The sequence below is a fragment of the Strigops habroptila genome, chromosome 3, assembly GCF_004027225.2.
Source record: "Strigops habroptila isolate Jane chromosome 3, bStrHab1.2.pri, whole genome shotgun sequence".
Classification (NCBI taxonomy): domain Eukaryota; kingdom Metazoa; phylum Chordata; class Aves; order Psittaciformes; family Psittacidae; genus Strigops; species Strigops habroptila.
The window spans coordinates 38,469,492-38,603,316 of record NC_044279.2 but is presented as its reverse complement, the minus strand read 5'-3'; the positions used below and the strand labels follow the sequence as shown (position 1 = coordinate 38,603,316).

General features: G+C 39.5%; 1 protein-coding gene across 3 annotated transcripts; it reads right to left on the bottom strand.

Annotated features, from left to right (window-relative positions):
• Positions 1-18,439: 18,439 nt before the first annotated feature.
• On the bottom strand, positions 18,440-112,554 carry LGR5 (leucine rich repeat containing G protein-coupled receptor 5). 3 transcript variants are annotated; one of them, XR_003990735.1, is made up of 19 exons: positions 112,278-112,554; positions 74,971-75,042; positions 59,113-59,184; positions 57,421-57,492; positions 45,089-45,304; positions 42,304-42,375; positions 39,700-39,768; positions 36,858-36,929; positions 35,981-36,052; positions 35,805-35,873; positions 35,587-35,658; positions 33,197-33,262; positions 32,905-32,976; positions 31,939-32,010; positions 29,972-30,097; positions 25,302-25,447; positions 24,240-24,323; positions 20,842-22,442; positions 18,440-20,168 (listed from the first exon to the last, which is right to left on the bottom strand). XR_003990735.1 is itself a non-coding variant. In XM_030480819.1 (18 exons), the coding sequence occupies exons 1-18, from the start codon at positions 112,478-112,480 to the stop codon at positions 21,352-21,354; spliced, it is 2,718 nt and encodes a 905-aa protein (XP_030336679.1). In that variant the 5' UTR covers positions 112,481-112,554; the 3' UTR covers positions 18,440-21,351. The 3 variants fall into 3 exon arrangements, 2 of the variants coding, with proteins under 2 accessions (XP_030336679.1, XP_030336680.1); XM_030480819.1 differs by having other exon boundaries at positions 18,440-22,442; XM_030480820.1 differs by lacking the exon at positions 45,089-45,304 and having other exon boundaries at positions 18,440-22,442.
• Positions 112,555-133,825: the final 21,271 nt, after the last annotated feature.

Here is a 133,825-nt window from a genome sequence, read left to right as displayed (position 1 = left end):
GTCCATCTTGCCATTTTATTCCCAAAAATTGAATCTCCTGTGCAGGTCCCTTGACCTTATTCCGTTTTATGGCAAAACCGGCCTTCAGCAGGATTTGGTTTATTTTCCTCCCTTTCTCAAAAACTTCTTCCGCTGTATCACCCCACACGATGATGTCATCAATGTATTGCAGGTGTTCTGGAGCTTGCCCCTGTTCCAGTGCAGTCTGGATCAATCCATGGCAGATGGTAGGGCTGTGTTTCCACCCCTGGGGCAGTCGGTTCCAAGTGTACTGGACGCCCCTCCAAGTGAAAGCAAACTGTGGCCTGCATTCTGCTGCCAAAGGGATTGAGAAAAATGCATTGGCAATGTCAATTGTGGCATACCACTTGGCTGCCTTTGACTCCAGTTCATATTGAAGTTCTAACATGTCCGGTACGGCAGCACTCAATGGTGGTGTGACTTCGTTCAGGCCACGATAGTCTACTGTTAATCTCCACTCTCCATTAGACTTTTGCACTGGCCATATGGGGCTATTAAAGGGTGAGCGGGTCCTGCTGATCACTCCTTGGCTCTCCAGTCTGCGGATCAGCTTATGGATGGGAATCAAGGAGTCTCGGTTGGTGCGATATTGCCGCCGGTGCACTGTTGTGGTCGCAATTGGCACTTGTTGTTCTTCGACCTTCAGCAACCCCACAACAGAAGGATCCTCTGAGAGACCGGGTAAGGTGGACAGCTGCTTAATTTCCTCTGTCTCCAAGGCAGCGATACCAAAAGCCCATCTATACCCTTTTGGGTCTTTGAAGTACCCTCTCCTGAGATAGTCTATGCCAAGGATGCATGGAGCCCCTGGACCAGTTACAATGGGGTGCTTTTGCCACTTCCTCCCAGTCAGGCTGATTTCAGCTTCCAGCATAGTTAACGCTTGGGATCCTCCTGTCACTCCAGAAATAGAAATGGGTTTCACCCCTTGATACCTTGATGGCATCAGAGTACACTGTGCACCGGTATCTACTAGAGCCTTATACTTCTGTGGGACTGATGTGCCAGGCCATCTGATCCACACAGTCCAGTAAACCCGATTATCCCTCTCCTCCACCTGGCTGGAGGCAGGGCCCCTCTAATAGTGATCACAAAATTCTCCACTTCTGTCTTGTAGAAAGGGATTAGTATTCCTTATCACAAGAGCTGGAGTAAAATCAGCTCTTTCGCTCCATCTGGGAAACTGCTCGCCAGAGACTGGAGCAGCAGCTTTCCTGGGAGGATCATCCTTGACCACTGTTCTCCTCTTCAGTTCACGCACCCGTTGCTCCAGAGCTGAAGTAGGTTTTCCATCCCACTTTCTCATGTCTTCTCCATGATCCCGCAGGTAAAACCATAGGGTGGCCCGTGGCGTGTACCTCGTATATTTTCTTTCTCGAGCAGTAGGGCGCCTTCTGTTGATAGCTGAGACATGGGTTGGTACGCGTGGAGAGCTGGATAGATCGGATAAATCGTCTCTCAATTGTTTGAACTCCTGGGACAGTTTTTCCACAGCTGAAATGATGGAAGGGGTGAGATTGTCTTCGAACTCTCGGAGTTGACGAATCAGGAAATCCACTGTTGGTGATACTCCGTCATTCCAGGTCATTGATGCCAATGTGTGGGCATATGATGATGGCGCACTCCGTGTAAGTTTCCGCCACATGGGTCGTGTACATTCGACTTCATCTGGGTCTACGGATGTGTTCCTGGCATCCGGCCTACGATAGATCATCTCTATAATGGCTGATTCCCTCAGGGACTGGATGCCTTTCTCTATCGTGGTCCAGTTGGCTGAGCGATTCGTAATATCGTCTTTGTAGGGAAACCTTTCCTTCACAGCTGCCAGGAGCTGCCTCCAAAGACTGAGGGCTCGCTTCTCTCTTGCAATCGCTTTGTCAATTCCTCCTTCCTTAGCAAGTGATCCCAGCTGCTTGGCTTCCCTACCTTCTAGTTCATGACCGTCGGCCCCTTTGTCCCAGCACCGGAGCAACCAGGTGACAATGTGCTCCCCTGGAAGACGGGTGAAATCTTTTCGCATATTCGTAGTTCGGTTGAGGTCCGGGGTCGAGAAGTGACCTCTTCTTCTTCTTCCTCTTCCTCTGACCCACGTAGTAGTAACTCTTGTTCAGGTGCTGTTGCATATAGTAATGGCACTGGGTCTTCATCTTTCTTCGCTTCGCGGGTTGCTCTTTGTGCCTTTCGTCTGCTTTTGCTTACAGGGGCAACAGACATTGTCACAAACTGGACATTTGGTTTAGCTGCAGTGTTTGTCACTGTGGTTGGAGTGGCTGCAGTGTCTGCCACTAGGATTGGAGTGGTTGCAATGTCTATTGCTGGGGTTGGTGCAGCTGTTGTGCTTGGGAGTTGAGTAACACCAACAGCTGCATTATCTGTTGCTGTCGGGGTTTGAGTAGCTACTGTGCTTGTCACTGGGGTTGGTGTAGCTGCAGTGCTTGGAGTAGCTATATTGTCTGTTGCTGTCGGGGTTTGAATAGCTACTGTGCATGTCACTGGGGTTGGTGTAGCTGTGGTGCTTGGAGTAGCTATATTGTCTGTTGCTGTCGGGGTTTGAGTAGCTACTGTGCTTGTCACTGGGGTTGGTGTGGCTGCGGTGCTTGGAGTAGCCACATTGTTGCTGTCGGGGTTTGAGTAGCTGTTGTGCTTGTCACTGGGGTTGGTGTAACTGCTGTATTTGAAGTTGGAGTAGTTGCGTTGTCTGTTGTGGTCAGGGTTTGAGTAGCTGTTGTGCTTGTCACTGGGGTTGATGTAGCTGCTGTACTTGGAGTAGCTGTGTTGACTGTTGTGGTCAGGGTCTGAGTAGCTGCTGTGCTTGTAGTTGGCATAGCTGCGTTGTCTGTTGCTTTGCCATCAGATCCAGAGACATTTTTTTTCCCTTTGAAGGTGCTGGATAGTGTTGAGCAGGGCTCTGTAGGCATAGGCCAAGCCCCAGCACGTTGCCAAAATTTGTCCCTCTCTGGTATAACCAGGACGACAGCACACCTCGTTTAAGTGTTTTACTAGTTTTTCCGGATGTTGCACTTGTTCAGTGGTGAAGTTCCAAAGCACTGGAGGGGCCCACTGGCCTAGGTACTTGCCCATACTATCCCACACACCCTGCCACTCATAACTGTCCAGCCTCAGTGAAAATCTCCTGGTGGTCCTCCTATATCGTCGTCTAACCCTAGACCAGATTCGAACCTGATACTGCTGAATTTTTTACATTAAATGAAATAGGATGTTCCTACGACGGGATGGCCGTGGGTAAAACACACTCCGTATGTTTGCCAACATGCTGATCCCCAGCACAATCAGCAGGCAGGTTTCAAGGGTACTCAAAGGCCATCTAAAACCTTCAGAACTCTCAATTGCTGTTGCAAATAGGCTGGTGGGGGAACGGGGGGGTGAAAGAGAATGCTTCCTTCGTAAGTTTACCCCCTGAGGAGAAAAAAAAAGATATGCAATTGCTAAAATATTTCATTATATACCTCCCAATGTATAGTGGTGATGGCCACGCTGGAAGCACAGACCAGACCAGTTTCATGATCAATGAGTCTATTGTATTACAAGTCATTACCATGAAGTACAGTGAAACAAGAACCTTAGCCCAGGCCCCCCAGCCGATAAACACTAAAACAGCAAATAGTGGCTGTAAGTAAGGTACAACATGCTGAAACTCTGAGATCAAGCGCAACACGTCTGAGAGCCAAATAATCACCATTGTGACGAGTAGTAACAATGAATGCTTATCACAAATATGATTAAACACACTCTGGTCAGATCTGTCGTTATCTCAACCTTTCGAGCCCCACGTTGGGCGCCAAAAAGAACTGTCGTGGTTTGAGCCCAGCCGGTAACTCAGAACCACACAGCCGCTCGCTCACTCCCCCCCCCCCCCTTCTTCCTCCCCCCGCTCCCGGAGGGATGGGGAGGAGAATGGGAAGAATGTAACTCCCACGGGTTGAGATAAGAGCAGTCCCGCAACTAAGGTATAATACAAAACCACTACTGCTACCACCAATGATAATAACGATTAGTGAAATAACAAGGGGAGAGGATACAATTGCTCACCACCCGCCGACCGATACCCAGCCCGACCCGAGCAGTGATCTGGGCCTTCCGGGTAACTCCCCCCGGTTTATATACTGGGCATGACGTGCTGTGGTATGGAATACCCCTTTGGCTAGTTTGGGTCAGGTGTCCTGTCTCTGCTTCCTCCCGGCTTCCCCTCCTCCCTGGCAAAGCATGAGACTGAGAAAGTCCTTGGTTGGAATAAACATTACTTAGCAACAACTAAAAACATCGGTGTTATCAGCGTTGTTCCCAGGCTGAAAGTTAAAAAACACAGCACTGCACCAGCTACTAAGCAGGAGAAAAATGACTGCTATAGCTGAACCCAGGACATGCAGCAACACCTGCAGTATTTATTTTAGTGAGATACCACTTATTCTGCTATTAAAGATAGAAAAGCTTACCACTGTCAAGGGTTACAGCACTTTTCATGCTGTCTTACATGTTACCTAGTTTAGGCTTTTCTTACATTTAGGACTGTTACTTGTTACCTTTTTATAACAAAAGGCCTAGTGTCTTTCTAAGGAGACCTTAAGCTTTAAATTCTCATCAAGGATTAATCACAGGTACTCTGCCTTAATGGCTTCTCACATACTTAGAGATAAGGGGAGGGGGGACCAAAACCCCACAATGCTCTGTCTTCCATTGACCTCAATCCATATTGTTTTAATTAAAATGCTCCTGCTCTATATGTGGCCTTTTGACCCAGTTTTGCTTGGGTTGGTGGTATGTGAAAATGGCTCATCATAATGGGAATTGTTCATCCAGGGGTTGGAATTAAGAAGTATGAGGACGCTCTCAAGTCTTTGAGCAGCACAAGCACTTTACTTCATGAAGCAAGAGACAAAATGTACTGCTGGGTAAGGTAGAACAGCCAGGAAGGATCTAGTGCTTCCCTAGGTCTGCAGTTCCTGCTGAGTCCTCTCTGTGCTCTGGTAGTCCAGTAGTTACAAAGAGGGGGTTATGTTTCAGAAACAAACAAGAACTAAAGAGGTGCGGTGCAAGTACACAGGAAGCTGAGAACACCAGGGCACAAAATAGCTGCTTCACCTGGACAAGAACAGCCGGTAAACTTCAACCCTACTCTGTCAACAGTACATGATCAGCATGCTGTAAACACTACCTGGGCACCTCTTCTGCTGTTGAGCTCTTGGGAGCTCTTCAGAAGAGCTTGTAGGTTTACAAGAAGCTTGATGCACTGTCCAACCTGCTGTTATCTTTAGTTCTCGCCAGCTGCCCTGCTGCCGCCCGTAAGTGTTCTCCTGGATACATTGCTCTTATATTCTTACAATTAGAGGTCACTGCCTGGGGGTCTACGTGGTCATATGCAAATGAGACAAACCAGAGTTCTCACACTGTGACTCACACAATGTCTTTCTCTGTGCTGCTAGAAATAACTTGTTTCCATTGAATTATATTAATTTCGTTTCTGTCATGCTGCTTCTGTTTGGGGCCTTTGTGCCTCCTGTTGTCCAAAGCATAAAAATGAGAAAAGCCCCAAACTGATCTTACTGCCTGAAATTATGAGGCAGAACCCTGTGATGCCCCTTTCCCTTCACTTCAGTGATTGATCCGTGCTGACTATGAATACCCTGCTACCTGCTTTTTTTGGAGTACTGATTTGGACACTACAAGAGATGTTAGAGCTGTCCATCAGAACCTGACCAGTCTTAGATGCATAAGTGGATGCTGGTATTTGATACTACAGATTTCATAGCCAATTCTATATCTGAGAACCCACTTAATGGCCACTGTTGTACAATTTTTTATCTGACAAGCCACTTAATGGCCACAGTGATGTTTTCATGCTCATACAAAATTCTGAACATGAGTCAACAATGTTCTCCTGTGGCAAAGGCCACCAGGAGCCTCCTGTACTCCATTGGGACAAGCATTGCCAGTAGTTTGAGGGAGGTGATCCTTCTCCTCAGCACTGCTGAGGCCACACTTGGAGTGATGTGTCTGGGTCTGGTTCCCCAGCACAAGAGAAAAGTGGAGCTACTGGAGAGAGCCCACTGAGTGGCCAAAAAGCCAAGGTACTGGAGCACCTCAGGTCTAAGGAAAGGCTGCAAGAGCTGGGACTCTTCAGCCTGAAGAAGGCTTGGGGGAAGATCTTATCAATGTGCACAAAGGAGGGTGTAAATAGTATGGAGCCAAGCTCTTCTTAGTGGTGCCCAGAGGCAGGGCTAGAAGCAATGGGCACAGACTGAAATCGGACATTTCAGCTGAAGATCAGGAAACACTTTTTTACTGTGAAAGTGATCAAGCATTGGCACAACTCTTTCAGAGGGACTGTGGAGTCTCCATCTTTGGAGACATTCAAAGAATGACATTCTCTCATCCTTTGAGACACCCAAAGCCATCTGGATGCAGTCCTGAGCAACCAGCTCTGGGTGGCCCTGCTTGAGCAGGGGAGTGGGACAAGGTGACCTCCAGAGATCCCTTCCAACCTTAGCCATTCTGTGGCTGTCATGTGCCTGGTGTACATTAAATCTGTGTGATTTCACCACCTTTGTCTAATCCGCTGCACCTGGCCTCTAATTGCCTTCATGCTCCTTTAGTCAAGGGCAAAAAGCATGGCACCAGGCCAGCAATCCAGGTTCTTTCCTGCCATCCCAGGCTGAGAGTGCTATGAGCATGTGATCTTCTGCACTCGACTAACTTTGTTTGTAAATACTTCTTATGTATACAGGACTTAGAGTTTCCTTAGTGCTTGTACTGACCTTCACAGTCATGACCTTCAGTGAAAGATGTGTTTTTAGTTTTTGTTTAGGTGATTGGCAGAAACAAAACATGAAAGGTTTAAATTGAGAAGACTAAGGACACTTGTTGATCTTATAAAGCAGGTGGCTGAGACCCTGCCTCAGTTCTGTGAGGGTCAGGTGTACATGCTGTGTAATCATCACCTAAGGCCTGGGATTAAAATCCTTTGAAGGATTAATTATTGTTTTCCAGTCCTAAGGGTCTGAACAACAACTACATGGTGAGAAATAAATCCAACGAGAAATAGCAGAGATCGTCCTTGCTGCCGTTTCTTCCTCCTTCTGCCAGTTCTTCATCTGCTGCTGCTAACTTTTTACTCTAGCATTTGATAAATACAATGGCCAAATCTCTGCGAGATGTCAGAATAGTCTGTAACTTCTGCCTCTTCTTCAGTCCTTACTGCTGGAGACACTATCCATGCCAGACAAAATTGCTGGAATTTACATTTCACATGTTGCTGATGGCATAATCCTTGTTTATCAGAGGAAACTGATGAGCTACCCAACATCCTTACTTACTGTGGCAAATTGAACCGGCTCCTTTCACCCTCCACCCCAAACTCAGTGGAAGCCTTCCTGAGACAAGCAGAGGTGATGAGGCTCAGAGCACTGTTTGAAAACTGCAAACCATGATGACTGTTACAGAGATGCAGTTATCCCAGTAGAGTTAATGATCATGAGTATGTTTCTCCTAGGTATCTTTGATAGCAATGTACGGATGAGCTGAAATGTCCTTGATCAAGAAAAACTGACTTATAACACGTTTGAGGAAGCAATAGATGGTCCTGATGTGGCCTTAGGATATATGAACTCTTCATTGTCAGCTGCTGTCATGGGTGTACTCTTCAAAATCTGGAAGTTGCAAATCTCTAGAGAAAATGTCCCCTCTGAGATAGTCACAGGATGATTAAAATGGAGGAGTCCTTCATGCAGAGAGGACTATCGGAGACTCTGGCCTCTAGTGAGGAGGAGTGATAGGAAACACGCAGCATAATCAAGCACAAATAACAGAAAGCTGCCCCTTGGAAGCAGGTTAATCATCAGTGAAGGAATAAAACTATCACAAAATAAAAAGATCTTCCTTGCAGAAGCTTGTTTCTCTGCATTCCTGAGAACCACTTGGCCTGGCCCTCTGTTAGTTCTGCTCTCTTCTAGCAATTTGGGATGTTGCCTGGTTTTGTTCTTCCTTTGATCCATAAAGACAACCTCAAGATTTGGAAATCATAAAAACAGATTATATTTATTGATTTAATCATTGAATGGGATCGGCTTGAATGATTTTTCTAATAGGCGAAAAAGAATAATTCTTGCCTTGCCGAGCACTAGGTCTGTGGATGGATTCCCCTTTCTCCTCACAGGTAATTTGAGTTTGTGTCCCATAAAATGTCATTCAGAATCACAGGGCAACAAAGTTTCTGATTTATGTGAATAAATGAGAAGTATGATCACCCAAATCTATGTCAGGGAACAATTCAGCTGAGAGATCACTGCACCAGTTTTCCGATCAGCTTTTTAGCTTATGAGCAGATGTCTGCCATATGAACATGGAAGCACAATCTGATTAATGGTGTCATTTCTCCCCACTAGTGATATTTCTTCAGGTTTCAAATATAAAGTTCCCAAGAGATGGGCAGATAGTCACAGCAATTGCAAACCCTTTTCTCTTTGCAGTTTTATGTTGACTGACTCTGGTCACATCTCTGCTAGATATCTTTCTGTGCTTTGGTTTTTTCTTCCTTTTTTTCCTATGATAGCCATCAGCTTCCTGAACTGTTGTGGAACAAGCTAAGCTCCATCTTTGTGGTTTGAAGGACACCATTTGTATATCCACAAAAAATCACAGGCTGTTTTGCTGACACTGATTTTGGTGGAGTAGGGAGAATGCATGGTTTAGGAATGCAGAATTTTCACCAAACTGCATGTAATCAAGCCCATTTATATTTCCGGAATTTCCTTGCCAGTTGTTTCTTAAAATCAGTTTTCAACATCTGGCTAATAAAGAAATTTATTTCCTCCATGCTGGGAATCATAGAATCACAGAATGGTTTGGGTTGGAAAGGACCTTCAGATTACCTAGTTCCAACCCCCCTGCCATGGGCAGGGACACCTTGCACTAAACCATGTGGCCCAAGGCTCTGTCCAACCTGGCCTTGGGCACCACCAGGGATGGAGCATCCACAACTTCCTTGGTCAACCCATTCCAGTGCCTCACCAGCCTCACTGTAAAGAACTTCTTCCTTATATCTAACCTGAACTTCCCAATCTCAAAAGGAAATAATTTGAATAGTTTTACTAGATACCATGTCACATCTTTGCAGCTGAAAGATTTCAAAGATAGTTTCTAAGTGAGTTGAACGTAAGCATTTATGTCTTGGTGGTATTTACTTACAAGATAATAAATTTGTGGGTTATGTATCCAATTAAAAGACTCCTAGTTGAATATCTCTACCTATTTATCTCACATATAAGATCTACTAGTTATATCTCTATCCTATAACAGGAGTGTAATTGTGGATGCAGTGATACTCCTAACGAGCTTGGAGAGTACAGAGAGGTAGCAGCATTGACCTCGGCATTTTTCAGCATCTTCCAAATCCTTTAGGAATTTGAAGTAGGTTACTAAGGTAGTTCAAGTGCACAGAAATGCACTGTATCTTACCTATCATCAGGTAAGGATGTCCTTGCATGTCCTGCCATTTCACCTGAGCCCGGGGGTCATCCTACCATTGGTTTTAGGGAGCGGCCAGGAATGAGATGAGAGTAGAAAAGGTCTGTTTTACACAGTCGGCCAGTATTTCATGCAGAGGATATCTGTTGCTCTAAGAACAGAGCAGGGGTGTTAGCTTATCCTTATCTGTAAGGTGACTTAATGTTTGCAAACAACTCGAGATCAAAATTTGGCTTGAGAGAGGATATAGACGTTAACTGCTGCTTTTCTTTTTTGTTGCAAACACTATTTGTTGTTGTCCTGCCTGAGTAGCAGATAATAAATCAGAGCATGGCTTGTAACCGAAATTTCTCCTTGTAAAATTATCTACGTATTGGCAATGCATTATCTGTGTGTCTGTTTGCTCTCTGTTAGCGGGAGCATAAAATCCAATCATAAAGCTTGCGGTGCTGCACCTGGGGTACTGGCAGGAGTGACCGTATCGTGGCTCAGTAAAGCATTGTCAAAGAGTAAACGGGGAGAAGCCTTTCGGTGCAGACAGCAGGGCCTCACTGAGCAGAAGATAGCATAGAAAATAGTGATGCTGTCGTGTAAGTGACTTGCTTCAAAGAGCCTGAGCTGGGAAAAACTCTGCATCTTTGAAAAAGGGAATGATTTTAAACTGATTTCTCACTGCTCCCACAGCATGTGATGGCCGCAGGTGATCTGTGGGGAACGTTTGCTCTTTGAAATGACAATCCTCATTGATTTCTGTATCTGCTGTCTATTTTTGTGACAACTGTTGATCTGGTTTTCATTTGTGACCCTTGTAGTTAGGTCAGTCCCTTTTCGTGTCAGTTTGAGGAAACTGCATGGTTGGGGAAAAGTGGTTGTGGGACGTCTAACTACGAGTCTTAAAGGCAACAATGTTTTCTCTTGTATTGACCAGAATTAATACAGCATGCATAGGAAGGCATAAGAATGGCTCAGACAAGCTTGCATGAGCAAATTTTAGTTATGATGATGTGATGCGGGAATAGCCCATATTTTTCATCCCCTACCCCTTGTAATCACATCTGCCTTTCTCATTTGCCTTCCCCTTTCCCCTGAGGCTTCCTTCTCCCTCTGAAACCTTCTGTGAACTTCCTTTCTCTTCTAGAAGAGATGTTAAGGCACTTTTTTCTGCCAGGAGTGGTTGGATAGATTTTGGTAGGAAGGTCATGAAAAGCCCAACTTTGTCTAACGTCTCTTGTTGGGACAGCAGGAAGGAGTGGCAACGCATTCCTTACATGGCCCTAGGTAGACAAACAAGTCTGAAGCATGCTATCAAAAGGGCAGTGGCTCTAAGCTGTGTGATTGCAGGTACGAAACCATTGTTCCTGTGAAGTGATTGAGGGAGGATCACCTGAAAATCTGCCTACGCAGAGAACAAACTCAGTGGTTTAAAAAATTGTATTCACAAAAGTCTTCAGATAGCTGAGGCTTTGCTTAAAGACACCAGTGCAGGGTATGCTGAAGGTTTGGTGATGGATACAGGAGATGGTGTATAGCAAGACCAGATTCTGTGGCAGAGGCATACTCCTGCACTGTGTGGACAGCACAGACACCTCTTCACCTCCTAAGCCAAAGTGTCCAATAGAAGGTAGTGGGCAGAGAACTCTGATGTGCCTGGGTACTCTGAGGCACTCATTAAAGAATTCCCTATGTCTCTCTGTTACTACAGAAGGAGCCTGGAGAGGCCAGTATCCATGCCTTAGCTGTCACCAGTCAATAGCAGAGTCTGTGCTGTCTTTGGGAGAAGCACCCAGTATGGACTCAGAAACCTACAACAAACTTCAGAGTATACAGACTAGGCCTTTGAGATACATGTGCTACACTGGGAACAGTCATTCCCAACAGTGTTCAGCGTTCCCTGTCCACCGACAAGGGTTCAGCTTATTTGCAGAAGATAATGTGCTTTTTATTATCCAGAGGATTTTGGGGGAGTTTGTGGTGCGTTCATTCCCTGTTGGTCTGAAACCAAAGGTCTTCATGGTGTGTTACTGTGCTCCCTCCAGCACAAATATATGATAAAAGCATTGTTGAGTATACAAGGCACTAAGTGGAAGAATATTGTGTAGATGCATAGCTTCTTTAAGCAGAAGGTGGACAACATCAAGCATAGGTTGGTGACAATAATTCTCTCCAAGAAAGGGGTTAGGCTTTTGGGTTTTTTTTCCCTTTCTTTCCCTTACCTTCCCTGGATATATTAAAAAGAGTCAGGACTCTCTTGTCTGTGAAACAATTTTCAGCCAGCAACTCAGGGCATATTTTCTGCTACATTGTCAGAAGCCAAATGTGGGAGGCTTGGATAAAGCCAAAGTCTGAATTGCGGGCAGCAATCTTGTTTAGGCTGCAAAGAACTTCTGCTCCTTGCTTTTATAGAGTGTCTGTTTGCTCCAGCTGAGCAATGGGACTGGCATGTGGCGCTTCTGTACCAGCTCTGAATCGAGTAGTTTAACTCGATAATTAGGATAATTAGTAATTAGGAAATCCTGCTTCCACATGTACTCTGTGTAAAGCCCCAGTATAATCCGATGGATTGTCTGGAGAACAATGTAGAGAGAGAACATAATTGCACCGTAAATAATATAAGTGGATTGATAATTGTATGATGGGAGATAGGAAAATGACCAGCGGAATTCATCTGGGAGGGGAAAAGTCAAAGTTTGTGTCTGAAATCAGCAGGTGAGTGGGTCAGTGTCTGTGAAGTGCCAATGAACACAAACCCTCTGCTTTATCAGTTGTTCAGCATAATCCTTTTAGAGTGCTATGTTGAGTTGTTTTTGAAGGCCCCGTGCCAGGGCCTTATCAGATCAACCTACATCAAACGTTAGGCTTGATATTATATTTGTGTATCTTTCTGCCTTTTTTTCTGTCCCATTCTACTTGGCAGTCCAGAGGCTTTAAGTTACAACAAACGCTTGTTGAAATGGAACAGTGAAAATTGTTTCAGCCTGGCTTTTTCTCACCCAACGCGTGGATGGGTGGACATGTTGATACACCACCGGGACCTGAGCTCACTCCCTGTATGGTGCACACTCCGATTTCTGATGTAGTGGAGGTCCAAAATCATAACTGGGACAAACGGCTGCAAAGACAATTGTCCGTAGAAACTTGGAGTCAAGAAGCCTTGACAAAGCCACAGAGCACCCACTGATGGGCTACGGGGGCTTATCCAGAATTGGTTTTTGCATTTGCTAGATCACAGGCAATTTGACAACAGAGCAGTTTGGGAAGGCTTTAAGCAAAGCCAGAAGTCAACCCAGTTGCCTGGGGTATGATACTTCCAGGTTTGCTGGACACACTGATAGGATGCTAAGCCTAAACCCTGGACTCTGTCCCTCTGAATCATCTGATTTGTGCCAGAAACTCCAGAAACATTGATTGTATTAATGGGATTGGGCAAGATATGGACTCAAGCACAGGCTAACATTTCAACCTGCTGTTGGCAAGCTCTCTGGCATCATTTTGGCCCATACAGGTCTTGTTTGGGGAATTAATGTAGGCCAGATACTGCTCTCCGTATGTTTTATGGACAAGACCACTCTGATCTGAGGGAAAGAGGGATTGGAGGGAGTGTAAGACTGTAGACCTTTTGGGGTCAAAGCATTTAGGTTCCTCATGCGGGTTGTCAAAGTGGTCTGCAGTACTGACCGTTTTCTTGGCTTCTCCAGCACAATTTCTAGTGTCCCACCTGCCTTAAGAGTTTGGAATCAGGAACTGTAACACTTCCACAGGTTCATGACATCCCTGTCCCAACTCCAGCCTTCCAAATACTCTGGGTTTAAAGCTTACTTTTTCAGATAGCTGAAGCAAACAGGAACATGTGCTTTTTACAGAATAATAAATGTATAGATATGAACAAAAGTAAATCCCAATACACTGTTTCCTTGATTTCCTGACCATTCTTCTGTATGGACATGAGAGTCCTCTGTGATTTCCTAGTCCCTGTGTTCCCAGGTCTGCTTGGTTGGGGTCTGTTTTCTGTGCCTTTAGCTCTCCTGCTGTAATTCTCCTCAGTGTGGCTGATGAGATCCTTTTCTCTTACAATGCTGGAGCCCTTTGATCACTTTTATCAGTTGATCTCTTCCTTGATTATTTCCTTTCTGCATTTAGAAGTGTTTTGCCATGTCTGGCAACCGTCTTACTGATCAAGGATGCTGTGTTTCAGGTGGAAAACCATTGAAACCTAAGGGTTCCTGCCTTGCTCTTGCCTCCACCACCACTAGCAAGGGAGAGCCTGGGAGGGTTTCTTTCACCAGAATTCCCCAAATCTGCAGAGGGAGTTTCCTCAAATTGCCTTTCTGAGCTTTGCGGAAGAGGGATGACTCACGGAACCAGAAACTGGAAAGGGAAGGAAGTGTTTCACAGCGGCAGTGAGGCTCACTTGGGCACATGGTGGCACTAGGTGCCTGGCAAAACGAGCCACCTCAGATGTACATCTCTAATGGAAAAGGCAAAAGCCTGAGCACCGCACGGCAAGGCAAAGTAAGGAACACAGGTTTGCAGTAGGATGTCTGGGAATACTCTCTTAGCAAGTGTCTTCCTCCGTCTGTCATCTGTTGTATGAATTCTGCTTCTGGTCATATTAAACCCGCACATCCCTTGGGACAAGCGTTTCCTGTAATGCTTTCTCATGGCTCCCTTGCAAACAAACCCAGGGCACATTCCTGCTGACTTATTTAAAGATCTGTGGCACAGTTATTGAAAATCTTGCTCACATTAAAAGAAAAACATTGGTTGTTTAAAAGGTGATGGCTTAATTTGCAGCCTGGGTCCTCCTGCAGAATCTTTTAATGGCTGCTCAACATCACATTGGCAGCTGAAACTTCGGAGCCATAAAATGTGAAACTTTAAAATTTTTTCCTTATGACAGAGGTATTTGGGGTAGAAAATTGGAATGACACAAAGGGAGAAATTTGCCAGGGAGCTCTAAGGGGGAAACAGAGCTGGACAATCTTTTTCTAATTATCGTAATAGAGTGCCATTATCAGAAATGCTCTGTGCTCTGTTGGGAAAGAAAGTTATGTTAATAGGAAACAAAGATATTTGATCCTTTGTAGATCAAAGCACTTTTATGATGCTGCTGTCATTTTGAAAGGCTCTTGGTGTAAGAATGGTGCTCAGTGGACAACGGCTCTATTGTGTGTCACTTATTTACCTTCTAAAAAAACCCATCAGACCTGGTGTATCACTTATGAGGTCCGGTTTGATGAGAAATGCTTCACTCTACCATAAAGTAACAGTTTTTAGGACTATGCTGTAGTTCACTGCCTATAAACGTGACAAGTTCCACTGTGCAAAAAGGAGTATTTGGTATGGAAATAAAAACTTGCTGAAATCCACTGAAGTGCAAAAGGCTCCTTGCAAAGCCTCTAAATTCCACACTGGAAAGGCCTGTGGGCTTTCTTACCCATTTTTTTCCTGTTTCTTTATACAGATTCAGAGTTAGCTCTGAGAGCTTTCAAGAAGCCTTTTTCCTTCTGTATTTATACAGCTCTTAGAGCAGTGGGACGCTGGTCCACAACCAAAGCTCTAAAGTGCTCTCTCAACACAGATAATAAAAGTAGGGAGAGATCGATACTGAGAACAGTTCACCTACGGCTCTCAAAATGGATTTCTTACTGCTGTAAAACTCTCCAGGGGCAGAAAAAGTGTTTTAAGACCTGGAAACGCCTGAGTACACCAGCAATGTTGTGTGAAGAATAACGTCAAGAGGATAGGAAAAGGAGAGAGGATTTATTTCAAGGGAAAGCCTATCAATTCTTGTAGATAGAAAGGCAGTACTCAGGGGCAGAACTAAATAATTAATACTGGTAGTTTTCTTTGACCTTTATTTCAGTTCTGTACAAGTGAGGATCCCTGATTCCTATTTAAGTGGATTGAATAGAAGAAAAGAAGTATTTGACTTTTGAATAGCTTGTCAGCTCACCAAACTTAACACTTGCTGAACCCAATAAAACACAATCATTTATTGTTTGTTGGTTTGCTACTGACCCTTGTATAAAGGTGTTTTTTAAAATTATTTTTTCCATGGAAATGCTTTGTTTCTGCAGCTGTTGTATATTAGTGTAATGTGTGATTGGGTTATTCTTGTCACTGCCTCTGCATCAGCCTATTCTGACTTGATGGTACCATTTCCATGAGTGCAGGACACCAAGACTTGGTAGTACAGACCTGGCTATATGGTATATAGCCTGTAACATCAGCAGCTCTAGTAATTCATATTGTTATTCTGTAGTTTGAGAAGAAAGTTGAAACTAGGAGGTAATAGAGAGTTCCCTTCATCAGACAAATGCAAGCAAAAGCATATGTCCCCAAAACTGCAAAGCTTTCTGGAATCCCAGAGGCACATCTTGGGTATTACTTAGCCAGAAGCATGGGGAGAGTGGGATGGAGGAGCATGTAGGGATGGCAGTGAAGAAGTACCGGCATCACTCAGAGAAGCAGCTTTTGTATAAACAGGAAGGTAACAGCATTTGGGTAAATCTGCGGCTGAACAGCTGCCCAAACCCACAAAAACCCACACACAACAAAACCAACCAACCAACTCATTGGAAAATCCAACAATATGAAGGATTGTCTGTATACTGGGACAAGGGTGTATCAAAGCAAACCTCCTCATACTTTGCATTCGCAGCAGGGCATTCAGTCAGGGAACTGTTTTCCCAGTTCCTGAATTAAGATGCCAATGGCTGGCTTTTCCACTAGGTTAGTTTGCCATGGTTTAGACACATTCTCATCAATCATCTCTTCTATGTACTTTCCTGTAACAATGATCTTGGATCCTCTTTCGTTTGCTGACTGATGACAATGTTCAGGCAGAGAAATACTGAGGCATTTGTTAACATTGCAGATTTAAGACTGATTTCATATCCTAGAATTCACTCTCTGGCCACACAAAACTTTCTGGATTCATTTTTACAGTTAACCAGAAAAGAGGCCTAGGAGGATTTCACAGGCAGCTGTGGTACTTCCTGCAGGAGACAAAACCTCTGTTTCTAGTAGAACAATCTCCCCAATTACTTTTTTCTTAGAAGGCTGGGAGAGCTCTTCAGGAAACTTCATGAACTGGAAATGCTGATAACAACTGCAGTGACATCTGTAGATAGTCCTGAGAAGCTGTTGTTATGCATGGAACCAAATTAATAACTGCAGACACCTGTCAAAACAGTGATTATATATCAAGAATGACACCAGATGAAAAAGGAGATGTTTGAAATTTCCTTCGAGTATTAAAGAGTCCTGAGACTTTCAGGGCCAGTTGGAGAAGACTCTTGGTACATGTATGCATAATACTTAGTGGAAATCTTTAGATTCACAGATGGACAGTTTTTTCCCTTGTTAATGAAGCATATTTTTTGCTTGACAAGTGGAAAACATTGCCACGTGTGAAGAGATTAAATAGGGATTTTGAGTGGACTCTTTGTCTGTGACTGAGACTTTTAGAAATCCTGGCTGTGGGCCAGCTCTCAAGAGGAATATTCTCAATGTTTGTTTTTGCCTATGACTGAGATCGGATCCTTAGATAATTCTGACAATGCCACAACAAATTGTTTTATGAAGAGAGCATACTCATATTTCCTATGTCTCCAGAGTCACTGGAGCACAAGCCTGTGATTCTCATTATGTGTACAAGATATTCGTAATGTTGATACTGCCTTTACTCTCCAGTATGCTTGCAAGTGTTAGGTATAACATGTGGCGTTCCTTCTACTTTATTTATTAGCATGGGTAAAATTTGTATTTTTCTTTAAAATTTCTAGTCTCATGTAGCTTGGACTCTTCAAGCAAAGACAGATGAAGACCTGATTGAACCAATTTCCTAGGCTTAGTTTAGATAATATACAATAATACCCACATTATTTTTACAATAACACTGTTGCAGAATGACAGATTTGTCCCTTGGTTGGCACATGTTACTGAAAGAGAACATGAGGTGTTTAATGTGGTTGGTGGAGATGCTGGTCCATCCTTTGCTGGTGGAAGCAGTGCAGCTCTGCTGGACTTTTGAGCTGTGTTCTCCTGCAGCACCCGAGCATCTGCACAATCACTGCGCTCCACGGATCTGTAAATGGTTTTCTAACACTGTTGTTGCTGCTGTGATCCTAGTTCTGGTCTTTTATAGTTAGCTTTCCTAACTTTCCTATTCATGTTCTTACTCTTTTGTCTCCACTTTCTTGTCTTCCTAAATGAAGAACATTTATTTTGCTACAAACATTTTTAATCATTTGAGCCTCTCTTAAGTGGTTGTGTCATGAGGTTTTCAGCAAGACCTTAACTTTCATACAGCACCCTAAACTGATGACAGAGAAATGGCTGATTATGAGGTGATCATAATCAGTGTTTCATACAACAGTCAGAGGAAATAAGTGATGCCCACTACTGTAAAGCTGAAAAAGTGATGGTGCTACTGCCTCTCTGTATGTATCAGATGAATTTCCAGCTGTTTGGTAATGCCCTGGCCTGTTTTGTCTGCCACATAAGGGACTGGAGAGAAAATTGCGACACGTGGGAGAATTTGCAGTCTCACCAGAAGCAACAGCTTAGTGCAGCAGAACCTCCTCCCTCATGTGGTCCAATATGGTCTGCTGGTAACATTCACCCCCTGATCTGACGCATGCCCTTGTCACACAATCGGAGGAGCCAGTCTTGCACGTGGCAGTTGTGAGAGGTCATCACTGAGATGCAGAGTGTGCACAGGGAGCAGGATCTGTTCATAAGGGTCTGTGAGGGAAGTTTCGGTCAAAGACTTTGTGTTGAAATGAAACATTCTTCTCTCTCTCTTTTTTTCCCCTCTCTGGGCACCTAATGAGAGCACACAACTAGTCATTTATACTTTGCCAAGAATTTCGGACATTCGGGAGGTTAGTGTAAGTATTACAACTTGGGAAGGATTAATTGAGAATGCACACCATTTTGTGAGGTGTTAGATCCTGATTAAATGCTCTTTACTGTGTAGTCACATTTTATTACAACTTACATATGTTTGGAACACTGATAGAAAAGAAACCACGTCACCTATTTACAATCACTACACATTTACATTATATTATTTACAGATAATGAATTTAGTAATATATATGAGCAGAAAATATAGCAAATATCAATATGAAACTGTACAGGGCTTAATCTCACGTCCTTTACTGTAGTTGCATTTCACTGTAATAATAAATACAGTTCTATATTTACACATTTTACTTTAAAAATCTATTAAATGAATTTTAACAATTTCAAGTTTAAAATATCTGATCAAAATATTTCAAACATGCTTATAAAAATAAGACACGAAGCCTTTAGGACTTTCTGCAAGCTAAAAAAGTTCTGATAAAAGAAGCTTTCTTTAACGAGTCTTTAGAATTATAACATTATTTTGCTTCTCAATCACTTTACAAACTTCTTAAATATAGCGAGCTGAAAGGAATTTCACTGACATTAAGCAGAGCAGCACAGATGGACCCCAGTTAAATTAAAGCTAAGTAAACATGGTAATAGGTATTGTGCAATGGTTGACTGATCCTCTGTTTAATCCAAAATGGTTTCAGGCATCCTTCTACAGCTGTGTGCTGCACTGCTTCAAAACCCACAAGAGATAAAGGATTAAGATAAGTTCTCAGCTGACTTTATCGTACATAATTTTAGCATTGGTTCATTTTTTTTCCTGAAGGATGAACATGTCAGCCAAAGTCAACTGATGCCATCTGTAACTGCAGAACTGAAAATATGCCAGTGTGAATGGACAAGAAAATCGAGGCATATCCATTGTTGGCAACAAATTCTTCATTGTGAAAAATCTGTCGTTTGAGTCCCAGCAAGTTTTATATACAGTAACAGATGAACAACAGAGATCATCTGTAACTGATTACCATAATTACTGGGCTAGCCTAACCTTGGTAATGTTAAAAATTAGTCTAATTCACCTGGAGGTTGAGTGGCCATTAACTGAGCAGTGAGCACTGGGCTATTATATGTTACTCCTCAGGGAGCTATTTTTAACAACAAAAAAAGATTAGATTTGTGCACCTGTATGTCTTAAATGATCAGCTCACTCAAGCAAAAGGTGCCAGCTCTGAGAAAAGAATACTGGAATATCCCCTGATGGCTTGGCCAAGGTCAAAGACTGATACCCTAGGGACGTGAAGGTGGCTTTGTGGTCTGAGATATTTTCACAGTAGACTTGGCAAAGGCCTGAAGTCTTTCATCTCTAACTGGGATGCTTCTAATGTGTAAACATACATGCCTTGATTCAGCAAAGTGTTAACAGATTTAGAGCCATAGAGGAACTCTGTATTAATCTAATATCTAATCTAATCTAATCTAATCTAATCTTTTCCTGAACTAAAGCCATCAGAAGTCCCTGAATTCCAATAGCTGCTCTGATTTTTTTGGCAATATAGACAACTTGAATTTAGAGATTTTAGTGATAAGTAGTACCATTATCTAATGACCATCACTGTCAACAATTCGCACCTTTATTTCTATGCTGCATATCCCTAGCGTCAACTTCCAGTCAATCCTACCAGATTCTTCTCTCTTGAATGAGTAGTCCTCTGCTCTCAAACTTCTGTTTCCCAGAAGTAGCTACTTATAAAATGTGATCAAATCATTTCTTTCTTGAGCTGCTTTAAATTTATGATATTAATATCCTTTTCAATTTCACAGTGCTCTCCACAGCATGCGAATGCAAAGAACTCTTTGAAATATCCTAGTAGTGCTTGCATCAGTGATAAGAATACAGATCATACAACCTTTTCACTCCTACTTGGTACTGCTTTGGCTAAGGACACTGGCTATTCTGTCCTTAGCCAAAAGGACTCAGTGGCCTCTAAATCTTCAACTGACTAGTGACCATGAACCAGAAGTTTTCTAGAATCATTGTTTCACAGGACAGAGATCATGCCATGCACAAGACTACAGTTCTTGTTCCTAGACAAATTACCTTAAATTAATGTTTCTGGTTTGTATTGATGACTTTCTATATAGTATTTTCCACTCTCAAATTCTGAGTCATCTGCCAATTTTATCAGCAGTAATTCTGGGAGTAATTCTACTGGCATGGTAGCAACTGAAGACCAAAGTGTGCAGAACCTCACTAGAAAAATATCCATCTGACAAAAGCTTGCTGTTTACAATTATATTTTAAGCACTTAACAGGATCCTGATTAACTTCTTTCACACCACGTTAATTTTGCAGGTTTAGCTGACAATTAAAAATGCTTTCAAGTCAGATGACTTCTAAAACCAAAATCCAATGCCAGTTAAACTATTAAATCGCCTTTATCAAACACGGAACTTCATCAAAGTCTATTCTGTAGAAACCTTTAGGAGCTTAATAGGACTACTCTTCCATTTAGATACCTTGCTTGAATGAGGGCCATACACAGATGCTTATAAAAACTATCGTGGCACTGAAAAACTATTATTAAACCCAAATTACAATAATGGGGAGTGTGTGTGTGGGAAACCCAAGGTCATAAAACTGTATCATCAGGTGATGCTCTGAAAAAACAGCTTACCAATTTAACGTACTATTTTCGCTCTTGACCAACTGATGCCTTTCTGAGTAGTGCTACTTTAAAAGAGAGCAGCTGATACAACTGAACACACTGCAGCAACTTTCAGTTTCTCTCTTCATCCCAGCATTTCGGAAGCAGGCTGAGAAGGCTCAAGTATTCGATTTTCAGCCTGCTGCAAGTTTTGTCACTGTCTGTTTTCTGATGTGCGTAACAATAATTCAGAGGCACTCTCTAGCTTGTATACACACATCCATACTCACTTTTGGGATTAAAAATTTTGTAAACATAGATATTTTCTGGAATGCCACTGAAACTAGTGACATGGAACAAATGCGACTGATGAAAGATTGCAGCTTTCTGTCATTTGATAAGATGATGGCATTAGTGAATTGCTGGTCGGCATATCGTATGATATGCTGGCACTTGTGAAGGTTACCAATGCTTGTGTTGAGTCACAAGATTGTTTTTCTATGTCTTCTGAATTCACAGAGATCAGACTAGCATGTTTTGATCTCCTCCATAACAAAGTTTGCTTTCGCAGGCTTCCCAAGTCCTCTTTAAAGTGTGGATTGAAAAGTATATAAAGGAGTGGGTTTAGACATGCAGGCAGTGGGACAATCACCAGCAGTATTGACTTAATCACTTCTGGGCTGATAAAAGTAAGGTTTAGTAAGGAGGAAAAAGATAAGAAGGCCACAGGGCAATAAAGAATGCAATTAGTAAAAAGTAACAAGGCTACATGTTTGACCATAGAGCAATCCCAAATGTTGTCTAGTTCTCCCTTTTCTAAACTACAGTAGAGCTTTGTATAAGCAATAGTCATTACCAGAAAACAAAGGGAGTTCAGCAATACCAGTGCTACCATGTAGCCCATAGCAGTGGGTTCTCCAAATGGTAGTGGTAAACATAGCGGAGAAACTCCATACTCACTCCCAGTGAGGAGGGGTATCATTGCAATGATTAGTGCCAACATAAAGCAAAAGAAAATGGCAATTTTTATGCTAGCAATGGAGGATTTTGTTTCAAACTTTGTAGCGTGTTTTACAGAGAATGCACGTTCAAGTGCAGCTAGGGTAAGGAGGAAAATGGAAGCTTCTGAAGCAAAAATGGAGAGAAGACCAGTTATTTGGCAACCAATTCCACCTTCCCACCGTGCTCCATACTGAGCAAAGCTACCAAAAGTTGACGCATCCACACTAGCCAGTACACCGCTGGCCAGACCCATCAAGGCATTTACGATAGCTATTAAACTGATCAACAGTTTTATGGAGGACATATACAATGGAGATCTGAAAACCGTAGCAGACACCAGTGCGTTGCAAATAAAGGTCAAACCCACTATGGTCCACACTCCAATTCGGATCAGCCAGCTACCAAACAGGTGGTCACATGGTTTGAAGGGACCTGAAATGACAAAAATATAAAGGTCATGGAACAACCATGTGAACTAAAACATAATTTTGCACTTCCTAAAGTGCAGAGATTTCATTGCTTCATGCAGGTTCTCAGCGCAGCCAAGCAGTGAGTTTCAGTTCAAAAGAACTGTGAATTTGCTCTTCCTTTGCAGTAATCTGAGACCTTGATAACATGCTGCTAAATGCATGTTGCATGTTGTGTTACTGGAGCACATGAGTCTTTGTCCCTCAAGCCAAAGTCTGGGGGTTTCCTTTTGTGCACAGCAGTACTAATGCAATGTGAATGCCCAGTTGGTAGTTTCAAGAAATGCTGTAAAGTTTGTCAGTGTGTGAAAAAAGCTGAAAACGATGCCTCTCACTAAACTAGGGCAGGTTGCTAATGAATCCTGGTGAAGTGTGGTGTAATGGATATCAACAGATGCAATTTGGTTATCTTAAAACACGTCATTATACGGACCAAGAAAATTGAGGCTGTCTTTGCATTTCAAAATGCTGCCTTTTTGGATGGGCTTCTGATGACCTGTGGCTGAAGTCAGGTCGTTATGATCGAAGCCTGGTGTATATTCTTATAAACTGAGGTGCATATGCTGAGCAGTTGAAGCTGAACGTTCTGCAGTCTAAGAAAAATTATTTATCTTGGTACAGGCCAGCTATATTCTCTCGAAGCAAGTCCTTTACAGTGGTCTGTGCTTCTCCATGAAGACACAAACCCTGCAGCTCAGATGCGCTCCCTACGACTACAGCTGTTGTCATCAAGTAGGCATAAGTATCTCTTGTGTCAAGTTTTTCTAAGATACAATTTGAAAGATCAGCATGGAAGCTAAATTTTCTCCTGGGTCTGGTGATACCTTACCTTGAAGACAGCAACATTTTCGTGCAGTAGTTACATTTAGGCCATAAGAATATATGTGATGGTCAAATGGTTCTAAATTCTTTGGCTTCCTGCCTTTTCTACTATAAAACTTTAAAAAAATCTATTATTATTTTCTGTTACAAAAAGGAATCTTGGCTTGGAATATATGCTGAAGTACTAGTTGTCACTTGGGTATTTTTGTTTATGTTTCACAATGAAAGAATGGTTAGGGAAAATGCCGAATCAAGCAAGCAAAACTTACAAGCACAGCTCTTACAGCTAGAAGCAACCTTCCAAAGACACATGTTTCTTTCCTTGCCCTAAGGGAAACTTTCAGTGGAACTGGTGGCCTGTACCCTTGCAATTCAATCAATGTATTTTTCCTTTCTGCCACACTGCGAAGCCAAGGATGCACTATTCTATAAAGAAAATGACAGTGCTGGGGGTCCTTTGTGATGGACTGCATGCAGCAGTACAGTAGTGTTTGGTATTTCCTAGGCATTGAACTAAACTGTGTGTTGTTTGAGAAGCTCATGTGTAGAATAACTCTGGGAAGTTCAGAAGAATTACCGTAGCTTTGAAAACGACTGAGTGAGCAAAGATTCTGCTCCCCTTTATCAGCTGTGTCTTGGTAGAACAGTGTCTTTGCTCTCTCATTCCCTTGATAAGGGGATCGATTCTGGTGAAAAGGGACCTGGAGTGAGGATCTGATTCAGGACTGGATAAAACACTCATAAATGAATTTAATATCTGAATATTTTTCTGCACTTCAATGCAAAATTTTGTATTATTGTGCAATGTATTTGTATTAATCTCACCACTTTATTGCAAAATATCATGTTACTGTACTAGTATCAGATTCAGAGTTTGTTCTGCATCTAGAATATCTGGTAATACTATTCTTGGATTCCTGTCTGTCTGGCAGTTTCATACCTGGAGAAGGTGAGCATTGCACTGAATGATGAGCTTTCAAATCTTCTTCAAAGTCAAGAAAAAAGTCTTCAAAATCACGCTCATCTGTGGGGGAGAAAACAACCAGATTTTCAGGCAAACTTCTTTTAGTACAAATTGCAAAAATGTCTGTGGTATTTATGGCCTGGTCTTGTCCTTTTCCCTGCCAAACTGTGAGCAGAAGCAGACTTATGCCTACTTGGTTTTGAATTACTGTACTCAGGATTATTTAAAAAGTTGGCACAATCGCTTCTCTGAAAATAATCACGTTCTCTATTACCTAATTTGCAGTGTGACGAGTGCCTAGGGAGGAGTTCAAAATATGAATTCTGCTGCTATGCCAGTCTACTAAGAATTAACTCAAGTTTTTCTGTTTCTTAAGTCATCACTGTGTATTTTGGGGTGTATTCTTACTGGGGCTAGCCCTGAAATCTGAGACTTACTGGTTTGCAGGAGTGGAGATAGCACAGAAAGCAGCAGAATGGTGTAACATGTATATGTGCACCTATGTAACAGGTAAAAGGTCAAGTAACAGACCTTGTGCTGAAGGGGAAGAAAAATATAGTAGTCTTCTGTCCTGGAGAGCAGATGCACTCTCTGGTACCCAGGAAGTGCTGGAAAATATATCAGCAGGTATGCCAAAGCAGCCACATAAGCCCTGTGAGTCATCCTGAAGCATGTGCACAGCAGGAGAGCCAAGGATGTGTTGCTACTTCCAAGGCTGGCGAGAAACCTGATCTTTGGTGGCCTGCTCTTGTATGAAGTTACATACCAGCATCACTTCCCTATCTCACACATAAAGGGAAGTTTTCACTTCCCACGTTATTATATTATTATTTGGACACAAAGATGAGCGAGTGAGATTTCTGACAGACAGACCTGAAAAAATGAGTTTGCTAAGCATAGGAATGCTTGAATAGCATAACACTGGGCAAAAGACAGGGAGAGGCTGCATCTGTGACTGTAAAAGAGTACTAGATTTGTCTGACATCAGAGACTGCTCACGGCTTTCAGGTAGATTTAAAAGCCAAAGACAACAATTACCTTGAATTTGTAACAATCCCACATCCTTCCTGTGGAAATCATCAATGCTGCTATTCTCATCTTTGTTCCATTGGCTGGAGATTTTGTAGTGGCTCTCACAAGCTCCGAAGGCACAGCACTGGTAAGCATAAGGCATTTCCATGACCCTGTAGAAGAATAACAAAGCAAGCCACGATACTGATTTAGCAGCAGGGTTACTGGATTGTACTGCTCCTCTACTATTAGCACAAAGGAACTTATTTAAATAGCCATGACTGAAAGCAAAAATATCTATGGGTAAAAATCAGTCATGATAATACAAAATGAAGACTCACAAATAAAATTCCACAACAGAAATGCAAATGATTTCTAGGCTAATTTTACTAAGGGCACAATGAAGCTTTCTTGTGCATTTCCATGGGAGATATGAAACTGGAAGATATCTGCCTTGCCACTGAGTGAATGTTACTCTTAGAGCTGTATTACTATTTTATGTTTTTGAATGATTTTACAGTGTAACTAACTCATCAGTTTCTCCATGTTACTTTCTCAATGTTTTTTTTAAAAAAAGTGGATCCAAAGATTACAGCTGCATCTATCTGCCTAACAGACAAAACTAAAACATCACTTCTCAAATGGAATTTCTCCAGTTTGGGGAGAATGAGATCTTTTGGAATTCAAACTTTGTCCACCTCTTCCCATATCCAACTCTTTTCACAGTAAAATGGCAAAAAGGAGATTGTCTTTTGTGTAAAAATCAAGAAGGCACTGTTCTAAACCAAAAGGTGAATGAATCAGAAAGGCACTGTGTGTGAAAACATGTCACCGAGGAACAGGTTTTACTTTATTAATTGTCTCAGAAATAAGCATGGTCATTGCAGGACACTGGATGTTTATTCCTAACTCTCTGCAGGTCATTGGTATGCCTAACGCATCACTGATGTTAGGTCTGAGTTTCAATGATTCTGAGGGCTTCTTTTGTCAGAAAATTGCTTATTTCTGGTATGTTTTGAATCTAATTAATTCCTTTAGGGATGTGCAAAATCTGGAGTAGCATGGAAGAACTGAATATATTCAGGTTCTATGGACTACTTCTATTCCCTAGATAATTCTATGCTTTGGAAGCAGAGATATTTAATTTGCACAGTTTGCCAATAGTACAAAGTAAAACCTTACAAGTCACCTTAATTCCAAAAGCCCAATAAATGAAAAAATTCAAAGATAAAGAGGCAAAGTTATTCTGACTTAACTTAAAAGGAATAAAATAGAACTAGATCCTCCTATCAGATTACTTTCAACAAGTTAATCATGTAAATTAACATAATGAGCATTCCAAGCAACCTCTAACCCCCTGGGAAATCTGCAAAGAAATCAGTCTGATTCAGGCCCAGTGCCAACAGGACTTAAACTTGTGCACTAGCCAAAAGCCTGGTACAAAGGGAGCAATCAGAACCCTAAGCTCTAAAGTGATTTTAAATTAGTGCATTTTGGGGCATTCAGATTCTATATACTTACATTTCTGTTGGGAATTAGCAACAAAAATGTGTACCCTTGTACCCAAATACAATAAGCTTCGTAAGATATTTTTAAGGTACTCCAAGAAAAGTTCAAGATAACCAAGATCCAACTATTAAGCAACCTCATGCCAGCAGATTTAAATACTTAATTTCTAACTCATTTCTGTGCATGTCATCTTTTAAAATAAGAAGATGATCTCAACTGAACATTTTTGAACACACTTCCCAGATGCCTTTCTTAAATAAACTATTATTAAACTCATAGATTACTAGACTAACCCATAGCCCCATAGCTAGTCACCTGGGCTAAACCCAATCTCAATCCCCAACTAGAAATGCCCCTTTTCTGGAAATAAAAAAAAATATTCTCCACAAACAAACAAACAAAAACTTCTCAGAAGAAACACTGACAGTTCTGCAAGGTGATCACTGCAGCTTCTGACCTTTTGGAAGACATTGGTACAGCTGGGGAAATGAACAGCTAGTAGGTATTTTAGGCTCAAGGGACTAACAAATGTATTTTCTCGTTATTCAAACAGATCTATGATGTGCTTAATAATGGCAGATTTCCAGAAGCTGTTGTGCTTCTACCAGCCTGCTGGCCTGCCATACATTGGAAATGCAGACCTCTTACATTGTACTGGTCCACTACTTTGATGAAATAGCCAAAAAACCCCAACTGCTTGTAAATTATCTTTAAAGAGCAAGACTTTTCTCATCCTCTCTGTAAGTCTTTCTAGTATCCTTTCTTAAACCTGAACAGTTTTTGGTTTCTCCCCCCCGCACCCCCCACCCCCCAAGTTACTAGGATATACATATAGGCCTCAATTGGAGAGTGCTTCTGATGTGTGTGCAAGGTGTAACTGCACAGAAAGACTCGCACTCAGAACACAGAGGACAAAACATACTTTGCCATGCAGAGAAATGAGTGTCAGCTTTTCTTGGTGACAGAGAAATTTCTTTTTTACAAAAGATATATTTAACAAAGAAAAAAAAAAAATCCCCAACCGAAAAACAAACAAGAAGAAAGAAGCAACTCTCAGCCATACAGTGCTGGAAGTGACCCTTTTAATGGCTGGTGCTTATTTGCTGCGGGTGATTAGATTTGGACTCTGTCAAATTAAACTCTTTTAGAAACATTGGCTGAATTTATTTCTCTCTACTGCTTATCTTACTGATGATATCTGTATCCTTGATAATTTTTCCGCAGCAAGGAATGCCTTTTTTTTCTCATTTTAGATAAAGCAGCAGAGAACACAAGGTTATTTTCCACATCACAAAGGTGTGGGGTTGATGGTGAATGGGAAGTTACAGTTATGATGAATGAAACAAACACTGAGTTCTTTACAGCGCTGAATCAAAGCATCAGATCAAGAAGGAGGGAGTGGATGGCAGCCTGACTTTACTTCCTCAAAGCTTGCCATAACAGGCTGGGCTCAGCTCTGTAGAACATTCTCGTGCCATTGCTGAAAGTGGGGCAGAGGATATTCAGCTCTTCGATGAGCCTGTGTATTTAACAGCAAAGACCCATTTAGATGAGCAGGAAGCTTTTACATAGGAATTTGTCTTTACTGTTCTAACCACTGTCTAGTTCCAACAATTACAAAGGGAATTGAAATTTCATTTTGTTTGAGATCGCTGTTCAAGTTTGGCGCTTCATGCATTGTCTGTGTAGTGATTCTGTGTGAAGTCCTGGCCTCATTTTGATTTATGGTAAAAGTCCTGCAGACTCCAGGTCAGGATTTTACCCCATTCTCTCCTTTATTGGATATAAATAAAGGAGATATAAATAACATTTACAGATGTTAATCATCTTTAGATATATTAATCATTCTTTTTATACCTTCTTTTTTAAGACTTAAGCTACTGCCTGACACATCCTTGTTAACTGCTAGTTCTTTGAATGATTATGTTACGAAGTAGTTTCACACACTGTGATGAAGTCAATGCCCAATCTATCATCTCCTCTGTTACAAACTACAAATATTTGGTTTATTAAGACTTTTAAGGCACTATTTTCTAACCTTGGAACCATGTTTTGCAGCTCTTCTCTCAGTTTATATTAATATGCCATCATATAAGTGTTCTATTGTGGATCCCCCAGTGCTGTACACAGAGTTTTAATCAGCTCCGCACTCTGACTCATGACACCCTTACTGACAATTCCAAACACTCCAGTCCTTTTCATTAGTGGTAACATCTCCTTGAGTTGTCTGCCTGCTAAGACTCATGGGACTTTTCCAGTGCAACAGGCAAACCTAGTGAAGACATAAGGATGGAGTCTCCCTCCTTGGAGACATTCAAAAGCTGTTTGGGCATGGTCCTGGGCAACCGGCTCCAGGTGACCCTGCTTGAGCAGGTCGGGTTGGACAAGATGACCTCCAGAGATCCCTTCCAACCTCAACCATTCTGTGATTCAGTAACTATGTGCACACTCATTGTTTCAAATTTTATGATAGCAAACATTTTACAGTAAAATATGGAAAAAAATATAGGTTGCACTTGACCTCCTCTAATTAAAATGTAAAAATCAAGGGAGAATTAGGGGACACTCCCTAATGCCCTGAAGTCAGAGGCAAAGTTCTCTTTATGGTGACTTCTCTATGGTCATCCAGTGACAGGCAGAGCTGCAGATGATCTCTAGAGAACATTTCCTTCCTGTATCACAGAGCATCCGGCAGAAAATTACTAGCATCAAAATGTTTTAGTAATAATGGCAGAGTATTATCTGAATCTTAATCAAAATATAACAGAAAAAAACCCATGGTCAAACAAGAGAAGTCAAATATTTTGGAACTCCAGGAGTATATTCTTCCCTTGGTATTTGCTGTGTTCTCATTAAATATAATGGAAGTTCTGTAAGCACAAGCCAGTAGAAGGACATATCACTAAGCTGCCAGGAATATTGTTTTAACAGCTTTCGAAACATATCATCAGGAAGCAGATGTGGCTCGTATTAAGCAAGTACTGGGGTTAATATTTCAAAACTCTTCATAGTTTCTTCAGTTAAAAGTGAGCATAATAAAAGAAGTCTATCATTTTTATCATATTTGCTTTAGTTTTAATAGCACAGATCAAAGACTGACAATATGAAATAACATACATTACACACTGACACACCTTCCACTGCACATGAACACAAATGTGGCTTATTAGTTTTAATGATATACTCACTTGAGTTCTGGAAAATTTTCAGATGATATCAAACTTTGTAGGGCATGATTTCCTGTTAATTTTAAATGAGTTAAACCATGTAGCCCCGTCACAGGAAAAGAGGACAAAAGGTTGGATGACACATCCCTGCATAACAGCAAATAAAAATCAGCTTATGGGTTTTCATCTTTTTTCTTTAACTCTATAAATGTCATGTTGGAAAAACAGGTTAGACTTTTCTAACTTAATCAAAAATGACTGCATTAAACTGAGGCCCCAGTCAGCAGAGCAAAGCGGCAGTACCACTCAGGAGTACGCACCTGTGTGTCCAGCAGAAAGCTAACAGTAGCATCTAGCAGTTAGCTAAGTCTCTGTTGCCAAATTTTGATGCCAAAAATCAGTGCCAGTTTTGAGACTAGCAAATGTATATAAAATCTGTTCATTACATTGTTTGAATTAAAGAAAGCCAGCACCAGAACAGCTTCCCACAGTTTAAAAGATTCAGTGGGATGCTAGAGGGCATGGCTGCCCTGAAAGCTCCAGAGGGAGCAGGTCAGGTGTATGGGGAAGACGTGTTTCAGGGCAGGATGGGTCTGGGCTGGAGCGCATGAAGGTGACAGTTCTTAGCTGAGGTTCGTCTGAAGAGCTGAGGGAAGACAGCGCAGATAAACATGGATATGTAACTTCGGAAAAGTAAAACAGATGAACAAAAAAGTGATATAGTATTCGAAGAAGGGGAAGTCCAGAGGTATTCTTTTCTCTATTTTTCCCTCTCTCTTCCATTTATTCTATGAGCCTTTTCAGTCCTCTTCACAATTTTACACTGCAATTCTTCAGGCGGTCAACAGCCAAGAACAAGGAAGAAGGGGAGTCTGATGCTGCTGAAAAGCTTTTATGCCCAAGGCTGAACAGCAAAGTTCCTGTCTCTTGGACTATCTACTGAAATCTAAGGGCTAGACATAAAAAAGGTATGTTGACGAACTGGTGTTCTATCTATCTGGTTTAGTGTGTGTCCTCTTGCTCGCAACGCAGTTAAATACCAAAGGTGAAATTCTGGTCTTACTGCAATGGTAAAAATGACCACTGACTTCAGTCACACCAGGGTTAAAGACTAGCATTTCAGGGCACACCGATGCACTGCTACTGTGTGTGTGTTAAAGGGCGTTTTTCTTTAACCCTCTCTGCCTGTTCTATGCTACTGACCAAAGGCACGACTTATTACTCACCTCACAAAGTAGGAAAGTTTGAGGAGGGCTCCAAAAGGGATGCCATAGACAATACTGTCTTTATGGACTATTCAGAAGGCTTTGCACATAGACAGAAGTGAGCACCCCATTCAAGTTTAGGTTTCCCAGCAGCAACTGGATTGTCTGTGAGCAAATGCCCAGCAGTGTATTTTTGTGACAATCATGCAGCAGGATGACTCCAGGGGAATTTTTTTCCCATACACCCACTGCCTCAGGAACTCATTTAAAGAGGCATTACAATGACAATCAGAAGTAGGAAAAAGTAAGGACTGAGAAGTGCTGTGATCAAGGCCTGCAAAACTGGCTGCTGATGTTTTGAATTTACTACAGAAGAAAAACTATTCCATCAAATGAGGAATGATGAAATAAAGATGCGTACTGAAAAACATTTCTTATTTAAATTTTAATCCAATTCCTTAGTCCTGAAACACATCTAAAATGAAATATTCCCCACTGCTACAAGAGACCAAACTGCAAACAAATTAAATGAAGGCAGATGCACTGATAGCTTAATGAACCCCAAATCATTCTGATTACACAGTGTTATATGCAGCTTTGCCATAATACTTATGGGGGTTGGTGAAGTACAATAAAGCAGGCATTTAGATATGGATTCAACAGACCAGAAGATTAGAATAAAGAAAGTTTCAATTTCTGCTGGGGCACTAAGTTATTAAATTCTTGTATGCTCTTGCAAGACAAATGTGAACATATGAATGTAAAAGATATACAAATACTTACAGTTTGATCAGAGATGGTGAAGAGGAGAAGGCATTGGGGTGAATAATTTTAATTTTGTTCCAAGCTAAATCCCTACAAGAAAAGTGAATGGAAAATTACATACCCACTGACTGAAAATGGAAGTTTTCATACACTTGATAAGGGTGCCTAAATATAGAAAAGGTATTCTTTACATGCAAATATGTTCAATAAACTTCTGCGTGTCTCATAGTGCAAAATCTTTTTTCCATTTTTAAATTAGTCAGTTAATGGTGTTAGTTATGAAACTGATGACTTTTAAAAAATGTCTTAACACCTTCTACAGTCTAAGGCAGTTATTTTCAGTCTCACTCATAGCTTCCTAAGGCAGCAGAAAGAAGGGTGGGGTATATGGACTACTTCTAAGAAGTCCTCATGATGTGACTAAGAACAGAAAGTCCATTGCCAATAGGCTTAACTTCCTAATCTCAATCTTCACAGCCCCTGAAAAATCAAAAAGACTGAAAGCAACTCTGAAAAGAATGTATGGGTTTGATTCTGCAAGTTCTGAAACTTACATCCATGCGTAATTTCTTGACAAAATTACTCTATTAGCACATGTGTCTGTGTGAAAACTAGAAACCCACACATAACTGCACTCTATTTCTTAAGACACTGTTCTCTATAAAAAGATTTCATGCTCCCTAGAGCTGATTATTAGGTGAACCTGCCAACAAATACCAGCTCTGGCTCAGTATCTCTCTCCACCTCCATCAGAAACATTTAAAAGTAACAGCTTTTATAGCTATAAATTTATGTCTTTGAATTCATTGCTGCAGATGCTAAAATTCACAATGTCTGTTCTCCTTTCACAGTTATGACCCAATGGGTGGAAGATCAAAGTGAGGCAGAACAGAAACAATGATGTTTTGGGGCATATAGTGAGCAGACAGTATAGACCCTGTGCTTTTGAGAACCTGGGTGAATGGCTGTTAAGGCTGTACTCACAGAGACCGAAGAGCAGCCAGCTGCCGAAACGTGTCTGCTTTGATTTCACTGATTTCATTATGATGCAAGTCACTGAAACAGCAATAAGAATCTCCTCAGTTTCAAAGGCACGTGGAGGACACTTCAGGGTGTTTTGGATTGTGTTTATGATACAATAAATCAAAATTCAATATAGTGTAAGGGTATGTATTTGGGATATGTCAGATCAGCCAGCAATAACCAAGTTAATGATGCGCATCTATTTGTAAATAGATGCTTCTTTTTAGGCTTTTTAGGGTAGTTTGACACTTACATTTTTTGAAGTTTTTTGCAGGCAGTGAAACAAGGTAACTCTTGCAGCAGGTTATAAGACAGATCCCTGGAATACACAAGTAAATAAAAGATTAACATCAAAGTAGCATTAAAAGAAATAGATCTTTCATTGTCTACCTTCATGCTCAATTTAAAATAACTTGTTTTTATTCCACTCGCAGAAGAATAGAAATGTGCAAACTCACTTATCATCTCTCATCTGTCAGATTTTCATTTCTAACTGAGGAGCAGAGAGAATGGGAAAAGCAAGATGTATTAACTCCATATCCTATGTTTGCAAATTCCTTTCATTGTCTGATGATTTCCTGTCTGAAGTACAGACTTCTGCTGAGTGTTTTATAGTAAAGATATTGGCCATCTGCTCATAGGAAATATTCAATTTACATCACAGACTTCATATTCATCATGCTTAAATTCTGAGGAATATTTGAACCATTTAAAATAATCTGCTAAATAGATATACATTCCTATTTTTTTCAGAGAAGATCCTGTATTTTTCTGGTAATAATCGCAAGGGACTGTAATCAGCTGTCCATTCTACATTTTTAATTTAGCGCTATGCCTCTGATCTTTAGATCTTGTAACTGAGGGAAATGGTAAAAAAAAAGTAATATTGGAACTAACTAACATTGAAATCAATCACTACATGGGGGAAAAAACCTCTTTAACAGACTTGAGCCAAAACTCAACAAATTACAGAATAACTGAAACATCTGGACTGATTTATAGCATAATGTAGCTAATCAAAACCAAGCCCAGGCAATTTGCAGAAATTGGAGGAAAAAAAAATAGAAGAACCAAACACTCACCCCCACCATGCAACAGTCTCATCCTATATATATACATGCTGCTCAGGGAAAAATGAATGAGTAATGTGCTAGTAAAAAAATATACAAAAAAAAGCTTATGCCTATAATTAGGAAAAATACCCTTTTCCACAGTTATCCAATATTATCACGTAAAAGAGTAATCTCTCTTCAAACCTGTTTCAAATTCTTCAAAACTGGTTCATATCCACCCATTTACTTCCTTGGTAAAATTTTATTTTCACTGTTCCTATCCCAACAGGGGCTTTTAGACTATTCTATATAAAATAAAAAAATGTGAATTACCAATGAACAGTCCAACTCTACTATGAAATGTATGAGTTATTAATTACTATAGTATTTATTTGCCTTCTGTTTTGAGGTTATTTATTGGTTTTGAATAATCTGAAGGGGGCCTATAAGGATGCCAGAGAGGGACTCTTCATCAGAGACTGTACAGGTCAAGGGGCAATGGGTTCAAACTTAAACAGAGGAGATTCAAGTTAGATATAAGGAACTTTTACTTCACTGTGAGGGTGGTGAGGCACTGGAATGGGTTGCCCAAAGAAGTTGTGAATGCTCCGTCCCTGGCAGTGTTCGACGCCAGGTTGGACAGAGCCTTGGGCAATACAGTCTAGTGTGAGGCATCCCTGCCCACAGCAGGGGCGTTGGAACTAGATGATCTTAAGGTCCTTTCCAACCCAAACCATTCTATGATTCTATGAATGCAGGACATATTTAAACTGCGTGTAGACTTCCCTGTGGCAACAGACTCTGTTTCTGTCTTTTATCATTCTGGAAATGATTATATTGATTCCATCAACTAAAACTTAATTTTTTCTGGAAATGTTCATGACATCCATGCTGGTATTCAAATAATGTGTTATAATTAGTGCTATTTCACTGTTGGCCAAACGACTAATACCAAATACATTCCTAGTGATGTAATACATAGAGGAAAGTGCTGTTGGCTCATTCTCAAAGAAGCAGACACAATGATTACTTTCATTAGTGATTAAGCAAACTGCAAGGAAATTTCCAGGCTAAAATAATATTGGATATGTAGTATAAAAATTATGCTCCAACTATGCCAAGCAATAGTCTGTTAAAATTTCAGTCAGCTACTTATGTCTAGTCAGAAAAGAAACTAAAAGAGGAGCATAATAAGGACTCAAAACTGCACTCCTTACTCAGTTATATTTTCCATTCACTTCACTGAACTATCTGCCTCAGTGAAGAAAAAAAACCCAGACTACTGTAGCAGAGACAGAATGAATGAAAGTATGGTAGTTCTGTTGTGTTTTAAACAAATTAAAAACCATTTTACCCTTTCCTAAAAATATGCAAAGTAATTATTTTTTCGCCAATGCATGGGAAATCCTGACTGATAAGCGGGTTGTGAACATTTTTAGTAACATGGGGGCCTGCTCCCTGAGCTGAATTCCTAAGAATTAACATGATACACAGTAATAGCAGCAATTGGGTAATTTTGAAATCATACTGATTTCATTTGTCCATAAATCTCTTGCATTAATGTAATGTTAATAATCTTAATGAAACGTACAGCACTTGGAGATTAGGTAACTGGTCACAAGCTGATTTGGGGAGAGAGGTGATCTGTGCTCCTGTGAGTGTCCTGTTGAAAATATGGATTTAAAAAAAAGAAAAAAAGGATTACTTCTTAAAGATTGCAAAACAAATATTTTTTTCGAACATTCTTTAGAATAAGTCAGTATCAAAAAAAATCCAACAACCCAAAGCAGAAATACTTCTCTCACTTACAAACTCTCCAGACTTGTAGTCCCTGTCAGATCAGGAAACTCTGTTATCTGTGAAGCACCATTTAAAGTCCTAGAATACAAAAACATCATTTCAATACAATTGTGGTGAGGGAAGTGTGGGACGACTATAATATTGCAATATATAAAGACAATTAAGATAAAAAAGTAAGTACATACAGAGTTCTGAGTTCTGGTAAGTGTTGAAAAGCAGACTTTCCAACAAGCTGGATAGGGTTGTCATAAAAATGTCTGCAAATAGAGGATAAAGGACATTTTATGAAAAATAATTTAAAAGATTCTAAATATATTACATGATTATACTATAAGCAAATTAGTAAACTCTCTATGATGAACCCCAGACTCTGCACCTCTGGTTGTAGCACCCACTAATTTATATCTATCAACCCCATTTCACTCTTTGAATAGTCAAGTAGTCATTGTTTTCTTGGTTTTAAAGACAGAAGCCAGTCAATAAAATATCCCCTCTTCCTCCCAAGTTTGCGAAGATAGAAATCCACATATGAAGAAATACGTTATGACCCAGGACAAATTTAAGGTTAGTGGGTGAAGAAGTCAGATCTTCACCTACTCAGAAGAGCTTCCCTTGCACTTTTAAAGTCATGCTGCTTTTGCTCATAGAATAACATTGCTCAAGATGAGTGACTGTTTTTCTTACATTTATTTTACAATATCTAATTTTCAGGTTTGCCCATTAAATGCATTGTCATGTAAGACAATGGAAACTCAGACTGGAATCCATCAAGAGTAAATTTTGCTAGCTTCTACATTGCCAGTAATGCTGAGAGACTTAGAAGGAACAGTTTAAATCAATCAAAGGTCAAAGGCCAGAGACCACTACTCACTTCCCTTACACAGGGCATGCAAACGGCCATTCTTTCCACAAAGTTGGAAAGATATGAGCTTGTTTGCTTATATAATGATGTGCTACACAGTACATTCACAAGAAGAGCTATTTGACAATTAACCATAAATATGATATTTAATTCCACATTCTCTAATAAGAAGAGTCATGGAAAAGACTCTTATCACTTACATTGTAATAAGTGATGGATTACCCACAAATGCACGCTCAGGTATTGACTTGATGTTATTGCTATGAAATCCCCTACAAAAGGAAAAAAGGTTTACACAGTAAGGAAAAACAATCTGTATTCACAATGCACACCATTTTTTTTTTTGCTTGTAATAAGAAAAGTATCTGTATGCAAAGGTATGTCCTTGTTTTCTGGAATAAGACAGAACTGAAAAGGGCAAAAGAAAAGAAAAAAAATGAAATCGGTGGAATTCTGCACTTTTCCAAAAGAACAAAACCAATACAGTAGTTTATACATATATTTCCTCCTGTACTTGTTAAACTGCAACTATTTCTTTTGCTGGGATAATACTGGATTGCACAAGTTTATCAACTAGGTGATTTTTACATTATATTGTAATCCGTTGAGCGTCCCACAACCATCTTTTTGTTGAAATATTTTAAATGTGGACATGAACAAACTATCCAATGTAGTTAGAAGGCCCAATTTTTGTCTCATCATCAATTACTGCATTTTATTCATATGAGTAATTCCCCATTGTGAAAAACAAAAGAAACAACTAAGATTTCAAAAGAACAATGATGATTTGTGTGGGAAACTCCTATTAGTTCAGTCGGGTATGAAAAAGGCTTTCCAGCTTAAATTTATGCATTTAGAAAGCCTCAAATTGTTCACTGATGCAAGCACACTTGGCCATTACTTGAACAGGTCCCACATTATTGGTTTTACTTGTTTAGGCATTATGCTACTGCTGATGAGCTACACAGCAAGGCTCTAAATCCCTAGCTCTTCTGCATGCAGTAAGAACTGCATCCATGCAGATGCAGACTCTAAGCAATATGAGGATGCCTTTTCATCTAGAACAGTTTTGTGGCTGTATTGAATAGGACTCAATACATGACAGAAAAGCTAAGGAAATGGCATGACTATTTCCCAGTGCAATATCTGACCCTCGTCACTATTCTGACTTGAGTCAGAGAGCAGCCCCATCAGAAGCCAAGAGCAGACTCCAACACATTTATGCACAGAAAAGTCTGAATCACTTCTGAGCTGGTCAGAAGAGAGTCTGCTCACAGCTGTAGCCTGTGTCCTGGACACTGTACCCAAGTGATTGATAAAACCTGTCTGAACTTAAGGCACCTTATCGCCTGTCAGTTCACATAATGAGCAAAGGAACAGTAAAATCTATGTGCCCCCTGTGGGTAAAAAGACTATATTAAAGCCACACTGGGAAAAATGCTTCTACAGTTACCTTCAAAATCCAGTCTGTAAAACATTACATATACATTAACTTTGGGTAACAGCTATACCCACTAACTTTCGAGAGGTAACTACTCCTACAGCTGAGACCTTGAAGCGCAGAGCATGTGGGACAATGGTGTCCCTGTAGCATCAGATACAGCCTTGACTCGCTGGCCACTTGCCGGCAGAAATCCAGCTCTGACTGACTGCCTTGCATGCCTCCAAGCTGGAGAAAAATACCACAGTCTGTGTTTTCAGCCCAGGCATAACTCCTGAGAGAGAAATGAGATCCCACTCAGAAACACCCCTGCTAAGGTGGCCCTGCAATGAGATGAATGTCTGTGGGCCTAGGCTCCCACTTGGGTGAGGACAGTAGGGCATGCACAACTTTGTGGGAACACCTTGTGCATGTAAGATAAGCTTTCCAGGGCCCAAACAAAGCACTGAAGCACATGGTCTCATGGTCTGTGCTGGATTTGGGATGTCAGGTTGCAGTTTCACACTTCAGAGATTTCTTGCACCTATGAGCTTATCTGAAACGTGTGATACTTAGAGGTGAAGTCCTGTGGGGGCCAGCATGTAATCTCGAGCACATCAGGCACTTTGCTGGGTTATTTGTGTTTGGTTACTGACTCCAGAGGTAAGCAAAAAGGCAATCCTTCGAGGCCACCGGATTTCATATCAATTATTTTGCCAACAAGATGACATAACAGCAGCTGAGAACAACTGGGCTGCGAAACTCGTAGCCCCACTCCCTTCTCCAGAGCCGCACTCTGCCAACACTGGAGGTGCTGAGCTGGAGTCAGCACTGCCTGAGGATCCCTGCTTTGGAGAAAGCCCAGGTAGCTATTTAAAGTGGCTTTAAGATCAGTTTGTGATTAGCAGGGGTACAACCATGTCCAACTAGTATACGATTACCTGTGGTTTTTTTTAAAACTCTATGCTGATGGTAATGTTAAATAATTAAAAGGGAAATAATTCTCAATATATGCATTGATGTGTACAATTGTGTGTATGATGTATGAATCTAATTTCATTATCTTTTTAATAATTCATCTGTTTCTTATAATAAACTTCGCTCATTTCTTTCGATTTTTGATTATTTTTTAATGCAAACTATGTCTGTGTATCCAGAAGTGTTTTATTTACAGCATTACAAAGGACTATTTACACTGAAAATAAAATGGTTTAATTTAATGTGGGGGAGGGAGGAAGAAGGTTACACATTTAAACCTGATGGACTAATGTCTTCTTCTTACACTAGGAGACTGTGACATATTGGACTGTTTGTAAAATCCAGCTGTTGTGTCTGGGATTCAAAGTGAATTAATTGTGTTTATTATTTACTGTATTCCAGGGATGAAGTTCCTTGAACAAAAAACTACCGCACAATGCAGTATACAAGTAAAAGCTGTCAGAACTTGAATGCTCTAAACTCACTGTTGAAAATGATCTTTTATGCAAGTTGGCATGTTTATTAGTTTTTCTTAGGATATCAGTTTTTAAGGATTACTGATAAAATCACCAGCATTAAAAAAAAATAAATAAATCACGTACTAGACAAAACATCCTCCTTCCTAATAGGAGCTCTGTACTTACAGTTCTTTTAGGTTTGTTAGTGTCCTGATAGCAGTGGGGAACTCGTCCAGACTGTTGTAATTTAAATCTCTGTGTGAAAATAGATTCTATTATTTAGGTTATGCACTACATAACGGATAACATAGAATTGTTTGTAATGAAGTATCATCTTCCATGCATTGAATAAATACACACAGACAAAAGCCAGAATATCCTTGAAAGTATATGGATGTTTTCCAACAAACTCTGTTTAGGGCACATCATCATTTCTATTTTTTATCAGCATCCTATTTTTAGTTATATCTTAGCTATTCTGCAATGAAGAAAACGTAAGTGGATTCAGACACTACTAAGGGATTTGCTGCTTTTTAAATTACCCATCCTTTTCATTACTCGAAAGTATTAATGGGGAAAAAATCTTCCAAAGAGAATATTCGGCAACTTTATATAGTGAGCTGTGTTTCACATGGCTAATACATCTTGCTATAAAGGTTTCATTTGCCTCCGATTCACTGTTTAGTTGTATCAGTCTTTCTGTTTGTTTTATTTTTGGTTAAGTGGTAAAAATAAGAGACACTGGAGTTTGAAGGGTAAAAGTGACTGGTGGAAACCTTCCTCTAGCTAAAATAAGTGGGAAAACATACAATAAGTTCAATGTTACCATTATCTGTAGATTTGCCAATGTTCATACAGAGAATGTTTCTAACCACATAAATTGTAAAAACAGTAGTTTAGCTAGGGCAGGGAGCTCTGCTTTAAGAACTGCTCATGCTGGAGTGGTAATCAGACTTTATCCAGTTATGCAGAATGGACTATAAGCCTTCTTTGGCCCTCAGCATGACATGTGCATCCTCTAGCATTCAGGAGACACATGAAACTAAAACTGAGATATGCTAGGTTACTGTGATGTTCTCTGGCACCACTTTGTGAAGAATATAGTCTGAAAAGCTTGAGCAAAAGCCTTTTTGAACAAGCAAAACACAAATCACAGTTTACAATAGATTGAAATTGAAATAGTATCAGGCTGAAGTAATGCAGGCAGGAAACTGCTGTCTGAACTCAACAAGGCTTTCCTTCCTGCTTGTAAACCTCTCTCTCCTGGTTATTGACAAAAAGAGATTACAGGCATGTACAGTTTGGTTTTGCCCTCCAGTGACATGTGATTTCCAGACCTATGCGTTGATGCAAACAAATGATCTTCAAGCTGGCGTCCATCATTTACACTGAGATCTCTTTAGATTATCTTGAAACTATCTGGAAACTGGTCTGTACAGGACACAGCTACTGTGCTTCAGGCAAGTGCTACATTCTCTTGTTACAGTCAAGCGGCTGCACCTACACTTATTCCCAGGTTCTTGACTGTCCTCTATGTTTTCATCTCTCTCATGCCAGGTGGCTGGGACTGGGTTTGCAATTACTTATTCCATTGTTCTGTTTTTCCCCATTTTTGACCAAGTGCCATGTGAATATCACTTACAAAAACAAAACAAACAATTACATTTTCCTTCTCCCTTTCCTGTCCCCCTTTCCGGTGCTACACTAAGGGACTTCCTCTCGACTCACAGCCGGCTAAGAGTCAAAATTGTAAAATAGCAATTCAGTGGCAAGGGATCAATGTAATCAAAACTAGTGATTAAAAAAGAAAAGGCCAAGAACTTCTTGCTTTCTGCTCTTAATGAAACATGAAAGTGGGCAGTACATTGTTCTGCGGATGAGAAAGCAAAGAGTCACCTTTAGACTAGCATTCATATTTGAAACTATTTGTTCCTCATAACAGGCCTTTTAGCCTCTGTCCTGGTTGGGTGAAATACCAAAAATCTCTGAAAATGATGCAACTGACTGTGGCAGGTGCCGGTGGAAGGATATGCAAGTTTTTACTGTCCCTGTAGCATTTTGGGGGTTTGTGGCCTACTCCAGCAGACACCACTTTTATTCGAATAACTCTGGAGTGAAATACTTCGAGCTAACCATCAGCACTGCATTCCTGTTTGGCATTCTTCTGTAGAATTACTTTTTGCTAGAAAACTCAAGAATAGGTCTGAACAGAACTGCAGTGGAAACTTGATGAAATTTCAATCTGTACCAGTGCTATTCTTCATCAGAGTTCTTGAAATACAAAAACTTGAATACAACTGAAACACTCCTCTTCCCCCCTTGTAAAAAACATGCATAATTTGGCTACCTGGCACTTTTGCCTTTTCCAGGGATAAAAAGCCCCATCTAATTTTATAACACTCCTCTATGGTGAGACAGTTTTCTAGTGTTAAGACTTTTCATTGTGACAATTACCCAATCTAGCTATTTGCTTTATTGATTAAACAAGACAAATAAATAGTACTAAACTAGGCAAACATAACTGTTCATGAATAGCCACTTCTTTTTCAATGCTCAATATAGTTCTCAGCTGTTCTTCAATTTATCAATTGACAATGCTTACTAAAAAGGCAAAGTAATTTTATAGTCAAAAATAGGATTTGCTACGTAGAGTCATTGTAAACCACCACTTAGATCCCGTAGCGATTAGGCAAGCCAAACCCCACGTTTGGCTTTTAGGCTATTTTTATTCTTTCAGAATATTAATGAAAACACACTAAAAAACGGGAAACAAATAAGACGTCAACTCACAAAGTCTCTAGGCTGTGGAGCCCATCAAAGCATTTCTTTCCCAGGGAGTAGATTCTATTGTTATGGAGATGTCTGGAGGGGAACATTAAGCACACAGTCAAGAAAGTACACTGCACACAGTGGACTTCAGCAAAACATTTTGATGGTTAAATCAAAAGAAACTTATTTCCAGGCATGCACTGATTATATGCAAGTCATGCTTTTGCAAAAGCATGTACAGAAGGCACCTTGACTGCCTTCCCCCCCTTCTCCTGTATCTCCCCACTCATGAAGGCTTCCATTTAGAAGGGATTTGTTTTAAATCACCTAGATTGTTTAAAAAGGGCATATCCCAGAGTTCCAGGTTGGGGGTTGCACATCAAATATTGAGAAATTGTAGAGATATTCTCAGTGGTGGTTAATTAACATGTTGTCTTCAAAACTGTGTGTGGGGCATGAGGTGTATAAGGAAGATGTATATTCAAAGGGTGTCAGAGGGTATGGCACAGAACAGGAGCAGGTGAGGAGATGGATAACACAGCAGACAGGAAAGGGGCATTAGGCTTGCAGAATGAAAGAAGACACAGAGCCATAGGACAAAAGGTCATAGCTTCACTGACATGAGTAAACTAACCCATCTCAAAAGTGCTGTAACTTGCCTTCCTTTGAAACTATAAGAATCAACAACTAACTGCTTTCTCAAATGTTTAGCAGTTGAAAGAAATTTTGTTCTACATTTCAACCAACTTTGCCCTCATAAAGGCTCAGAGTGCTGACTAATTTCTAAGTTTTTGACTAACATGATAACCCCCACTCTGTGTGAAGCTCGTTAATGTGAACAGATACAACTTGAAGCCACTTCATGCTGTTTTTTAAGAGATGCCTTTTTCCCAGCAGTTTTTTCCTTTTATTTTATTCTTGACACTCTAACCCTAAAGTGAGGTGAAACTATGGGAGTAGCACTTTAAAAGAAAAGAAGGGCTGTGAATAAGGGGCTGCCAGGACTTCCTCTTTAATGCTTCATTCTGTTCTGAAAATAATGCTGAAGATTAGAGGCTCTCTGAATGTTCAGTAGAACCTACAGAAATTGAGTTTACCTGTCCAAAAAAGGCAGGGATTCTGATGGCAAAATGCAAATCTTCTGTGAGATTTTCCTTTCCAGGAAGAAATCTAATCAACTACTTAATGACTACACTGACCTTTAATACTTCAGTTAGCATGAAGAGTGCATCTCCAACTTGCAATTATGTTTGGATATTTAATGATAGAGCTTCAAACCTGCTCCAATTGACCATGCATTTTTGCACTGAATTGAAACTTTGCCAGACTGTATAGAGTAGCAAACAAAAGAAAGCAGAACCACACACAAAGATTCTGATGAGCCAAAAATATTAGATGTTGCAGATCATGAAGAATGATTCAATTATTAATCAAGATAAGCCCAGAAGATTAGAAATACGTAAGGCAGATCTAAACCAAGGAAACCTAACTGAGCAGAAGTAATCAAGGCATGAAAAGAAACAATTTTCTCCTGAATTTCTTAACCCTTCTTTTATCACTACATTTTTGGTTGGGATCTAGAGCATAATGTTCAAGGAACTCTCTTGCCTTTAGCATTACTAAGTCTAGAAGCTCAGTCAAATGACAAGTTCATCCAGTCTTTAACTTGATTTGGTTTGATACGTAATGTAAACAAACAGAAGACAAAAGTTTTGCAGCACAAGGCTGCTGTTACCTCTCATTTTTGGTGCCCTATATGCTTACATGAATATACTAAGCACTAGGCAGGGATGGTGATTTTAACTGTCAACAAAAGAACCTCGGCGTATGCCAGGTTCAATGTTTACACTGGGGCTACAATATGCTAAAATATGCTAAGTGTCTTAGTTTAGTGACTATGGTTTTGGACAGCTTGTAAAGCTTGAATATATTATTCTCTCTTTAATAATGCTAACATTTTCCAAAGTACCCTGAAATAACTTCTCCATCTCAGTTTCTCCAGCCAGTCCAGGTTTTTTTCCATTTGGTACATTCCCAGAAGATAAAAAGCTGAAACTGTGCTTCACAGTATACCTTCTGGATTTTGGTGCGAGCTATGCATGTTTCATTTAGTTGAACTGTTCTGCAAACATAACCAAATACAAAACTACATATTCTTTCTATGAAGGAAAATGCATACTTTTTCTACTGGATAGCATTCTTTCCAAGTCATCCAGAAAGCTTTCAGTTCATTTCCTGTTTCTAATCTTCCCTAATTTAGCCTTAAAGTCTTAGAGGATACACGATTCATCTCTTCCTGTTTGCTTTGCTGACCAGATAGGGTGATTGTTTAATTCCCTTACGTAGTTCTTTATTGGTGACGGAAACTTTTAAGCTAGATCAAAGCAAGTGACTTAGCAAATGCCAGTTTAATTGTAGGACGATGTAAAAAAATCTGCTTCTCCAAGCTAATTTTTAAAAATTTCAGTTTGTTGTACATACGCAATTCAGAAAAAGTAATTTGTATTTCAAAAAGAACATTTTCTGCAACAAACAAAACTGACCTCTTGGTAAAGGAATATCACTAAGCCTAGTACAAATGTAGAAGGGAAACTGCATATTCATAGCCTTAAGATATCAATATTAAGAGTGCAAGACAAAACAGATGTTTAATTAACCCAGGTATATACCTATTTACCTATCATTTGCCATTTGTCTCAAGCAACATCAAAATTAAACATAGCATCTTCAAGTTCTTTATCACAAAGAGGACAAAGCCCTGCAAAGAAACTGAGATTGTGTCTAAAAAGCAATCAATAAAACTTACAGAACTACCAAACTAGAGAGGTTTCCAAAAGCATAGTCTGGTATGTAATGAATTTTATTCAGTGCCAACGTCATTGCCTGAAGTGCTGGTAAACTTCTAAAAGCTTGGACGGGAATTTCTGTCAAAGAATTATCGTCTAGCCACAGGTGTCTGAGGGAGACCAAGCCATTGAAGCAGTTGGGGGGCACATAGTTGATGTGGTTGGCATCCAGACGTCTAGGAGAAAAAGAAATAGAGAAAATTGACTCTGAGAAAAGAACAGTGGACTTCCATAATGACTATCAGAAGTTATCACCAACAACACAACCCCAAAGGATGGACATGTGTTGCCACATCCATTTTTCTGGAGATCTTACATTTCCATCTTGCTTGCAGCCTCAGCCCTGAGACATCACATTATGTTTACAAGTCTCCTTTTCAGCTGGCTTTCCACAGACAGCTCTCCTTTGGAGCCATCAACTCACTGAGAGCACACACCAACCATTTTTGGGCAGAGCCTCTCTACAGACCAGGTATAAATTTGTTTCCTTTCCCAATCATTTGAAAGTATGGAACAAAAAAGTGCAAGAAACTGAGCAAGAGTTTCTCTTTCAGAATCTATAAATCACTGAGCTGCAAGATGGGTTTCCGTATGCTAGACACTCATTCTAAGAGGAAAAATAAAACTCACTTCTGAGTCTCTGTTCCCATTTTACCTTTCATGTAAAATGTTTATTCCAATGATTATAATGAGCACCGAAGTTCACATTTTTTAGTAGTGGAGCAAAATGTTTTAAAAATAGATTAGTACTGCTAATACAATGTATTTATTTTGAGAATGAAGTTATTAAATACACTTCAGTTGCTGCAGAGCCAACAGAGGGAGCTCAATTGCACATTGTACCTCTCCAGTTTGCAGGTGATATCTTGCTCTCATGCTTGTGTAAATAAAGATTAACTCTATTGAACCTCTTGCAGATGTGGTGCTAGAAATATTATGTCATGTATTTATTGGCTTTTGCTTTTGCTCTGCTTTGCTTTCCCATGGTGATGCTTTCAGGGAAAGATTTAAAAGTGTGCTTCACCTTTCTGAAACTTTGTAAAACACTCAGCTGGTGATCTGTACTCCGAAACACTTTTTCTGCTTTTAATGTGTTGTAGTGACTTGTACCTTGCTCAGAACATGAAAGCCACATTCTAAAACTCTTCTTGAAGATGTCTGTACAGAGGAGTAATTAAGTGAATGGTGAAACAGAAATAAATGTAAATAGATGTTTGAAAACACTATAGAACAAACAACCACACCCAGGGTACAAAGAAGTAATTCTGTACAACCTAAATTCGGTCTGTTTGAGAGAAGTGCAATACTTTTTGTGGCGGGCATACTAATCTCTTTATTTAAAGCTGCTTCCTCATTTACAGTCATGTAAAATGTCAGGTCCATTTTATCTCCTGCTCCATGCTGCTCCTACCTACTGCATGAGAACAAATAATGACTACTAAGGCTCTGTGCCAGGCTGACAAATAACTGAGACAAGGTCAGTTGGAACAAATTTATAAAGTTCAGTGTCAAAGCCCTTGTACAATTAAATTTTCGATATAATAACTGACATGGCTGGCAGCAGAGACAGAGCTTCCAAAAAAACTCACGGGTCTGTCAACAAATGGGTGAGGCTGGAAATGTTTAGAAATACTCATGCTGTACCTTCCCCCTTCTCCAGGCAACAACCATGCTATGCCTGTGTTTTCAAAGAAGGTATAATTTGAACGAGTAGATGAGGTTTCTTTGTGTTTAGTCAGAAGTAAATTTCTTCCCTGGGTGATGCTGGTATGTAAACTAAGAATTTACAGTTGCCTTAGTTTGACAGTTACACTGATTAAAGAATGGAGGCTTTATTCAGTTTATACTGTTACTGTATTACAGTTAACATCTTGTTCAATAGGAAGCCTGCCTGCGCAGCTCTGATGTCCCTGTTGACTCCACAGGAGTTACTCACAGGATCCCTGGCTGCATGGTGAAGCCAAAAGTCAGTTGTTTCTATGTGATCCTGTGGCTGAAACAGCAATATTTCTGCTGTCATCAGGGAGACGGAGATTTTTATGTTTCCGATATTTAGTAGCAAATCAAGGAACTGACTTTTTTAATAGCTGAAGCTTCCGAATACAAACCCAGCACTGGCTATGTAAACAAAATACACAACAGAAAAACAGGAGTAATGCTGTATATACATGAAAATCATGTGTATCATGCTGTAATATACATGAAATTCTAGGTACTTGAAAATAGGTAGGGAAAATATGGGCCCTCTCTGGAAAGAAACCAGAGACCACGTTACCCAGGATATGGAGAGAGCTGATGTACTCAATGACTTTTTTGCCTCCATCTCCACCAGCAAATGCTCTAGCCACACCACCCAAGATGCAGAAGGCAAAGGCAGGGACTGAGAGAATGAAGAGTTGCCCACTGTAGGAGAAGATCAGGTTCAAGACCACCTAAAGAACCTGGAGATACACAAGTCCACGCATCTGTGGGTCCCGAGACAACTGTCACATGAAGTGACTAAGACACCATCCATCATATCTGAGAAGTCCTGGCAGTCCAGTGAAGTTCCCACTGACTGGAAAAAGGGAAACATAACTCTCATTTTTAAAAAAGAAAAAAAGGAGAACCCAGGGCACTACAGGCCAGTTGGTGCCTGCCAAGATCATGAGCAGACCCTCCTAGAAACTATGCTAAGGCACATGAACAATAAGGGAGTGATTGGTGACAGCCAATATGGCTTCACTAGTGGCAATCATGCCTGACTGATTTGGTGGCCTTCTACAACAGGGTTACAGTATTGGTGGATAAGGGAAGAGCAGCTGACGTCATCTACCTGGACTTGTGCAAAGCATTTGACACTGTCCCGCAAGACATCCTTGTCTCTAAACTGGAGAAACATGGATTTGATGGATGGACCACTTGGTGGATAAGGAATTAGCTGGATGGCCACACTCAAAGAGTTGCAGTCAACAGCTCGATGTCTAAGTGGAGATCAGTGATGAGTGGCATTCTTCAGGGGTCAGTATGGGGATCAGTGCTGTTTAACATCTTTGTTGGTGACATGGACAGTGGGAATGAGTGTGCCCTCAGCAAGTTTGCTGATGACACCAAGCTGTGTGGTTCGGTTGATACGCTGGAGGGAAGGGATGCCATCCGGAGGGACTTTGACATGCTTGTGAGGTGGGCCCATGCCAACCTCATGAAGTTCAACACAGTGAAGTGCAAGGTCCTGCAACTGGGTCGGGGCAATCCCAGGCACAGCTACAGGTTGGGCAGAGAAGCGATTCAGAGTAGCCCTGCTGAGAAGGACTTGGGGGTGTTGGTTAATGAGAAACTCAACATCACCTGGCAGTGTGCTCGCAGCCCAGAAAGCCAACTGTGTGCTGGGCTGCATCAAAAGAAGCGTGACCAGCAGGTTAAGGGAGGTAATTCTCCCCCTCTACTCTGCTCTTAAGACCCCACCTTGAAGTACTGCATCCAGCTCTGAGGCCCCCAGTGTAAGAAGGATGTGGAGCTGTTGGAGCAAATACAGAGGAGGGCCATGAAGATGGTCAGAGGGACGGAGCACCTCTTCTGAAGAGGTATGAAGACTGGTTGAGAGCGTTGGGGTTGTTCAGCCTGGAGAAGAGAAGGCTCTGGGGAGACTTTAGAGCAGCTTCCAGTACCTACAAAAAATCTGGGGAGGGACATTTTACAAGGGCTTGTAGGGACAGGATATGGGGTAATGGCCTTAAACTGAAAGAGGGGAGATTCGGACTAGGTATTAAGATGAAAATCTTTACTGGGAGGGTGGTGAGGCCCTGGAACAGATTGCTCAGGGAAGCTGTGGCTGCCCCATCCCTGGCAGTGTTCAAGGCCAGGCTGGACGGGGCTTTGAGCAGCCTGGTCTAGTGGAAGGTGTCCCTGCCCATGGGAGGGGGGTTGGAACTAGACGATCTTTAAGGTCCCTTCAAACCCAAATGATTCTATAGTTCTATAATTCCATGAATTCTTGTTTAAATAAAGCTGAGAAGAAATCAGGCAGCTACAATTATTTGTGCTGCAGGTCCTGTAACTGGATTACATATCCTGCAAGAGCTTGTAAGAAGTACTGCCTCAAGTGCTCTTTTGTTATCTAATCTTTTTTAAATTTCCAAGTGCCATTTTCCCTTTTGCAGATATTAAAAGGTTTCAGCAGTGGTTAAGTTTCCTGTCATACTGTAGGTAATGGACACTGATGTATAAAGCATTGATCAAAATCGCTGTTTTCAGCCAATTGTTTTACATGTGTTGATCAAAGTTTTGGCACTTCAAGAACTAAACCCATTAACTCACAAACATGACCCTACTTCTAATTGAAAATATATAGATAACGTGGTGAGTTTGAAAGCTGCTATTATATTCCAGAGAGAGCCAATTTAGGGAAACAAATACTTGATCTCTTCTGATAGGCAGCATGTAAATAAAGCAGCCAGTATGAAATTCACCATGAGCTCACTTAAAATGTCTAAACCTTTCAAAGCAAATGCTTGAGCTGTGTGGACTGTATCCCACTGGTGTTTCCTGTGACATACTGTGAATGCTACAACCATGTGCATAAATTATGAAAAGATATTATTCATTGTACACAGGACTAATTTATTGGTACTCTAAAATGGCTGAAAAAGACTTGATTTGCATTTTTTTTTCAATTCAGTATGACTGGATAGTTAGTTTTATGCCACTGGTAGGTTTCTGAGGTAACGTATACATTTTTCCTTTTCTGAATCTTCTCTCAAGAGCAAGCTCAGCTACAACCAGGTTGTACCTTGTGATCAAGAAATTCCTTAACGTCTTGTTGGAGAGCCTTGCTTATTCATTCAGGGTTAAATGCAATGCTAGATATGGGATCAGGAAGGAGATTTCTCCCAGGTAGTTCTCCCCTCTGAAATGAACAGCCATTACATGGATTGTCTCTTCTTGCAATGGATGAAGGCCTGAATACAGTGAAGGGACCAGAGAAGAGGAGAGCTACAAAGACAGATAAAGAAGTCAAGTTCAAAATTATTCTTCTGACATTTAAGTTTTAAACACGAGAGGTAAAACCAAATAAAAAGGGGCTATATGTAACAGGTAGGGGAGGCAGAGAACTGAGAGCCCACGCTGGGCTTGGTAGGTTAAAGAAGGGGCGCGCTACTCCCTCTCCTACCACCTTCCTCTTCTCCTGACCTGGCTCTGTTATGCAGGGAGCCACAGCCAAGCCTCACCACAAGGTATGGGGACAGGGCCTGTCTGGGGAGGGTATAACAGGCAGGAGGGGGTCACCTGCAGCCCGAGCATCTTTACTAGTGTGCAGTAACAGGCCCTCTCAAGGGTTTGTTCACATGCGTTTGACTAAAGCCTCACTTAAGTAGTGGCAAGTGACATCGAAACTGTCTGAAAAGTGGACGTAATGAAAATCTAGCTGGCTATTGTGAGCCATGTTTTTCAAACATGGCCCTTTACGCAGCATATCCCCTTCAGTCCACAGGGGAAAATGTTAGGACTATTGTAAAAGGTTAAGTACAACACACCAGCACAGCAGTTCCCACAGCTCACTTTCAGCTCTGCCCTCATATGGGTTTCTACAGGACTGATGTAAAGAACCCTGTGTGGCAACAGCAAGACCAAAAAAGAAAAGCCACAAGTCACAGTTGAGGAGCATTTGTTTCTGTCCCACTGCTCAGTTTTTCCACGAGGAGGTCTCTGCAGCTCTGGGAGTTTCAACCCTTAGTGTTTCTCTTCATATCCAAACATGCTTCATTCAAGTCAGTGGGCCAGGATGCCAGCTGACTGCATAAAGCGAAACAACCAAGTGCAATGCTATGTTTATACAAAGAATGGCCCTGATACTGGGTACCCCTCATTCCCCACAGGTGGGAAAAAGTGGGGGTCAGCAGCAGTTGTTGGGTTATCCTAGGAATCTGCCTGTGACTCAGGTCAGGAGTCCACAGCTAGATCAGCACATTTGGTGTGGCTGGGAACGCTCCCAGGTCCTGTAGCCAGCTGTAGTGACCTCTCCTAGCCTCCCAAGCTAGGTGGCCTCTCCTAGCCTCCCAAGCGAGGTGGCTGTATGCAGAGCTCCTACTGGGGACAGTCGCAGGGGCGTGTGAACTGCCAGATGGCCCTGGGGAACAGTTCAGGCAAATATTAGTTGGCACAGGTCAGAAGTGTGCCAAGGACCTTGTTAACAGTGCAGCATGACAGACAGTCATGGCCAGTGCCCGCGAGCACTAAAGCACTTCGCTTTGCTAAGGCTGGTTGTAGCCACACTCTGTCACTGTATGGTGCCCAGAAGGATCTCAGAAATGTAGTGTGAGCCCCTGTACTGATAGCCACTCCAACAGTGGCTTCTTGTACTCCTCCCAAGTGGTGTACATCCTGGTCACCTCTAGCCATGCAGGATAGTTTTTGGCTAGCAGTTCTGAGGTTGAGAAATTTGCCTGTCCTTTACAAATGCGATTAAAACCCCTCTCTTTTGAAATTACTTGGAAGACAGAAGAGAGTCAGACGCCCAGTAGCTTCTATTGGATGAAAAAAACTATCACCCAGTGTCCTGGAATTGCCTATCTAGTTCAGCCTATTTGCAACACACTTTGAAAACAACTGGCTCTGCGGCTGGTTGAGTCAGGGACTGCATCTCAAAAAAAGCCACATACCTAAAATGCACGTGCATTTTAGGCAACCTTGCACCTCTATCTTCCTCCCAGCTGCTTATCAAGCTAGAAAAGTGTCTGTGACTGAGAGGAGTGGTCTGATATTGTACTACTACTTGCTTCATGTTCAGTCACTCTTCTGTTACCTAGCACACCCCAGGGCTCCAGTAGCTCGGATGGTTAAGATGTGCAATAAAATAAGACTGCAGTGGTGAGTTTTGAGACATCTTTGTGTATGTGTACAGACAGCTGCATGGGTACACACAACCTTGATTTAAATTGTGGGAAATTCCTCCTCAGGGAGTTTGTGGGTACCTGTTGAGGTACCAGGTTTCCTAAGAGGATAAAGTCTTCTGTAGGCTTCATCATCATCGGGTGTGACATGGAAAACCACAACTAAAGCTCCTGTCTTTTCATGAAAACAGTTCTCTCAGGAGAATGTGATTTCATCAAAGTTGTTTTGCCTCTTAACTAAAAATCAGGATTAGTAACACAAGCATCAAACTGGAAAAAAAAAGTTTGAAGTTAACATTTCTGAAGACTTTTTAATTTCAGACTTAAACTGGAAGCATTTCAGAATACTGTGCCCTCAAAGTCTTCAACTCTTTGTTTGGATTAAGAATGGAAACTTCTCTTGAAATGTCAAATATTTAGAGGAATAGGGAGAAGATTAAAAATCCATTTGCTGACCTGTTCCAACCAGCCAATTATTAAGAACATCTGAGATGATTTCTAGATGATCTTTTATGTAAAACTCAGTGTAACCATCAGATACTCCACAAATACTGAAATACCTTAAAGATAAAATTTATGCAATTTACAAATTCCTTTAGGAAGATTAAAACCAATGTAATTGATACTATTTTATTGTTACTTGTAAAGTCAAATTAATTTTCCTCACTAAATTGCAATTTTGCAGGTTGTCAAGGCAGAAAAGATGATTTCTTTTTTTTCTCTACCAACTGTTTCCAGTGCTTTGGAAGATGGGCTATGTTGTATTCTGCCCTATTTTCTACTACTAAAGTAGAAGTCCTCTTAAATTTTACAGGAAGGAAAGCAGGTGATACAGTAAAAAAGGCTTGCTTTCCAATGTCCTTCACGACTGGTTTGGCATGGGCAGTGAGATAGCACCCAATCTGTTCTGGATTTTGAAAATTTCTGCCTCTGACAATGGTACTTAAAGAACAAATCAATACACATATGTAAAAGGTTTTTAGACTATACAGTTATAGTCGAAATCACTAAAAGGCTGCTGGATTTAAAAGCAGACTGGAGATACTGATGCTGCAGAAAAACAAAATCCAGAGACCATCTGCTTATAGTTGGTTCTAAAGAAATATATTTGCACAAGGTGCAAAACAGAGAAGATAGCACACAAGTGACGCCAAGCCTTGCTGCCAGGATCTAAGCTGTGACGTCACTGACTGTGTGTTCCTCCTTTTCAGTCATGGTACCTGTGAACATGTTTTCCTCTTGTTGGCTTAACAGAAATAAATGCCATTTGAATTGTCAGGACTAGTAATCCAGATAATTTGTATTCACACTAGATTTCAGAGGAAAATGATAGCCCATATGATAAGTTGAAGATACCCTTCTGCTGACCTTGGAGATCAAAACTATATCTCAAAATCAACATGTTCTGGTTACTTTCTTAAATCCTCCTGCCACAAAGGGAACTGGAGTCCTACCAAGCTCTAGTAGCTAAACTGCTTCATTAATCAAAGTAGCACTGTTGTTGACTATTACGCCACAAAGACTTCTATAAAATTGGAGAAGATTTTAGTATTGTTTAATCTTATTTTTTGCTTTAGTGACAGACAAAAACATGCTTTTGTTTTGAGGCAACAGTACAAAGGTTTTCTCACAGATTTTGCTGTTGAAGATGGAATGTGCAAATCTTAGGGGGTTTTTGTTATTTTTTGGTGTCCACTTCTCATTTGATAGTATTTACTGAATAATATCTGCTGTCTGAAGAAGATTGATCTATTCTAGAAGTAGGTCAACCCTTAAGAAATTTAGGAATATTTATCACTCAAACTTGTTACGCCATTCTGCATGTCAGACTTGGACAAGTAAGTGGAACAAATTGTTGCTTGTTCCTGCAATACATCAGTTCTCTTTTGTGGGCCACAGGCCATTTAACATCAGTTAATGTATCTATCAATATTGATGTTTACACTGTCATTTTTTACCCTGGAACTAGATAATAAGGAAAGCATATAATCTAGAAATACCCTTTTGTGCAAAAAATTTGTGATGAATTTGTATTACGAGCGAACATGAAGAACTTCTGTGTGCATATATATACACATATATTGTTCATGTGTATACACACAATTATATATGTATGCTGATACAAAAACGATTTAAACATAATCCTCCTCACATTGACAGCAAGGCAGTTAGTATGGCTTGCCACTCTGCACGACTGCCTTTCTTGTGTAAAACCACAAAAGGCAGAGATTTGAGTCCTGTCATCAGTTTTCCGCATCTATACTAAGCTAAAGCAAAGGGTTAATGAGGCTTTCAGAAATCATGCTACATGCATAGTTAAACTTAGTTAAGTACAAGAAATTGCTATCCTATAGGAATTACCTTTGTGAAGGCTTTTAACCGCTTAATTATACTCTTGAAAAGACTCCTGCTATTTCAAAGGTTTCAAGAAACAATTCCTGTTGTAAATCAGAAACCAATGCAAGAACCACCTTGAGAACAGAAAATTCCTAGACTATATGAAACAAGAAATTGAATCTGTGCACACCTTTATCTGACAGGCACAACCTTGTTTAAGCAAACAAAAGAATAATAGTTTTATTTTCTTCAAAGAGGTCTCTTTTGCTGATGATCGTCTTTCAGGTGATAGTAGCTTTTCTGTACAAACCCCTATCATTCCATCTTGGGCCTGCTACACAGCTGTCTAAAGGTTTCTACTGACCACTCCTTTTCTCCCTCTGTTTTAATTCTGTCACAAAATATCCATCCTTTACATAGACTGCACAAATGATGTTTGGTTTACTTCTTCAAATTCTTCACCCAAGGAAAAAAATATTTGCAACAGAGCCTGAGTGAGACTGTCATTTTGTTTAGAAACTGTGATGAAAATTCAACAGTCTCTTTCAGAGCAACAAAGGAACTCTTGTTTGCTTGGCTTATCGTGTTTTGGTCCAGAATGTGTATAGAGTGATGTGATCTCAGCAAGGTTTTTTTTGTTTGTTTAGCAGAAAGAAAATCTAATACAGTCACTAGACCAGCATTTTCTCATGACTTTTTCAAAGATCAAAGGAAAGAACTGTAACCTCAAAAGTATATGGCTGAGATATTTCAGTCTGTGTCTGGTCAATAAAGAAAAAAGGCACTGACCAAATAACAATTATAAGATAATTAATTCTTAGGGCTGTTTCACCTTTAGAAACCTTAACGAATGCTTTGTATGGTAAGGAGGTAAATGTTGTTCAAGATGGACATAAGAACCTGGGAGCTAATGCAATATAATGTGTGTCTGTGTAGTGGCAAGTTATACACAGATAACATAATTTTGCTGAAAATCAATTCATTTAATTAACTCTGTTTTCAGATTTTGGCTGAATTGAATGTATGCAAAAGATGTTAATCTTCTAGTGGAACTTCTTTATACACAAAACCAGAAGACCATGTCCAACACAGTTATTTCTCAACGAATACATCTTAACTCTAACCAGACTTTATAGCTTAGTATGGATACTCACTCTATCCATGTAATTTACTTTTATCAGTGACGCTAGTGATCAGTGCACACTACAGCAACATTTTTTGTGATTTGTTATTTGAACTTCCAGATTTACTTCCACATTGGATATTGGAACTTCTTAGGAAAATAACTTTCCTTCGAAGTAATTCTGTTAAAATATAAGGTGGTGAACTAAAGTATCAAGAAGAGTCAGTTTCTTTTGTCCAAAGAACCTGCATGCCTATCTTAAATCATCTAGATATTTTATGCTGCATATTCAGTAGATCCTTTAGAAAATTTAGTCTTTTTTTTTTTTTTGCATTGGGTGACAATGGAATTCTGTGGATAATTTCGAAATATATTCTATTTACTATGTCTGGCACTGAGACAGCAAAAGTGGCCTTGTGGTTGCAAAATGTTAACTGCAAGTATAGCAGAAGGAATCATGATACTCAATTGACTCACAAGAACATAGCAGATGAGTTTCAGTATAGATAGGTGTCCAGTGAGGCACTTAGGGAAAAGGCAATTCAAACTTTACATGACAAACTTGTAAGTAGCTACTAATATGCTAGAAAGAGGTCCAGCAGTTGTAATAAGTATGAAAATAAAAGCTCTATTTTCAGTAAAAGTTAAAAAAATTAAGCAAAATAAATTTTGGGGGAGTTAATAGGAAAGCGAACAAAAAAGCATCCGTAATTCCACTCTATAAATCCATCTTGCTCAAAAACTTTAAACATGATGTGAAGGTCTGATTGCTCCTTGACTTGTCCCACATCAAATATATGAGAATTGAAGAAAAGTTCAGTAAGAGTGACAAGAATGACCAGAGGAAGGGAATAGCTCCTAGATGAAAAACAATCTTAACAGCTTACGCCTGAAAAACATGACTCATGGAGATAAAAGAGAGGTCTATGAATCTGATCAATAAGAAACTGCTGTTTCCATTTTCTCCTGATGCTGCACTTAAGGGACACCAAATGTGGTGGGAAGTTCCAAGTAAATAACAGGAGGTTATTTCCCCATGCTACACAGGGCTAGCCGATAAGCAGATATGCTGCCACAAAAAAATCAGGAGTATTACAGTGGCTCAAAAAGCAATCGTACAAAAACAGAGAAGAAAATTTTTTAAGAGCTATTAAATTCAAAGAAGCCACAATAGACTCAGGGAGCCCCTGCGTGAAAACTTCCAGCAGCTGGGACAGTTTACCAAAAGAGTATTTTATATTCTTTGCCAGACCTTCCAGTTTTCCTGCTGTTGAAGACTGGATACTGGGCTAGGTCAGCTTTCAGCACAACCTGGTACAACCATCCTTATGTTACGGGGCAGAAGCACATAAAAATAATTTCATTCATACCTCGAAGCAGCCAATCCTCACTCCTGGTCTAGCAGTTTTGGCAGGAGTTCTGTTAAAACTGAAGCTCATGGACTGAGCCAGCATAGCACAGTCAAGAACTACAAATACGGAGACCTGCCTGAAGCACAGATTATAATTAAGCATTCTCCAGTACACTTTGTTTCATGAGTTAATATTGTTTTCCATACTGCTTAAAAAGAAAAAAATTGTACCAAATGAAAAAAACCAAGGGAGTCATTTGAGATTCTTTCTCTTCCCTGGTAAAGAATCTCAACAATAAACCATGGGAAAGACCAGTGCTCAAGGGACCATATTCTTCTTGACAGAGAGAAAGCATTGCAGGCAAGGCATGTCTTCTCAGATGGTGAACCAGTTTACAATGCTGCAAAGAACCTGCCAGTGTCATGAAATTACTGGAACAAAATCAGTTACTTTGATGTCTAATTGAGTGTACCATTCTGTTGAAAAACATCTCAGAGTTAAAAGAAAAAGTTGATTCAGCACATTATTAAGTGATATTAACAGGTAGTTAATAGGTAATCATACATTATTGTTCATGAAAGGTTACAAGTTGATTTATCAAGTATACTCACAGAGACTGCAGGCTGCGCAAGTTCTGGAGTGCTTCAGTAGGGACCTGGCGTAGTTGGTTATTCTGCAGCATCCTACATTTTGAGTAGCACAAAAAACCAGAATCAACAAGGTAAAGATCATTTCTTTCTATTCTAAATTTTCTTCCAAGCTTACCTCTTTTGTATGGGTTCTACTGCAAGATTACAAGCAAAGGAAAGCTACACAAACACTATGTTCCCCCGGCCCCTGTCAAATGCCAGCTCTTTTCAAAGCAAACAAATACCTGAGGCATATTAGCTTTGTTAACAGCTACACACCAGCTTTGAGAAGGATTTTCAAAGCAGCTGAGGAAGTCAAAAGAATAAATCCCATTTGCTTTCAATAGGGCTTGAGCTCCTAATTGCCTCCAGTGATTCTGAAATTGCCATCCTCATATACTGATTCTGTTTTCCTTCTGAAGTGCTTCAATTTCTTATTCCGGTAAAGCTGAGAAGGATTGACTCTTGAAATCCTTCCTCAGAAAAATGCTACTATGGCAAACAGAACTTTTAACACTATGAAGAGTTTATGACTTGATTTGAGTAACACTTTGTCTCTGTAAAAACTGCTGAATTTTTCCCAATGAAATAAATTTTCTCAAACAGAAGGTTGCTAGCAATGACCAGACAGATCTCTTTTCTGAAATATCACACCATTTAGCTTTCAAAGATTGAAAAATGACTTTTCATTCCAAAATAATATTTTCCTCCCGTTGAATACAGTGTCATTTACACTGCCTAATATCCCTGTTTGGACTGACTCCTGCATATATAAAAGGATTCTATGTGGGTAAAACTGAACTAGTACATGCTGCCTTCAAAATGAGGCATACTCCATGGGACACTGGAAATGAAAACATTTTTGGCAGACCTAAATCTCCTTAGGCCAACAAGAGCTACAGCTGGCCAACTTAAGAATCGATGGAGTGGGAAGCTGTTCGTACTTCTTTCCCGCTTAGGTATTTTTTCAGTAGAGCTTTGTATACTCTTACAGTAGCATCTGGCTTGACTTGATGTTGCCTGGGAGACTGGTGTTCTTGCTAATAATACAGTTTCTGTGAACTTTACGTAGGCAAAGATCCCCTCTAGTATAAATATTGTGAGATGTGGCCTGCTAATAATTTCAGTAACTATATGCACTGTCCTATTACTCCAAATAATACAGGGTTTTGTCATATTTTTTATAATTTACCTCTCAGTAATTACATAGCAAAGAAGAAGATATGAAATACAAACTGCATTTTAATTTCATGGTGTTCTACGATAATGTTTTTTTAACCTGGCTCTCAAGAAAAGAAGGCAAGTTATCCCTGGTTTTATGTGATGACAAAAAGTTCACTGAGATTATTAGACTTGAAATCAGAACTTTCGGGACAATTAAAGAAACTATTAACTGAATCTATTTTTACCTTTGATATTATACAGAGACATCTACTTGATGAGCAAGTTGTTTTTAGAATGTTATTAATGTTTTCCAACCTTTTTGTTTAGGATATTTTCTATATGAAAAAACAAAGATTTAATGATGTTCATATGTATCTTCACTTCAATTGAATTATTCAAAATGAGCGGATCAAAATATGTAATTTACTTGATCAAAACTTCACTGGTTAATTAGTTCCCTGGAGCATTTAGGAAATCAGAAATATATCAAACAACACACAGTTTACTTACAGCACTTTAAGACTGAAAAGGCCAGCAAATGCTCCCTTAGGAATGTATGTCAAGCCATTTCCTGCAAGACGTCTGCAAAGTTTGAAAAAGAAAAAGAGTGAATACTTTTTCTCTTCATGTGGAATTAATTTGGTTGTTAAAAAGTGGAACACAGCTATGTTTGAGCGACTGATGCCAGAGGCAGTAGTTTAAGAGCCTTGTTTTGTCATTAATATGCCTTTAAAAGCAAAAAAAAGAGAAGTCCTTAACTGTACAGTTGATTTACTGACAGCTGGACTGCAGAGACAAAATGCAATTTCACTGCAAATTGAGCTTATGGTTTAGAATGCACATTGAATTCTTCATATTGTTCTTTTTAAAGATTACAGCAATCTCAGCAACTAAAATACATATATACTGACAATAATTAGCATCGTTGGGTTTATAGGCGTGCACTTTTGGAATTGTGCATGTGTGATGTTTGTTAATATTCAACTCATTTAACATTTTAACATCTAACTTTGCACTGAAATATAACCACGTAGTCATGACCATGGTTCATTTTAAAATAACTACACAGAAAACTGCTGCACTGGTGGAATCATAGTTTTTCTTGTGAACAGGTAAGGTTCATAAGGTTGGCATAAAGCGTATTTGCTAAAATTTGTAGGGCTTTTTTCCCTACTTCTCTTGCATCTTCCTTCTCAGAACACCTGAATGTACTTTACAGACACAGGTGGGTACAACGAATACCTCTGTAAAGCGTGTTACTCTGACAAAGAGTGCATTCTGTAAGGTTTGTGCCTAGGAAAGAGATTTTGTATTTGATTTGAAATAAAAGCACATTATTGGAAGATAATGGCACAGTGGAACTCCAGAGAATCTTGCATTTAGCCTACTGACATCCCAGTTTAGGGTGAATGTGCTGTGATACGTGTGCCCTATCTGTGAAAATGACTGCTAGGGGTCAGATTCCCAGTCAAGTTACTTTGTGTCACCAGAGATATAGTGTCTGCTGGTAGCTGGCAACAAATGTGGGTTGATATGATGTAACCCTCTTTGCAGACTAAATTAAGCCACGCAGAATTGATACTTCCCATCAGCTAAGACATCGCACACCAAAACTGCAGTTACCACACACCAGCTGATGTTGTAAGAGCTGACATTCGATTTGGCCTCTGGCCCCTAAGAAGAGACCACAGGACTAGATCCAGAAAACACCTTTGGTACCAAGCTGCCAGAGAAGAACCTACGGCACTGAAAAAGGCACCAGAGTTGCCAATACTATTTGAAAAAGGCCACCTGCTTATGACTGCAGTCCCAAAGATCCAGCACTGACTAGCCCTTAAACATCTTCCTTTGGAGTTTAGTTGCCCCAGGCTAAGTGCAGGGTCCTGAGCACACCTTCTCTTTAGACAGTTTTAGACAGAAAGCATGATTCTGGATCCAAAGACTTTTCAGACCGTTTTCAGTGTGCGGAAAAGGCTCTTCCCTGTACACACACCTGCTGAGTGATGTGACCTGTAACTCTGAGCAAGTAGCTCTTCCTCTCTCTGTTCAATTATTTTAATTGTGCTCTGCAGAGGCACTTGGCTTCAGATAGAGCTACTGAACTTTTCTCTCATTTTGGAGAGCACTGCAGTCTGATGTTGAGACATCTGAGAACTGGGCATGTGCACCTGAACTCCTGCAGGCAAATGAGTGAACCAAACCTGGCTCACTCTTGCTCCAAGGTGAGGCACTCACAGGCTGAGCTTATTTTTGTCTGAGAGGCTTCTCCAACTTCAGCTTTCATTCTGAACAAAAATCACAATGACTTTTGGGTTGTTGCTGGATCAAGCAGGTGTGTTGGTTATGCCAGACTGGGTCCCTGAAAGTAAATGCCATTTGTGGATCACTGACTAGTAGAGGGTCATGATCTATCTAATGCTGATCTGAGTTTATGATAAGAGTTTTTTGGAAAGACTAATGACTGCTTCATCCCCACAGCACCCTTTTGCTCTATTATTTTAATTACATGACAGGACATGAGTTTGGACATGAGCCTGGCATGAACCAGAAAGTGAGGAGTCTGCAAAACTTTACTGGAAAAAAGCTGGTACAGGTATTGAGGTTTTCACTTACGGATATAAGTTACTGCTTTATGTGTCATTTGGAAAGCTTGATAAAGAGCAGAGAACTAAGATCACACATCTAAAGACATAAGTTGGTGCTCTTTCAGGCCACCATCCCTTCTTAAGAGTGGCTGTGTTGTGGCAATTTTCATAATTGTCACAATGCAAACTGCCAAACACGCTACATGTTAATACCGCCTGTTTGAACTGGAATGCTCTTCATAAAATGGGCTGAGAAAATCAGACCTGTTTAAAAGCTCCTGGCGAAGGGCTCTGGCAACTACCAAGCATGCTCCTCCCTGTTGCAAAGACAGGACTGCAGCAATTTAATTGGGACACTATGCAGCTTTCAAGTTCTGTTTCAATGTGTAATACCCATTTTTCCCAGCTTCAGAGCACCATCGTGGCTTTCTGTGGTAAGCCTTAATGTTCGGCATTTTTTGAAGATGGAGTGTCATAATTTTAAGACATTTTTATAGTACCTGTAATCTATATCTAAAATATTTCGAAAGAAATACCTAAGCACAGAGACGCACCTATACATATAAATAGTACACATCTCACTGACACTGAAGATGGTTTTAGTGAGACTGTACTGCGATGGGCTGTATTTGAGCTAGTCTCTGATGGCTAAAACTTTTCCATGTAACTTTTTTCCCTGTTTCCTTTTGTGGCCAGGTTTTCTGCCAAAGTGATTTCAGGAGAAGATTTGCCAGATTAATTTGACAGATTTGCTACTGTCATTCTGACTGTAAGGTTCATTTGGATCCTCTGGCCACACACAGTATACCATCCTAAAAGCCTGACCCCTCTGCATGGCCCCAGCTTCAACACCTTTTAGAGGAATATCCGAAGCTGACAGATGGGTAGCAAGGGATGCTGTGCCATGTTCCTGAGCTGTTCTAAGTGACAGTTACCAGCACTATTAAACTGAGATGTATTTTTTTCCTCTTTTCTTTGTTTTGTTTCAGATTCTAACCCTTGCTTTATATTCTCCTTCTTTTCCTTTTAGATCACAACTTCTCAATTATTAAATACTCCTTCTACAAACACTTCAGAGAGATGGAACCACAAGTTAATCTTCTTTTTGGTAGACACAGCTTCTGCATTTACTCCTTAGGAGTTTTTCAAACCTCAGGTCATTCTCGAAATTCTGCTTTGAATATTTTTCTGTCTGGAAAGAGCTCTCACTAATTTTGCAGACAGTGATTAATACTATTTTATACCATCTTCCTCTTCTTATGCAGCAGAAGATCATGCTCATCAGACACAGCCCTACATACTTCAGCAGAGGGCTACACCAAATATGTCACAAATGCCAAAATACATGTACGTCCATGTAGTTCTCATACCAAGTAAGCTGGCAACATCAGAAGAGGTAGACTTCTGGCAACAATTATTTTTTATGTAATGATGTTGTCTGGCCTTCAGTTACCATATTAAATTCTTTCTCATTATGCCCTTTTTGTGATTTTCTGTGGGACTGACTTCAGGCAAACCACCTATCTATTCCCAAGACACTCCATGAGACCACTTCTGAACACTGGCATAACAGTACCGTCTTCCCAGACCTTTAGAATTCCCCAGCATTGTGGTATTTAGTAAAAGTCAGCAAAAATTATTCATTGGGATTGTTGTTTAAGTCTTTCAATATTCTTGGATGAAAGTTAACACATCAGTTATTTAAGGCATGCTGTAAAGCTCATTAAGTTTGGTTTATTTGTTTCTGATCATTTTTCATGCCTTGTGTTTTTTTCCTGCTACTACTGTGTTCTATTCAAATCTTGGCATAGGGGAACATTAATCCCCTTGTTGACACTTCAGTACGTGTCAGGTATCTATCAGGGTTTACTCTTCTCCACTTCAAAGATTTTGTTTTCCATTATCCTAAATTATTTGAGGGAAGCTGCCCAGTATTTTACTGAACTTTCTATGGACTTCGGGTAATGATTTTAGTCTGGATGGGTAAATATTGCTTTCTCTGAACAGATGAAGATGGATATACTATCTGTCTCTGTAGATCAGCATTTAATTAACGATTTCTGAGGGCAGGAATGAACTAGCTTGTTTATAGTGCTTACACAACCAAATGGTTGGCTTTTATTGTTTGAAAAACTTCAATTTTTAAAAGTTACTTATTTCCAGCATTTCTAACTATTTTAGAAATACCTCATTAAGTACATTTTGGCTCAAATGTATCATATCTCTTTAATTAAAAAGTAATCAAAAGTACACAGCACTACTGATTTTGGATCATATTTGTTGAGTTATATTATTTTAGAATTAGATTTTACCTATGCTGCTTCATATAATCTTGCAAATTAATGGAGGCTGGAAAAGTTTATGGGGAAGTGTTATCATATGTGTCCCTCAGTATCCGCTTCCTTGCCACCAGTCAAGAGACTAGGATATTTTTGGCTTAAACATAAGCTAAGTTTTTATGCTACTGCATGTTTCTTTCTAAAAGATGTAAAATAAATGAGTTGAGAGAAAAGCATGCTGCCTCCATCCTTTCAAACGTCAGGAGTTTATAAAGTATCTTTCAGTGCAGTTCAGCCCAGCTGGCAATCTCTGCTCACTGCTGGAATAGCTGCAGTGCTGCAGGTCAGGTTCAGCCTATGGTCAGATCTAAGAAAAGGTGTGTCTTTGCTCTCCTTTGAGTGTTGCCCGCCTGTTTATGGCTATGTACTTTTTAGGAAAGGCAGTGCAGCAAGGCGAGGAGGTGGAGCTGCTCTTTATGTGAGAGAGCAAGTGGAGTATGTCAAGCTCTGCCTAGGGGCGGATGAAGAATGAGTTGAGAGCTTACGGGTAAGAATTTAGGGTAAGGCTAACATGGGTGACACTGTTGTGGGTGTTTACTACACCCTGACTGGAAGGAGGAAGTCGAGGAGGCCTTCTACAGACAGCTGGAAGTAGCCTCATGATCACAGGCCCTGGTTCTTGTAGGGGCTACGAAGATGATTAGGGAACTTGACCATCTCTCTTATGTGGAAAGGCTGAGAGAGCTGAGCAGGTTTAGCCTGAAGAAGAGACAACTCAGAGGGGATCTTATCAATGCATACAAATACCTTAAGGGCATGTGTCAAGAGAATAGGGCCAGACTCTTTTCGGAGGTAGCCAGTGACAGGGTAAGGGGCAACGGCTACAAATTGGAACACAGAAAGTTCTATCTGAATATGAGAAAGAAATTCCGTACTTTGAAGGAGATAGAGCACTGGAACAGGCTACCCATAGAGGTTGTGGAGTCTCCTTCTCTTGAGATATTAAAAACCCATCTGGATGCAATCCTGTGTAACCTGCTCTAGGTGAACCTGCTTTAGCAAGGGTGTTGGACTAGCTGATCTCCAGAGGTCCCTTCCAACCCAAAGCATCCTGTGACTGTGTGATTCTGTGTTTACCCTTTTGGTGTATTCTGACCTCTCCTGCAGTGCAATAGTTCTGAGAAATTATGGTCATCAAATCAGAAGAACATTCTCAAAGACAACACAACTAAGGAGACACCCACAGAAAGCTCCAAAAATTATTGGAAAATTTTGTTTTACTTTGATTGTTTTATGTCTGAAAAGAAAAACGTCATTCCTCAGAGAAAAGCAAATAAACATGAAGTTGTGACTGAGCACAGTCAACTATTTCCTTTACATTTTTAATACAACAATTTTTCTTCACGAACTCAAAACTGCTTTGTGTATGTATCTTTTCTTCATCAGGACAAGCCTTGCCTTGTACCAAGCATCCCCTCATTACCTACTGGGATGGAAGGTGAACTTGAAACACTGAAAAGTCTTCTCTCTACAGCTAAAAAACTGTGGCATTTAATAAAGAAAGCACCTCTCCACTACCTGTGGAAAGAACCTGTGGTAAATCTATCCCAACTACTCCTCATTATCTGCAGCGGGCAGTGACTGTACTATATGGGTAGTGGCTGCTTTCCTTCTTTGCTTGAGTAAGAACTAGTCCAGTAAATGCTGAGTAAGCATCTGTAAAATGTATTTCAAAATCTGGTAGCATCAAACCTATAGGAAGGACATGAAAGGAAGATAATAGTCTCCTTGGGAAAAAGCGTATATTTATATTCATTAATATTCATGCCATGTTCTAACAGGATTAGCACAATGGAATTTTCTGGAACAAGTTACTGATTAAATCTTGCAAGGTGCTGTAATGTAGGAGAATAGATGACACTCTGGATCTTGGTGTGGCTCAACATATGACAGGAATAAGAAGTGTGAAAAGGAGTCAAGCTCCACTATTGAGAAGTGGAAATCCAGTGAAATCTGTTGTAATTCTATTTCAGAACAGATACAGCTAAATAGAACTTCATTACACTCAAAATTATGGTAAATATATTGCACTCTTCTTATTATGCCAGTAAACTATAGTAGCAATATGAGAGTGACTCAATGTTTCTAGGCTAGTGCCCTTTAATACAGATTAGGTTATATATCATTGCATCACTTGTGTTGCATTATATCTAATCAGTTCACATGTACTGTAATATCCTATACAGAATGTAACTGTAAGTGCAATATGAAATCATCCTTCAACAGCACAAAGATACTCAGGGATTTCTACAGAAATAATTCCCTGAACTACTACCTTGCCTTGATGTCCCTTTGACTTCGCATTTTACTTCTGTTCACTGACTGGTTTGCTGATTTTATTTAAGGAATAAGAGCAAAGACTGCACATGCTAAGAGAATGCTATCATGAATTTGGACATGCATACATATATGCAGGTTTAAAGATGAGTAGGTTAACATCAATGCCACAATTCAGTCAGTTTTATATTTGCCTGTTTTCTTGGAAAACAGATGCTTTATTCTTCATTTTCTGTATTACATACTGCAACTAACAAACTCTCCAGACAGGTAATTGAAAAGGAATTACACAGAAGAACCTAGAGACTGGTGAAAAAACTTTTGCTTTCGTGAATAGAAATTATGAAGAAGGCCTGAGACAGTAAAAAACCCCAACAGTAGGGATAGTTCTGCTGCTACATAGTACTAACCTTCCTGAATTTGGTGCTAAACCACTAATGTGCCATGTAGAAAATTCCATTAAAATTCATGTAATCGTAGATTGTGTCTTTTATACCTTAGGTACAGATAAGTAATGCTCTTTTGTAATTTGAAACTTCTTTCTTAAAAGCCTGATCTGCCTCTCCAACTGCCATAATTGTTCTTAAAAACTGATAAAGATCCATGGTGAAATCTTAGTCTCATTGATGTCTGTGGAAAAATTTGTGTTGACACAAGTAGAAATAGGGCTTTCATTTGCATCCTACCTCAACTCTTCCCACCTTTTCTCTGAGGCATTGTACCAATAGCACTAGTACCAATCCTAAAACTATTATCTCAATTTCTAATAAAGGTAATGGCTGATTGTGGAGGAACAACATGGAAGTATAACAGGAAAACATAAATTTACAAATCTCTTTCTAAAACAACTTGTGGATATAAAAAAATCGCCTCTGTTCGTGGAAGAATTACCGCTCTTGAATCTTTTGCTCAATTTTCTTTCCTGTCACGCTTAATCAAAGATGCACAAGCACACGGCTACACGTATATTTAGTCCAGCTATATAAATATATAGCCGAAACATAATTTGTATATTTCTATGACCATAATTTTCTTCAGCTTACATATATAAATAGGTTACACAAAACGTTCTTGCATATCAGAAAAGTTTTGACAATGCAGATACTCATCAAGCACTTTCCCAAAGTCAACTAAAATTTTGAGATGAGAGTTTAATGTGATACTTATTAGCAATTTTTCTTGGGCCAGTGCAATAGAAATGAATTAATGGGTGGTTAATTACTGTTTAATTATTAGTTAATTAATGGATCATATCAACATATATATTTTAAAATTTTTTTTACGAATTACTTTATTAGACTAGGAATTTAAATGTTATTCTGTAATTATCTTTTTATTTTTCAATCTGTCGTGTTAATTAAAACTGTAATCATTATAATAATATAAAAAGAAACGTGGGTCAAATGATATATCAAAAACTCTGGTGCTCAGAGAGATCAAAGATGAAAATGTAAAGATATTATCCTTTCTTTAAAAAAGGGGAGGGGAGTGTGCAAGCTGTAATTGTGTTGTATATTATATTTATTGCTACTTACAGTTTAGTTGGAAATTCAAATATAACACACTCTGCTCTTGCTTTAGGCCTAATTGCCTTTTAAAATGCTGTGCCAAATTCTCATAGGGTGTAAACTGAAATAACTTCAACTGACCTCAAGCAGTTGGAATGAAATCAGTGTGCATTTGATCTTCAACTGGCTTTGATAGAACAGATCATAGATTTTTGTCAGTTAAGGATATGGTCTAAGATGCACTATTTCTTTCTCTACTTATAAAAGGCAGAGACTCTTTCTGCACATGGCATGAGTGTGATCCAATAACTGCTAAAGCCAACTGATCTCTCCTTTGGTGAAGCTGTCCACAGCCAGCACCGAGAACAAGCCATTTTGGTCTCAGCACTGCAGAAGGCAGTGCCCTTCTATAGGGCTCCAACAGGCCCTTCTGCTACACAGGCAGCCAGGTATCTGCCTTCTGACTGCAGCAAGGTTGACTGTCAGGAGCTTCTCCAACACTGGCCAGGAGATCCCACTCTGATTCCCAGCAGTGCATCCCAAGCATACAACCAATAAGAGACATAACTTTACTCCTGTGTTTGAAGAATGCTGTTACCAAATCACTACTCCCAGAAAAAACTGAAATTTGCTAAAATTCCTTTCTCAATGTTTAAATGTTACAGCAAGATAGAGCAATAAATGCTGGATTGTATACATCACATTTCCTAGGCTGGGTCTTCCAAGCGTCATTTATGCTTCTGATGCTGGGTTTAGTTTTATCCCAGAAGTGCCAGTAAAGGGTAAAAACCTTCCTGGTTCTTACCAGAAAGGGTAAGGACTAAAAACAATAATAATTGATAACAGGATGGCTGAAATGTACTGCAGTACAACACACCTTGATCAAACTGTCAGTAATGAAAAATGTGACAGCTGTTTTGTCATTCTTGTGTGATATGCAAAGGACATAAATTGTGCAGATAACAGGTTTCAAGGTTATTGCTGTTTTCTGAGTGGTACAATGAAGCAATATCAAAGAAATATGGGAGAAATTACTGCCACCTCTGTTTGGAAATCCAAAAAACAACTTTAAGAGTAGTTGTTGGGTTTATGTGCTTGTGAACCTACCAGATAGAAACGTGATATTGGTTGAATTCATTACCCATAATCCTAAGCAAGTGGAAAATTGAAGAGTGTAGGTATCAGAAGTGTTTGCTGCACTGAGGTGATGCAGTCTACAAACAGGCTGAACTTCCACTGACAAAAAAGGAAATTATTTCTGTGTACTTGCTACTGCCATGCACATAGAACATGTAAGACTTAAATTAAAATCCTGCCTCAGGATCTACAGATATATAGCACTTTTAACAAAGCATCATTTCGCCTTAGTTTAATTAAATGTAATGATGTTACTATCTGATTGATCGCAAACAAAAAAAACTTCTTCCTTTGATATTCTAAACTAGTTCCTAGCGAATATTGCTGGATAATAAATTACTAGTTCCAGAAAGCATTTCCAAGCTGCAAGTCAAAAATAAACTTCAACACATGCTCAACAAGAGCAACGCAGGGTCACTGACAACGTTTCTTGGATATCAACCTAGAACATCTATTGTTTCTGCTTGCATGCATATCTTACTCCTTTCACTTCTATCTTTTTCCTTCCCCCATGTTCTCCCCTTCTGCCACTTCAGACCACAGATGCACAGCAGTTCCAGTGTTAAGGTTTCTCCACGCAATTTGCATTAACATTTCCAGAATAATTATCTGTCAGCACAAGTGATTCAACAAGCAATGCAAGCATCTCTGATTTAGTAAGGCACTTTCTCTGTTGTTTCTCCTTTTTTGTGTTCCTCATCTTGTCACTCTTGATAAGGCAGCAAAAACGGCAGTTTGGATGGTGTCAGGCTGACACATTCACATGGGAAAGTTCTTTGTTGTTACTTGCTTTGGTGGCAAAAAGGAACAGCAACAAAGGCAGTGACAATTCCAGAACATCAGGACCCTTTTTTGTGAATGTAAAGGTTACAAGTTGTTATCTTGTACAGTAGGAATCTTCTACATTTGGGTTTGTTCTTTTCGAGTAAACTTGTGTATGCAAAAACTGGGGGAGAAAACTACCTTAATTGCTTCCAACTGATTAGCTAGACAAACATCTTCTCACTGTTTTTGTGGACATATGGTTAATTTCAAGATGACCAGTGCACTTCCTTGTGTCTGGACTTCTGGCTGTACTGAAGCAAAATTGGGGAGCCACAGCCCTCAGTTATCAACAAAGTCTGTCTTACAGCAACAGAATTGACAACGTACCATGGGTCCACTGCCTGGCAGATACCTCACACTGACAAAGGCCAAGTGTGGCATAGTCTGAACAGACCATCTCTACATGTATGCATGTATGAAGAAATCAAATTCACAGTTTATGTGAAGAAATCAAATTCACAACCTATGTGTTAGATTGTGCCCAGCTCTGAAATTCCCTATGGATTGTAAGTAAGTCATTTAGCAGTGAAAGTTCTTGAAACTTTAGCTGATGGAGGTGGCACAAGCAAATTTCCACTGGGAGCAGCTCCACCAAAACCTGCAATGCAAGCACTGTAAAAGGGTATTCAAGCGATATAGGAAGGAAGCATGTGTGGACAGTTCGAGACCACTAGATGATACTCTATTTTCACTTTTGTTGTGCATGTCAGTTGCACTTTTTTGCCTTGGAGGTTTTTAAACTTTTGCAGATCAATCTTTGGGAAAGATTTTAGTTATCAAGTATCTCTAAAGGTTGTTGAAGGAATTTACAGTATTTCCCTACTTTCTCCAAAAAGTTAGAGACTATGGCTGCAGCACTTTCATGTTTTCTACTAGCTTACCTAATAGTAAAAAGTACAGAGTCAGTTTTTAGTGCTAGCCATAATGTGCCTGCACCAGCACAAAAATAAAGACTGTACAAGACCCCAGGAGCTAATGCTCTTGGTTTTCAAAGATGTAAATGATCAGAGAGCTCAGTCCTACTGCTCAAAGTCAGTGGGGAAAAGAACACCTAATTCCCATTAACAGCTTTGAAAACCTCTTTGTAAGAAGAGAGAGCAAGCAGAGAGAGAAGTAAAGGGAAAACAATAAATAAGAACAGATGGTAATGGATTATGCCTGGTAATTTAGGACTTCATTTTCATGTATACAGTGGCCTTTTGACCACTTCTGTGGTGTAAAGGGATTTCCACACAAATCACGGTGAGATTCACATGATATGTCTGTTATGTATTGTATCTGTAATTCTGCACTTCAGTATTGTAGTAAAATGCACTTTTAAAGGCACTTCTGCCTGAGTAACTGCTGTAATAATACCATGATCAACCTGAAAAACTTTGCACATACATTTAATTGCCTTCAAGGTTCTTTTAAGAAATAACATGGGTGTCGGTAAACTTTCTTGCACCTCTATGTAGGTTCCAATTACTTTAAGGTGGCTTCGTTGCTTGATTTTGTGAAATGAAAGTTAGTTGGAACTGGTTTATTCTGTAAGTAAAAGAATTGCAATAAGAGAGTCCTTTGTTGCTGTTTTACTAAAACACCCGTTTTCAATTGCTGAAAAATAGCTTGGAGTTTTTCTTATCTGTAGAATTTTCCCATGTTTAAAATTAAAACTAAAGTCTTACATATGTGCATGTGTAGGGGTGTGTGCATATATTTATGCATATGCATACGCATGTATGTGTAGAAATATATCTAGTTGGAGATATCTGCAGTTTGGTCTGATTCAAATAGTTTTAAATTATTATTGGCTTTCTTCCTCGCTCCTGATAGAGACATTAATTTAGAAAATAAAACAGTTTCAGGCACTGCTTTGAAGTGTTACTAATCACAAAATGGTACGTCTACACTCACATGTAGCTGCCTCTTAACAGCTTAGAAGTCTCACCCTAGGTAATTCCTTTTACATTTTTTTTAAAAACCTTTTTTTCATGCACTACTCTAATTTACTGCTCTATTAATATAGCCCTTCTACACATATTGTAGAATGACATATATCTACAAATCCTCCATATGAGATTGAGTCTTGGACTCAGTCATACTGATAAATATCTGCAGTTATTTTGAATTTATAATGAAGAATTTGACTTAATGGTGTTGTACAAGTTCATGCAGAGCAACTTGCTGATAATCACGCAGCCGAAGCATATTTCTTTCTTGGTGGGAGTTCCATCATATGCATTTTAAGAGAAAATTAGGCCTGAAAGCCCCATCACTTTCACAAATAAAAGATCTTGCTCGAAACTAAACATTTTAGGAGCTAGAACAGTTCAGCATTCAAAGTACCATGAGGTTTTCCAAAGTTTTTAGAGGAACTTGCACCTCAAAAATACAGCATAGTTTCGATATGTTGCACTTCAGTGATCAAAGTCTTTGGTTAAGGATAAATACCAAGCATGATCATCAGGATTGCAAGAATGCTGCTTGCAAAGGTGTCTAACCTTGCCTGGAAGAGTGGATCAGATTCAGCCTAGAAGGTCAGAAGCGGCTGAACCTGGCTTATACATCCTTGCTTTGGAGTCAAAACAACTGGTTTAACTGTCTTAATAAAATCCCAGTTATTTTGGGGTAATGACTTATCATTATTGCCAAACCAAGCATCTAGGACATAAGATCTAAGCTAAAACTCAGTGGCATCAATCGTTAGCTTTTCTCAGGTTTCTGAACCAGACCTCCAATAAAAGGATTAATAACTCTTTTCTCAATACTAAAAAACCCTAAAAAAATTGCATTTTAAGCTCCCAGTGTTGTTATATTTCAAAAAGCAGATAGACATTTCTAAGATGCATTTTAATTTCATGGAAACGTTGCTTTGGTATAAAGATCTCGTAAAATCTTATTTTACAATGTCTGCATTATGGGCCAAGTTATCTTTTACAATAGGCGCCTTTAACTAAGCCACATAAGCAAAGCACAGAATTTTTGGAGAGAGTCCAGAGGAGGGCCACAAAGATGATCACAGGGATGGAGCACCTCTCCTGTGAAGACAGGCTGAGAGAGTTGGATTGTTCAGCCTGGAAAGAGAAGGCTCCAGAGAGATCTTCTCGCAGCCTTCCAGCAGCTAAAGGGGGCATACGAGAAAGCCAGAGAGGGACTTTTTACAAGGGATTGTAGGGATAGGATACGGGGTAATGGACTTAACCTGAAAGAGGGGAGATTTAGACTAGGTATTAGGAAGAAGTTCTTTACTGTGAGGGTGGTGAGACACTGGAACAGGTTGCCGAGAGAAGTTGTGGCTGCCCCATCCCTGGCAGTGTTCAAGGCCAGGTTGGACAGGGCTTGGAGCAACCTGGTGTAATGGAGGTTGTCCCTGCCCACAGCAGGGGGTTGGAACTAGATGATCTTTAAGGTGCCTTCCAACCCAAACCATTCTACAGTCCTCTGAATTCCCAGGTAAGCTAGGAATAAAAATCATGCTGCAAAATAATTTTCATGTGTACAATCTCTGCTCAGAAATTAACATACTGGAGCATAGGAACTACAAATGGCTGTTACCCCCTATGTAAAAATTCAATATCCAGTTCTCTTTCCATTGTCTATACTTTTTTCTATGTAATACTGGACTGAAATGTATTACATGCCTTTGAACACCAAAGAATCTCTCAGCACAATGGGTTTGAATTGCATCGAAGTAATCAGTTGCCTCACCTCTTCAAAGGCTTAACTTTCCTTGCTTATTTGAAAAGTGAATACAAACTGTAAGGGTTTCATAAAACAGCATCACAATTAATGAGAAATGGAAATTATTGGCTTGTGTGAAATGAATGGAGGAGCTGACTGCATATATGTAAAACAAAACATAGTGAATAAATAAATATTTTTTTAGTACTACCAGCAATGAAGGACTGGAATTACTTAATTTGGAAGAGGGTTATAAGGATAGCAGTTTAATATTTCTAGGGGAAAAAGTAGGCCCAAACCAAGAATAAGGTAAGAACACTACCAAAGGTCTTGATCAGTGAGATGAAGACGACTGCTAAACAGTTTCTCCAGCAGCGACATAAGTCTCGCTTATTTGGGTCATCTAACTTTAGGCTGTAAAATGAAAGAGTGAAGGTAACTTGGCTTAATGTATTAGAATTTCCTCCCAGGAAAATCCCAAACTTTTGGGTTTGCTTTTTTTTTTTTTTTCTTTAATGGCTGGAAAGAAATCTTTGGTTTGGAAGTTTTTAGTAGGGTTATTACAGTTGACAAGAGATTAGACAAGCAAACATGATCATGATGCAAAAATCCACAAGCAGGGTCTTTGTGCCATAATTAATTTCATAAGCACTTGATACTGCTAGTACTTGTGTGTGGTACCTCTCCTTGTTATGTCCGTATCTGTATGTTGAAAGTTGCACCAACAGCAATACAGACAATGATAACCAAAGAAAAGAAGTAAGTAAAGGAAGAGAGAGAACTCAAAGAAATAATGCTTTCTAAGTACAAGTGATGCCAGTAACAAAAGTTAAGACAGGAAAGGAAAATCAGCTTGCAAACAGGGAATGACAATTTCCTAATGCAAAAAGACAGCATTACAAAATGGTTGTTTTTTTTTTTTCCGTAGATGCCAGCTGGAAAGACCAGGTAGCAAAATTCAAATGAGCGCTGGCAAGGACACCAACGGTCGTCAGTGCAATACCCACCTAAATTACAGAGGACTGTACACATTTCATTGCTTAAAATAGACTATGTTTTTGCAAGAATGGCAGCACCATGACTTTGCATATCTTACATGGGTTTTATGGTGTGTTAGGAGCTAAACATGCTATAAAAAGAGGAGGCTTTCACTTTTTAAAACTTAAAAACCACATTTCATAAGAGGCTGGATGCCTAGACAATTCTTTTAATCAACTTTTAGAGATACTCATGCAAATGTGGGTGCCAGCTTTTTCCCACACAACCTATGGTGCATCAGTTACAGAGTCTCCACCACTCCTCAGGAACCTGAATTTTCTTTTAAGCCTGGGCCATTGTAACTAGGGTCACTGCCAAATCCAGGTCTCATGAATGCACAATACTTTTCACTTTTGGTTAGTCACCATCACTTCAAACGAGCATTCGTCTTTTGATGTTGTGCTTGATTAGCTAGTTTTTGCAGTGTACTTTTTCCCCTCAGTGAACGTACTAGATAGCTTAACTAAGCTTTTTGCAGGATTCTGCATTTTACAGTCAGCCTTCAGGGATGCTAAATTTAAGAGTAAAGAAACAGTAATTAAAAGTGATTAGGACAAGAAGCCTTGATACTATGAAATGTGGACTCAATTGTCCTTGACACGGGCAGAACAAGGCAGCAGGTTTTGGTTTTGATTATAGCTTTACTTGCGATTTTAATAAACATGAGCCAGTATTCAAACTTTTAATATCCTGCTGCTTAACTATTTCCAAAAAGCAATCCAGCCCTTTTAAACAGCCCTTGTTTAAAAATTTTAATTTGTTTGGCTCTGTCTCTGCTTAGAGAAGTTGTAGCCTCACGGTAACTCATTTATAGGTTCATTTCCAGAATCACAAGCAATTGGTTTTTTTTCAACTAAGTGTTTCCGCATGTGCCAGAAGTGTCAGGCTGACAGCTTTCCTGCACCGTTTTATCTGGTTCCCACAGTAAGTATGAGAGACAAACAGAGGAATGTGTCTAGTGCTGACTATGCCCATCAAGGATACAATGATACTTACAGCTCTTCCAGGAAGCGGAGATTGTGCACAGGGTTTGAGGGCAGCTTAGTAATGTTGTTCATACTGAGATCACTATAGGGGAAAACAGACAGAGACTTAATATGGCATGCCACAACAGTGGTATCCAGCTGTTCATTCCACACATTTTTAAGTACTACATTAACAAAAATTAGTTCCTCTGCCAGAACTGATGAATCATTATCTAGTTAGCACATTAAACATTCTTCCTTCATATGAATGCAGCTTTGTCAAACCAAATACAGGCTGTAGCATGTTCCTTGTTTCCAAGGATTTTGGAATGTTTTATCATGCTCTATAAATCAGCTGGAACACCAAACAACACTTCTAGTCTACATAATTTTAATAAACCACTGTACTGTACTAAAATTTACTTGGAGTAGCAAAGGAAAAGTACTATGATTTTTGTTGTTGTACTGTAGCACAGTTACTTTACTAAAGTACAGAGGCAGAATTGTACAGATACAAACTATCTGCATCATTCTTTACATTTCACGAACATGGAAGCATGTTGCTTTTGCTGTACAACCTGCTGCATGGTTGTACTGATTTGTCTTGCCTTACATTAGGCACATCAGGTGTCCCCAAAACCCAAGAAACTTGAGTGAAAGAAATCACATATTTTCAAATAATAAACATCCCCTTTTTAGAGTGCTCTTTTTTTGCAGGTACTCAAATTGCATTAAATAAGTGAAATGAACCATAAAACAAGGGTGTAATGTGATCCTGCTCTGTAGCACACTTCCTGGTGGGGTTCCTTGGTAGTTCCTGGCACAGGAAACAACCAGCCATATCAGCTCTGTCAGGGTTCGTTCAAGATATGTTTGAGACTAAATTTCATATAATACCTTTTTATTCTTAACATGCATTCTCATTGTTTTCCATTGTCTTCCCCATGCCCTACAGTATCACTATAATTGCTTTGCATTAAGTGTAAAAACTGTAAACAGACTGCATAATAAAATTCTGCGTGGAAGATATGATTTACGCAACTACATCAAAATTCCTGTAGACTGTTAAAATAGAAGTATCAGAGACCTGCATATTTTATGTAAACATTATGTGATAATTTAAAACTCCCCACTATTTAAACAGATATATATATATATTTGTAGCGGCACTTATAGCTTCCAGCTACTTTGGGTAGTATTTAGATAACTTTATTTCTTCCAGCTGTTGAGAGCTTACAAGGTAAATAAGTTATCTGTATGGTGGTGGGTAGACATCTTATTCCTATTCCATCTAGTTCTTATTACTCACAGTCTGTTTCACATTACAGAATATATGCTTTTACTCAGCGTAGTTAATTTTGATGTTTGATCTTTTGCTGAATTTTAAAATGTATAATTTAAAAACATACTTCAAGTAGAGATTTTGAAATAAAGGAAATGTGTTAATACTTTACAATAATTATCAAATCACTGTTGGGTAAGGTCTCTGCATTCACTTCAAAATCAAGGTATAATGTGAGAACTGTGTACTTATTAAATTCATTCTTTACTATAATACTTTATCACCTAATTCTTTCATACTGTTTAGCAAGTTATTACCATTTCACTTTGATAAAGGCTCAAAGGATTTATTCTGGCAAAGGAACAAAACCATGGATTTATTTGGCAAAAGAAAAACTCATCCAGCTAGGGTATCATATACTACTGAGTATTAAGATAAGCCCAATATTTTAACAGTATCATTTTAATTGTGAGATTTTCAACATGTCTTAAAGGTTTTTTATAAACATACCAAATCACATTTTAGACTTAAAAAGCCAGCCTTGATGGAAGATGGGAGTGATTCATCTTCAGACAGACAGACATTTAGAGCATTCTAGAAAGCTAGCATTAACCACTGCTCTGGCTGACCAGGGAAACCTTAAGCCTGTTTTTCTCTGCCTATAAATTTCTAGTAGGCAGTACTTGTCTGCTTGTATCACCCACGGGACCCCATGATGACAACAAGTCACAAACAATCTACATACCAGACCCCAGTATCCTAAAAGGATCAGAAGAGAAGGTGGCTTTTGTTACGTGCTTTGACGCACACTGAGAAAATCAGTAATACACACATTTTCCTTAGAAACATCTTTAGACCCCACAGGTGGATTTACCAACAGTGAACTCCAAATCCTAGTCTCCTTTTTGGACTCCGCTCGTGATATGTATGTGCTCCATATCATATGATGGAGGAGAACCTCTTTTTTTCCCCCAGTTTACACTGTAGCAACTGCTAGCTCTTTCTAAACCTACCAGTTAAATAATCTCATTCTGTTAGATAGGTTCCTTTTTTCCCAGATTATTCTTTTATTGGAATATAAAGCACAAAGATGGTTTTGTGCAACAGAACTACTAACCATTACTTATGCATATTTCATAGAATCACAAAATCATTTAGGTTGGAAAAGACCCACACGATAACCAAGTCCAACTGTTAACCTAATACTACCAAGTCCACCACTAAACCACTACATGTCTTTTAAATACCTCCAGGGATTATTTCCAAATTTGTTCAATAACATCTTTCCAAACTAGTTTTTAACACACTAGTAACTAATACAGAGGCCACTCCAGTCTATGTCAGTGATGTGCTGCTGTTGCAGCTGTAAGGGTTCAAGAATGTAAGGGAGACTACTACAGGGAGAGGTAATCTCTCTGATAAGGCTAGCTGATACAGCTGGAAAAACTAAGTAACTTTCAGGAACAAAAAATCAAAACTCTCTAATTCTTCCAACTGTACCAGTTGGCTAAAGAGGTGACATTATTTCTCCCTAAGAACCTCACATTGCTTTCACTGGCAAAGCAGTTCATCTGTACTTACAGGTTTTAGATTCAGAACACTTTTTTGGGTCACTATCACCATGGATGCATTTAATCCAATTTTTGTCCACTGTATTAACTAAGGGACTTACGAGAGAAGTCTCATGAAGCAGAGATATTCTGAGGGGATGTTCGGAGAAGTGAAACAAACAAAAAGAATTAATGCAATGCAATCAGTCACTGGCTCTCATGTGACCAATACTGCAAAGTTTGGGCTGCTGAGCAGAAATTCCTCACAGTTCTCCAGAGACAAATCAAGGTGATTCTCAGCAAACATGCCAGCCTTTGGACCGTATTGCCAAGAAGACATAGCTAGGATGAGATTTATTGCTGTTAGCTAGATAAAGCACAGCTAACAGCTAGAAAAAGCTAGTTGGTAAATTGTAGGCTTACATATTCCTACTATGAAGAACAGCAACAATTGTAATGGGTATGTCATGTCTTATGTCTTGTACCTGCAATGGTTTCTTTCCAAAAAGTGAATCAAACAGGTTTTCTGATTTCTCCTTTCAGTGTTAGCCTGCCAAAATCAGCAATTTTCTCTCTCTAGAAAAGAGAAGGGGATGAAAGGTGGCTTTCACATCAGAATTTGTAGTGTAATGCTGAAAAATATTAAAACCAAAGTACTAGATCTTTAACTATCCTCAGTGGAAAGGTTCTGACTTTACATCACATTCATTCCCCAATGCTTTATGTGCCTGTGCATGTACACTTGGAAGAGACCAGCTGAAACTGCAAACATTTCTAGTCAAACTTGGTAGAGTCTTACAAGCTACAGTGATGAAAAACTGAACAGTTATTAGAATATTGAAAACCTTTAAATAAGCTAGTGTTTAACAGAACTTCTCCTATATCCCAATACCAGAGCACATGCAAACGTCACTGATACCAGTAGGAGCAGCATTGTAAGAGTATACTGTGATTTTTAAAATGCTCCTAATGTAAATGGCAATAGTACCAGATCTACCTTAATGAAAGCTACCTGCACCATGAGCTGACATACTGTACTGGAAAGGTGATACACTATTTTGAACAGCCAGATGAACATACTACCTGTTCTCCCACCAGCATTCCTGCAGCCTCTTTCCGACTGCTGCCTATAAAAGCAACATAAGTGCAAACAAAACTTCTATCTTTTCAAAAGATAAAAAGTTTTGCTTCAATGATTGCAATGCCAACACAGCTCACTACAATGATATCTTAATTATACTCTGTGCCGATCAATCACCACACCATGCCTCTGGTGACTTGCAAAAGGAATCCTATGTGTGATGAAACCTTTGAAGAACAGAAAATATTGCAAAGTGCACCATGCATCTGTTTTTTCTTGATGATTATATGGGCAATTTCTGAGCATTTGCAAAACCGAGTCCAAGAAGGCAAATACAACAGGTCTCTCTCCTCTCCAATTTTGTTGTCCGTGCATATACACGCTGAGAAAATATTCAGTTACTATCTGAAAAGTGAGTAGTTCACAATGAATTCTCAAAAGCCAGAAAAACAAGTTAAGTGAACTAGTTCTTAACATACAATAGACAAGTCTGGAGGCCAAGTTACTAACCTGTTATTAGCTGTTATTGCAAGAGATGTTTCAGTGACTATTCATCTTGGAAGATCAGTTTTTCACATTATATTTATGTCTTTTAAAGTAGAACAAAAATCTATCTTGGGATACATGCAAGGCTTATATTGGCTTTCACCAACCTGTTAATCTACTACTATGCTAAACTTCTATTATACTGAATGGTACAAATTGCCTACCCATTGTAGGGCTAATACAATAATCCAATTTTAAAGACAATGAATTTTGTAGCCTATATTTTTTTAACAGTTGCAACCTATTAGATTTTTAGAAAAAGATCAAGATTTATTAGTAGGATTATTAATTATGATTCCTCAAGGCCTACTTTAGCCCAACAAGATGTATTAATGATTATTTTTATGGAAGTTTTTGAAAGACAAAGCGCTCACATTAAAATACTGACAACAGACTGAATGCACTTCCTGAGTTCTTACCAGCTGACAACAGCTCCTAAACTAAGACAATTTCCTTAATCCAGTTACAGCAAAATTTGACACTGTCTTTTTTGTAGTAATACAAAATTACTAATGCTCTTCCTTTGCTATGTCTATCTTTTTAACACAGTAGTCTTGTTTCTGCTATTGGCAGAATACTTTACTAGCTCTGCTCTGCAATGGAAGACTATGCTAGCTATTGAATGCATGCCACCTACTAGTGCAAATGCTTCACTATGGATATTAAAAATAACTTCATCTGCTACAGATACTTAAAGTAGACAAATCTATTTGCCAACACTGTAGTAGAAGTTCCTATTTCTTACAAATAAAATCCTATAGCATGTTTTCATTCAAGGGTCTCGATAAATAAAGTAATAATTACCATCATTTTACAGAAGGGAAACTAAGACACCTAATGGCAAAGTGACATGCTCACAGTCAAACAGCAGGTTACAAGCCATGGAGAAACCAAATGCTAATGACTTGTGTAGTACCCTTTTCATTAGCTCACACTGCCCACCCCACGGCATTTACACTGGTTTTCCAAATGGCAATGCAAAAGCCGTCAAAAGCCTCAGAAAACAATGACCATATTTTCATTTTAATGGTCCTAGATTACATTATCTTCCAAAATCAACAGGAAAATTGGTAGTCATGAATTTGTATGCTTAATACACCCATGCAGAGCAACACACGACAGAGTATAAGCATGCATAAATAAGCATTTAAGTGCTTCCTGACAATTAAAATCATAGCATTTCTTCTCACAACCAGCTTCAAACTTCATCTGTGGTTCTTTGAAGATCTCTGGTAAACTATGAATAATATGTGAATTTCCACTAAATGATTCACATTTGCAGCAGTACATCTTTGTATTTGGAAAATATTCCAGAAAAAAAGTGGTAGATTTGCCGGAAGAAGCAGTAAAGAGAGAGACTTACAATAGACATTATATGGAACAGGCAATCTCTCTATCAAGGTATTTACAGTAAATAACAAGTGGCAATAGCATGGATATTTCTGCCCTTCTGCACATTGATAAAGACAAATGCTAAAATTAAATATTTAAAAATTAATTATCCCATGTCATATTATTTGTAATAACAAATTATCAGCAACACATCCTGTTCGATATTTTTAAAAGTTAACACAGGAGTGATGCAAGGCTAAACCAGGATTGCTTCTTACACATTTTTTTATAGAAGACTTCTGTTACTTGACATTGAAGTTTATTGTTTCTAGAGACCCTACACCTTTGTATTAAAATATGCCCTGCAAAAAGCAAATGATGTTGGGTGGTTGCATGAGAATAGACCCTACAGTGAAGTACGTGTGCCTGTGCACCTCACAGAGTACTTTATGCCAGTAAACAGACAGTACTCCCACTACCCCATCACACTGTCCTTCCCTTCCTTGGTACACCAGTGGTGCTTGTTCCAGCAGTGCTTACACTGCAATTTTAAATACGTATCTATGGGAAGGATCAGGCACCTAGAACACAGGGAAGCCTCAAAAGGTCAGCAGGGCTCTGTCTACATTTCTCCGCTGTTGTGTATTGGCCCATAACCCATTGGGTGAATACTAAACATCAGATCCCGGCAAACCAGGCTGATAGCCATGTCTGGATTCAACACAAGCTAACAAAATGCTTTGACCAAAATTCTGCACTCCCAACACCTGCCAGTGGGTTCCTCTAATGTCACAGATGGCAAAATTTGGCTTATTACTGCAGAAGCTCTGTAACACAGTCATTTTAAACAGCATGCATTATTCCTGAACATAGTAGGCAATTCTGTCATATAAACAGCCATCAAAGACTTACTTAAATCTAGGCTGCAGAACATTTGTAAAGCAAACAGTACGTGCATGATTAATCTTTTCAGGAAACAATTTTGCCATTCAGTTTATCCAAGACTCCAGCAGAGGGAGCAGGGCAGAGCAAACAATTAAGGTCAAAAAGAAAGTAAAGATCAAAGATCAGATCAAACACACGCAGTGCTGAATTAATCTGACAAGTACCTGACATTTCATTTTACGTACAAAGATTCTGGCTCTCTGATTTTTTTGGCTCTCTGGCTCTCTAATTCACGATGCTCCCTACATGAAATTATCCGTTTACTTTCAAAGCTGATTCATGGCTCTTCGTTTGGTATGAAGACTCAGTTTGCTAATAATTACCAGGGTAAGTTACAAAAACATTCCGACATGTCAATCATTTACTGTACTTAACTCACATATTTTAAAGCTTAAATAACTAAAGAAATATTTTATAATACAGAAGCCAGCAGGAGCAATTAAAAGAGGACAGAATGCAATTCCTCTTTCTCCCATGCCCACAGATTGCATTAATATTATTTTACTTTGTGAGTTATTACTTCTTTCTGCTGTGCTACTTCAAATGGACTATACTGCAGACACAATTCATCTTGTTCAAATACTGAAACAATACACAACAGAAAAATATATCAGTTTTTATTGTAAATTATGAGGACAACTACTAGAATGTTTGTTCTGTTTTTCATCATTACCTGTTTGTTTATCACATACTGTTTTTCTTATTTTTGACAAAGAACAGTACAGCTAAACTAAGAAAAGATATTTATTAGAAGTGACCAAGTCTGGGAAAAAAAACCCAAGCCTTGGTGTCTCTTAGTTTCAGAATATTTTCTGCAACTCTAGAAGTTGGTATTTTTTACAATTATTTGTTATAAAAGTGAGAAAAATATAGGAAAACTCCCCCCCCCCCCCACCTCCCCGAATGGACACATTCATCCACTTTAGAACTGGCGGTCCAATCTCCTTCTAATTCCAGGTCTATAATTTCATTTCTCTGAATTCAGTGAAGCTGTTCCTAAATTATAGTTATTTATATGAAAGGAGAGCATCCACAAAAAGCATAGCATAGTTTGCTTATTAGCATACTACACCTTGACTACAGCAGAATCTAATTCAAAATATATCTCAGTGTAGACAGACTCAAAATACAATCCTAAAATCATAAAGTACAACTTTCCTAAATCAAGTATTATGGGCCCCACAGCCGACTGGCCTGAATACTCAACTGGAGGTTACGCACAGCATAGATCACAGGTTACACAAACCAATTTTAAAACTCATAATTACCAAAATACCCAATATTACCTCAGAGACTGCTGAGAGTAGAAATGAATCAGGATTAGCCTGATTTCATTCATAACAAGACACACTGTAAGTTGTTTATTTTGCTCATCTTAATTTGCCTCAACTAAGTTTCACCGCATGGATCTGAAGAATGAAAAAAGCAAACAGCTTTGAGAGCATCTGCTACAAACACATTCTAACAGTGATGGTGTAAGTCTGAGTGTCTGGAAGTCTGTGCACAACACACCTGCATTTAGAGCAGGAAATATATATCCTACATTACACAGTGCAAAGGCCCCTGAAGTACAGATGAGTAAGCTGGGTCCAGTGCTGGAAGTTACATTACCATGTTAGGTGCTCACGGAAAGACTAATTATCCCAGGTACAGAAGGATGATCCTATGACTAATTTCACCATTTCACAATGCAGAGTCTCTGCACAATGCTCCTTTGTGTGATGTAATTTAGCAGTTGTCATATATATCAACTTTGTATTCCTAAAGTGCTTCCCTGCAAAATACACATACTCTGGAATGGGTGAAATTCTGGCCTGGAGAAGAAAATGGCAAAAATGTCATTCAGCAAAAACAATAGGCTACCTCTTTGATCTCAACTGCTCTTTTTACCCCAGAGGAGTTTTCAGTAAAATTCTGGTTAGCTTCTTCACTACTCTTATTCTATAGATTCCTATTTTCCTATGCACTGGTGCTGAATCATAGAATCATTCAGGTTGGAAAAAACCTTGAAGATCTTTTGCGCCACTGAGTCCAACCGTTAACCTAACGCTGCTGAGTCCACCACTAGACCATGTCCCTCAGTGCCACATCTACACACCTTTCAAACACTTCCAGGAATGGTGATTCCACCACTTCCCTAGGCAGTCTGTTCCAGTGCTTGACAGCCCTTTCTTGGAAGAAATTTTTCCTAATATCCAATCTAAACCTCACCTGGCGCAGCTTGACGCCATTTCCTCTTGTCCTATCACTTGTTACTTGGGAGAAGAGACCCAACACCCACCTTACTACAACCTCCTTTCAGGTCTCCCCTGAGCCTCCTTTTTTCGGACTAAACAACCCCAGTTCCCTCAGCCGCTCTTCATAAGACTGGCTCTCCAGACCCTTCACCAGCTTTGTTGCCCTTCTCTGGACAGGCTCCAGCACCTCAATCTCTCTTTTGTAGTGAGAGGCCCCAAACTGAACACATTTTTCAAGATGCAGCCTCACCGGTGCCACTTACAGGAGACAATCACTTCCCTAGTCCTGCTGCCCACACTACTTCTGATATAAACCAGGACGCCATTGGCTTTCTTGGCCACCAAGGCGCAAGCTGGCTCATGTTCAAGCATCTTTCAACCAAAACCCCCAGGTCCTTTTACACCAGGTGCCTTTCCAGACATTCTTCCCCTTACCCGTTGTGTTGCATGGGATTGTTGCGACCCAAGTGCTGGAGCCAGCACTGAGCCATGTTGAACCCCATGCAGTTGATCTCAGCTCATCGGTCCAGCCTGTCCAGATACCTGCGTAGAGCCTTCCTGTCCTCAAGCAGTTCAACCCTCCCAAATGATGGGACTTGTTTTAATGCAGCATTGTCACTTCTGCTTATATTATATTTTAGTTGCACCTTGTGATGTTGAAGAGTAAGTGAAGTGCTTCAGCAGAGAAAATGATGCTTCTCTGTATCACAACTACTAGAGTTCTATTCTGAATTACTAGTTCGATCATTTTTGTCTTGTTGCTTAGCTGAAATAATTCTTCACAGAATCTTCTCTTTATTGTGTGGACAACACAACTGATGTCATATTACCAGCATACTCGGTTTCATCCAATGTTGCTACCAAAAGGATTACTCCTTATCTTCCCCACCACCCAGCACTGCCCATTCTTTTTGAGGATGCTGTTGAACCACAGTTGGCAAATGGTCTGGATTAAAACAAATCCAGCAGGAAAAAATTAAAAAAATTAATCCAAATCAGTTCCCTGAGCTGTTTCATTGTGTTGCTGTTTGTGCTACCACAAGCTAAAGTACAGAGGAGAAACAAACATGGAAGGTGAAGCAGAACTGGTTCTTTTTCAGTTGGCAGTGTTGGATTAGAGTAATGCAGGGTGATCCAATACTTAGGATGTAAGGATTGTAAATCTTCAGATATACAAAGTTGTGGGGTTTTTTTATACACGCATCTTCCCTTTGTGTCTGGCAGAGCTTGTTCGCTGAAATACAATGGGCCTCCAGATCTGACAGCTCCTGGCTGGCTGACAGCCTCTTCCAACACCTCCTACAGAGCTCAGAGCAATGGCAGAGCTGTCAGATTTTTCACTGACAGGTTGAACACCCAAACTGCAATAGTAAGTGGCAGGAAATATGTATAGCTTGATTCTTACGAAGATAATGCACTTAAAAACATTGTATTTCTCCATCAGATCTATTTTTCTTTTAAGTGTTCAAAACTCACTTTCATCATGAGACAACTTTCCATAGGCTGGCATAAAATAGTCTGAATATACATAAACACTAGGTTCTTAATCTTATACTGACATCACATATACCTGGTCTCCACACATTTTGTTTGCTTGTAACTGAACAGTTGCCCTTCAGATAAGCATAGTACTGAAATACCCAAGCTAGCTTTAAACGATTCACGTGAAGGAGCAGGGCTGAGATGTGTTAATTTACCCTACCAAGGAGAAATCTCTGGCAGAGACCTCACTTGTTTGATCAAGCTGGTATGTACTTTTTATGTTGTCATACCAGCACAATCTTCAGGGAAAAGGGCTGTGCTCCTTCTAGTATAAATGTGTCTTCTTTTTGGATATATTATTTCCGTTTCCAATAACTTAAATTACTGGGATCAGAACTATACAATTAATACATGGAGGCAAAATACTTCAAGACTATTTCTACTACTATTTGAGATCAGCTGGGCCGTTCAGAGATAAGCTAATATTTAGTATGAGTAGAGGCAGCAGACTCTGATCCAGACAGAATAAATGATCTCTGTTTCCTTCCTTTTACTCATAGTGTTTACAGAGTCACTGTTTGGCAACCTCATTCTGAGACCAGTGACCCACCACTTCTTGTGATTGTTATGATGATCAACAGAAAATCTCTTCAGGGCAGGCAATTAACCGGTGCTGATCAGTCAAATCCACTGCTCTGTACCAGTTTCAGGTTTCAAACATCAGGTTTGGGTCTTCCTGGAGACAATACTGAACAATATTACAAACCATCAGTAGTCAAAACAAACCTTTAACAAACGTAAACTGTTGCTGCCATTTCTATTGCACCTGCATGCATATGTAGAGTAAGTGTGTCCCCTATACTGCACCTGTCTGCTCTGCTTTTCTTGCACATGAAATGAACTTTCCAATATCTCTTTTCTTTAGTTATTCCAAATGTTATAAAAATGCTGGAAAGAATCAGTCACCCTATTATTTACATGTCTTAAAACTTATAACGTAGCAAGTCAATGTCAGCACTAGAACAGTGCCTGGGGGTAAACACCTGGCTTCACTGACGCTGGTAGCAAAAATTCCACTGACTCCCAGGGGAGGAGGACGTCATCCCAGGCCTACAAGTGCCTAATACCAGGTTCTACCCAATAGGCAGTATTTCACAGTTGTGGAAATGATGCAACAGCACATTGCTTTGCCTGGAGTAGTGAATGTAGCACTGCTAGGTTCACTGGGAAGACTTCTATGCATTTTTTCCAGCCCTTTTATTATTCCTAAAATCTGTCGAGTCAAAGGTGGGATGCTGTTGGTTTGGGCCACCAAAGCAAGGAAAGTGTAACATTTTCTGCTGATGAAATAATCCTTATACCTGTTTTTCAAGAGAGGAGGTTAAAAATTCTAAAAAATGGTTTATTTCAGTTTCTTTCACTTCTGCAATGTTCACTGTTACAGCCTTTCTTTCTTTTCTGTTTGGTTGTCATGCCTGCTCCAGTTATTTGGCTACTTTACTTTCCATTCCTGATGTTCTGCTTCCAAAGTGATGTGTGGATTCTGCTCATTTTTCCTTTCTCACCCTTTCTTTTCCATAGCCTTTGCTCAATTTTTCTTTCAGTGAAGTTCAGCTTTCCAGTCAGCTCCATCAGAAAAATAGAAGCATTACATGGAATAACCTTTCTGGTTCTTTCTGGGCAAAGATGAACCAACATTTTGGAACTAAAAGGCTTAAACACTCTGGGAGATCTCTTATAGGCTTAATTCGCCTTGTGATGAACAAATAGCACAAAAGAACACAGCAACACCCACCTCCTACCTGACAGCAACTACCGATGACCACTGGTCTCACCTTGCACAAGATTTCACAAGACAGTACCTGCCACATACTGCTATTGTCACCAAATCGCAAAAAAATGGATACCAGCTTGAAAATGGTGCAGGTAGAAATGAAATACAGGACAGAAATAAAGTCAAGGCACTCACTAAGAAGAAGCAGGTCTTCTGCTAAGATGTATTATCCTATTTTCCATACTCCACAGAATCCAGTCAGCCTTCTCTTCCCTTCATGAGGTGTTTGGAGTTGGTGGGATACAAACCGCACCCAGAGACTACCTCAGCCCACATGCTGGCTTCATTCAACCATGCTATGGGGGGAGTTGTGTGAAGATTTAGAGAGGTGAAGTATGCCCCTCTCGCTCACGGTCTTGGCATTTGGATCTCAACTTTCAAGTACTTGTGGCAGACTGAAGAAGACAGCACCACATAGCTCTATGTGCATTAATACCGTTGCTATTAAAAGGACTGCAAAGGGGGTTTTGTGGGCACTCATTCTGACCGAAAAACACAAACCTGTCAGGAACTTCCTGAATAAAGTCCCAATATATCCTTGCATGATCCACTAGAGATTCCAGAGTGATCCTTACTCTAGAACTGTCCAGAGAGTTCTGCCACTTTTTCATTTGTGCAGTTTTGTTAAGCTCTTCAGAATTTTCATCTGCAGATGCAACACAGCACAAGAAAAAATGAGGACTTCAAGCCATCCTGATCTTAAATTAAAACCCCTTTAACAAAAACATGAGCATCTAAAGTGTCTTTTTTTCTAACCTAATCCCATAATGGACAGTTTTTAATAAAGGCATGTGGTTTGAAAATGAGCTTGTAAATAACCAGAGAAAAGAAAGAACATAGAAACAGGCTTTTAAATGTCTGTGGAAAAAAGACAGAGTGTTATTTTAAATAATTAAACTCAAAGCTCAGGTGATTTGTCTTGTCACATGTATAATGTATGAGGTTACGTTCTTTAAAAGTCAGTGTTAAAGAAGGAAATGGTAGCATCATTAGCAAATGCTATAGGGCAGAAAGTCTTTTCTGGACAATTTTTCAATTCAATAAAATTTTCAAACTTGCATTTTGCCATTTCCAGCTTCCATATTAAAAATCTATTAGCAGAAAGCCTATTGAAAAGCTGACCATGAGCACAAGAGACTTTATCTGGAAACACTTCTATTCAGTCCTCATGCTTGAACAAAAGCAGATTGGCACATTCAGTTATATACAAATGCCTTTGAAAGGGACCTCCCCCCCCTTTCCCATAGCCACGCGTTTCAGGGCTCTATATGCTGAAGGAAGCCAGTGAAAGGTTTGACGGGGTGGGGAGACCAAGGGCTTCCACCGAGATCCTTCAAAGTCCTCGTCTTCTATAGTGGGAGGATTTCCCTCTAAATCCCTTTCAATAGCATATTGATGGCTTTGAAAGCTTAAATGGCATTTGTCAACCATCAGTAAATCTTGAAAACTGTTTCTGCAAATAGCCCAACTCTGAGTCTCAGCTTTTCCCATTAATCTGTACGTAAGGCCACTGAAGACTTTTTCAGAGCCTAGATAATGCCTGGATTAAAAGGTCCATTCAGAAGGGAAAACTTTAGCATTCACCTTGTGTACATAGCCATTTCACCAGTGGTATTCATGGGTTGTTATTTCAACTCTGCATTTGTCCTGCAAAAAAGACATTTTGCCACAAAGACTTGGTAAAGACATTCTTCAGTGAATTACTGAAACCTAGCCCCGTTATTTGTCATGGCTTGTTATTTTTATCAAGTGTAATCAGTTCAAACAGGAACCCTAGACTGACAACTTTACAATTATGTTACTATTTTAAGACTGGAAGGTATGTTTCTTCTAATTCAACAATGAAACTGATTAAAGCACAACCTGATTGCTTTATCTAATGAAACAATCTAAAATTTCCCTTAATCAGCTGTCAGAAGACTTTTTGTTTATATTGAAAGTAAAGAAGACATGAACTTTATAAAAATCATTATTCAAGATTTTTACTTTATGGTGTTTTAGAAAAGTTTTATACATTTACAATGCTTAATAATTTATAATATATTACATACTGCTTTGTGTTTGCATTTTGCAATTTTTGCAATATTGTATTAAATTACCTTTCTCCAAACAAAACAAATGGACAGACGTTAAAGCCTCAGAACCTCTGCCCCTTACACACACAAACTCTTTTTTTTTTTTTTTTTGGCTGTTCTTACATCCTAATAATGTTTGTGATCTCTCCTTTCTATTTTTCTTCTTCATTTTGCATCCAATAAGTTATACCAAAGCCGAGGTATGAGCTATTTAGAAGGGCATAAAGGATTTCACCATTATTATTATTATTATTCTCGAAATAATCAGGTCAAGATGTTTATGCATCACAGAGAAGAAGAAAAACAGAACAAGATCACACACTGGAGTCTCCAGGCAAATACTGAGGAGCCAATGATGCAATGCAAGGCAAATTTTTTATTAAAAAAAAAAAAAATAAATCAGACCATGTCAAATTTCACCCAGATAGATCTCATTGTTTGAACAAATTGACCTTTCCACCACATTGGACAATTTACTGTGAATGTCAAGAACACCCAATCTGGGATCAGTGAAGTTCGCTGGAAATCCCTCACAAGGATACACAAAAATTATCCTTCCTTCTAGTCCTGTTGAAAAGGAGAAGCTTAGTCAAGGATTTATATATGTGAAATCACGTATACTAAAGAATGGAGACTCCATTTAATTTGGCAAACATAGGCATCTATAGTAATTCAAAATATCCTCAGTTACCTAAGACATTTACATGGGCCTAGCAAATACATTATGACACGACCCACTGCCTTTTGAAGGGACAACTGAAGGCCAGCTAAGATACCGTAAGGTAAATCAAGTGCACTAGATATCTACCTATGCTTAGGCAATTGCATTGACCTCTGAGACTGAGATTCAGCTCCTAACACCCATAAGTTAGCTCTCTGCATATGTAACAGGCTTCCGGGCTTCTGGTGTAGTCAGTGAAATCTAGAAGGATTTATGTCATCTTCTGATAAGTGACTTATTTTAGTCAGTGTTCTCCAGTGATTAGGACTACACTGACTGTTAGGGCAGTGAGACACTGCGTGCTCTAGACAGCTGCATTTTAGATCAGCTTGTGAATGGAGCTGTATACCAGTTCAGTTGACTACAAGAGCAACTAAATTACATAACAAAACGTATGCATAATATTTACACTAGTGGTGATGCAAGGAAATTAGATGAAGAAATCTGCTGCTTTGATTACTTCTCTGCACCAATACAACTTAAGTTTTCTGATATCTGAAGCATACTGTAATGTCTGGTTACTTTTCCAAGCTTTTGTTTTAATGAAAGAAACTAGTTTTCTTTATGTGTGAAAGTGAGAAGTCATCTTTACTTTCATTAGTATTTGTTAGGACTTGTAACTTGATTGTTGGGCTTTCTTTTAACAAAAATATAAATAGGTAGGTCTTCCTAGAAATACAGAATACTCACTAAGGATGATTTAAAACAAATTAGTAAAGCACTAACAAACGTGAATGTAAGGTAGGCTGTAACAACACTTAAAAGACTTTTGAAATCTTTCTCCTCTGTAATGCAGGATGTGTTTCATGAAAGTAGAGCTTAGGGTGCTCAGCTTCACGTGAGTTTCTATCTGCAATTAGAGACTCCTCTATGTTTGATGAGATGGAGCTTTCTCTCCCATGCAGATTCTTAGGTGTCTTTAGATAAAAGCCATCCATTTTGGTAAGGTTAGTACTCACGTAAGGTCAGCACTTTGCTGATAGTTTCCAGATGGCTTAGAACACAGGCAGAGCTCACACACATATTCAAAAAAATTCTATGTAGATGTGACTTCATATGCATGTTAAATCCTTTGGGACTAGAAACAAGTGATCACAAAAGTGCGAAGTTTTCCTGGTAAGGCCATTTTTCTGCACCATTCTGAGAGTTGTGCATTTCCATATTATCAAGAGAATGTTATTTTAAAAACCCTTGGCCTTGTAATGAACAGAATGCTACAGAAGAAGTACAGCTTTCATAATCAGGGTCAGTGTTTTCCTCCTGTAAGAGATACAGATCCTCTGATTTCCTCATGGTTTGCATTCTGAAAAACTGTAAGGATTTAAGAAACAGATTTCTGTGAAACTTGAAAAGATGGACAAAAGCAATCCCCCATCCTTCCTCAGGTTTGTGAATAGCAGCTGTAGGAATCTGCACTCTAGCTCATACCCTACAGAAAATGTGATGTAGTTCAAAGGTCTCTTTGGAGTGCCAGGGGAGCAACTTCTGCCCACCCATACCCATGAAGGACATGTACTGGCAGGGAGGTGGAGGAAGAATTTTCCAGGCTGGAGCAAGTATGTGTTTGCTGGCTCTTTCCTCCTGCACTTTTTGTACAGCAATATTCAATAATGCAATACTTTACAAAGAACAACATAACGAGTTAACTACTATTGATGAGTTGAGGAGACCATAGAGTGGGAGACGAACTAATTTGGCTACGGCACTAAGCAATGCAACAAGGAAATGGAAGAAAATATAGGTCTGAATCCCAGATCAGTACTTTATCTATGAGGTGGTGCTGTCTCCTTAAGCAAAACAAATAAATATTCCCAGGCTAACCGCAACTCTCAGTGGTATTTCAGTGAATGCTTCTACTTTTCTTTACGACTCTTCCATCAATTTTTATTTTTGTGACCATGTTCTCACATTCAAACTAACATAGCTTTTGCAGCTGACATCACATGTTTTGGAATACAAAGACTGCAGATGTTCACAATGCCAACATATTTTAGGACACAGAAAGACAGAAAAATCTGTTATCTACTTTAGTTTAAGAGTGCTATCATACGGGAACGTAGGGGTTTTTTTTTCCCCCAAATACTATTCAATGCATCTTGCTGGCAGGGGAAATTAATTTTCCAAACTCGGTCTTTAAAGGATATTATTTTTTTAATAGGAGCGTCTTTGAGATAGAACATATGCCCCTGTTTCTCTATCCACACCATAAAATGTTTTTCCCATTCATCAAAAATAGCTGGCTTTTTTTCCTATGAAAGCTTTTATAGAGCTTGCCTCTGTATTTTAACTGTTCCCGAAACAGTGGATCCATAATCTCATATGGCTGTGGACTGCAATACAGCCATAACACAAATGATAAATAAGGTCCTTACGCTTATCTGATTCTTCAAATATAACTTCCAAAATACAAAGAGGTAGGCAGACAAAATCATTAAGCAGGCTGGCTGTAACTGCCTGCTGAACTACTGATTTCATACAAAAGATGGGGAAACCTGGCGGAAGATGAAATCCTTAACCTTCATTTAGATGAAATCCTTAACCTTCATTTAGTACAGCCTAAGGTTACATAATTCTACTCTGCATTATTGCATAGCACAGAAGTATGCAGAAATGTGAAGCCTTAATGCCTATGGAAGGCCTGTCTGCCCTCCAGAAGAATGTATGTTTTAGGCCCCTAATGCCCCTGAAATAGCTTCTATACCCTTGTAAATCAAGTTTGTGAAAGTGAGATAACTAAAAGCTGAACAATGCAGTCTAGTAATTTTTTCATGGACAATTTAGAGATTTGTTTGCTTATCATAATATGCATGTTACTGACAGGGCACCAGACTCCTGATTGGCAGCAGTCAAACATGAAAAATTACAGGAACACATATTTGAAAGCTTCTTAGATTAATACTGGTTAACATGGCTAATACATATTTCCAAAACAATCTTTGTATTAAAGACAGGAATTAAAAACGGGGGATTCCGCAGCCTATGGACTTCAGTGAAATTATCTGAACAAATACTATTTGTCTGGGTAAAGAGAGAAGTTCTGTGTCCTGGCATTTCATTATGTCTGCATATGAAGGGGTTTACAGTGAATCTTAGTGTCTTTCTGGGCATGTTGATTCATACTTCAGTGGAAAAACCAAGGAGGACTAACAGCTCCCAGAAAACCTGGCTGAGGTATACTACACAACAGCACATGTGTCAAGCTAACCAGTCACCATTTGGGTCCACAGAATCACACAGCTGTTACCTAACAGAATCAGGAGACACGGAGATGCAGTGATTTGGCTTTGGCTACGGCAGTTTGATTTCACTATGTGGCCTTAGAAACCCTCACCTTAAAGCCTTATGGTAGCAGCAGATCCAGACTTAATTAACCACTGAATTATTCTAACACAATTGTGGAGAAAGATACCAAATGCCTTGGGAAATCAAACAGCATCCTCAGAGAACAGCAGACATACTGTTTACATGGGATATGCTTTTTCCATAAAAGAGAACAGAACCTAAATATACTAAAACTCATGGGAAATTAATCTTCAGAAACGTTTAGCTGCGTAGCATTACAGATCATGGTGTACAATGACATCCCAGTCCATAAAACCACCTTAATCAGGGCCTCTCTCCTATGGCACCATCCTATTTTCAACTCACAATGCTTTCAGATGAGCCGAAAAAGGGTACTTTGCTCCCACCATTACAATTTCTGCTCTTTCTTTACCCTTTTCAAAAACATGAAAGCATTGGATTGCTAATTACTTTTATCCAGCCTATAGGAAAATTAGTTTATCTTCCTGATCAAAGCAAATTAGGCAGATCATGGCTGATTAGAATGCAACAGTAAAATCTCCATACTTTCTATTCCACCCCCTTTTCTCTCAGAAATGGGGCCTGTGTCAAATATGTAGGTATTTCCCACGGCCAGTCTGGACTCTGTTTCCAACAGGCTCTGGGGCTGGGACAATGGTTCTTACACAGACACTGAAGTTCTTTAGTTCAGTCATTGTGCAAGGAAAGAACTGGTAACCCCTTAGCTAGCATTTGATGAAACATCTAGATTTACATATTTCCCTAATTGCATTTTTTGAATGTGAGTGAGATTTATCTGACCAGAGTTAAATGACTCCTTTATTCTACTACCTAAAATACAAACCTATGCTCTCCAGGCAGAGTTGCACTTGGTTTGATCCCAGCATTAAAATTTTGGTTTTCACTATAGTGGAACAAAGCAATGCCTACCTTTACTTCTGGAAGCAGAGTCTAAAGAAGACTTGGCTAGTTGCTTCCAAGGTGGCTGCTGCATTACATTGCAAAACTGAATACCATTACTCCTTCTAAGTAACTGCTTCAAGCAGCATTTTTTATCACTCAAGTATTTTACCGTTCACTTTTTACCCTTCATAACTCATTTCCCTTCAATTTGCATTCTATGGCTTTAATAGATGAAAGCCAAGCTATACTGCTACTTTATTTATAACCAATTACTATAAATTAACAGTAAATCTCACATTTAGCTCCATTTAAACATCACTATGCAGCTGCCCATTTGAAAATAAAATGGTTGCCTTCTTTCACTTGAGTGGGCACAATACAAAACATCCATTGAGCTTTTCCTTTATTGCAGCTGCCAATGCCCAGCCGACTTTTAACAAACCAACCAAGCGGAATAACAATGCAGCTGCAACATTTTATGGTATTTCTGTTAGTTCTCTTTTGAGACTGAAGGTGTTAATTAGGAATCAAAGAATACAACCCTGCCAGCTTTCTTTCACAAACTATACACTGGCCACTGCAGTTTTCAGAAGAAAAATAAATCTAATAAAGGGACAAAAATGTTGTTTGTCACACCAGTAACGTGTATTTAAGACCCTTTGATCACGAGCTTTTTATGTAGTCTTGTCAGACAGGCTGAAAATATTTTTTCCTCTCTTTTCTCCTTTCTTTTGGCTTTTCTGAATACTGATTCTAGGGTTGTCTGGAAAGGTGAAAAACCCGATAGTAACTAGAATGCTTTACAGGTTAAAATGGCTTTGCTGAGCAAGCCAGCTTTAAATCAGATCAAGTCAAATCAAATCATAATTGTTCACTTTTCTGATTCAAGTGTAAGTTGTTTTGAAATACAAATGACCTGTTCCTGTTACAGAGTTTAACAATCCTGTGTATCATTATTTTAAGCATTTAAATATATGCAAGTGTTTTAATATTAATACATTGTTTTGTGGAATTTCATTTTAAACCAGAAAAATGACAGTTTACAAATGTTGTAAAAAAATCCATGACGTATGTATTTTCACATGTATACCATCCAATATATATTTGATATTTCACTTACAAATTAACCATAATTGTATTAGAGTATCATATATTCAAAGGTAGCAGCGTGAAGTCATTACCTTTAATCTTTAGTCAAAGTTAAAACCTGAAAATAGGTTTATGAAGTTAGCACAACTGAGAATTAGTCAAGCTTGCTGGCTTACCCAGCAAGAGCTTTCACTGTTAAATGCACAAATCATGCCAAAATCCATTAATCCTGCCAGGGAATGGCAGAAAGAAGCTCTCCTTGTTGATTTAATGATAATGAATTGAACAGGCTCTTAAGGCTACCTGCAGAGTTTTCTAAACTGTAAAACAAATAAAGTCAATTTAAAGAAATGCTTTTTACAGAAGTATATAAAGTAAGTTTTCTTTGCTTTAAACACTAGGTAAGAGAAACAAGGTTTTAAACTGCAGTTTCCCTTATCTTGTTATAAGTTCAATATAATTCCTTAGAATGTGATTTGCTGTTCGGTAATCAAGAAATGCAGAACTGGCTTGAAAATGTTAAAACACAAATCTTAGTAACAACAAAGTTCTGATCAATGCTGTTATGTTGCAGATCTCATGTAAAGTGCAATGGCAGCTGGGAGGCAGAAGAGAATATTCCCTTTCTGCATATGGAATAAGGGAAAACAAGCAAATATATTTGAAATTGGCTGCTGTAATCACTTCTTACAATGTTTTTTTTCTGTTATTGCACCATAGTAGTGACACAGTGTCTAAAGGAATTAAATTATTTTTGTAGAAAGATGTCAAGTATACAAACACAAGACACACTGCTCTCCATAGGGTTAATAACAAGTATTAGAGGCTTTTTGCTAACAAATTGGTGAAGTTCTGCTCTGACTGATACATTTCACAGCTATTTCAGAGTAAGGTGGCATTTTCAACTGCAAGCTCATCTCTGATGAGTCTTATTTCACTCTCTTAAACATGGTCTCGTGTGGTGTATAGGCTGAGGATATATGTACCTTGGGTGAAGTTTGTCATTAAGCAGACAAAACATTTTACCTGTGGGTACTTCAATATGGAGTGGAAGGGACTTATTTATTTTTCTTTTCTTTCCCCAGTTTTGGAAAGGTTTTTTACCCAGTCATTATTTTGGAATTATTTGGTGTATAAACTTCATCTTTATTTGACTCACAAATTCAAGAACTGCTCTATGTGACTGCTTTTATTGAGCAATGTCTGGGTGAAATATTTTCTCTGAGTTGACTAATAAATTGAACCACTGCAAATGAACTCAAGTTCTCTGAGAATGTTTTCCTGTTCAGTTTTGCTGAATTCTAGACTCATCTGGAATAGCCTGAAGAATTTATATTCTTCCTCTTTCAAGCACCTCAAATGGAACTTTTACAAAATACTATGTTTATCAACTATATGCAATCAATGAAAGCGAAAGACTTTTGTTAAGGAGCACATGACTACAACTAAATCATAGATGAGAAAATCCCATCCCCATCCCCATGGTTTTTTTTGTATGTTCATTTTTGCATTGGAAACTGCAGTGGTACAAGAGTACTGGAAAAGTTATGCAGTCCCCTTCAGTTGCCCACTGAACCCCCAGTCAGTTGTCCCTGTCCCTTCAGCTGTGCTGGTTCGGCTGTTTCTGTGGCTACATTCTAAAACAGATCAGTGAAATGAGATACATATTTTTCAAAGACCAGAAATGTGTTTCTTTTTAAACTGGATTATTTCACAGATCTGCTTAGGAGCACAGCCCGACAAACAGCTGAATCAGCACAGCCAAAAGATGAAGCCTAAAGCAGCAGGGTGGGAACAACTAGCTTCGAGGCGGGGGGAAGCCAACATGGACATCTAAAACTGTCTCTGTTGCAGACTCATTTTTTCGGAGTTTTCTATTCCAATTCAAATCTTCTAGAAAATTCTGAGCACTATCTTCCTCCAATTCCGTGAATTCAGGACCTTAACTAGGAAAGACAAGCAGCTCCTACTCAAGGAATTCAGCTACAGAAAGCAAGTTCTTTTCGCAATGCCCTGCCCGGCTAAGTGAAACCAGCAAGTGAGGTTCAGCTGGGAGTGTCAGCAGTCAGCACACACACATGCTGGCACACCTTGGAAGTTCATTTTTGGTGGTCTACCTCTTCTAAACTGTTTTTCCTCATAGATCCAGCAATTCCTAAATCTGTTACCTTTCACAGCTTGGAGAAAAAGTCCATTTTGGTTTCTTATGCTTTTGTATGAGAAGATTCTGTGCTGTCGGGACCAGAAGAGAAAGTATATAGACAAAACATACTAGCAAATAAAGCATATAAATAAAGCTTTTCCTGACATCTTTCTCATCTTTTTCACTAAACCACCAATGTTTCATTACTTAAAGTACAATCTTTGGACCGAACCTAACATGCCCACGATATCCTCATTCTGTTGCCTTCCAGGCACAGTAATGATAATGAAGAACAAAATTTGCTCTCAAAGTTGGCTTCTGCAATGGAACTGATTTTTGATTACTCTGGATTTTTCTATTTTGGTAAACAAATAATTAAAAAAAATAATACTTCTATTCACTGAACATTCACCATTTATTTTAAGAACTCTAAAGGAATTTTAAAAAACTTACCATAAGAGCATACAAAAAAAAAAAAAAAAAAATTTAAGATTTTTTGTTTAGAGAGAAGATTAATAAAATCTCCTCTTCAAAATGAGAAACAAACCTCTTCATAATAAAGAGACTCCTGTAATAATAAAGCTATCAATATTTAATACTTTTAAAAACTCTCTATTTGTATCTGTAAAAACTGTTGTCGTGAGGCAGCTGAAATTAGTATTTCGACAGCGTTTAGAAAGGGTCAGTTTGCTCTCAGGAATAAGAATGTTCCCAAGTATATAAAAATACAATAGGGCAGGGATTTGTTTTCACTTACAAGGTGACAGTTGAATATCTTCCAAAGCAACTAGGTGCGGTTGCTGTTCGAATAAGACATAGATTTAACCACCTTGGCCTGATCCATTTTGCAATCTTTTATTTCGCCCTTCAGAATACAGGTTGCCTAATAATACAACTCTGATTTCCCCTGGTTTAATTGTTTTATAATTTGTAGACCCTTCCATAGTTTGATTTTATTTTGTAAGAGCTCACACAGTTGTGATAACAAGACCTCTCTATTTTCAGGTTTATTTGACAGTAACTAGTTTCACAAAGAGGATGGACCTAGGAACATGACAGAAATGTAGTCAATGATCTGAGGATCAAATTTAGGCAGCTGTCTTATTCTCCGCTGCTTATACATTTGCAGTCATACCTTTGCTTGTTATCAATGTAGTTGTATATGTTTGCAGATCTCCACAGTGACTGCCAGGCACATTTAGATGATATAGCATATAAAAATTAATGTAAAAATAAATATTCAAATATTTACCAGAACCTCTTTCCCAGCCTGTACACACAACATCTGTATGTATTCTAACAACCGCAACTTAGAAGCAAATAATCTTCATCTTATTAATGTCTTAAAAAGTGAGATATAATTCAGACTTAACAGTTAGAAAAATTTTATGAAAGCCTCTTCCTAGTTCTGGAACAGTAAGCTGAGAAGCTTGCAAAACCTTTGTTGTCTGTTTTAAGGCATCTCTTTTCTACTTTAATAGCTTAAAGATGGTAAGGATAAAGGTCTTAAAAGCTGTATAGGCACTTAGAGATGCAAATAGCAAACACAGGCTTACTAAGAAGGGACCAGGCACTGAATAGATAATATGGAGGTAATAGTCCTCCCAGCTGACTGCCTGATGTCGCACCAGTTGCACCATGTTCTGTCTTTTCTTTCACACACAGTAACAGCTAGGTCTGCAGCTGTATACAAAAGTGTGTAACCGCCAGACTCCCATGAATAAAGGATACCTTGGTATCCAAAGAAATATTTAATGTATAACAGAACTTGAAAAGTATTTCCACTTTGACAGGATGAGAGAGAAAAAAAATACATTAATTTCTCCTTAATTTTTTTCTTATATTTTACACTTAAAGGTTAAGACTTAATGAGGGCATGGAGGATCTGCACTGTACAGAAGCACTGCAGCTGAAATCATTAGCCTGAAGATGCATACATTTGCTAGCCTGCATTTATTTATGTCTCCAGAAAACATAATGCATATAATAAATCCAGTCATTTTACCAGAGACCTCTACCTAGAACTAGCAAAGCTTGTAGTTATATTGAGGTCTTCTACATGTGACAGTTTCAGAACTGTCATAGATATAAGTTCTTAAGATCCAAGAAAAGCCAACGATTCTACTACTGAACTAAATTGATAGTTAAGACAGATGTTCATCATTTTTAACAGAACTGGGGAACAGACCCAGCTGTGGATCAATCTGAATGGGGCTCACTTGTCTCTAAGTAGCCCCCTCAGGATGAGACAATGGTGTATGGCAAACCTCCTCAGAAGCCAGAGAAAAACATTTTACATTCTTTCCTTGATGGCTCTTACTAGTAAAATGGTTCCCAGGATATCTATGAGCTGACTGCTTTTCTAAGAAGCAGCCTTAGGCCTTTTCTACTTTCTTTGTGAGCTGTGTTGCTGTCCCAAGTAACCTCCAAAGGAAAATATTTTAAAATGGCAAAAGGTACCTTTACTCACCCCTGCCAGGCTTGGATTTTAGAAGCCACATAAATTCTACTCCAATATCCCTTACTGAATTCTTCTTAATTAGGATCTTTTCAAGTCAACTGCATCATGTGCTTTGTAAAATACTGAAAAAGTAGTATGAGGTACAGAACTGGTGTTAAAATCATTTAAAACTGGTGTTACAATCAATTAAATTTATTCATTTTAATATCACTCAACCTTATGTATATACTTAAATGGTGACACCTCAAATGTGTTTCTCTAGAGCACTAAGTTTAAGTGTTATTTATTTATTTAGAGAAAAATACAGCTCTATTTCATGTCATGATTGAAGACTTTATTCCATGGTCTAATGTGTACTTTCATTTGTCTACTTTGAGTTTTTATCCATCAATATTGTGTCTTATGTTAACATGTTAATACGCAATGTATTATTTCAATGTAATCTGTTCTCCAAGAGTTTTACAACAGTTTTGAAATTAGTTTATGATCTCATGCTAGCAGTAAACCTAACCATCATCTTGCCTACCACAACATTTAATTATTAGTTTTACTAAATTTGGCAGAGACAACCCTTTCAACAAGATTATTACAAATATGAAAGAAATTAAAGAAATATTCAAAGGAAATAAAACTCTTGATTTTACTTGAGCTGCATTATCTATTCTGGTGGATGATGATGTAAAAGGAAAGACGGATATCTGAATATTGTTGGAGTTTCTTTCTCCACATTTAAAACCCTGTGCACTGAGATCAATCTCTGTGTGCAGTTATTTCTTTACACTTGCCCTGATACATGGCAAAATATTTAAAAACTGTCCTGTTTAACCGAAAGTGAAAAATATACATATATGACATCATTAAAATACTCAATGATTACATGCTCTGAAGCAGCACTGTAGAATTAATATGCAACTTCAAAGCCTCTTTCTCATACTGTAACTACTGAGAAATTCCACATCATATTTCATCTTCATCAATAATGGTGCCATAGTGCATAAAGAAGAAGTTCAAGCTCCCTTTGTTCTGTGTCATTCTTCCCACCTGGTGCAGCTCAGAGCTGTTTCTTTCAGGTCTTGAACCATGCGTTCCCAAAGTGCACCCAAGGTCACCGCAGTAGCAACAGGCCTGCTCTAATTGCACCCAAGTGGACTGACTCAGGCTTTTACCTGTCACAATGTTTGAAGACCTCAGTTTGCCTAATAAGCCAGGAGCTGCTCCACGAGTGGGGCAGCATACAAATACACCAGTTGCTTTGTCAGCTCTTTAGACCCGTCTCCTAAAGTCACACTGGCTAGTAGTGATCCGAGGCATTTCATTGTGAACAGACTTGATAGCATGGAGAAACACCCAGATTAACGTCTAAACCTACTAATGAATGTTAGATTACCAAATGTTTTAGTTGCTGGAATTGTTTCTGATAAACAACATCATTTTAAAGACAGAGACCAAACAGAAGGCTTATTTAATGTCTGACTTTGTTTCACTCTGCTACAGCTACACATGTATTTCATTTATCTTCAATGCTAGTAGTGGTATTAGTGACTGAAAGAATATAGACATAATGCCTTGCTGCTAAGGTGTATTTTGCTTTCCTTTATGTCTTTCTGTTATTATTCTCCTGTGGCTAGGACATCCATCCATTTACCAAATTCATATTGTTACATGATGATACATAAAATGCTTATTTTCATTTGGTCTAATCTTCATCAGTACATATTTGTTGAACAACCACCTTAATGCTGCTTTATAAAAGTTGTGAACACTTTAATGGAAGTTCTCTATCCTGAGATAATCAAAACCACTAATGAATGTCAATTAAAATTAATTATTATCATTGTGTACTTAGGTAATTATTCATTCACCAAATGTAAAAAACAAATCTGTTTGTGTACTCATTCAACATATGGTGATATTTGGATAAAGAATAATTTGCTTTAGATTAGACTCACCATGACCCAACAGAAACTTCTACAATAAACCCATGACATAGCAGGAGCTCAATCCATATCATTAAAAGGAGTTTCAGTTCCAGTTTCATTGGGAAACAAATTGGTTCATAATTAGTCTTCACAAGCCTTTATCAGAAGAGATTAAACTAGCAGCATGTTGACAGCAGGCAGCATTTCCTTATATAGTTCACACACAGACATACAACACTAAATAATACCATCCAGTGAATCTGGATATTACAAATTCCTTGTGAAAATCTGATGCTCTTGCAGCACTGTTCTATGGTCAGACAGGCAGGAACACAGAGCTACATGACTGCAAGATGCTGTATCCATGACTGATGATAAATGTAGAAAGCAGACCACATCTGGCTTCAGGTTTACAGGATTCTTCACAGATTGGCCAGAGACAGCCATTGAAGGCAGAACAGCTGAGGCACCAATATGTACAGAAACGACATTTTGATAACTCTATTTGGTGTGACAGTTCTGTCTATGACAAATGGAATTAACGTATTCACAGCACTATGCAAGCATCCTGCAAAAAAATCTGTTGCTCTTTTCACTGAATGCTATCAACAGCAACAACAACGAGACTGAAAAAAAAAAGAAAATCCCTCCTTCCTCAGACTGCTGGGAAGTCTGTACAGTTGACAACATCTCCCTGACACAACACAACACAACACAACACAACTCTCCTGCCAGAATCTACATCCCGACACAAACAAGACAATAATGATCCCTTGGCTGTATGCCTATAAAAAATAATTTGACTTTTATATATTTCGGAAAGACAGACACCATGCACAGTAGTAACAGAAACTTTTCTGTCAAGCACTGGCACATGAAAACTGATGTGAATGCTTCATTTTCATTGTATCAATTAACGCTTTTCCAAAAGCTTCAGATTTTTCAAATTGAATTTATTTTAGCAGCACCCATTCCATACAATTAAGTTAGTTGCATTAGTATAAGCTGAGTAAAAACTACCTGAACTCTTTCTTGGCATAAGTCTATTAAATAGAACGAACCCATTGAATAACATACAGAGATGAATCTGGCACTGGGTCTTTTTTCCCAATTCCCTATAATGATTTATTTTAAATATTCCATCCAAATAACCCTTGAAATACTTCTGCTACAATACTGTTCCACATATATCTGTTTCTACACAATGTTTTTTTTATTCCAGATGAAAGTTTTTCGCCTTATCAGTATTCAGTAAGCATTTGTTTTATTCTAAAAACATGTATTTCAAGATTTCAAGAACGTGTTTACCTATGTTCCGTACTGTACCTGGCCTTCGGGCAGATAGGGTGTTCCAAGACGCTTGTCCTGCCCTTTCTTTTCACATCTTCTATCTTGGCCAGAAAGAAGTAAAGTTCTGGCACTCAGCACTTCACACTACTCTACATATGTACAGGCAACAGGTAAGAGGCAACGTGAAGCCTCCATATGCTGAGGAACTTTCAGCCTTCCCAGATGCTATTCTCAGACCATGAGCTTTCACATTGTCCCTTTTCAGTGCTAGGCCTAAATAACACCACATGAGCCCCTTATTCTGCTACCAATTACTCTTCCACAGTGCCCCACACTCAATTTTTTAAAAAACCCAGCAAACCCTTACCCTTTACCCCACCACAACTGTATACTGAGGTGTTATCTCTGCTAGAGCCAGTTAGCCACAAACATTTCTGGTAATAACTATGCCACAGTAACTGAACCCTACAAAGGCTTACTGCTGACATATGGCACAAATGTAAACTGTGATCTGCATTACTGCCACTTCTCCCGAGGGTTTACAATTGCTTGAGCCGCCTGATGAGAGCCATATTTCACTACTCTGTAGCACTGATGCAGATGGATTCCCAAGCTACCTGACATCTCTTTCTTCACAATCCACTTTTTGCTCCTTTGTTAATCCTCCTCTAATTGCATGTGCCTGTTGTAGGTTAGAGACAATATAGTGAGGCTTTATGCAGGGACACCAGGACTGGAATTTACTCCCTGAGACCCTTGTCAGGTCACAAGGTTGAACCTGCACTTCTTTTGGCCCTCTTCCAAATCCTTGCCTTTGCACAAATTCAGCATGATTGCAGGCAATACTTCCATTCTGCACCAACCATATGGATCCTGTATTTCCTTGTCAGCAGGTCAAATATTGCTTTCAGACGTCTGCATAGACTTCACTTCTTCCTATAAGAATCTTACATATCACAGAGTTTAGCCCTCATAGGCAGCCATGAGCAAAACTGAAAGGCAGCCACACAGCCTTATGAAGAAAGAAAATCCTTTAGGATTTCACCCTATTTTACCATGTCATAATCATAATTAGAACCTCATTAAGTGTTCTAATCTACAGATCTTCTGCATTTATCAGCCACTACCAAATTATTCAAACTCAGATGTGGGTAGTTGCCCCAGCCATCAAATATATAGAGTAAGACTACGAAAACATTGCATGATTAGCTTTATTTTGTAAACTACTTCATCACTGTATCCAGGAGCAGAACTCAAAGGTCTCACTACCTGAATCCCAGCTATAGCTATCTGATCCTACTTCCTACTCCCAGAAGCAGTTCCTGCCCTTTCCTCATGCTTCCAAAATAGCAATTTCTGTGAACCAGGGTGTTTAAGAAACTTTGGTTTCTATGCCTTCAAAAGGATGAACCTCATTTCTGGACACTGGACAATTTGATCTGGCCCCAACACAAACATACTGCAACCTCATCATTTGCAAGACCACAGGACAAAGACTTAATTTCTGAGGCAGCCTCCATGCCAAACTGATCAAGGATCAAGCCCAAAGGCAAGTTACTCATCAAGGTGGTTCAGAACAGGTAACTTTCAGTGATGGGTGAGAAAGAGCTTTGTCTTGTCTTACTTGCTTCCTTTGCCAGCTATGACCTACTTCTCCCCTCAGGGTACACAGAGACTCATTTACAAACTCACTGAATGCCAAATCAGTGCAGTTACACTTCCCTTAATGCTGACATCATCTCACATCTGTTCTCTCATTCACTTAGAATAGCATTTATATTATCACAGGATCCAGAAGACATGGCAAGACATGGCAGAAACTAGGAAAGCTTTATTTTTGTGTAATACCAGAGCTGTAACTATTCCATCCTCAAACAGAGCAGGCTGAAGTGTTTGGTACAGGAACTAACAGAAAAAGAAAAAAAAAAAAAAAAGGAAAAATTAAGAAAATAGAGACGTAGTAGTACTGAACCCCACCTTTACTTTTCTACCTCCTACGTCCCCTCCCCTTCATAAATCAAATTATTGTACACTTTTCATGGGAAAAGTTGCATGAAACAAGCACAAAAAAAATTATAACACTTAAAAGGTTAAGTTTAGACACAATCATTATACAACTTAAGTCATAATCCAGCAAATACTTCAGCATTACTTAGGTACTTAATGCTTAAATTTGGTAACATCAGTAAGCATGGTTACTTTCAATAAAAGAGAAAGCATTTATTTAAATGTCTGCAAAAGCATGGACAGATTTTTTGTGCTGGGAGCTGTAGTTGTTTGTACTGCTTTAGCCTGATACTTGTTTTTCATTTGCCCAAACCCTATCTACACACACACACATCACACACAAAATATCGTATCTCCTGTACAAAAAGACAATACTTCTATGCTACAATGCAAAAAGTTTAGCAATTTTTTATCAAAAACATGTCCTTAAAAATCACTTCATTGCAATTACACAACACTGTTGAAAGACAGTGCATTCCAGATTAAAGTAAATATTCATTTTATGTAAGATTTTCGAAAATTTTGAAAGAAAGGCTTTTAAACTATTTGATATGCATAATGCTTTAGGCTGTGTGATTAGACAGTGTAGCAGAGCATCTTAGCGGAACTATTCCACACAAATGAGTTGATATTTGGGGAAGGGGTAATTGTTTCAGAATTGTTCAAGGCTTTGGTCTGACAAACATTTGTGCATCTGATTTCAGTGAAGCCATTCGTGACACTAAAGTATCTGGATAAGTATTTGCAGGACTGGAGCCAAATCATACAATTGGGCCCAAACTAAGAGCCCATTTGTTACCAATAAAATCTCATTTTGGGAGTGGTTGATTATTATAATTGTCATTGTTGGATAACTGCACTTCAGAATAATTATTCTCTGCAGCAGTGTCTAGCCATGAAAACATAGCTTGTCCTTTCTAGGATGGACATAAGTGCTGTGGCCACCGCGCCCAAAGCCCAAAGCTCATAGCTAGAAGTTAGTAAAACATTGCAAAATATGAAAACTGGAAGGTGATACAGAATGTATCTGTACTCAGACCACCTGTCTAAGCAAAGGCCTTATTAAGCTGGGGACACACTCTACCAGTTCCTGGGGACCTGTGCTGCTATTCCATTTCATTCCTGCTTGGAGTTCCAGGTATTGCTGGTGCCTAATATAATACTAACTGGCTTATGCTTTCTCAGTTTGAGTGATCATATCTCTCTGAGCAGCAGCTTAAGGGATCTTTTTCATCTAAATGGCAAAGACATTTCAGGAACAGTCTTTCTATTTGAGTGCTGCTGCTTTAATATTCATTCCAAGGTCTCTAATTCAAGAATTCCAAGCTGTTGTCTATAGGGTTTTAGAAAAAAAGCATGTTGCTTGGGACTAAAATCAGGGGTACCACGAGTTACTGTCATATATAGTTCAAGCTTTTCACTGTCTTAGTTTTATGCATTTTTCATTTAAACCTCAGTTCCAGGAGAGACAAGAAGGTAGCACTCCTTCAACAAGTAATGATAACATTGTTTCAGGCCCTACTCCTCCCCAACAACATTTATTTCTTTTATAATTCTCCAGGCATTAAATTTCTCACATCTGAACAGTAAAACTGTGCCGAAGTTTCCCAGGTCTTCTCAGCAAACAGTACAGAGCATGTAGCATAAGGATTTGCCACATGACTTGCTAAATCTCTGAGGAGTAAGCATGCTTTGATCACATCTCATTCTTTTTAAAGGGTATTTTCTTCTAACTGAAGTCTGACGCTGTTTTGGTATGTCAAAAACACCACATCGTGTTCTGCCCTCAGTCAGTTTACTTGAAGCCAAAGGAAATGCAGCTTATTTAGCATGATTTTTACCAGGAAAAGAATCAGATCTGCTGGATAGTTCAAGGAAGTCAGAGAAAATGCCATAAAATGTGTTAATTGAGACCATTTAAGTAACCAACAAAGAATTAAGAAAGCAATGCATGCAGATGAAATATTACCTTGGCCAACAAACAGAATAAAAGAAAGCAATCTGGACTGCTGCAGAATTGGTAGCAATTTTAAGCATTTGAAAGACAAATGACGTTGGAGAAAAGACTGGGTTAACAAGGGAGCACTTGGGGGAAGTCTAATCTCCGCTGGCATGCTGACGGGGAAGGTCAGCCCAGTGCATGCGTTCTCAGCTGGAGTCAGGCTCCCTCTGCCCGGCCAATTGTCCTATGCACTTCAGATACCAAACCAAATTGAAGGTGCCTCACCCTGCCAGCTCCTTATACTCTACCAGCTTCCCGATTCTCCCTGTCAATTTATGCTGCATTTCTATGAAGCAAATGCTACAAAGGAAAGGCGTAGTGTGCGAGTGCCGTTTTTCCCCCCTTCTGAGCAGCAAAAGGCTCTTTAGGAAGCAGTGTAAAGAGTTATTTTTAGCACTGTATTCTCAAGTGGACATTCTCTTCTTAAATACTTTTTAAATTCAAATTTTTCACAAAGAAACTAACTTTGAGTTGACACTTTATGTTTTGAAATTTAAAGCAAATCCCTTGAAAACTGGCAAATATGAACTTTGCATAGCTTGTTACTTCTTCAGTTTTATGTACCTCTGATTTACCTGCGACATGTTTTACCTTCATATACCCACTAATGCTATGAATAGAGAGGGAATGCTCTGTTTTATTTTCAAAAGGGATATTTAACACTGAATTCTAAATCCAGAACCTGGATTCACCTTCATCCTCAACTGCGACAAGACTCAGATTTTAACCGAAACCACATGGCAAGTATTTAATCTATTTCACCCAGAAAGGCACAAAAATGGTTTGTTAAGTTTGTAGCTACATAAAGAAGTACTTTCTAAGAAAAGGCAGACATTTTACTAACTACCAAACACCTAAATCTTGTCAAGGGATCTGGAAGTTGTAAGAGACTTTATAAAGCTTACTTCTCCATAGGAAGGCACCTTGCCGTTTGATCTCATTGAAAACTACAGTCATTCCCAAAATAGCTTAGGTGAAGAATCCGACAAGATTTGAGTTTGCAACGAGATCAGAATGACTAAAATAGTGCAAATTTACCCCAAAGGGTTGGTCTTACTGTTTTTTGGCTATTCCTAACACAGAAACTACTATCTTTCTTAGTTCAGAAGTGTAATTTCTGGAAATGCACTTCTTCACCTTCAAAAAGTAAATAAATTTTTCTTCCCAATTGTCTTTTTTTTTTTGTTGTTTTTGTTTAGTAGTCTTAAACACTTTCAGACACCCAATAGAGCTTTGACTGTGCTATACAGGAATATTTATCATCAAATACAATATTATGGCAATGAAAGAAGCAGAAGGCCAAAACTTATTTGAAGACTAATATGCTAGGAACCTGAAAATATGCACTGATTTCTTCTTCACAGGTTTTGCTCTAACACTATCACAGTCCTGAAATACAATTTTTCTTAATTATTTCTAAAAAGAATTAAAATTATATGAATCAGATTTTCCCAAAATGTTTTATCTGTATTTACAATGTACTCAAAATTAAACTTTTTAAATGCAAATAGCACATATCCCAAAATAACTCATTAAGTAAACTATAATGTAGAAGGCAACATACCATATGCTGCAGTATTTACATATGCCTATGTCAATCTAAGATGGTAACATTGTGAAAACATTTTGCTTAATATTCCCCTTAAAATATTCCACTAAGTTTATCACTGAGAGTTTCCAATCACAAAGAATACAGTATCTGCCCTGGTATTTATAATAAATTTACTTTTCTGTGCTATCCAGGCCCATAACATCTCAAAATCTTTAAGAGCTATCTTCTATACTGTCATCACATGAGATGATACAAAATCAGATTCTTTTTATACTCATCATACTAACTATTCTTGAACAGGAGTTGCCAGATTTTACACCGGTTTTTAATGAGTAATTATTTAGAAGAGTAGAGTGAGCCTGTGGTTAAAGAATGGTGTTTGGATAAGGCATTCTGTCTTTAATTACTGGCTTTGTCATAAACTTTACCTCTAACTCTGAGCAAGCCCTTCTTTGCCTCACTTTTCCACGTCACAGTAAATGGTAACAGTATTTCACTCACTCACAGGCTTGGTTTGAGAATTAATGAGGGTCCCATGTGCAAAAGACCTGTAGATCTTGACTTCTTCTTTTCACTGTGCACTGATAGGAAAGTGACATGTTCTTAATTTGAAACAGAGGCTCAGTGCTGCCCTTCATCAGCACATGGAATTCTCATTTATGTCAACAGGAATTGCATTAAATACATTGAGTACATTATTTAGCCTAAAAGTAAAGGAAAAAAAGGAATTGAACGAAACTCCTGGATTCTCCTTGTCTGCTTTTAAAAATCTAACAGTTCATTGCAGCAGACACACAATCATAAATAAAAAGATTTTTGATGGGAGGCATGACTTGCTCCCCGGGAATATAAATGAGAAGGGAGAAATGTACAGCAGGTCCATCTGTAGACTACATTTAGCTCTGCTGCAAGAGCACCATCATAAAAACTGTGCAAAATTCAGTCACCATAATATATCATGAACTGCACACATTTGTCCCAACATAAAACAAATCTTAGTGGCCTCGGCATTTCAATTTTTCACACAGTTTCCAGTGCACACCAAGAAAACATTTACTCTTTTTTTTTTTCCCTATACGAGTGTCCAGATTAGATAAAATGACAGCAATTTAAAGAAAAAACTTTAAAAGCCCAAACATAACACAAGGAAATACGACAGACCACTTTTGGTCAGCTATATCTACTGTGCAAGAACAGAATCAACTAAAGAAGGTGGGGTTTTTCACTATAAAGAGTTAATGTGAATACACAATTTTAATCTCCTGCTTTGATCTGAAGCAAAAAATGTCACAGTGCAAAAAGACATTTCTGTTTTTCTGGAGAAAAAAAAAAAACAACCCCAAAAAAACCCCCCAAAACCCAAAACCAACCAGGAAAAAAAACCCCAAGGAGCTTCTGGTTGGCCACTACCAAGGTCAGGGAGGCAAACATCTCTATAAGAAGCAGGCATGTTGCTTGGCCATCTACAGACAATGAGATTTGACAGTTCTTTACAGAAGGCAGGCAGGAGCTACAATTCTGCATAATTAGGCAATAACTAATCAATCCAAGGATAACAGCCTAGTAAATTTGGAAAAGGGTAAGTGTAACTGCCTATGTGTATGAACTAGTCTTTTATACTGTTAATACTGCCTGTATGCAGCCTTGGTCATTTAAAAGTCTGCCTGTCCCAGTGGTGGTTTTTTACTTCAGGGTGTATGCTACTGAACAGCACAGAATTCTTGACCAGAGAAAGACATTCCCCTCTTGAAGGACAAGAGGATTTAAAAACAAAAGTGAGGACCAGATCACAATCCTACTGAGAAGCAGGTTCCTGGAGGTATGTATCTTTTCAACAGCAGAAGACCACAGCAGTGGTATTTTGACATTATCATGCATATTTATGTTCTCTTTTTCTTCACAGAACAGTCAAACTGTAGGTTTTCTGATGTTTTTCTTTCCAGTTTTAGCATTTCTCCAAGCAGCCAAGAATTTAGAGCATCTAATTCTTGACACAGGATATGTACAACTTAAGTACACCTTTATACCTTCATCATCTTTCTCCATACAACTTTCTAAAGCACCAGAACACATTGCGTCTTGTATATACCCCAAATCCTGAGCTGCTGCTTTTGAAACCAGTGGCGGACTTAGTATGTGTCTTAGAGATGTCTTAGAGATTGTATCTTCATTACATTTTGCCCTACTGTAACTGGTCATTCAGTAATGCTGACTCCTGCCTCTTAACATTACTAATAGCTTTGACTTTAAAATGTTTATGGTAAAATAAGATAAAACTATTTTTACCAAAATAAATTTCAGGACAGTATTTACATGCATGGTATTCAGAGAAGTATTTTAGCTGTACATCCTCTTTCTAAACCAATGCTACTTTCACTAACCTAAGCCTTCTAACACTTGTTTAGTACTTAGATTTTATTGGTTGCACTTAATTTCTACCTTGTTGTCATGTTTGTACTTCTCTTAGAAAGGCTGTTTCTAGTTTAGTTTCATCTGCTTTCTCAGATGGAACATATGTTTTATGTCCTTTGGAGTATGGCATTAATAGAGAAGTGAGTTCAGAATTATCACTGTAGTACCCCAGACACACGATACTGTGAAAGCATCCTTACAGTAACCATAGTAGCAAGCATGTCAACAGCATGTCAAAATACACGAGTGGATAAACATTCAGAAACAGATATAGTGTATGCTGGACATGGAGGATAAGCATTAGACCAACAAGCTATCGGACGTGTAGCCACAATGAAGTGTATGAAATTAGTAAGGAGGGCACTAAAGTAACACTTTTACCGCACCAACGCTTTCAACACACAAACCCAAAGAGAGGCTAAACGATGACCCTTCTGCCAAAAAGAAAGAAACAAAGAAAAAGTTTCCCTAGAGTCTGGGGGAGTGTTTTTATTAATCCAAATCTTCTCCGTTCTCGATGTCCCTGTCCCTACACGTTGTAATTCGGCATGCCCGAAATGCAGAGGAGTTTCTTTCCAGTCACCGCAGCCCGGCCCGGCGGGGATGCCCCTCCGCACCGTGCGGCGGGTACTTGGAAGCAGAGGGAAAGCTCCGGCGGGGTCGGGAGCTCCGGCCACAGGCACCTGCCCGCACCGGTCTCCGAGCGCTGCCCGGCTCCCGGGAGCCCGCTTTATTTGCTGCCTTTCCTCAAGCCGAGGGGAGATCTGTTAAAGATTAAATCAGCAGCAACCGCAGTTCAAAGCCCTGTCCCGGGAAGCAAAGGTGAAGATAACGTCCCTGCAGATCGAATCGAGTTTCTGCTGTTGCAATCGCTTTTAATTACCCTCTAAACGGCACATCACACAGCGATCCTCCAGGCACCGGACCGGGCACCGAGATAGCGAGATACCTACAAACGCTTTACAAACCCGCCCGCTGATTAAAAAGCGATTAGAAACATATTTGAAGTCGAGTGTTTTCTATGGGCAAGCGGCTCCGCAGCGCACCGACCCCGTGCGCCTCCTGTCACCGCCGGGGGCCGGCCCGCGCCCTCCCGCGGGGCCGCCCCGCCGCTGCCGCCGCCGGTGCCGGTCCCCCTCCCCGGCCCGCCCGCGCGGGCTGCCCACACTTACAGGTAGGAGGTGAAGACGCTGAGGTTGGCGGGCACGGCCGTGAGCCCCAGGTCGGAGCAGTCGGCGCGGAGGAGCATGCCCTCCTGCTCGCAGCGGCACGGCGCCGGACAGCCCCGCGGGCGCTGGCCGCTGCCCCGCGCCCCCCGCCGCAGCCCCGGCAGGCAGAAGAGGAGCAGGAGGAGGGCAGCGCGGGACATCGCCATGGGGCCCGGGGGGTACCTAGAGCTGCGGGGCGGCCGCTCTCATGCCCCGCAGCGCGGCGCGGCGGGGGCGAAAGGCGGGCGCCCGTCTGGGCTCGGGGAGCTGCTGCTGCGGCCGCCGCCGCCGCGCCGCTGTCTGTGGTAGCATCTCAGCTTACACGCTGCTTTAAAGCCCTGGAGCCGGCACTGCGCGCCCGCTGACGCCGCCCCAGCCTTGCCCGCCGTAGCGCGGCGGGCTCTGCCAGCGCCGCCGTCCGAGAGGGCGGGTGGGGGCGGCCGCGGGCCCGGCGGGCGGGAGGCGAGAGGCGGGAGAGGGGTGTGTGTGTGAGTGGAGGGGGAGAGCCTCCCGCCCGGCCGCACTCTCTCACGCCGGGGTCGGGGCCGCCGCGCCTCGGGGCTCGCCTCAGGGCGGGGGTCGCCCCTCAGGGCAGGGGCGCGCGCGGCGGACGTTTCTGGAAGGCGGCGGGACGGGCGGTTGGGCAGCGCGTGTCCCCCCCACCCCATGACAGTTGAAATCAAAGCGGCGGGGTAATGGGGCTGAGGCACCGCGGTTAGCAGGGGGTCTCTGGGGTGGCAGGGCAAAGGCTCGGGTCCTGCTCTGGGCTGGAAGAGAGGTCTAACGCAGGCCGGGAAAGCCGCTCGTTGGTGAGCGGTCCCAGCTGCGGACTGAGCGATGGTCCTGTACGGCGATGGGGATCCAGTCGCTTCCCTCGCGCTGCTCAGCTTGCCAAGAGGCTGCAGTTTTCCAAAGGAGACCGGCTGCCAGGGGAAACTGACTTTGCTGCGAGGCTGCCATTGAGAGGTCTTGAGCTGTCCCTCACCCGGCGTCTTGCCAGAGGTTTCCACTCCTCAGGCTGTGCAGAAAGCGGCCTTCGTGCTGCTCTTCTGTGACTGAGTATGCCAAAGCCATTGGTGAGGGAAAGGTGGGGATGGCAATTTTTCAAACCTTGTTTTCCCTCCAAATCAGTGTTCAGTGCAAACAAAGTTGATTGCAAGCTCCAGACTTGAGCTTGTTTAATAACCCTGTCCCAGCCCTGTTTAGACTGGTGACAGAATTGTTGGTCAGGCTACTTGCTATGCGTTGGAGAGCATTAGTTAAAGGTTTTCTGCTATGCCGTCTTTGAATCTACAATGAAGTCTGAAATGAGAGCCTAATGAAAAGGCCAGCAGAATACATGCTTTTATATTCCACCCCATTCGTAATTCCTGTTCCCACCTCTGGACCATCATTTGGTGTAATCTGAGCTGCAGAAGGAGCTCGTACTAGAGCTCAAGTGCTTTATTTAAAATAATAAGAAAGGAATCTGCTGTCTGGCTGGTTAGACAGGACAGAATGTTTTGCAAATCTAGGCCTATGGGGCTGCTGGGAAGCTTTTCCCCAAGCATCACCTTATCCTAAGATAATAAAAACAATGGTCGAAAGCATAGAGTGTCTGAAATAAATGCCTAAGGAGAAAAATTCTGCAGGAAGGAGACTTGTCATTATGTACCATGGTATCTGTTCAGGAGACCTGTTCCACCAAAACCTTTTGACTGTTTCTTACACATATGTAATATCACTGTGAAGCAGCAATACTTTCATCATTGAATTTCATGGGTTTTAAGAAGTTTTATGCTGTGCTGAATAGGTACATGCTAATGGTTTGATAAACTTTACTTGCTTCTAGGGTGAAATTGTTTCTATTAGGCATCTGTACTGCTTGTTATTACAGTCCTTAATGTGTGCTGCCAAAAGACATCAGAATAGCTGTAGTTAACAAATAAGTAAATATTTTTCATAACTGTAGTAAAATTGTATTTATATAACCTGAGGCTATTGCATACATGTTTTGTTTGTTCTAGAAAGGAAAGCATATACTGTTTGTTCATTTTATGTTGAAGATTTATCAGCTTGCGCAAGATAGCTGAAGTTAGATGTAGATTAATTAGCAGTGAGGCTTTAGCTGTAAAAATCTTCCTTTGAATGTTGTATACTTTGCATGAATACATTTGTTCAGCTGGTGACTTTCTTTGAAATATTTAATGTAATTCTATCTAGTTTTACTTAGATTTTTTGAAAGAAGAGTGGCTTTAGGAGTGGCAAGCTGTTAAAAGAAGGATTTGATAGGAATGGATATGGATAATTCCTACCTTTGTACATTTAAATTAGGCTGTACAGTTATTTCATTTTCATGTCTCTTATAGGTCTCCGGTTCTCCATAAAGAGAAAAGGAAAAACATCTGTCAGTTTGGTAATGTCTCTTGGAGGTGTTGTTACTGTTCCAAAAGGCCATTGGGACTGTAAGATTTCCTGCAGGTTCTGACATCTCAGCATTATGTCCTGGTCACTTGGACTGACACCTATGGTACAGCCACCAGTGGTCTTTAGCTTTCACCAAGGTAGTAAACAGACCCCTTCAGGATCTCAGCAGAGTGTTCTCTTGAATCTCATCCTGTCTTCCTGATACTCGAGCGAAAATACCTGTCATCTGAACATGATACATAATGTGACAACCCTCAAGTTTATCAGTATAAAAGATATCTTTATGGAATGTTACCTACAAATAAACAAAATGATGTGTTGCATTATATATTGTTAGCACAGAAAAAGCATACCAATTCATATATCAGGAATATATACACACTGATATATATTTAACATGCATCTTTTATATTGTTACTTACAGCGTGACAGATTTTAGACCTTATTTGAAATCTGATTTTAAAATATAGGACTGTAAAAAGAAAATCGGGTATCCAAAATATGCACTATTTCTGTTTTGTAAGCTTAAACTGGATGAACTGATTTTAAAAACAGTGTGGCTAAAGCATTTAACAATGGAAATTTATGCTTAATCCTGAAATGATCAGTTGTCCCAGCCAAAATGGAGTTTAAAGCAGCAATGTGAACAGGTCCTGCGCTAGAAAAGGTAGCAACTAGTGCTTAAATATTAAGGCAAGTCCGATACAGTGCCAAAGAAAAAAGCACAGCAGCAAAAGACAAGGTAGGTCACGGTGAATATAGCTTGTTTTTCCCTTTCCTGTCTATGGATGAAGAGTGCATTCCTAGGAAGCAGTAGAACCATGTGGGTTCTACTATGGGGAAAATAAGGCTCTTGTGCAGGGCGGGATTTCTTTTTCTGCCCATTGGGAGAAGAAATTCTTCATTGGATGTGTTGAAGTCATTATGTTGAAAGGGTTCATTAGGCAAGTGTTAAGCTTCGCTGGCCCTTAGGCTGTGCTACCCTAGAGCAGTACTGCAAGTGCCCAGTGACCTGTGCAGAAGGATCCTTTCCTCTCTGCAGGACACCTGATTTGTCCCTTTGTTCTGGCTAGCCCTGGAGAGTGGTGCATGTCTTTTAAGATTTATCTTTATAGGGGTTTTATACATAAAGCAGAAGGTTATTTATATACTGTGTTCGTTTGATTTCATATTTACCTACCAGTATAGGTTCACATTCGTTTGCATCATGTATCATGTTTTACTGAGAATTTTTAGCCAACACATGTATTTACGTCACTTTATTAAGCCAGGCAATGTTCTTCAGACCAAGGCAGAGAGCACCATTTCAGTTTGATGTAGTGGTAAACGCTGGTACCTGAAATGTGGGATGGTTAGGGCAGAGTCACACCTAGAACTGGAAACAAATACAGGAGTTTTAATTACCTTGAGTTAATTTACCACATGGCTACAGCTTGTCAGTCACAACAGTGTCATCAACTTGGTTTTGTTGAGATTTTCATGCTATTTAAGTCATGCAATATCACTCATCTTTAAAAATCGTCTTTTTATGTTGATTCTTTTGTTTGGCACACTGCCACCTAGCTGCACTCTTCCCTCAGCGGTTCCGGAGTTGGTGCGGTGGTAGGACCAAGATAAAACGTTTGATGTTTAAGATTTACTTGGGTTCACTCTTCAGTAGTTTGAAGTCTGCTGATGGGAAGAAGGGAAAAAAGCAGAAAGATAGTATTATTATTACTGTTACAATTCATACAGTGACAGTTGACTTAACCATGTAATTTTGAATCGAATGCTGACAGGAACATTATTTTCAGTCAGAAAATATCTGATTGTAAAGCTTGCAACATTAGTGGAAAAGTGAGGATTACTCAAGAACATTGTTAGAGCAAGGCATTTGGGAAAAGAAATCAGGAAAAAATGTAAATACATAGAATGCAGATTTACTGAATGTTTGTTTGGAGGGAATGAAAGCTGATCATTACAGTAATTCTCCGTTTAGGAAATAAAATCCATGTGTTAGAGTGAAGATGTGGAAATAAGTTGCATGAAGAGACCCTTCTATTATTTTGTGCTGAGGTGGATGTGACATCATTTAGGGAATTACAGCCAGGCTGCAAAACATTAAGTGGGTATTTTACCAGCATAGGGACTATGTGCTTTAAACAATATCTTAAATGATGCTTTTTAACTCTTAAAATTTACTAATCTGTTATCTTATCCTTGTATGTCTCATGTAAAGCCAAGAGAAGAAAGAGGACATGTAAACTATGTCTAAAGGTACACGAAGGGTGAGGAGTGATAGCTTTTATCAAAACAACTAATACTTGAAAACAGACAAGAGCTCTCTTTTTGGCTCATCTGTCTCCTTTTTTTTCTTTTTTTTCTTCTCAAGCTATATCTAACTGGCTATTCAAAGCTTGTCTCAAGAGCTATGATAGTTTCTTAAGACCGATGCCACGTGGGAGTGCGACAGCAAGGCTGGTCGGGTTGATTGTAGCCTTCCTTTAGTCAGGTCTTTATACTGTGGTCTTAACTGTGCCTTCTGAGAGCCAGTAAATCATTGCAGCAGGTCTCTGAACTGATATGTCCTGGTTTTACACACAACAGAAAAACACATAGGTTTGAACCCAAATGGCAAGTGGGCTCAAAGATTTCTCAGAAAGAAGGATGAAAGAAGGATGTGACTTTTGGGAGGCTGTGTTGTGATGGATGAATCTCTTTGACCATTTCTGAATTGCATAGTCTTGGGACTCTGCTTTCTCACTGCACAAAAGTAATAAAGTAATCCATAGCTACTTGTTCCATATAATAGCAGGTGTCAGAGCAAAACATTTAAAAAATGCATTACTGTGCATTGCAGCACAGTATTAAGTCCAGAGAGTGCTGCATGCTTGGTGCTTGTCAGAGGGACTTTGAGGAAGGTCTCCGAAATATTGCAACAAAAGTTCATCACTCCCATGGAAGGTCAATACCTCTACATGTATGAGGAAGTTAACTCCAGTTCACAGAGGGTTGCAATTTGGTTTTTTTTACCTAAACACTCGTAAAATGTAAAACCTCTGAATATGTGTGTGTGTGGAGGTGCATGATGTATTTCTGGGTCCTCTTCGTGCTGTGGTGATTTGCATTCTTCTCTGGGTAAAAGACAAGAGTTGATACATACCATGTGCATGCATAGAGGCATTTCTTAATTTAGCAGCTCATATAGAAATTCTGTCCAATTCTTTCATCCTTCCTTCTCTCACTGTGTCTGTGTGGCAAACACCCTGGGGTTCCTGTGGTTTTTGAAGTATATTTGCATGATACTTTATAATGAGAGATTACATTGGTTTTAGTTGTTTGAAGGAGGTCACAATGTTGTTTTCTTTCTTCTTTCTCTTTTTTGTGGTGGTGGTAATAGTTTTAGTCATTTTGGGATCAGCTGCCATGCAAAAGAAAGAAATGTATGTAAGAAAGAAGCACGTAATTGTGACAAATTGTCAGAAGGCTTTAGATGTGGTGTAATACCTTGTTTTCCTGCAAATTCCTCCCTCCAAAAGCAGGAGGGGTCTGTATTCTGATTTCTCTGTGTGCTTGTCTTCTGAGGTGTAAACACAGAAAAAGCAGATTTCTTTGAAGAGACAGAGGTAAAAAATTTTTCATTAGCAAGACCAAAAGATTTCAAACATCTCTATAATCTTAATAGCAGTGCTTTTCCTGTTCTTGACTTCGGAAAAAGCCAACAGGAAATACCTTATAGGACTTAATTTTTCAAGAAGTTTTTGAAAACTATTTGCATATTTCCTAGTGCAATACTAATCAACAAAGCCTTTTAGTACATACTTAACTAGAGAAGTGTCCATGTTTCTGTGGCTCACGTGCTTCATTCTCACTTTGTGGTGATAAACTGGCAGGATACATTACCCACCTCTGTTGAGTCTTTTAAGTTGATGCAGTCCCATCTGCAGTAATGTAAAATGGCATAAAGGAGGGAAGGAGCAAAATACAGGTCCTGTGACCTTCAACACATGCACAAAGCCTCCACCAGAGTCTGCCAGTGGCACAAGACCTGTAAAGTGCTTATATAGATGTACAAGAAATGCTATATTTTCTGCATGGCTAGCAATTATGCAGGGCCCCTGCTATAGGTGGAGGAAGGGAACACATCGAGAGTTTGAAGGGAGCAATCAGCAGGAAGAAGTGGGATCGTTTGTGGTTGCCTACAGCTGCCAAGGAGCTGAAGATGGAGCTTTATACAGAGGATCACGGAGCAAAGGGAGGAAGCATGATTGCAGCACAGATGTTTATAGGAAGATGAGAGAGGTTGAGTTGAAGGAGCCCTTGTATTTGAAAAAAAGAGAATGGGGTCACTTGGGACCAACAGGCGGTTTAGAGCAGGGGAATGACAAGGAGGTCTTCATGGAGAAGAGGAGGGAAGGTGGCCCACAAAAAAACTTGAGAAAGAGGTAAGAAGTCTTGGTACCTGCCAGCTGAAATACACAACTCTGAAGTTTCTATGCCCTTTCTTCTACAAACACTGCTCCCGGTTTATAGACCTAGACCACGGAAGCCAGTATTTCTGTTAATAACTCAGGCCTCTAAGGATTTGGCTACTTTTCTTTAGTAATTAGTGAAGACAGTAGGAAATGAGGAGAGAGTGTTGGTACCACCCAAACTTAATCTCCCAGGCATCTCTCTGAAGCTGATTAAGAGTGATAGATTCTCCTTCAGAAGGTAGTTCAAAGCACCTGTATTAATTATTTTATGCATTTGTGAACAGTTAAATCAAGGTTGTTATGCAAAAGTATCCTTGCATTGATTATGGTTAGAGGCGCTGCTATAGTAGAGCAGAGACCTGAGATGTTATATGCACAAAAGAGGAAACTTTGGCAAACAAGGACTAATATGAAAAGCCCAGGCTTAGTATATTCTCTTTATGTACATTTTTTGGTCAGCATTTAGCTCAATATACGAACCCCTGAGATAGGTGAAACAGAAGATTGAAAGTAAATCAGTACTAATAATTTTGGTTTAATGCCACTTGGAATCTGTCAGAAGCAGCAGCAGCATAGAAAGCAGCATTTGTTCAAGTTTAATTTTTCTTTGAAACATTTTTGTGAACTATGGTAAAAACAGATGGAATTTAAAATATACAAAGAGAAAGAAAATGACAAAAGAAGAAAGCATTGCATTGTATTGAAAAATAATTACTTTTAAGTTTGACCACTTGGAATGGGTTTCAAAAGCACCAAGTCAAAATCAATCTATTTGTACTTTTTTCACTTTAATTTCTATTATAGGTTTTCCTTATAGGGAAGACGTGTTCATCTGTAAAACAATTACACACTTAATGCACTTAATATTAAGAATAATAATGAATAATGCAGAATTTTAGAAAATGTTTTTATGGAAAGAAGTCACAATTGTCAGGTCTGTTGGCTGATGATTTTAAGGAATCTTTCTTTGAACATGGAAACATAACGCAATTGAAATTATTTGGGAGAGAAGACAACTTCATAAGGGATGCTGTGTTGCTCGTGGGTGGCCATACAGAATTCAACTGTCCTCTTATTTTGCTTCAGACTTTGATCCTCTCAACAACTTGCAGCTTGAGCCATATGCAACAGAAAACAAAATCTGCCCCTTCCATAGTCTCAGAGTTGTAGGATAAATTGACATGTATACGTATGTGTGTATACGTTGGCATTGTATTCAGCTTTTTTAGGGCAGAAGCATATTCACATGTGAATTTGAGTCAAATCAGATACTCTTTATTAAGCTTCTCTGTCCCCAGGAGCCTTCAGAATGCAGTATTTCTATTTATTTACATTTTCGAAATGTAACTACTAATTTTGAGACAGTAGTAGCTTTTGCCGTCCTAACTTTGCACAACTTAATAACAAATTGCAAACAACTTTAAAACAGTTTGAAAAGTTAGACTAAATAAGCTATTTTGAAATCCTAAATTCAGATTTACTGTGGTGATCAAAGATTATTTCTGATAAATTTTACATTGGAGCTTTAATACTTAGAATTTCCTCCAGTTTTACAGTTGTCCAGCAGTACAACAGCAAAGTTTTTCCCAATGCATTTTTTAAAAGAATGTTTTTCCATGCAGTAAGAACTCGTTTGATATTTCTTGAGAATATATATCTGAGAGACAGCATTAAATTCAACATTAAAGTAATTTTTATCATTAAATTATTTTGAGGTGTAGAAGTTTGGAGTAATCTGGTGAGACTAAGTTACTTAATCTCTTATTATTGCTGTGGGTTGATACAAAGAAAATGTAACATCAAGTATATAGATGCTTCTTAAATACAGCTTATTATTTAACGTGGTCTGTCTGAATAATAGAGGCTTTTGTGGTAGTTCCATTGCATTTAGCATGCAGGGCTATTCCTATTTCATAGACTAATAGAATGGTTTGGGTTGGAAGGGACCTTAAAGATCATCTAGTTCCAACCCCCTGCCATGGGCAGGGACATCTTCCACTAGACCAGGTTGCTCCAAACCCTGTCCAACCTGGCCTTGAGCACTGCCAGGGATGGGGCAGCCACAGCTTCTCTGGGCAACCTGTGCCAGTGTCTCACCACCCTCACAGTAGAGAATTTCTATCTCAGTACCTTGCCAGAGTAAAACCTAACAAGTTTAGAATTGTGTTCAGGTGAATTGCAACTGTTCAGACAAATTTCTGTGAAAATATACCCATAACACATGAAAAATATGGTACCTTTTATTTATGCTTTTACACAAAGAGTAATTAACAGTTAGTTGTAACAGAGCTACTTGAAATAAAACCCAAACAAACAACCCAAACAATTAGATTTCGGTAAGACATTAAAAGGACAAACTACTCTTTGGAAAAGTCATGGGTATCTATGTCTTTCTTGTACATTGCACAAGTTCTTTAGGACTCTTCATATGAACAAAGTAAGGGCATATACTGGTTTGCAAGGCTGGAGTCTAAAGGCATGGTTGAACTGAACAAGATGAAGCAGTAGATGAAGACATTATTTTGACTTTTGGAAAAGTGGCGACAGACAAAAAGGTGTATGAGGCCAAGGGTTAATTAAAAGATTCCTTCTGTATCTACGAGTTGATCTGTGAAGAAGTTGAACAGATTCCCATGCATTTGTGTATTCACACCAAATAATTTTTTTACTGCTTATTACTGGAAGATGTGGGATTTATTTATTGTTTTGCCAAAAGCACTCACACCCAAAAGCACTCATACCCAAGAGATATATACTTCTGCTTGGCCTAAAACCAGCTTGGCTACCATCTCTTAAACCCTCTTGCCTTTACCTGTACGGCAGCTCTGCGTCTCATGTTGCCGTGGTGCGCTGCTCACCGGTTTCGGTAGGACCGGACGAAGCTAAAAGCATGGGCGCCCTCTGCTGGCTGCCGGGGTTGCTCCGAGCCCTTCCCCAGGACTCCGCTCCACACGATGGATTAGGGAAGACACGAGTTGCAGCTTATTTTAAACAATTACACCTTGAGGGGGAAAAAAAAAAAAAAGTATAGCCAAGTGGATATTAAAATAGATTTAATCTAGCCTTTAAAATACAACGACAATGTAAAGCTTGCATTTGAAATGCCCAGATGCTCTGAAGTAATAGTTTTATGGTGAAACAGCATCGGATAGACCAGGAAAGAAAATACTGGGCAGAAACAAGTTTTTACTTTCTGTGATTTCAAGTACTAAAAGAGATGGGGGGAATAGGGGGAGGGTGCAGTCTAACCAATCCTAGCTTCTGTGTAAAACTCAACAAAAAACTAATATTCCATCTCTCACTTCTTTCTAGCTGTCCCTAGACTCTGGGGCATAATTTATTGCAAGGTGCTTTGATTTCTTTTCAGATCTCAACTGGATTAGGCCTTGAGCAACCTGATCTGAAGATGGTCCTTGAGCTGGAAGTTGCACCTGATAACCTCTGTAAGTCCTCCCATCATACATTGTTCTGTGTTTCTGTCCTAAATGTGAAAGTTTAAACTAATGAAAAAGAGTTTTATAATATAGCCTTTAATCCCTTGTTCATCTTGACAGGCTTTTTATATTCCAAGTTAGAAAATGGCATTCTACGCATGTAAAGAGGGGAGCCTGGATCCACTTTCTGCACTGTCACCCTTTGAATGCCAGCAGGCCTTTTCAAGAGGAGAGGTGTAACACAGGTGCAGCATACAAGGCTGCAGATTAGGGAGCTCCTTATGCATTAAGGAAAATGACTGCATGTCCCCTGTACTAACTAATAGCTATTAATAAAGCTTTGGAAACCACATAAAGCTCATTTCAAGAGGAATCCTGGACACTATCTCTCAGACTGAGGGCTCAGGTGATAGTCTCTGACATGCCTGTACCATGAGGGAAGGGCTATATGAAAGTAAGGAAATGTTTTTAACACCCTGTCTGGGTTGTGACCAACATTTACCCCAGAGCTGCTTGACACAACCATTCACTGCATAGGAGAATGGATGAGTGTCCCTGCCCATGGCAGGGGGGTTGGAACTAGATGATCTTAAGGTCCTTTCCAACCCTTACAATTCTATGATTCTATGATTCTATGAATGAACTCTCCATCCTTCCCCAAAGTACTGAACAGCAGTACACAGATTAGATGAAAGAGAAGCTTACAGTGCCAGAGGAAAGCAGGGAAACATACAATATTCACAAGAGAGAGAGGCTTCTTTAGAAGACAGTTCAGAGTAGATGCCATAATCTAGGCATTCTTGACTTTTTCCCCCAGTACGGCTTATCTCCTTCTATCAATAATGAAAGCACCCAAGCAAGTTTGGTCTTTGAAGGCTAAACTTAGCCTTGGCGAATACTTCCTTTCCTCCCCTTCCCTGACTCCAGCACACAATGTGATTTTCTCAGTTCTCTAGGCCATGGATGGATATGCAGTTTGTTTTTTATCTGATGGGTTTGAATTCTATGTGAAAAAGTGGTGAAATCAACTTGCTGCAACAGATTCCCATCATCCTGCCATGAACATGCCAGATGAAAGGTTTGTTTGGGCCTGTGTTGGGATTTCAGTTAAGGGTAACTGTCAAAAAAAGGACTATGCTTTTTCTACTAATCTTCAGGAAAACTGCCTTTACAAACATTTTACCAGAATTATTATTTTAAGATGGGCTTTTTGCCCCATATACAAAGGACAATTCTGAGGGAACAGTCTGATATTTTTAAGAAACAGGGTGACCAAATCAGTCACATGTTAGCAGTGATGGACCCAGCTATAGTGTAAGTAGATATGAGGAGAAAAGTTAAAAAACACCCTGGTAGTTTCTTCTCTGATGATAGTCCCGGTGAGGACACTGTATCCCAAATTAGTCCTCCCTGGTTACGGTACCCTTGATTTACTAGACGCTTTTCAGGAAATAGGAAAAATCATAATCAGAAAGAACCTGGAGAAGCCTCATGTGATTCTTTTTACAAGTCGTGCCTCTATTTTACCAGGAGGAACTGGCGTTGAAAATGTCATTGGCAAAACTGGCTTTGAAGTCAGTGTATGTTTTACAGGTTGTTTTGTTCAGTGATACTTGCTAGAAAAGCTGAACCTACGAAGTATTCCAAGGAATTAATGCCACTACTGGCATGTGCTCCAAACTGTGCCTATCTTCTAGAAGAGTGAAGGAAGGTGTGTAGCTGATAGTGCCGTTCTTTCCAGATGCTGTTGTAATACTTGTCACAATAGTTCTTAGATTTGCTTTGTAGCATGATGTATATTTACTTAAAATAATTTTAGTTATAATAATGTATCTGTAACTTTTTTATCCTTTTGATAGTTAAATGCGCATGATAGTAGTAGTACACAGAGAAAGGACAATATTCCTTCAGGTCTGTGAACCATCTGCAGCTTCAGCTGTCACCCAGACATTGCCAAGACAACAGAATGCACATATAGTTGTATTTTGTATGATACTTATATAGATTTTTAGAACTCACTGCTTTTATATGATGACTTTAGAAAAGCTCCATATAAATAGCATTTATTAGATAGCTGTGCACAATTCACTTGCATTCAACCCATGGAGGCACTGTCAGTAGACACAATTTACCACTTTAAACTCTATGCAGGCAAATGAATGGAAGCATCCTCACATTAGGAACTTCCCTTTCCCTTATACCTGGCTTTGAGACATGACAGACATTATTGGGATTTGAGGGATGAGGTTTCAAGACTTGTTTTTTCTGCCACCAAAAAAAAAAAAAATTATGCTCAGATGTAGTTAAGAATAGTGGAGGGGTCAGCTCACCTTGAACCAAATATAAGTTCCTGGACTCATTCCCTTCCAGAGTTATCTTCACTCTGTAGCTGTAGGGGCCAATCTTTCAGTTCATACTCTGTTTTCCTAATTTTAATTGAAGTCAATGGGGATTTTGTCTCAAAAAGGCTACATCATGACACAGAACAGGGGTGTTTACATGCCTCTGTATATCTCTATTGATATACCTGAGCTGGCTTTGAGACAGCTGACACATCTGTCAGACGATGCAATGCTGAGTTAGCTAAAGTTGTGTGAATAGCCAAGTGGCTGTATTAGATAGCACTGCACAGCACAGATGCACTTGAAAAATCAAAGCCATTGCTAAAAAGAAATTGCTTTTTGAAACCAAAAAAGGGCCATTAGATTTATTTGGCTTTTTATTTTATAGCACATTTTCAATATACTGGAGAACAGATTATGCTGTTGATATGAATGCCTGGATTTTCAAGAATCGATGTAAAAATATGAAAATGATTACCCTACTCTCAGTTCTATCTGAGTTTTAGCCTATTTGATCCTATCACAAAATTCAAGAGAAAAAGTCTTCCATATGCTGCCTAAAAAATCCTGGGAGAAGCATGCACTGTTCATTAAAATACAGTGTATATTTTATGAAATCTATTTTTTCCTATCTTCATTTTATATTAGGTGTATCTGCCTTACAAGCATACATTTTTTTAAAATAATTTCTTCTGCACATTATGTTTGCTGTAATAATAACATGGGAGAATGTGTGCTGAAATGTACTGAATCCCAGCCTGTAGCTTGTGCCTTTACAGTCATCAAGTAGGTGTTCCAATTTATGAATAATAGGTTTTATGGAAGCAGGCGGGTGAGCCGACACCACTGGCTTGCCTCAGTAACTTCAAAGGGAACCTTTTTTTTTTCCAGAAGAGACAGAAAGATCACATTCAGAGGTTGAAAGAGGGCACTGCACCCTTTAGCCAAGATAAGGAGGTCAGCCAGCATCTGAGAGGTCTCTTCGTCAAATTATTTAAATAGAAATACAAAGAAAGTGTTCTTTAAGTTGTAAGTAGCATGGATAAAGTTACTTATAAGCGTATACTTAAAGTGGCTTTATTATTGTTTCCAGATGTAAATTTTGAAACGCAGAAAGGGCAGTTAGCATTTGGGTCCATTAAAAGCAATATAATTCAGGACTCATTCAGCCTCATATACTCTCCCTTGGATGAGAAAGGAAAGACAGGAATGAGAACCTAATGCAGCTGAAGGCACTAAATGTGGATGGAGCTTTAATGTGGAGCTCGGGTAGGATGTGTTACTTGAGAAGTAGCATCTGGTCACATACACAGACTAGCACAAATAATCGTCAGTTTTCTTCTATGGCCAAAAAGAAATTGGAAAAAAATAATTATCTCGATCTCACTTTTTTTTTTCTTCTCTTGCAGCATCAGAACTAACATACAGATAGATAGCCATTTTCAAAGGAGGCAAATGGCATACAGCTTCCCATTCCCCACTGAAATTCAGAGACTACTCCTCACCTTGCAGGCAACTCTGAGGACAATTATTGTGAAGGAAGTGAAGGTGCCCACTAAAAACAATACATTTTTTCTCCTCGTTTGCTTTCACTGTATGCTGAGCTTTGTCAGCTTACTGTGCTGACTCTAGGACAAGTGTAGTCTCCGGATGATAGTTCTCATGTAATCCAGTGGGCCACAGAACTCATAGTCTATAGTTATAGGCTCATGAAGGTGCTCAAACACAGGGTAAGGAAACCTGGAGCATAAAATCAAGAAAGGAAGCCAGTGCAGGCCCAAATACAAACTGATGCACCAGCAGGCAGGCCTTAGTAAGCAGCCTGCAGCAAGCAGCCTGCGGTCTGTCCTTTATGTGTGAGCAGCAGGCGGGCAGGAGCTGGAGCACATGGTGCTTACAGCTCTTCCAAAGCTGGCATAGCCCTTGCCAATATGTTTTAGCTGCTTCTCTCTTTCTGGAGAGCCAACAAATTTAGTAAGAATGATTTGATTTGTTGTCAGCCTTGCACAATAATATTACTAATGGAGCTCCAGCTGCAGACTCTTTTTTACTGGTGATGCTGATGAGTATGAACTTGAGAAAACGTTTATTGACTTTTACATTTCAGGCCTAGTTTGGAGGGCTGGCATTTACAAAAGGAAGCACAAGCATATTTTAATTTGTAAATGGAATAAAATTAGTACAACGTCTGTGAGGTCACAAGGAAATACAAATACTGAAAGACCACAGTTTTACAGAGGCATATTTTAATACATAACTGCATAGTAAGATAGGATTTATTCTGCAAATTCCTTCAGGACACTGTTTATGTCTTTCTCATTAAGGAATCCATAGGACCCAATTCTTCTGTGACTCACAATTGCTGTAGTTTTCAAGGGGTGCCACGTGAAACTGAGTAACTCAAATTACGGGACCCTTGTAAAAGATCGCTATTGAAGTGTTCCAGCTTTTAAAGTTTGTCCCTTGTTTCTGCACGTAAATTTCTATGAAGGCAGATTTTGTCTATAAATGGATGCAGCCAAATGTGTAGGCGATGCATATACATTACTTAACCAAAATAAAATTTTCATGAGTAGAATTTATTTTGGCTTTTCTTAATCCTGACTGTGTTACTGTTTCAAAAATATTTAACCAAAAAGCACAAACTGCACTTCACATGAGACCCTCAGGAAGTGCAATAATACACCACAGGAGAAGAGAATAAAACCCATTGATTAATAATTCATAGCATTCCAGTAGCTATAGTAATATCTGCTACTAAATTATTAGAACAAGCAACTTTGCAAAAAGGTTATACCACCAGTGGCTTTCCTGTAATTGTTCTTTCTTGGATGACCTTCAGTGTGGGATTTTCACAGAGCAAGCCAGAGGTCATGACATATCTGACTCCATCCTTTTACTGCTTGTTTTATGCAACTATCTACAGAAATCTTTCATTTCCTAAAAATATTATTCTACTGTTAACATGTATCCCACTGAAATCGGTGGAAAGCTTCACATTGAATTCAGTAAGACCTCACTGGTCTCTCAGTCACCCAAATAACTGCCTGTTTTCTTGAAATAGAGCTGTATTTGAGGATGAAATTGCGGCACTTGCTGGTGTAAAAGTTAGGCTCATAAAATATATGGCTATCAGGCTTCACCTTATGAAAATCTGGGCTACAATGTGAATGGATAGGGAAACTTGAAGGTACTTAATACTCATCTGATTTAAAGATGACCATGCATAACTCATTTGTGGCTTTACTTCAATCGACACCCTGCACTTTTGTGCATAAAGTCATCCAAGAGTCACAACTAAAAGGGGCATATTCTAAGAGGCCACAATTCCTTTGACACCTCTTTAAAATTAAATGATAAGTATAAATTGCAACTGAGAGAATCTGGTAAACCTGATGCAAAAATATCTAGACTGCTGCACTCTAAGTACCTTCAGATGGCAATAAGCATTTCTGGAATTAAATCTTTCTCAACTAAGCTATTTTGTCTTACCACTACTTAGCTCCCTAAGTTGAAGATTGCTGAAATTGCATTGAAATGAGGTGCCTAATTCCTGAAGAAGCAGCCAAAAAAGCTATTTTCTACCATTACCTACATCTGGTGTTGCCTAAAATGCCTTCAGCGTGACCCTGATTGCTCTTGACCTTGCCCTCAGGCCTGTGCAGAAGTGCCCTCGGGGTGGGTAAGAGGGTCCTCTTCTCTCACCTGTGTTCTGCTGGATTGCAGGAGTTTGGAATGCCTCTCCCATCCAGAGCCAACCTTGTATTTGCACTCAGCGGTCAGGCCCTGACTTCTAGAGCAATACCAGTGCTACTGTCCCATTCGCACCACAGTATTCTGTCAGGAAGAGAGAAGGAGGGACTCCAGGAGCCGTGGAGTCACTGGCTGTCATTTCCCCAGATCACTGTGCTGCTGGGAATGTGAAAGACTGCTGTCAGAAGGAAACTGTAAAGTTTGACTTTGACTTTGCAGCTTACCAAGTCAGGGAGACCAGGGCTCCTGGATCACAAAAGCATACGCCTATGCCTATCACCTAGCTACAGATCTAGCCTTGGAACAACTGCTTTGTCTGATGGAGGTAGAAAATTATCAAATTATGTGAGAGTTGTATTTCCTTTGTTTGGGAAAGTGCAGGTACCTTAAAAGCAGAAATGTTTAGTAAGGGCAATAAGAATACTTCTGTCCAATATACTTTAAAATATCCAGTTAATTCAAATACTGTTTGGATTTAAGAGAACATTTAGGCTGGTTATATATAGACAAGGTTTCCTTCTACAGAATTATGTTTTATTGCATGTAAATTAACTTCATTGTTTCATGCAGTTTAAAATGGTTTTCCTTCCTGGGGAGACTCAAGATTTTGATGATTCTGTCCATCCCTTGTCAGGGCAATATGTTGAAATCTGAGGATGGTTGTGAACGTAATTATTGCTTTGACATGCATTGTTCTTTTTGATTGTTTCTAAGTATATGATTCAATTTTTAAGGTGCATTATTTCAGCTATTACTACCTTACCTTTTGAGATTAAAGCTTTGAAAGGAACACTGACCAAACAGAAAATTAATTAGAAAATCATCTAAGTAACTCTTCTCAATACTTTAGAAATCTTTCCTTTTTTATAAGAAATTTAATGCAGCTGGCTCATCTCCCCCAGACAGTTTCAGTTTAAATCATTTTGTATCATGGCAAAAGGAGATTTCTTAAAATTTTCCATTCAACAACATTCTGAATCCTGGAGGAGTAAGGACTCATTATTATTTGTTTCGATGTGATGATGGATAGGCAGTCTGCTTTTTTACATGTAAAGTGTTATCTGATGGTTAGAAACATAAACATAGCACAATATCTTAAACCCCACAAATGCCTTAGTTATTTAACAGAAGAATGAAGAAAAAAAGATCATTATGTTTTTCCCCAGCATGGAGACTGTACAGTCACATTATAATGATTACATAGGTTTTATACTGGTGACATCACACAGGTATTTTATCATACGTGTCAATATTAGTTTCCAAAGAAGTTGATTTTTGGGTTTCCTTTTAAACAGCAGAGGCCTGTTAGTGTCAGTCTTCTAACAGAGAATGTAAAGAAATTCACTAGGTGAAAAAAAAGGCTTATAATGAGATGAAACATGTTCAGTTTTAGGTTTGCAGAGAATGCTTCGAGCATTTTATATTTTACAAACATTGTTAAAATCCCATCTGGTGTTTGTGAAGTATTTTACTATCTCCTGCTGGGCCAAGCAGACATTGGTTTTCATGTCTGTATGTTTCCAAAACAGGAAAAAAATTGAATGGACCTGGACCAAGTGCAGCAAAATGATAGAATATCATATTTCCATTCTTCTGCATTCAGGAATGGAGACAAATGTCCCTGATTCCAGAAAAGATTCATCAGTTCCCATAATGGAACTTCTTGTGAAAAATGCAAAGGAGTAAATTTCTCTAAGTAGTTCAACATTCAGCATCTTGCACATGATAGATTTTTATGAGCAATAAATATATAATTTCTGTTTCAATTATATACTTCATGTTCAAGGGACTTAATTTAGAAAATATAAAAGCTAGATGAAAATGTGTTCCATCTGAATATGTGCATTTTTCCTTTATGCACTTTAGTTATTAATTGGGTGTGAAAAAAATAAAATACCAAAACAGAAATGCAAAGTCCTCCTAATTTTGTGTTTCTGGAGCCAGCATCGTGCATACTGATGACCCATTTTCTCTGAAGTCAATGGGAACAAACCCATTTCTGGTCTTACACTGCATCTGCAACTCGTATAGCTTTTAATTATTTTAATTTGGTTACTGAAGCAGTAAGAAAGGATAAAAGAGAATCAGTTCAGAAGGGGGAAGGGTCAGTGGGTCTGCATTAGCTACTTGTAGAAGGGAGATAATTATCTAAAATGACATGGCAGTGATAGCATAGCTACTGCGTACAACCACATTTTAATGGCTTAGGAAATGTAAGTATTTCCAAACACATTTGTTGCACTGAAGATCCTAGAAAGCATTTCTTATGTTCACTGATAATTCATAGAAAATGTAAATACATTGCAAAAACAAATAAAAGAATCTTAGAGGAACAGAAGTATAAAAATAGATTGATTGCTTTTTAAGATGCAGTGGTTGTACCATTGGAATACCAGATGGAATTTTGCATAGACATTTCTGTGTCTTTCACCTGATAAACGGCTGGCATTATATCAGAAAACCTCTTCTGTGCGTGCTTTCAATTGTGTATTTGCTATTTTCTTAAAGGACAGACTTTTGATGTGAGTCTAATTCTTGCATTTGGTCATCCTTCATTCCTCCACATGTGATTTGCACACATGGAGCCCATCTTCCTGCCAAGGATGGTGGGGAGCAGGTAGAGATGCAGACACACATTTCATATAAACGTCATGTGTGAGCAACCCAAGGGATTGACTGTGTGTGCAGTTAGTCAGTAGGGTGATCCCCACTTCCACACATTTTTGGCTCTTGTGAAATGCATTGTTTCACAAGACCTCAGTTTTCATTCTTTGCTGGTATCATGCCCATTCTTAAAGAACAAAGTCTAGAATGTGAGGTCAAGAGATAATCTGGTACACATATATATAGTAAAAAAACGGAAATTAGATTGCTCTCTGCTTCTCACTTTCTCTGACCAGTGTAAAAACCCACTTCCTTTCCTATTTTAAATGGTATTTTCAAATATTAATCTAAGTAAACATTGTTGCAGCAATCTTAAATGCCATGATAATCAGCATTCTGGATAAATGGCACTTATTTGAGTAAGTGCCTATTTGAGGCACTTTGCTGAGTCTGTATACACAGAATTTGATAACAGCTTTATTCTTAGCAGCAAGTGTGAACTGCTAACTCTCTGGGAAACAGGGCAGAGGGGTGGAGAAGCTCAGCTGAAGTAAGTGCTGTCTCCTCCATAAGGCAGATGTGCAATGCAGGTATTTGTTCCATGAAGATCTGAGTATCTGATGAACCAAAACTGGAGAAGGACTTAGGGAAAGGTAAGAAGCTGAGGGGGAGCAGGAATCGCTAGAGTCTGTAACAGTGAGGAGACAATTGCCTCTTTTAGCCCCTTTACCCTTTTTAAGGGATGTGGGTGGTCAGTAGTGAGCTGGTGACCAGCTGTGGAGGTGGAAGGTAGGGGGAGGAGGAGTGATGGGAGAAAGGAGGCCAACTGCAGCTCTCCAGCAGGTGGGAATGATTATGGAAAGAATGACGACCTGTACTGTACAAGTTATTGATGGTAGTTCCCAGAGGAGTTGAGTTAATAAAGCTGCAGCCAAAATAAACCACATCCCTTGCATCTTGTCTTTCTTCCTGCATGTCCGGAACAACGCAATGAAAGTCTATTGCCTCCCCTTCCCCCCATGCCTCCCCCAACACACTGAAGTTTTCTTCTACTCCGTTCCATGCAGCTGTGTCATGGAAGGATTTAGCTTTTTTTTCTATTAAATGTACAAAAATATGAACATTGAGTAGATCCTGATTCTACTTTTCTAAAAGGAGGTATACACTCGAAATGAGAAAAGGAGTGGAAAGCAAACAATTAGAAATATTACCTGCTTGATGCAACCATATATTGCTTTTGCCTTTAGCATCTGTTCCCAGATCTGTGCTAAGCTGCATTTCTCTAGGCTGGGCAGAAATTACTGTGTTTGCACTGTACAATCCATGAGGGGAGCTAGCACCCAGCAATCAGGTGACAGTCTTTTGAAGTGATTGTTCTTTTTAATAGTATGGATTTGTAGGAAAGGAGTTGTTCTGAACAACAATAGTTGTAGAATGGAACTCATTAAAAAGTTGAATTCCTAGAGTCCAAATTCTAGCCTTCTCAGTGGTTCCTGTTCATCTACAGCTATTTTTTCTTTCTGGTTATATATATATATTGTCCATTTTATGCACAAAGTCACTTTCTAGGCATTTTCCACAACAAACAGCACATGGCAACCCTGGTCCTGCATCATGTTTTTCCATTTGCTTTTACAGCTCCAGTCTCAATTTTCATTATTTTCATCACTAATGCTAAATGGCATTCTTCAGTACAACTTGGGTTCCAAGCCCCGCCAGAATGGAAGAATATTTGAACTAGTGGGGACTGAATGAATGGCTTCAACACCATGTCTATTATTTAATAGCTTTGGCTTGCTATTCCCTTGAAAATTTGTATGTCCACTTCCAAGACTAACAGAGGAGCTGCATGTGCCAGAATACTGCTTTATGTAGACATCAAACCCTGATGCTGTTGCTCTGGATATGATTCTTTGCACAATTATTTGTATGGTCTAGGAAGTGGCCCATTACTGAAGCATCAAAATTCTTCCAGAGTATTTAGAAATAGAAATACCTGCTTCTCTTTTTTTCCTTTTTCTTTGTCCAGGGCATAGGAAAAATATCTTCATTATTTTATAGCATGCCTGAATGGACATTTGTGTACCTGTGTATGTGATTAAGTGCGTCTGTATTTATACTGAGAACTCACAGTGAATGGTCTATTGACTATACATTTTTTTCTGAAGATGGAGACATTTCTGCTCATTCTCCTATGAGTCCTACAATCAAGGTTATTGTTTCCCAGGCAGGGAGCATTCATGGAGAGGTCATCAGCCAGAAGTGGCATTATGGTCCTGAAATTAGTCGTGCCATTATAAAAGCTTGGGAGCTTGTCTGGGTCAAACTTGATAAATGACATTGTTAAATGACATACCTATAGGTAGGTTTATTAGTTTATTAGTAAAGAATATTTTAAGAAAGAAGAATTGAAAATTTAGAATATAATAGGCATGGGCTGCACAGCTGTTTACTAGTAAGTCAGGCATTTTGTGTGCGGTGGTTTGTTGCTATTTGGGTGTCTGATGTTACTGTAAAAT

Excerpts from the sequence above, each read along its gene's own strand:
- LGR5 (XM_030480819.1), bottom strand. The coding sequence starts at position 112,480 with ATGGCGATGTCCCGCGCTGCCCTCCTCCTGCTCCTCTTCTGCCTGCCG. Across the intron at positions 32,977-33,196 it reads TGCAAAAAACTTCAAAAAAT|TGACTTGCATCATAATGAAA; the intron begins GTAAGTGTCAAA and ends TTGCTGTTTCAG. Across the intron at positions 30,098-31,938 it reads TCACCATCTCTGATCAAACT|GGATGTGTCATCCAACCTTT; the intron begins GTAAGTATTTGT and ends GCTGTTATGCAG.